At 48.2% G+C, this 142,493-nt stretch overlaps 8 protein-coding genes across 10 annotated transcripts in view; 5 read left to right on the forward strand and 3 right to left on the reverse strand.

Annotated features, from left to right (window-relative positions):
* LOC144173906 (low-density lipoprotein receptor-related protein 4-like) overlaps positions 1-1,992 on the forward strand; it is a 342,322-nt gene extending 340,330 nt beyond the window's left edge. Inside the window, exon 34 of the mRNA XM_077702231.1 lies at positions 1-1,992. This exon is cut by the window's left edge and continues 1,794 nt beyond it. The gene's annotated coding sequence lies outside the window, so the exon portion shown is untranslated.
* A 4,235-nt stretch (positions 1,993-6,227) lies between these two features.
* Positions 6,228-10,674, reverse strand: LOC144173907 (uncharacterized). Its single transcript, XM_077702232.1, has 2 exons — positions 9,169-10,674; positions 6,228-7,267 (listed from the first exon to the last, which is right to left on the reverse strand). Exons 1-2 carry the CDS (start codon positions 10,395-10,397, stop codon positions 6,313-6,315), a joined length of 2,184 nt encoding a protein of 727 aa, XP_077558358.1. The 5' UTR covers positions 10,398-10,674; the 3' UTR covers positions 6,228-6,312.
* Positions 10,675-14,693: 4,019 nt separating this feature from the next.
* Positions 14,694-18,309, reverse strand: Gpo1 (glycerophosphate oxidase 1). Its single transcript, XM_077702233.1, has one exon. It carries the CDS (start codon positions 18,195-18,197, stop codon positions 16,044-16,046), a length of 2,154 nt encoding a protein of 717 aa, XP_077558359.1. The 5' UTR covers positions 18,198-18,309; the 3' UTR covers positions 14,694-16,043.
* Positions 18,310-26,544: 8,235 nt separating this feature from the next.
* On the forward strand, positions 26,545-45,590 carry LOC144173167 (kynurenine formamidase-like). Of its 2 annotated transcripts, none has more exons than XM_077701672.1 (4): positions 26,545-26,674; positions 38,239-38,468; positions 43,533-43,797; positions 45,052-45,590. In XM_077701672.1, the coding sequence occupies exons 1-4, from the start codon at positions 26,567-26,569 to the stop codon at positions 45,364-45,366; spliced, it is 918 nt and encodes a 305-aa protein (XP_077557798.1). In that variant the 5' UTR covers positions 26,545-26,566; the 3' UTR covers positions 45,367-45,590. The 2 variants fall into 2 exon arrangements, with proteins under 2 accessions (XP_077557798.1, XP_077557799.1); XM_077701673.1 differs by having other exon boundaries at positions 26,656-26,735.
* A 15,669-nt stretch (positions 45,591-61,259) lies between these two features.
* Positions 61,260-66,977, forward strand: LOC144173909 (isatin hydrolase-like). Its single transcript, XM_077702234.1, has 4 exons — positions 61,260-61,385; positions 62,138-62,352; positions 63,143-63,407; positions 66,600-66,977. Exons 1-4 carry the CDS (start codon positions 61,326-61,328, stop codon positions 66,912-66,914), a joined length of 855 nt encoding a protein of 284 aa, XP_077558360.1. The 5' UTR covers positions 61,260-61,325; the 3' UTR covers positions 66,915-66,977.
* Positions 66,978-89,947: 22,970 nt separating this feature from the next.
* On the forward strand, positions 89,948-96,904 carry LOC144173169 (isatin hydrolase-like). Of its 2 annotated transcripts, XM_077701674.1 has the most exons (5): positions 89,948-90,166; positions 90,883-91,100; positions 91,178-91,231; positions 92,069-92,333; positions 94,545-96,904. In XM_077701674.1, the coding sequence occupies exons 2-5, from the start codon at positions 90,883-90,885 to the stop codon at positions 94,857-94,859; spliced, it is 852 nt and encodes a 283-aa protein (XP_077557800.1). In that variant the 5' UTR covers positions 89,948-90,166; the 3' UTR covers positions 94,860-96,904. The 2 variants fall into 2 exon arrangements, with proteins under 2 accessions (XP_077557800.1, XP_077557801.1); XM_077701675.1 differs by lacking the exon at positions 91,178-91,231 and having other exon boundaries at positions 89,957-90,166.
* A 13,377-nt stretch (positions 96,905-110,281) lies between these two features.
* LOC144173910 (isatin hydrolase-like) lies at positions 110,282-132,839 on the forward strand. The gene is made up of 3 exons (XM_077702235.1): positions 110,282-110,635; positions 122,795-123,059; positions 132,415-132,839. Exons 1-3 carry the CDS (start codon positions 110,418-110,420, stop codon positions 132,727-132,729), a joined length of 798 nt encoding a protein of 265 aa, XP_077558361.1. The 5' UTR covers positions 110,282-110,417; the 3' UTR covers positions 132,730-132,839.
* Positions 132,840-141,710: 8,871 nt separating this feature from the next.
* LOC144173911 (isatin hydrolase-like) overlaps positions 141,711-142,493 on the reverse strand; it is a 4,583-nt gene continuing 3,800 nt past the window's right edge. The window contains exon 4 of the mRNA XM_077702236.1: positions 141,711-142,056. Within this exon, the coding sequence (XP_077558362.1) occupies positions 141,742-142,056 (315 nt within the window). The 3' untranslated portion in view covers positions 141,711-141,741. The remainder of the gene's footprint in view (positions 142,057-142,493) is intronic.

The following is a 142,493-nucleotide window of genomic DNA, read 5'->3' on the forward strand; positions in this document are numbered from 1 at the left end:
GTTGTGTGTATAGTGATATGACGTCCATATGTAGGTACCGCTTTTGAGCTTGAAGTTAGGACATACTGTAAATATACACTTAAGTATAGACGAGCGCACACTAGGAGTGGCGGGCGTTGTTTTAAGCATAAGCAGTGAGCCAGGCGACTGGTAATTTGTCGTTAAACCCACAGCGAGCATGACTGGCAGACCATGCAAAGATATTGCAAACACGAGCACTGACTCGCAAAACGTGTGTACAAGGTGGAAAACACACACGAGTGCTGTCTGGTACGTAGCTGCAAATACCCCTTGAGATCAGCTGGATGTGGCTATTGGCATTCAACAAACTTTTGCACTCTATCGTAGTCTTTTACACCGAGCGCTTATTTCAGTTAGAAGTTCCCATAAAAGAACTGCACCTTGTTAATAAAGCACTGTGGTAATATTTAAAAATTCATTCAATAAATTTCACACGGATTACAATACTTGCAATGAGCTGAGCTAAGCATCCATGAACAAGCCTAGACCACATTCTAGTCAATCACCAGCCACTGTTGCAAGTCCTGATATCATTTATCAAATTACTAGTCACATTTTAAAGTCGCGACTTAATAGTGTGGAGTCAGCAAGAGTTTTACACTGGCGTGAATACACGTTGCCCTCCGCCCCAGGTACTCAGCACGAAACGCTTAACAACAACATCAGTACCTGAATGGGCCAATCCTCAGTTCTTTTTCCTGTGTCGTCCTTCAGTGGTATTCGATCCGAATGCTGGCAGCCTACAACAGATGCTAAACTGGCTTAAATTTCATGCTTGCTCATTGGTGCTCTCGGTTGTATGCACCCTTTTAAGCATTTGCAGACTATGATTGCTCCTGGCTGGTCAACATTACTTGCATGCAAAGTCAAAGCTGTCTAAGATCGTTTGTTTTTTTAGATATGCACCAACAGTCATGCCAAAACAACAGCAGAAACTCCTTGTTACAAGAGACACAAATATGGCTGGTACAATACTGTCCATCTAACAAACCATCCAAGTTTGTGTGATTCACAATAGGGTGCAATAAAGTCCTGGCTTACATTTGCCCTTTAGTTTGGCAAGTTAGTATTTGCTGCCTTGTTCACTTTTTCTATTGCAAACAGTTCCATCATGCTATCAATTTTCAATGCTGGTTTAATAACCAGCACTGAAAATTGGTAGCATGACGGAACTGTTTAATAACAGAATTCACTTAGCTCTTCTCATAGATGAAAGCTGATCAGTCAACCGAGCTACCTAAAGCCATTTTCAACCCCTTGCTTTTCACGCATTGTTTTGCTGAAAAGTACACGACATATGGTATAGCTGCTTTATGCTGGCAGGCTGTTCTCAATCCTGGACAGCCAACATTAAAGATCTCGCAGGACGCTCCAGACTGGTCTAAAAAATAAGTCTGAGTGAAATGCACAACGCTGCTAGCTGCACAGTTCTTTTCTCCTGGTGAGCCACCACTCAAACAGCACAGTTCACTCGGACAAACCCCTTTTTACTGCTTGGAAGTGCCTCACCGTTTGGACATGAGTGCAGTTAGGGGGAGCTGGAAAAGCATCTATTGACGCCGAACTTTAGAATCTGGTCTGTGCTGGTAGACAAGCTCGTGAAAGATTGTTTGCTAAGGGGCAGAACGGAAATTGACTAGAGTATGTGGTTAACTGTTTCGTGCAAATGTACAATGCTGTATGCTGGTGTGCTTGTGTACATATGGAGGTAATGCGTGCTAACGTGTACATAAGTGGCTGTAGTCTTAACGGTTAAGAGGTTGTTTGAGCTGCAACAGTGTACAGCGTGATAACAATGCCAGATGTGTACATATTTATGTTGCAGTGCCGTTTAACTTTTCAGTGACCTTGGGACGCACCCAATGGATGCGGCACATACACGAAATGTACATAATCTATCGCTTTCTCATTTGTTTTTAGACGCGATTATGGAAACGTGTGTCGTTACACTTGTTGATGATAATAAATGGTTTTACAGACGAGCCGCCTGCTTTTGTCTTGTGCAGAACTTTCACGGTCACACTGTGTTGGCATGTTTATATTTGCTTGGCTTTGCAGGCAATTGCACAGGAATTGAGTACTCTAATTTGGCAGAAATATAGCTGCGAATGAGCTTGCAAGCAGCAGAAAATCTGGGGACAATTGAGCACAGTTGCGATCTATACCAACAGCACCACTAGACAGATGCACAGCTTTTTCTCACACAACGAAAATCAATGCGCATGTAAGCTAAATTTCTTAGCCTGTAGACACATTGGCCTTACTAACTTCCACACATACACAAAGGGGTATTTTGACTCAGGATGGCACCTAGACTAATCCCTTACAGTTGCACTTCATTAGTACGGGACCTGAAAGCTACAGGTTGCACAACGTTAAAGGCACAGCAACTCATCAATCTACCAAAGCAGACTTGCAAAAGGATTGACAATTGTGAGGTTTAATGCACCGAAGTTACACTTGAGCTACAAAGTGAGCCGTAGTGGAAGGCTCCGAATTAATCTTGACCCCCTGGGCATCAAACCCGTGTCCTTGAACTCAGTACTGCTAGGTGAAATCAAATTGCGCTAAATACAATACAGCAACTCAAACACTCAACATTTAATTGCATCTGTTGCAAACATGCACAACTGTGAGCCCAAATTTCTATAATACAACCCTTAGCTATTCCAGGGTTATGTTCGTAGCTCGGGGCGTCTATTCATAAGTTTGTGGTAAAAGGAGCGGGGTTTCTAACATGAACTTCCCGAAATAGTAAAGGAAACATGAAAGCAACAAGCCCATTAAATCTTCTTAACAAACCCAGCCACTAATGTTACAATAGTAAAATATGTATGCATTAGTAACAAATTTTTGGTAATTTTTCACAAAGCCACTAGCATTTTTATACTTGCACTGTACAGTGGTGTTCTGATGACTCGTGACACTTTAATATAAGTAGGCTTGCTCTGACAAGTATTCCAGCCTGTCTGGAATGTGAAAAGAGTAATGGCTTGCACTGGCACAAAAAAAAAAAAGAAATTTTAAGCTCTATTTGAATAAAGCCTTCATAATTTCAAACAATCAAGTGCCCTCCTGTAAACAGCTAAGAAAACCAAAATAAGAACTCAAGAAGAGCTAAAGAAATTATGAAGGTCTATCTATGTTCCTTCAATTCCACCATGAAAACTTCAGGTTGGTAAAATGGAGGAGTGCCAAAAGACGCCTGCGCACTACTAGGAGACAATTTCCAAAATTTAAATGCAACATTTTCTTACTGCAGCTCTCACGATATTGTAACAATTCTTTTTTACTCCTCAGCAAACTGAACACAGCTGGTGGTAGAACATAGCTAAACATCAAACAAAAATCAAGACAACATAAAGCAGAACAAAATTGTTACAATGCTTTCTGAGGCCCTAAAAAAACATTTACAAACACTTTATCAGTGACAATCAACAAACACAACACTTTAGCAGTGCCAATAAACAAGTCCATGAAAATTCTTGTAGTGTAAAAAAAATAGTAGTAGGATTAGGGTTAGGGTACACTCTTGAAGAAAATCAACAATATAAAGAATACTGACCTCAAATTCTAACCTGCACATAACTATTGTGACAATATATAAACATCAGCAAATTTTAGGCGTGTAACAAATATACTACTTTTGCGCACTTTGTGTCAAAAAAGTGGTTATTAAAATTATGGCAAGTATGATATGGCAAAACCGAAGATACCATCAACAGCCTTGAGTTTTATATACACATACCGGTACTGCGACACAATAGACACACAAACAACACACACAATTAGCAGTTAGAAGATGCATCCAGATGGCTTCCTGTTACATTTAATTTATAGTTACTTGTTTCATTTCGAAGTGTACAATATTATTCACATTCAGGTTTTTTGTGATCATGTCACATTAAAAGTAAATAAAATCTGTTGAAAATTACGAAGTTCATTGAACAGGCTGCTCTCACTGCTGCTCTGAATACATACACATTAGCTTGTTAAAAATAACCCAATCACCATAGTTCTTACAGCAATGAGCTTGACACATATTATTACAAAAGATGCGTTCCATGCCTCGCCATGCTATATGTTCACATATGAAGCCTAGACATATTCTCCCTTGTACTAGGCTTTAATTACACCATGTCACACAAAACTAAACTCACCATTTCTACACATGTAAATGACATATATACAGCTTGTAAACTTGTTGACATATATACAGCTTGTAAACTTGTTATCAGGTCTTGCAATAAGTATAATATATGTTGAAACGTTCAGTAGAACAAATTTCCTGTAAAAATCAAGAAAAGAAAAAAAGGCAATGTGCAACTCATAAAACAAAAACAAATCTTTAAGGGATCATGCAGACAAAATACAAGTTTTTTTTATTCAAAAGATTTGCTATTTTATAGTGCCCCAGCGCTTTCCCGGCAGCAAGTGATGCTTCAGTCACTGAGAAATTAATCAATTTAAGTTAAAATTTTGACTCTCCCGCCAAATCGTGTGTACCGCGACGTCTGCCATTACGTCACAAGTACGGGTCTCTAAGCGAACTTCTAGTGAGCTGTTCAGCCTGTAGCGGGCTGCAGGGCCTTATTTACAGTCAGTCATACCTCCTAGATGGCGACGCCTTACTGATCTGCACCGCTATTTGCCTTTGTTTTGTTTTTGGCCGTATTTGCACCTGGCATGTTTTTGTTAAAATAGGTAGTAATCATTTCATGAAACATGGGGTATGTTCGACAAATAGGGTCACGTAAGACAATGTAGCTATCGCCAACTGGCCAGTGTCGTCTGAGACAACCCCAAAACGGCGCACTGCTGTGCAACTATATTACAAGCATAGTGCGCGCAGTACCAACAGCACTAAGCACTGGTACTTCTATGTTTACGTGTACCTTCACAACTTCCATTGTTTCTCCCTACCATTCTTACTGCTGCAAAATTAATATGCATTACACTTAAGCTAAAATAGCTCGTCCTACAAGCTTATAAGCCCTGCCTAACTTGCGTTTGCTCTTCCCAGCCTCAGCCAATCGCACGGCTGCGCATATGACGCCATATGTTCTAGTACGAAGGAAATGAGTGAATTGCATGGCCATTCCATTTTTTTTCTAATTATGTAGCTTATTTGAGCAAGGTTTACGTTAAAAGTGGCGTCAGCATGATTCTAACGAGGCATTCTGTTGAATGAACCAAACTTGTGTTTTGTCTGCATGGCCCCTTTAACGCAGAAATTTGGGCTAGTTGGTCATACGACTTCGACATGGTAAAAAGCGCACTAGACGAGGACACAAGAAAAGACAGTGACAAGGGACGAGCGCTAATAGCTAATAATTAGCGCTCGTCCCGTGTCACTGTCTTTTCTTGTGTCCCCGTCTAGTGCGCTTTTTACCATGTCGAGGCCCCTTTAAAGGGGCCAGACAGACAAAATACAATTTTGTTTGATTCAGAACATTTGGTGTTTTATCATGTCCCCAAAGCTTGACAGCAAGGAATGGTTTATTCGCTGGGAAATTAAACATTTTAAGCCAAAACTTTAATTCTCCTGCTAAATTGTGTTTCATGGCATCAGCGATGATTCAAGGCATGTGCCCAAAATGAACGTTACTATGACTTGATGAAGAATGCTGCGCACGGCAGAATGTCTGCTTCTTGCCTTCCTAGATAGCACGTCGATACCGCTTGAAGACCAATGTCCGCACTTGCTCTGCTTCTGACCGGATTTGTACCTGGCTTACTTTTGTTACGGTTGATAGTAATCGTGTTGAGAAATATTGTGTATGACTCGACAGGAACGGTCATGTAAATGGCGATCAGACAAGGCGCGTCATGTTAGACAAGCCCAACGAGCTTGACGGTTGTACAGCTTCGGCCGGCATAATGCACTGGTGCTTCTATGTTTATGTGTTCGTTTGTAACTTCCATTGCTTACTCCAGAATTACTGTTTTAAAAAGAGTGTGGACTAAGTTTAGGCTCAAACAGCTCATCCTGCAAGATTATAATCTATGTTTAATTTGCCTTGAATTTTGCCAGCCTCAGCGAATCGCAAGGAGATGCCCATAAAACATTATTTGTTCAGTACAAGAAAGTAGCTAGGGTGTCGCATTCCTGTTCACTGCTTTCCTCATTATACAGCTTATTTTAGTGATGTTCACATTAAAAGAGGCGTCAGTGCTACCCAAACGAGGCATCTTTCGAATGAACCAAACTTGCATTTTGTCTTTGTATCCTGTTTAAATCAAATACATGCTGGAGGGTGACAAAAATGCCATGAACATGTTGCTCTACGGTTAAGACGCTGTTACTATGTCAGACAGTTTGAGGCAACGCGCAAGTGCAAGCAAACATTCGGCGTTCAAGGCATCAATCTGTGTAGTTCCCCGTACAGGATAGCACCTAATGGAGTGCTGAACGACCCCCGCAAGCACAAAGAAGTTGCTACGGCAGTAGCGGACCGACGTGAGGATGCGCTGCTGTGCCTCCAGCTCCGTCCATTCCATTGCCTGAACCACGTGGGGATGCAGGTGGCGTTTGCTACAGAGGTGCTCGAAGGCTTCTGCATGCTGTCTGTCACGATCTCCACGCACAAACTCGACCGCCCGATTTAGACGGCTCTGATTCTTCCGCAGAGTCGCAAACAGTGGGCAAATGTCGTCCGTGCAGCTGATTAGCTGATGCTTCGGACTGAATTCCAGGATGGTTTTGTTGTTCTTCACACCTGAGACAAGCAGACACAGTAACTTCGGCGGAATGCTGGCAGAGAAAACCATTTTGGTTATGGTGTCATTCCACGAAAGCAGGCGTGCAAACGATTCTGCTGTCTGCCTCCGTAGGAACACATTGTCGCCAGAGATGGTCAGCTCTTGCAATGTCTGGTTGGAAACAAGAGCTCTGGCAACCTTGGCAGCTAGGCAGTAGGTGCCCGGCTCTGAGCTCAGAGAGAGTTCCAGGGAAGTGATGGATGCATTGACCTCCAGCATCTCAGCAAAGACGTCCCCGTTACTAGGGTTATGCCCAGCGTAGTGTACCTGTAGGCTGTGCACCATCGCGCTTTGGGCAAGAGCTTCACAGAGCTGTTCTAGAAGCGTAGTCGACATGTCACAAATGTTCCCAAGAGTCAGTTGCATTGGCCGTGTTTGGTGCTGGGTGAGAAATGAGGTCATGTCGGGAATGTAGGCGTCCATCAAGGGTAGTTTCACACGGCCGTAGCCACCTGTCTCCGCAAGGAGAGCTGCCAACTCTGCCCTTTGGAGCGAAACAAACAAGGAGAAAACATCATTGCAGTGAGAAACTTTTGAATCTACTGACTTACTGTTCACATAGCCATGCACTGCAAAAGCCGGGGACACGATAGATTCATCTATCAGTACTGACACCTAGCCTACAACAAAACCCGTATTCTACCCTCTGCGTTTAACATAACGCCAACTGCTGCCTAAGGATAAGCTGAGGAACCTTACAAAACAGAAACTACAGTGCATTACTACCAAGCCAACAAATCACTTCAATTGATAACATTACATGTCCTTTCCAGTGATGCCACCACTTACCAGCAGCCATCTAAGGCGACTGAACTCCCGTAGGCAAGTCGTACGCTGTTTCATGAGCAGAGGCCTTTGTGGCATCTAAGAAAATCTGTATTTCTATCCCTTTAACAAGCAAGCAAGCAGGGGTTACCTTCGGAAATCATCAATTTTTTTTTTTTACTACATTTGCAACATAATAAGGCTACCAGATTGATTGATTGTAGGGTTTAACGCGCCGACGCAACGCAGGCGATGGGGCGCGCCGTAGTGGAGGACTACGGATTAATTTTGACCACCTGGGGATCCTTAACACGCACCAAAATCTCGTACACACAGGCGTTTTTGCTTTTTGCCTCCATCAGAAAAGCGACCGCCGCAGCCGGGAATCGAACTTGCGACCTCGTGCTCAGCAGCGAATATGGCTACCAGGAGACGGAACTGGGAATAGGGGAAGGCAGAGAACTCTATGGAGGGATGAGATCAGAAAATTTGTAGTCAAGGAATTGATTCAGACAGTGCAGAAAAACAATTGTCTACGAAGGACTAAAATAAAACTGTTGCGTTAGCGTGCCGATTCTCCACACAGGCAGCCAGGAGTTTGCGCGCAGGTGTTAAAATCTTGTGCACAAGGCGATTTTCAAAGTTCACCTTTACTAGAAGTGCAGCTCTAAAAATGATTGATTAAATGTGGAGTTTTAACGCGTCGATGAGGTGCGCCGTAGTTGAGGGCTCCGGATTACTTTTTACCCCCGGGTGATCTTCAACATGCATCGAAATCTTGACACACAGACATTTTAGCTTTTTGCCTCCATCCAAAAAGCGGCGGCAGCTCTAAACCTACACCTTAATATATCATACAAGGCAGCAGCACACCTTACCCAATATGCAAGTGATACAAGTGAATGGACCTTTTTCAGTAGCGATATGCGGATGCGCGAGCTGTCAGGCCGACTCTTGCAAAATAAACACCTGGCGCATTCTCACTTTGCTCCCTAGGGAGGAGCTGCTACATTCTAGTAGTGCACCTTTTTGTACATACCAGGCCTTCCGACAGTTCGAAGTGAGTTCGTATGTACACACACAGAAGAAAAAAAAAGCTTGCAAAGCCACGAAAAGAGGCAAAGGCTGGCTACCCACGCAGCAAGCACATGGCTCCCAACATGCGAGATGACACGACGAAAAAAAGTAAAGAAAATGGCTCTCTACCCACAACAGATTAGTCTTGGCCATTGGCACCTGCTACCGCAGCTTTCATGTGAAAGGAACAGGTGACGGGGTAGGGGGCAAATAGGCGATGAGGATATTCCGTGCACAAGTTTTTTGACAGCGAGATCTTTCCTGCCCTGACTGCTAAGTTAGCCGTGACAGCCACTAGGAGGACTAGTAGGGAAAAAGGCGCATTCAAAACTGTGGCTCCTTGTTTACAGCTGCTTCAAAAGCTGCTTCCCAGCTGCTTCAAAAGTTGCTATCTGCCCACACCCAGTGTACAGCGTCCGCCAGTACCTATGTGATCATGGCTGCAGCAGAAACCATGCACGTCTGTGTGCTGGTTAACGTTCATTCATTTACATCGTTTGGTTCGAGACACCAAAGAAAGGTTGAAAGGGTGCTCCTGGGTACCTTTCTCTCTCCGATGCAGAAATGTCCCCAAATCTCAGCTCCTGGAGGACTGTGTTCTGCTCAAGTGCCTCGCACAGGCACCTGACAGCAGCAGCGTCGACATTTCTCGATGGAAGAACTAAGCGCTCCAGAGTGACATTTTCTCTGAGGGCATCCGACAATTGCCTGGCAGCGGGTGCAGTTATGTTGCCACCTTCAAGAGTCAGCGAGCGAAGCACCGTGTTGTTCTGCAGCATCGATGCGAGCGAAGCCGCTTCGGGTTCATCAGCTACACAGCCGGACAAATGCAAGCGCTGCACAGTGGCATTGGCCTCGAGAGCCGCGAAGACTGGAGCCAGAGACAAGCCTGGAGCACAGAGGTAAACATCTCGCAGGCACGTGTTGGTTGCAAGTGCTTTGGCTATCGAAGCCACATGCTCGGGTGCGACCAGCGTGGGGAACTCGATCTTCTGTAAGCTTTTTCTTGAAGAGTTGACAAGCGCCACCAGTGCGCCAACGCTTCCCGAGGAGGTGACATGGTACTTCAGGGAAGCAGACTTCAGATGGAAACAGTGTCGCAGCTGGTGACAGATCTCGTCACTGCTCTCCTGCGGCATCTCGGTGTTTAGAACTGCGAACTCCTTGAGAGTAACTACGCTAAACTCCACCGCCGACGCTATCCGGGAACCAGAGACGTGGCCAACCTCGAAGCCGTCGAGCACGAGTGTTTCCAGAGAACCCACCATGTGCAAATTCAGGATATTGCGAAGACTGACACAGCCACCGCGATACGTACGAGCTCTAATGTGACGTACGCCAAAACTGGGACGCATGGGAAATGGATCTATATGTTTTCTGAACGGCCATCTGTCCCAGGCTGGTGGCATTGAAAGAGATGAATCTTCCGAGTAAAAGATGTCGATCTCGTCGATGCACAAGTGTACATTCAGCAGCTTTGAAGCAATGGATGCGGCGGTCGCGGCGTCTTGGTAATTTCGGGAGTCGATGGCATGCGGTATAGCTCGAAAGCTGAGCACGCCCGGCCGCGTTTCCCAAAACTCGAAGCCGAAGGCATGAATGAGTTTGTTCCATGTGGTGACGTCTTCGCACAGCCAGCAACGCTGGTTCTGCTCCGCAAGACAAGACTGCTGAGGCTCGCTAAGATAGCAAAGAATGCTCTGCATTCCGGCAAGCTTTGCGCGCACAAAATCAGTCACCCGTGGCTCGGAGATGCGGCTTCTTTCCTCCATGGACGAAGTGATGTGAGCGGTGCTAGGAGCAGTTGGCGCATGTCATGCTATCACGGTGTTGTGCGTACCAAGAGCACACTGGTTCACTGTACCAACCGTACCAACATTGTACCAAGAGCGCCACCGTGCCGAAATTCTGGTTGTTTGATTCTTCCTCCATGTTTGTTTCTTTTGATGGGCAATGATAGCCGTGTCGATGCGTGTTGCTTCGAGCTGAGGTGAAAGGAAATTTGCAAAACTCCGCAAAGGGCGAAGTTTGGGTTCCAAAGATTTATGCGTAGCACCGCAAAATCATTAAGCGGCTTTCAGTGTTCCATTCCATCTGGAACAGTTTCAGGACAGATTCGCGTACGCAGCGTGCGTCACAGTACTTTATTTCAACCCAGGAGGACTAGGGCACAGAACACATGGGTGTTGTAAAGGTCAAAGGCGCATACTGAGGGGCCCAGCACACAGAATAAGTGGGATACAGTGGGGCTTAATTAAGCTTTCGATGTCACTGCAGTAGAGGAATATATTATTTAATTTTGTTAGATCGAAAGCGTTATAAAGCTCCCTCCCTCCGTCCCCTTTTCTTTTTTTTTTTTTATTTGCGAGCCCATTCAAGCTTTTCAAGCCTTGGCTCAAGGTGACGGCCTCCGATACTCCTCTCCAACAATTTGTCCTCCTCCTGCCCTCTTCCTTATGATCGCATACCCCTTCTCCGTTTCCTCTGCTATCCTAGAAGGTTTAGGGGGGAGGGGAAGAATTGAAAAAGCGTCCGCCTCGCCCTCCCCAATTCTACTGCCCTCTTTACTTCTTACTTAATTCCTTCACCTTTCTCTACTTTCATCCCTCTGCCGCCTATATATATATATATATATATATATATATATATCCATCCTCCTCCTTCTCCACTTCCTTTTCCTTATATTACCTTCCCATATCCTCCCCGCTATCCTCTTCCACAGTATTTTTTTTCTCACCGTTTCCTATCTGAATATCTCACTCTCTCTCCTTCCCTTCTTTGTACCATTACATTCCTCTTTCATCCCCATACCATTCCATTCTCCTCCCACCTCCCCCATATTCCCCTGCTCTCCGGCTAATATTTTCCCGACCTGCTCTCTCTCCACTGATTCCCTCATTCTCCATATCCCACTTTCCTTCCTCCACTTCACCACACTACAGTCCCCTTCCCCCCACCAATCACTTATCCGGCCACCAGTCACTTACCCAGAGGCTCATTCATCCACCAGTAACCTGGCTCGCCAGTAACATTACTGGCCGAATCGATCGAGTGACATGCAGACAGGTAGCCAAACAAAAAAAATTTCCCGTTAGTGAATTATTTCTGAACGAACAAGGTATTCCGAAAAAGACTCTCCCTTTTAATAAACTGTAATTGTCAGGTTCCAGCGTTGTATTACCTACTTTCTTGCTCATTTGATTTGAGGCAACCAATTACTTTTTAGATCTCTCTTTAAAATAAACAGGAATGACTCGATCTTTTGTGCTTGTTTCCAACACTCCTTTTAAAATGGCAGTCTGGAATTCCTTTCCGTTTGTAAAGAGCCTTTGACACATGGAGGAAAGAAAAGTTTTTCTTCCTCCATGCTTTGACATTTCTTTCCTACAACCATCCAACGTTGCCAAGTGTAAAAGACAAATGTTTACCACACCCTCGTCAATCAAAGTGATAGGCACTGGCACTGGGTAGGCACAGTCGGTGTTGGCGCACCAACAAAGATTGGTGCAAGCGCGCATTTTACTGGTGCAGAAAAACAGTGTCATGTAAAGCTATCTAATTATCACGAGTTCTAACTTGCATTGGGCAGCTTCATCTGTAAGCACTGGAAATAAGTAATTTTTACGTTTCTTTTGTTATTTGCGTTGTGCACTGTAGGGAAATAATAAAAAATTGTAGCACTGTGCATAAACTATCTGTTAACTGTTCTGTTGTTTGTCACCATTTCATCACAAATTAATTTTTACCGTGAGGTCAACACAGGCAAAACACATGGTGCTGCCCAGGGGACTCTGTACTCATCTCGTCGGTCGCCTCAGGGTTTATGAATCCAGGATCAAATAGAAGCCCATCAAGTCAAGATGAAACATAACACTCAATAAGGACGGACACCGACTAAACAAAACTTCTAAAATGTAAGAAACAAAAAATGCTCCAACTTTACTACGGAAGCCTAGTTCACAATAGGCAAAGGACAGTTCATGCTCGCTTACATATCCTTCAGCATGTGACATACGCCCCACGTGTATGACAGAGGGAGGATTCCTTCATTTCAATCGAGCATGTGGCATGTTGCATTTCCAAGGACCCCAAATAAAGGTGCGATTGCCAGTTTCCTTTTTGGTTAATTATTTTAAAGCTTGCCCCGTCAATCCTGCGACCTGTTGCATCCACATGCTCTAAAAGAGGATTTGAGGCTGCTCTTCTCTTTTCAGCATCATTTGGATGCTTGGATGTTACTTCAGCACCCGTCTTATAGACTACCCCAAGAAAATATTCTTTTTAAAGCTTGTCCTTGCCACCCATGAGGGTGTGCCTCAGCTTACGGCACAGGCACATGTGCCAGCTCAATGTTTTAATTTGGCAGCTTGCGGGTAAAGGCTCGATTATTTGGGAACGTAAGGCATGGCAGTACGCTTCTTTGGCCATGGATTAGTTGTCTGCAAAAAAAGGGAGTGCGGTCACACCAGAATCGGACTAATTATTGGGTGTGTTCTACCAAGCATGGGATCATGGGAGCAGTTTCTGGCAGCAGCAGACTACTTTAATTTTTTATGGTGGCAGAGAACGAAAATGCCTTTGCATAAAAATTTGTGTGCATGTCAAAAATCCTGGTGTAACCAAAGTTAAATGGAACCTCTGCACTACAGACTGCCCCGTACCTTGGGTGTAGCTTCAGTGCATAAAACACCGATGAGTAAATGTGAATTCGATATATACAAACTACGGAAATGCAATCAATGCAATCGCAAATCAATATGGGCAGGTGCAGTTGTCAGACAGGAGTGAAGCGGTAGTGAAATTAATTGCATAATATGTTTTCATTATAATCGGTGCGTGACGCAGCATTTTATAAGAGGCACATGACTCCAAAGATAAAATGTGTAGAAAAAAGATGAGCCATTCATCACTTATGTGTAGCCACTAAAGTGTGCCAGGTGAATTTCTTCTGGCTTTGCTGTACCTATTGTGTTTTCTAACTAATTTACCCCCACTTATTTGCAATTACTTCAGTGGACAAGTGGGAAACTGAAGCGGCCTACATTTTTCAACACACCATCGCCCTCAATTGGTTCAAATAAAATGTCCCACAATCAGTGCTGTTCTGTGGCTGCAGAAGCACTCACGACTGCTAAATATGCACTATTTGCTGCAAGAGGCTCACAGAGTGTGCACTATAGACTACGATTTCAGTGATCCAACAGATGTATGACCAGCAACCGCTGAAGAGCAAAGTGCATGCATTTGCCTCATCCTTTGCCTGTGACTGCTTTGATCGACTGATTGTAGGGTTTAATGCACTGACGCAATGCAGGCATGCCGTAGTGGAGGGCTCCGGATTAATTTTGACCGCTTAGGGATCTTCAACGTGTGGCAAAACCTCGTACACAAGGGCGTTTTTGCATTTCGCCGTCATCAGAAAAGTGGCCACCGTGGCCGGGAATTGGACACGCGTCCTCGTGCTCAGCAGGCATGGCCCCACAGTGAAGCAAAGTAACCAGTACAGTCTGCAAAGAACGAAACACACCCGCCGCCATGGCTCAGTGACTAAGGCATTGTGCTGCTGAGCCCAAGGACGTGGGCTTGATTCCCGGCCGCAGAGGCCACTTTTCTGATGGAGGCGAAAAGTGACAACACCCGTGTGTTGGAGATTTCTGCACAGGTTAAAGATCCCCATGTGGTCAAAATTAATCCGGAGCCCTCCACTACGGTTCGCCTCATTGCCTGTGTAGCATCGGCACATCAAACCTCACAATCAATCAATCAATCAACAAATGAAACAGGAGCAAGAAAACGTGGGTCCAAAGGCACAAGCTTGCAAATAATTGCTGATGTTTCAAGGCTCACTTGCTGACGATTATTGTTAAATGGGGCAGTTCAGGCAGGTTTATAAGGTGCAGCAGATGTACCCAATTGCTATAAATGAGCTGTGCCTTTGTTTAACGTTTATCAAAGTGTATTACTTGTAGCCCATGAGCATGGTGGCCCAAGGATATTTCCCAGGCTCAAGGAGGCAGAAAAAAGTGTGATTGTGTAGTTCACTTGTTTTCTTATAGCAGGCAGAAAAAAAGAGGGCTTATGGTAACTTTATTCTATATTCATCTACCACATGTACAGCAAACAGTATTATTGCAGCTGAGAAGTAATGCTGAAAAGCACAGTGAATCAAAATTCACAGCAAAGCGTATCATAAAGTGTTTTTGCTCAAGGAGCTTCAAGGAAATGCAAAGTGCACAAAAAGTGAAATTTATTCCGAGTGCACCGTACACATAATGAGATATTTTTTTTTCTTACTTGAGGAACAGTAATTGTGATACAGACTGAAGTGGATATATTATTCTGAGCTTTCGATGTTATCAATAATAATTTGTCTCAAATGTGGCCATGCAATTGCATTCCAATTAAATTTTTTAAATGCACAAATAAATACAGGTAAAATAAGTGGATGCTGGAGTGCTTTCAAAAAGAATAGCATGTGTAACTTTAAAATACAAAGCTAGCAAAACCTAGAAATTGCACGTTGGACAAAAACACCACTTTTTAAATTATCGCGAAGCGTGGTCACAATCCAATCCAAGACTAGATACTATCACAGCACTATAACACACGCCAAGGCTAAAGGAAGGACGTTTAGACTAATTTCTCCCCACACGCACCGAAAAGGACACAATTGGCAGTAGCCGACATACACACTCTGGGAATGCTGCCACAAGCAATGAATGATGCAGCAAAAGGCTGGGATGGGGGAAGCATTGTCTTATCACAGTAGGTAAAGAGAATTGAGAGAAAAAAAAGGCGAAGTGAAATGATCGTGGCATTTAGTTAGCAGGTAGTAAAAGATCCAAGTGAATGAGGGTTCTGGAAAAAGACATGGTAGCTATTGTACATTTAAACAGACTTACCTGTCAATAAAAAGGAACGATCAAAAAAGAGAAAAGCTGGTATATCGCACAATTTGCTTTAGTTATAGGCTTTGTGGTAGACCAGCTTTTCATTAGACCACTATGACAAACGCAGCTGAATGTTCATGCTCTCCAACTGCATTACAAATAAAAATGCATGGTAAAAAGTGTGCGCCATGTTTTTTTAGCTGCACAGACTTGGACGTATTTCGTTTTGCATCATACAATAACTACTCTACCAAAAGAAGCTTCCTATTAGGTCAATCTCAGAGATAGGTAAAAAAGTGAGAGGAGAGTTTTTCATCACAGCTACGTTAACTGTTGCTAATAAAGACCAATGCACAAAGCACACTTTGAAGAACACGTCAGCAAGCCTACTTCCAAAAATAAGGGTCATGCTTGAGACCTGGGCAATCACCGGGCCTAATTTTCTGCAACAAAGCAAGACAGAACACTCCTTTTTTTCTCCTGTTCGGCATTCTCAAGACGTAAACAACAAACAACCCTCCCTTTCTCTTACAGGCCTCCCCCACTTCTGTCAACAGACAGCGCCCGGGAGAACTCAACGTCAACCACAGTGGCAAGTCGGCTTCCCGCAATGGAGCCCGTCTTGAGGGCATGCATCAACTCGAGGTATTCGCTCAGTTCAATCTGGCCATTCTTGTTCAAGTCCACCTCATTGAGCATTTCCCGCAGCTGCTGCTCCGACACCGACTCCCCGGCGGCCTTGAGACTCCGGCGGAGGTCCACCACGCTGATGTAGCCCTTGTGGTCCTTGTCGATGGTCTGGAACTTCTGCACGTACTGGTCCATCTCCGACTTGGTGAAGCTCATGTCCACCTTCTGCTGGGACGCCCGGTTCACATCCCCGCCCATCTCGACATCGAGGAACTGCTTGGCCTTGCGGAACTCTTCCTCCTTGCGCTCCTTCGTCCACTTGAGCTCCTCCGCCATGATGTCCACCACCCTGGGTAGGCACTCGAGGGCCGCCTGTACGTTGAGGAACGAGAGCCGCATGCGGCGCCCGATGACGTCCACCGCGGTGCAGGCGTACTCCTTCACGGCGTAGCGCACTTCCGCCTCAAGGTATGGGAACTCCTCGTGCAGCCTCCGTCCCAGAACTGGCCAGCGCTTGCCCGTGATCGCGGCCAGCTTTGCAACAGACACTGCCCGGTCGCCGTAGCTCCTGGCCAGGTGCTTGGCCACGGCCGGCTCGAGCCCAAAATCTTGGACGAGGCGGATGTACAGCGTCGGGGTCCACATGTGGCCGCCCTCGAGAACGAATCCCAGCGTCTGCGACTTCTGCTGCGGCTTGAGGTTGCACGCTTTGATTGCTGCATCCATCGTGTGCTCAGCCATGACGCGGTACGTCGTCCACTTGCCCCCGGCAATGGTGACCAGGTTTGAGTCGCTGATGTATATTATGTGGTTCCGCGCAATCGCCTCAGTCTTACCGGGCTTGCTCTTGTTTAAGTCTACAACTAGAGGTCTGATGCCGGCCCACGCCGACAGCACGTCGCCTCGACGCACCACGACGTCCTGGTTCAAATAGTGGCGAACTTCGTTCAGAATAAAAGAGATGTCATCTTCAGTAGGGGCCGGGTTGTGCGTGACGGGACAGGGCCTGTCTGTGGTGCCAGCGATGGTGGCGTTTTCCCACGGGAGGAAGAAGATGACGCGACCGTCGCTTGTGTCGGGGTCCAACAGGCCCATGTTGTCCGGGCTGTAGTAATCAGGGAGAATGATGTGCACACCCGAGCTCGGCTGGCAGATGGGCTTACAGTGCGGGTCGTCCATCCTGCGTATGTTGTCGGTAAACGGCCCGGTGGCGTTGACAACGCACTTCGCCCGAATATCGAACTCGTTGCCCGTCAGCATGTCCTTGACCTTCGCCCCGCACACGACATCTTTTCCGTTCTCGTCGGTCTTTTTCAGCAGCGCGACGGCACTCACGTGGTTGGCGATGCTGGCCCCGTTTCGCGCCGCTGTCAGCGCTATGCTGATATTCATGCGGGCGTCGTTGTGCTGACCGTCGTAGTAGACGAGGCCGCCGCAGAGGTGCTCCTTTTTCAGCATGGGGAAAAGTTCGAGGCACCTCTTGGAGGAGAGGAAGTAGCTCTTCTTTAGGCACTGCTTTCCCGCAACCACGTCGTACATTTTGATGCCGACCCAGTAGTACGGCACTTGCCACCAACGGTAAATGGGAAGCATTATGGGCAGTGGGCTCGAGAGGTGCGGCGCGATCGCAAGCAGGTTTGCACGTTCTTGCAGGGCTTCGCGCACCATCCTATACTGCTCCATGTCCAGGTTCATAATGGCCTTCTGGAGGTAACGAACACCACCATGGATTAGTTTTGTGCTTCGGCTGCTGGTTCCCGCTGAGAAATCGTACGTCTCCACGAGAGCCGTCTTGAGGCCCCTCGTTACGGCGTCCAACGCAACTCCGGCGCCGGTCGCTCCGCCGCCGATGATGAGCACGTCGAATTCGGGTGTCTCACGGAGGTTCTTGAGCTGCGTAGCCCGCGAGGGCAGCGGGAGGTGTGGTCGAGACGGCGCATCGGCGGCTTCGACGACGACTCGTCGGGAATCGTTGTAGCGGGCCAAGCCGTAGGCAGCGATGAGTGACCCCCCACTCACCCAAGCCACTGTGCGAAGACGTCTTGCTGCCATAACTTACTAAGCAGCAACGCGCGTGCCCTGCAGCGAGCGCACGCAACAGAAGCACAAAAGCCGCGGAGTGGCGCAAAAGGTGACCCTTTTAAAAATGGCGTCTTTTGCGCGACCTACAGTCGCAAAAACTGAGCCGCGGTTTCTCACTATTTCTGTTTGCTACCGTAGAACTTTGCTTACGTTAGAAAATTAAAATAACAAGTTTTAATGAAAGTTGAAATTTAAAAATATTTGTAAGCGTCAATAAAGTATTTTAATTTATACAAATAGTGGCGCTACAGCCCTCGCTTTTTACTGGCCATGTTTTCAGAGACTGTTCCAGCTTGTCGTCTGCTGTAGGAAATTTCATGGAATAATACCGATGCACAAGGGCGTAACAAGTCGGGGGTGTGAGGTTGGGGGAGGGTTTGGTGTCAGAACACCCCACGAAATTTTCCGAGCCCTGCATCCTCTCTTCCCCTTCGTTTCGGACTTTTCTCGCCAATGCTGTTTACACGTACACAAAACGGAAAACCCTCGAACAGTGTCAGTTTGTTGAAAAAATGTCTCCTGGGAGCCCTGTGTGCACTCTTGTTTTATGTAGATATTACAGGGATCGAGGCATCTAACTGGATTTAATAATGGCGGAGCTGCTGTCACTGGCCGTAAGTTCGCCATTGCAGGAAAAAAATACCGAGGAAATTCCGAGCGCTCGTGAGCGCGTGCCTCGCGGTGACCGCCGACCCCCCTCCCCCCGGCACACGCAGTGGCTTTAGCAATAGCAAAAAAAGAAGAAAGAAAGACAGAAAAGGAACTGGCAAAAACCCCGAAGAGCGCGAAAATGACGAGCGCTCGTGAGCGCGTGCCTCGAGCGCGCCCGCCGAGTCCCCGGCTCGCGCAGTGGCTTTAACAACAACAACAAAAAAAAAGGCAAAAGAAAACGGCGCTGTCATCAAGCCCAACAACGCATGTAAAAAATAAATAAAAAGAATTCCAGTGCTAATGCTAAATGTTAAAAGACACCCTAATTGGGAGAGGTCCCCGAGGACGCCGCATTCTCTAGAAGCCCTCACGGATAATCGGAGGCATTGCTCGCGAGTGTGCCAATTCTTCCCGAGACGGCTCGGAGATCCCGCCACGGATGCCTCGAGTTGATGACGAAGAGCTGGTGAAAGTCTACAATGCTGAGGATGACTTTGCATCCTCCACTCGCCGTGATGAAGACGACGACCTCTTCGATGCATATGACGGCACCGCATTACTAGCATATGACGGCACCGCATTACTAGCACCGCACTGGACAGAGTAGAACCGTGGGCCTGAAAATTAATATGCAGAAAACCAAAGTAATGATCAATAACCTCGGGACAGCACAGCGGTTTGAGATAGGTGGCGAGGCAGTGGAAGTGGTAAGCAAATATATCTAGTTAGGCCAAGTTATGACCCCGGTTCCCAACCAGGAGGCAGAGATAATTAGAAGGATAAGAATGGGATGGAGTGCATACGGCAAACATTCTCAGGTAATGAATGGCAGCCTACCACTGTCCCTGAAGAAGAAAGTGTATGACAGCTGCATCTTACCGGTACTCACCTACGGGGCAGAAACTTGGAGGCTCACTAAAAGGGTTCAACTTAAATTGAGAACCACTCAGCGGGCAATGGAACGGAAGATGGTAGGTGTAACATTAAAGGACAAGAAGAGAGCGGAGTGGGTCAGGGAACAAACGCGTGTTAAGGACATATTAGTAGAAATTAAGAAAAAGAAATGGACGTGGGCAGGGCATGTAATGCGAAGGCAAGATAACCGTTGGTCAGTAAAAGTAACAGAGTGGATCCCTAGAGAAGGCAAGCGTTGCAGGAAGTTAGATGGGCAGATGAGATCAAGAAGTTTGCGGGGATAAATCGGTCGCAGTTAGCACAGGACCGGGGTAATTGGAGATTAATGGGAGAGGCCTTTGCCCTGCAGTGGGCGTAGATAGGCTGGTGATGACTAGCACCGCAACTATACAAATAAACAATGATACTGAAACCTAACTTTTTGTCCGGCAATTCCCACCTACAATAGCTCCGCCATTCAAGTCTTGAGCGTCAGTGCAAGCTTTCTTAATAATTTTAAAGCAAAAAAAAATGACTAAGGGATTGTTTGACCGCAGGCGCTTCTTCTTTCTATAGTTTATATTTTTCGCAACGCCACTGCCAACGCACAATTTCACACAGAATGAGATTATTTTATAAAACCGTGCACAATTTCAGGGCAGGGTCGAATCTTTCCTACTTACTGGGGCACTTTGGTGTGGTGCGAGGAGGATAGGGGGTTGATTGATTGATTGTGGGGTTTAACGCGCCGACGCAACGCAGGCGATGAGGCGCGCCGTAGTGGAGGGCTCCGGATTAATTTTGATCACCTGGGGATCTTTAACGTCCACCGAAATCTCGAACAGACGGGCGTTTTCGCTTTTCGCCTCCATCAGAAAAGCGGCCGCCGCGGCCGGGAATCGAACCCGCGACCAAGGATAGGGGGTATGGTAGGTAGAATATGCACTGCAGGCTTGGTTGCATTCCAGGTGGAGATCAAGTTTTTCCTTCACAGCTTTTGTATAAAAACGCTATTTTGTGGGTTCCTGATGGAAGGAGGTGCCTCCTCCTCCTTTCCCCCGCTGGATACGTCACTGTGTCAGAGGAGTCTTATTACCCTTTCCCTACGACTGGTATATTTTCGGTGCCATCGAGATTTGACTCTCAGGAACTTCGAGAATCGTAGAACTAGTCAAGTTAGCGCGGTGAATAGTAAAGTAAATGGCTTGCTTGGTATAAGCCTCTTTGTTTGCGCAACGTTCTCGTAATTTTGCCGCGGGCTGTCGGGAATGCAACAGAGGGAAAAGTGACAGTAGCTCAAGTCAACCCTTACGAAGTCATTGATTCCACTCGAACACCCAGACGGGACTAAAAGCAATACTGGAACAATGGAGGAGAGAGTTAACCTGTTGGGTAATGCCTACAAGCCAGAGTGAATGGCCCTTGTTAAAACGCGTGTCCAACAAGGTTTTCAAAACGCTGTAAACCCTAGTTACAAGTGGAGCCCTCGGAACAGAAAATTGCCGCGTTATAAGCGATACTTCGTTAAAATTGGATGGGGTTTGCCCTCAGTGTACTGCAGCGAAAACGCTTCGAATAAAGCGATATTTCCAATAAGGCGATTTCATTATAACGAAGGTGTACCTGTATTTTATGGATCCTCGGTCGAAAGAGTGTCAGTGCTACAGTCGCTTTTGGGTCGGGCCTGATCCATTATCCAAGGAGTCAACAGAAGGCGCAGAGTTGGTTGACTAGGTGAGCCGTGCCTTGTTGCCAGCCAATTCGTCCCTTTTACCTAATATCTCCCTTACCCTTCATGCAAAAGTTCATCCTTCTCAAATAAACAGGTTAACAACATTTTCAGCCTCATCCTTACTTTTGTTCCAGTAAATACAACAGAAACATTTAAACAATGTCCGCCAATTCACCTTTACCTTTCACGATTTTGGACGTTGTAAGCCGTATACGCCTCGAGCGCGGCCTGTAGGGGCGCCACTGAAATCCCCCTAGCGGCGCGTTTCGAAAGCAGCCGCGGGAGTCCGCATCCCGCTCCCCAGTGCCGCCGCTGCTTTTGCGGCACGTTTACGACTGAGATTTACCGTTTGCGAACGTTTGAAATCCATGTTTATGTGAGCAATCACTCTGTTCGCAAATGAGGTGTGTTTACGAGAGTTTAAATGCTGCTGACGCGATCTTGGTGTGGTATATTCGGTCTGTATAAGCGCCAGGTGTGTGTCGCAGGCCAGCGTCGCGGAACCGGCGTATGATGGAGCCGATTGTAGGTACACTGACCTGAATTTACTATCCGTGCCTCCGTAACAACCGGTTCCTCATATGTTCATGCTATGGCTATACACAACGATTTAAATCGGTTTTGTGCTCTTACATAATAAGCGGAGCACTCATACCTGACAGCACGCCAGTTACGTTAGCCAATATTATACTTCAGATATTGATTACCACCATTTACAAGCCAGTCTGTGTTAATTGCGGGAATATTCAACAAAAGTACGATGGATAATGCATAAATATACTCGGGGATCAGCACACGACAGAGTCGTCTTTTCGTGAGGTGAGCGCCCGCAAACATTCATCGGCTACATATATCCTCTGCGAGCAGCGCGCAGACGGGCTTAGAATATAATCCGCGTCCGCGACTAAACGCTTGTTCGAAATATCGTCATCTGGCACAGGGAGCCTGCAGAATAAAGCAGAAACTGAAATCAGAGGGACTTTACACATACCACACTCTTCCAACGACACCTTTCATGGGTTATTGAACAGCCTACCCTGTATACTTCCAAAAATGCGCCCGCCGTACGATCAGCTCTTAGTTGAAGTAGAAAAACAAAAGGAAAGTGAACGCGAGATTTGTGTGTGGGATTACTAAACCGTTCATTGCTTGATTCCGGCCCGCATTTGTACACAGCGTCCCCCTCCCCTCCCCCCCCCTTCCCCCCCCACCGATGTGTCGCGAAATAGCAGTGCATTTCGCGTATAGTTGGTCTAGTGAACCCTACCTGGCTTAAGTTTCGATGAACGTCTTTAGCATGTCAGAAGCTGCACTGTTTTTTTTTTTTTTTCATTTTCGTTACAGCTATTATGTTTTTTTTTTAATTCCGCACTTGCACAGCATTTATTTTTCCGTGATTTCATTAGCTTGCCTTGGTTCTTGCTATATGGCGTGTGTGGACATATTTAACGACGCACAGGCTTGGAATACACTTAACATTTTCGCATGGTTTATATTCTTAGAAAAGGCATAAGTTATTGTCCGGGATTGGGTAATCCCACCCCAGAAACATATTTTTCTGCGACGTATATATTCGAAACGAAGCCGCATTCGTTGTCCGCGCTGCAAAATGAAGCCAACCTCTCATTGTGCCAGTATCAGGTCTAAACGAGGCGACAGTAGAATTCATTTGTGCCTGATGTTTTGGAGGTGACATGGGTGATATGTTGCTGCCGTCGCCGACGCCCGAAAGAGCGGCGACGAAGCGCGCAGAACCGCGTCCCCGGGTAGCTCTTGCAGGCGATCGCGTACTCATAGGAGATGCAGCTGCTTTTTAAGTGACCTATGCGCACTCTTTGCCTATAGACGTCCCCATAACAAGTTTTTTTAGGGCGCGGAAAGGCGAAAAGAAGCGAAACAGAACCAAAACACTGCACGAACCCCTATCAGCCACGCAGCGCAAATCCCGTCAACGCCGCGGAGAAGCGGCGGCAGGCGGCGCAGCGATCGCGAAGCTCGAGGCGTATAAAAAGAAATGTTTGAAGTGGTGGTACCCGATTCTGCGCCTTTCGTGCTTATTTTCTGTATTATATAATAAAATGCTGCATCCGAGGCCTTTGACCTATGATCGTGTTACCGGAACTCTAATCGATTCCTTAAAGGGAAGCTGAAGCGCTTTCCAAAAAAATTGAGTTACATAAACAGTTATATAGTTTCTTGCGCGCTGATTCCGAATATCACATTGAAATTTATCGTACATGAGTCCAAGTGGCATTTATCTTGCAAAAAGCGCGGCCCCGTTTGAAAGACGCGCGCTTTTCGTCTTTTGACGCCCCTGATTGGTTGCGCCCGTCATGACGTCAAAGGAGGACACCCTTCGGCCGCGCGGGTTGTCGAAAGCATTGCGAACGATCGCACGGTTGCCTTTGCGGCAATTTAGCTTGCAGTTTAATTTTCGCACATGACTGGAAGTTTGTTTTATAATTTCCCGTGCTGTTGGTTCATTATCTTGGAGCTTAAATTTGCTTTACACGACAGAGAACCCCAAAGCAGTGACTGTGACATCGACTAGTGGGTTCCATTAAAATATTTTTGAATTAGGCAACCTGCATAGAGGGATTATATACCTTATGTTAATATTAGGTACTGCCTTAACTGTTTCTTATTATACACAAAACCATTTATGCCGAAGATTAATGGGCGTTTTATAAACAATCTACCAGCGAAAAGCACGCACGTACACTGCGCGAAAAAATAGCGTTCATGCGCTGTAAACGTATATGCGAGACACATTTTGCCGGTACACGCATAAACCAACAAGCAGACTCTGCTTCCGCATTTTCTTTGTTCGTTGTCGCCCACCCCAGCCCCATTACTCATCCCCGTACACAGACCCACACGCGCGCGCCATTTCGGCAGCGGCGCTACGGTGCCTCCGCGATTGCTAGCTGCAGTTCGATGAGTGGCGTCTTACTGCTTCGCATTCATTTATTCTCAAAACAATGCAGCATACTGGTGCCTTCGCAGCATTAACGACTCTAATAGGGCTTGATTTTCGCATGTGCGTTGCGCATTCTGCTACAATATTACGGCCACCTCGTTATAATTAACAGACCAGTCGGACAAGGCAGTTACGTTGTAGTTACGTTACTTTAGGTAGCAATCACCAAACGTTTGTGATAATGAATCGTTGGCCTGTTTTAGCCTTTCTAGATTTAAGCATTTACCGCGCTAGTCGGACAGAGGCCGTATATTTACTCATCGCTCCTAATTTTTTTAGTATCATCATTATATATATCACCGACTATCACTGGAGCACACTTGAGGTTCAGTGACAACAAGTGCTTGCCAGGTTATAATATGCAGCCATACGGAATCTTGGGCAAAAAATTAGGCCCCCGCAGTCAACACAAATTATGGCACGGTGGTGGTTCAGAGTGGTGTTTTTTTTTTAATTCCAGACAAACATCACCTTATCGTGACATGCATACTTGCAAAATAAGCAATCTCGTTGTCTTGGTTCTTTTACTTTGTAGGAATACTGTTTACCTCTTAGCCGGGAGAGAACTTCTATCAGGATTGGCCCCTTGTTTTAGTTTCGCCAAAAAATTGTTTTTTTGAACACTGTCCTGAACCCATAGGGAAAGAAAACCGACGCGTTTAAGGAAACAAGTATTTCCTGAAAAAATGTGACTTGGTTTCTGGAATGGAACGAAACATGCCCGGCCAAAGTACAGCAGTATTCCCCATCCTTCCTAAATCTAGAATCTAATGTGAACGTTCACGTCCGTCACATCAAAAAAAAAAAAAAAACGCATTGGAGTGGTTTACAAAGTATTTAACGTAGTGTAGTATATTCTCTGTCATCAAGCACAGCCACCTCGGCTGTCACTTCCGTATGTTATCAAGCATCCCGGCGTGGCATTATTCTGCTTAGGAATACGGCATGATAACGTATGCCTCGTTTGGCGTTCGTGCATACTTTTTGAACATAAAAAATGTACAAATGAGTGCTGTGAACCACAACAACAAGTATTGTTGGAACTCTGGGTCCTTCAGCTGCGGCGTGATGCTCAGGAAGGGGAGCGACACGTCGTGATGCGATGAGGCTTAATGGAATCTAGAAGAAGAAGAGCGCGAGCCGGCGCAGCCACGTGAGCATGCGACAGCTCGTGAAAAACAGCATGAAGGATGATGATCAGTGTCGTCTGCAAGCAGCGAGGAAGTCCCAACAAGTATCATTCACAAGGAAACACGGCGAAAAGAGCATGGCCGAGGCGGCCGATCCAGCCGGAAGTCCAGGTATGACGTTTTTCAGCCGGTTTTCGACCGCGCTCTTCGGTCTTCCGGCGTCGCGCGGCGAGATGGGGGCGGCGCATCGGGCCACTTTTGTTTGCTCATTGCGCCGCTTCTATTGCATATATTGCGAAAATATTTCGTACACATGAACTATTCAATGTGTACTTGCTGCTAGTCAACTTTTCCTTTAATTGTTTAATGCCAACTCACATGCAGCATGCATACACTTCAGTGCCCATCGATGAAATCTTGCACACAACGGATGATTGGCGTTTAGCCTCCATAATTTTGCTTCAGATGACGGTAGCCGAAATGGCGAACTCATGCCTGCATAGAATCCCGTGCGACTTTGCTTCCATTCTGGCCCGTCGGCGATTGGTTTGTAATATTGATCGGTATGGAGATTTGATAATGCGTGTATCCGTAACAGCAACCCAATACGTTATCGTTGTTCGAAAGGTTGTACTGCAAGATCCGGATGCCTTCGCCAGTTGGGCATGTGTAAAAGAGTCGTGTTTCTGTGACTGTGCGTGCATTTACATGTGTTTTTATACGCATAAATGTCCAGTTGCGGGGCTTAGAACGTATACACGCAGACGTACGCTGTACCGCTTCAAACGGGCAGTGCCTCTCCGTATATGATAATTCTACTACCTTCGCCACTAATCCGTTCCGTGGGGAGAATACGAATTACTACATATGTCGGAAGAAGAGCGCGCAGTGGCAGGGGTTATGTCCGTTTCATACAAGGAACCAGTTTTACTTCAAGGACGCCTCGGTGGCCATGCAACTTTACGGTATACTGCTTTTACATTCGGACAGAAGCGGCTCTGCGAAGAAGAGACTGGGACAGGCCGAGCCCCGCCGAGGATACAACAACGGTCAACGAAAAGTAAGTACACAGTTGTGGAAGAAAGAAACAGGTCAACTAAGACATCGTGAGTGGCATCAACGTGAGTGACAACGACACTCCTAATTTAGAACTAAATTAAGAACACAGGTTCTGTAGTCCATAATGAACAAAAAGCCAAGATTCCGTTAGCCTATTCTTAAATTTCATCTAACTCCAGCACCAACCACTGTTTCCGCAGTATGGAGCTCTTATACATGTTTATGCCCCGGTAATGATGTCGTTTTGGCTCGCTGCGTTTTCCAGTTTCTTTGGCCTGCTTAAACCCATTTATTTTTCTGGTGGGGTAGGCTTGTTTCTACGAGAAAAGTGCTCCCGAGAAAAGTTTTGTGCAACTTTTTTATCAAAACCAGAAAAAATAAGTGCCACTTTCCTTTCGCCGTTCTCCTGGCGTGATTCTGAAACGGTAGGGACGACGCGCTCGAAAGTCCGCAGGTGGACACTTATTTAGTAGTGAGCGCGCATCACACCCATCAAGTCACACCCATCAACTCGATGGACACTAAAACTAAGAATAGTGCGATATAGCATTGAACCACGTGGAAAACCCGCGTGGTCTCTCTGCGCCGTTGTTCGGGAGACGTCAGCAAAGGCTCCAGGCATTTTCTTTTTCCGCTTTGGAACAAACCAAGTCTCTGTACGTGTCGCAGTAAAACAGACGACTGCGTTACAAGGACCTCAAGATACAGCTACAAATGAAAGTCCAGCAAGTTTACTTAATTCAGATGACGTTTCAGCGATGCTTCTCTGTGCTCGCATTATACTTTCCCAGAACAGGATCGCCTGATACATGCGCACACACACTGCAGGGTCTTGCGATCTTTCAACCACCGTCTGAACCAGCCGAACTTTACACGAGGCGGCCAAAATTCACGACAGAAATTTCTACATCGCCGACGATCCGAATTACTTTGCACGAGAAGGGACTATCGGGTTTCTTGTTGGCGCATTGAATTTGTGGGGTGACCTGGTTTATGAGACGCGCCGTAGACTTAAGAAGACTTATCAGATCGATAGGAACGCTTGCCGGTGTTCGCCGATATCTCCGGCCCACGTGGGCTTTAGGTTTTCGCTCCTATTTGAGAACAGCCTCCACATCTGGGAATCGAAGCCCCACATCAAAATCAGCACAACCCTAGTCAGAAAGCGTGTCCTCCAACAGAGTTTCATACAATGATAGTTGTAAGAAACTGTGTGGCCTCCGTGATCAGCTGCCGGCGCCGCACAGGAAGCTGGTCGCAGAGGCCATGCGGAAAGTCTAGTCGAGCAACATTATTGCGTTAGGGGGCGCTCACAACGTAGTTATACAGGCCTTAACCCGGGTGGTTCATAGTTTGTAGCAAAATAGCGGCGAATAATTAATCTCAGCAGCTGAATGCAAACTGACTGCTTGAACTTCTGATAACGTACCAGCACAACCGTAAAACGCGAATACGTAAATGTTAACCGGAACGCCAAATTACCCGATTTATGTCCATGAAACGAATTATCCCTGCTCATTGACCAAAGTGGAGGGTCATTATAGCACTATCTTTATACACATACCAGAGCCATACGAGTATCCTTCGTCCACGATTCAACATTGTCTTCGACTTAGCGTGTTCTGGTTCTTATTGCATATCTGACGTCCACTTGTTTCCCAAACCAACGCATTTCGTTTACGTAACGCTATCACCCACTTCACCGTAGCTGGTAGGAAAGAAAATGTATACGCTTTAAAGATAGTAGTAATAGCAGTTAAGAACTTTATGTAGCAAAGAAGTGGGCGTGGTTCCTCAGTCCAGGAGCCCAAGTGAGGACTTGGAGGTATCTGCATTAGAGTAGCCTTCAGAGCAGAGACCGCCAAGTCGTCACTTGGGCTCCTGGACTGAGGGGCCAGTATGTATATACAGTTGCTTGGCATCCAGGTAAGCGCTGGTCGTCAGCTTCCGGCACAGCTCGGGAATGGGAAAAGGGAAGGAAACAGGTGAAAAAAGTAGGTTGCGAGCACGCCCGATGACCATAGGAGTAGGCTGCTTGGTTGAGAGCAAAACTGCGACGTGCGGCACGCCGGAGACGATACGCCACGTTTTATGCGAATGTCCACGCTACTCCCCTGAAAGAAAGAAGCTGTCGTTAGCAGTGAGGAACCTGGACTCTCGGCGGCCATTTTCGGAGAAGATTCTTTGTCACTGGCCAACTCTGTCATCCGCTCAGAAGGCGATTAAGGAACTCTTACGCTTTCTACGGGCGACGAATTTAAGTTCTAGACTATATACTTAAAGCCTTCAGTTGCAATCATTGAACTTGAACGTTATTAGTCCTTCAACGCTGGGCATATCTGTCTACTCCAACTTTTCTTCATTCTTTCCTTTCTATTTTTTGTCTAGTGCCCTTTCCCACGTACAGGATAGCAAACTAGGCTCCATCCAGGTTAACTTTCCTGCCTTTCTTCTACATCCTCCCTTCCTTCCTTCCTTCCTTCCTTGCATTCTGCGGGGTATTTGGTGGGATATAGGCGGCAGAAGTAAGCACAAGTCAATAGAGTATAATTCAGTCTGTAGTTATGCAGAGAGAGAGAGAGAGAGAGAGAGAGAGAGAGAGAGAGAGAGAGAGAGAGAGAGAGAGAGAGAGAGAGAAAACACTTTATTCAAAAGCCCGGTTAAGTGCGTTCGGTGACCGACAGCCGCAGCCTGCCGGTGACCACGGCAGCTCTTTCCGCGAGACGCTTCTGGTTCTGCAAGTCCGAGCTGCCCAGCGCCTTCTCCCAGAGCTCTTATGAGGGGATCAAGGGAAAGGGGTCTTTAGAGCATGCCCATATGAGATGGGCGACTGTGTCCTTCGCACCACACGCAGGGCAATTAGTTGACAGATATAAATTCGGGTGAATATGGTGCAGTATGGAGCGACATGGCAGCGTGTTCGTCTGTAGTAGGCGCCACAGACGTTCTTCGGCATTAGTAAGATCCCGATGTGCGGGCGGATACATTCGGCGGGAGAGGCGGTATTGTGCGGTGATTTCTTGATAGCTTAGTAAGCTGTCTCCGGCTGATCGGACTCCATGTAAGGGGACGAGGCTTGGTCCTACTCGGGTCGTGAGCTCTCGAGCTGCTTGGTTGACCGCCTCGTTACCCCCCAACCCTGTATGGGCAGGAGTCCAGATCAATTCCACTTCGGTGTTAGGAGGATTTTGTACGAGAATTTTGAGCGCCTGAGGGGAAATAGTCCCTTTGGCGAAGTTTTATTGGCCGTTTTCGAATCTTAGATTATGATTGCAGGGGTCGGCCGGTGAGCCAGTGCCAGCGCAATAGCCGCCTCTTCCGCCGTTGCCGGATTGCGGGTGCGTACAGTAGGGGAATTGATGGGTGGGATGTTGGGGTCATACAGAGCCGTAGCAGCATAAGCGTCGTGATGTCTGTATTCGGCCGCGTCCACGTATACCGTGCTTGTGTTTATTGGGTATTTCTCGGTTAGAGTTCGGGCTCGTTGTTCCCTGCGCTTTTGATTGTGTACCGGGTGCATGTTTCGCGGGGGAGGGCGAATGAGAAGTTGTGCGTGAATTTCATGGGGGATGGGGACTCCGGTATCGGCAGTTAGCGGGGCTCGCAGATTCAGTCTGTGCATGATTTCTTGGCCGGTAGGGGATGCCGACAGTCGCGATAGCTGATTGAGCCTGTGGGCCTCTATTAGTTCCTCGGCTGTATTGTAGACGCCCGACTAGCTGTTCCAACCTGGCAGTAGAAGTGCTGTGGGGTATTTGTAAGGCTGTCTTGTAGACTTTACGAATGAGGCAATTTACCTTGTTTAGTTCTATCGGGGATGGGTTAAGGTATGGTAGCTAGTATGTAATACGGCTGATTACAAATGTTTGGATTAGTCGGATTCTTTCAGCTTTTTTGAGTCCTTTATTCCAGGCTGCTACACGCCGTATTAGTCCAATTGTTTGGTTCACTTGAGTCGTGAGTTTCGCCTTGAAGCGATTGTTGGCACGATTGCTCTGAATAATTAACCCCAACATCTTTATGCTGGGTACATTCGGTACATCCGTTTCGCCAATACGGATTGTTATGTTTGAGGGTGGCTGGGAGAATCGCTTGGCTGGGAGCACGAGAAGTTCTGATTTAGCTGGGGAGCATTCTAAACCTGCCATTCTTGCCTCATCAATGACAATTTGGGCTCCCCTCTGCAGGGTACTTTCTATTTGAGCGTCACTGCCTCTCGACGTACAAAGGGTTATGTCATCGGCGTAGAGGCTATATCGCAGGTTTGGGACCTGATTCAGTTTGCGTGGGATATTAAGCATAGCGAGATTAAATAGCAGCGGGGAGAGGACTGCTCCCTGGGGTGTGCCTATTGAAGGTAATTCAATGACGTCTGACGTGAAATCACCTATTTGGAGTATGGCCGTTCGGGATGTTAAGAAACCTCTAACGTAGTTATATGTACGTTGGCCGGGAGCTATGGATTCCAAGCCATTCAGTATGGCCGTATGGGACACTCTATCGAATGTCTTGGTAAGGTCTAGTGTGAGAATGCCTGCCGTGTCCACATTTAAGGGTGGCGTAATAATATCATTAAATAACTGCAGGTGCACATCTTGAGTAGACAATCCCGCCCGGAAGCCTTACATGGTATGGGGGAGGGCGTCAGTCTTGGCCAGGTACTTGACCAATCGTGCATGGATGACATACTCCATTACTTTGCCCATACACGAGGTAAGGGAAATTGGACGGAGATGGTCGAGAGAAAGAGGCTTGCCCGGTTTTGGAATGAGAGAAATTTTCGCGTGCTTCCACGATGCGGGTAAGGTACCGTTGGTCCAATAATAGTTGAAATACTGAGTGAGGGTGTAAATTGATAGGTCATCTAAATTGCGAAGCATTTTGTTAGTTATGCCATCCATGCCGGGTGCCGACCCCGGACGCAGGTGAAGAACCTCCGAACCTCGAACCTCGAACCTCCGCTTCTGGTACATCTTTGTCTAATTCTGTGTTTTCTTTTCCCTGATAAGGAGGTAGAGTGACTCTGGTACCATTCACTATGTAAAGCGTTTTGGTTCGCTCTAGGAGCTGTTGGTTCGTTCCCGGGTAGCTCTGAATTATTTGTGTGAGACGATGTTTTTGCACAGTTTTGGATTTTACAGGGTCCGGCAAGTGTCTTAGTAAGGACAATGTTCGGCGCATACTCAGGTTCCCTTTCATTTGGTCACAGAGTTGTCCCCATTGGGCTTGAGCAAGCTCTGCGGCGTGTGTTTCGATTGCTTGTTCAAGTTCCGTTAGTTTTCGTCTGAGGCGGCGGTTACGTTTATTGCATTTCCATCTGCGCTGTATACTCTTGTATGCAGCCCACATATAGTGCAGGCTGGTGTCTACTATTTCTGCAGGTATCTCGGGTTCTAGTGGTTGGTCGTGCCAGAGTCCTTCAATGCTTTACTGGTCACGAAACTTCGGCGCTCGTTTCATATAGGGACCGCGCGCGCCACTACAGGCGCCACCGCCGCACGAAGGGCATCCAGCCGCCGCGCGTGCGGCGTATTGGCCAGCTCTTGGCGTGCAAACGCTCGCTGCTTTTGGTGTCTGCGCGCTGATTAAGTGTGTTTTTTTTTCGTAGTAGTTAGCGATGAATAGTCCAGTCATTGTGTATATCACCTGCCTTCAATGGGGTTTTATTTTTCGAAGTAAATTACCGTAGACTTCGGCCGCGAACGGCAACGGCTTCTGTATGCTCTGGCACAAGCGCTGCGCTATCGTGTTTACGGATTTTTAAATCTATATTGCTTCTTTTCTTAAAGCAAAGTTGTAAATACCACACATACGGTAGCTGTGTAGTCGCGGACTGCTGCGGGCCTATAGATAATACAATAACAAAAACTGAAAGAAGCCAAGTACGCGTCGTTCAGTCTACGCTTAATGAATCCGTTGATTGCTCTGGAATGCACAGAACGCTAAAAGAGATAACCCAATGGTATTGTCGTTTCGATGAGTGGGTACATACTTGAGAACATCTAAAAACGCTGCAGAAACGCGAAGGATCAAAACACGAAGAGATATATGTTGAACCATGTGTCTTTCTGCTTCCACGCTTTGCAATCCTTGCAAAAACAGGAAGAGAAAAAAGAACAATAAACTGATTTTATCACACGCAACAAAAAATTTCAATGTTACGAAGGGAGACAAAAGAGCGTGATCCAGCGTACAAAAATTTATTTTTTCGCGCTGCGATGTGCAGCACACGGAGGAAACAGAATATTGCCATGTAGCCACGAACGAAGCAAAGTTTTTCTGAACGCAGCGAGCTAGCGAACTCCTGCACTACAAAAGACTAGAATGAAACACAAACGTCGAAGAAGCAGCCCGCAGGGTGACGTGGGGCTGCCCTGCTCGGCTGCTCGACCTTGGAGGGCCAGAGCCCTCGTGGCCATGGCGCGCGCCGCCGCGGAAGCCACAGGGGTCCCGGACTAGGGACTCCTCCTAGAGTTTGTACAGGGTCGGCCCTTAAGGCCGCCCCTATCTCTCACTTGTACGTATTCTTAATAAATGTTTTTAACCACCACCACCACCACACATGAACGTCGATAAAGTGAGTTGCGCGGCGTTTGCGATGCATGCATTACTCTCGGAACGTTATTAATTTCAGATCCATGGAAATAGGATCGAGAACATTGTCGAATAAACAAAAAAATTAAGTTAGCGACAAGGTGGCACCCTTTCCATATCAAACAATATTGCCCGACGGGACGTACGACAAAAAGAGCAAACGGGCGCTCCGGTTGAAACGCCAGATAAGAAACCGGAATCGGTCACGCGCGGTTACAAAACAAACAAAACGAACCCTAAGGGATAATTCGTGGAATATGAAAAGTAAAAGCACAAGGACGTCCCAAAGCTTTTTTACACGCGAGCCTGAGCGCAAGGTAATACAAGTTTGCAAACAGGTAATGAAGCACCGCTACAACCTGACTGATATGACAAAAATCCGGCTTTATGTTAGCCTTGCACAACTCTAGGTCCACGATGCTCTCAAAAGGGTACATTGCTTTTTCGATTCTCACACACAGCGCATTTCCACACACTGTCGTACACTTATAATCGAAGCTGAAATCTCCCGTTGCTTGCCTTGGAATGGCTCGCCTCCATTTGATTGATTGATTGTGGGGTTTAACGCGCCGACGCAACGAAGGCGATGAGGCGCGCCGTAGTGGAGGGCTCCGGATTAATTTTGACCACCTGGGGATCTTTATCGTGCGCCGAAATCTCGTACACACGGGCGTTTTTGCTTTTCGCCTCCATCAGAAAAGCGGCCGCCGCGGCCGGGAATCGAACCCGCGACCTCGTGCTCAGCAGCGCAACGCCTTAGCCACTGAGCCACCGCGGCGGGTTTCGCCTCCATTTCTCACGCAGCTGCCCGTCGCTCAGTCAACAGAACAAGGAAACATTTTCTGTGGTATCGTTGTACAAGGAACGACATCCCGGGACGCAACACATGTTCGGCATCGTCGTTGCACTACTTAAGTCGCATTACAAGAGCGCGATATGCACGTTAGATTTTTTTCCCGCACAAAACAAACACAACTCGCCGCGGCTCCGCCGTTCGAGCCAGCGCAACGCCGTCCGAGAAGTGACCTCATTGAGAGGGTGGCGCCACCGCGCGGCGGCCAAACGCAGCATATGAAGCTCTCCCATTGAGTTACGGAGCAGTTTCGTGACCAGTAAAGCATTGAAGGACTCTGGTCGTGCTTACGTTTATCTTCTATTAATTGGTCCACCCAGCTCTGTAGTGTATTCGCGTTAATGTCCGGAGAGTCTCGTTGAGTGCGGGTTTGCCTAAATTCATCCCAGTTTGTTAGATGCTGCTGTCTCAAGCGTGGTTTGAGGTTTGAGGAAAGAGAGATACTGAGTTGAATGATGTAGTGGTCGCTTCCTAATGAGTGGTCCGTGCAGCTCCACTGTGCCTTTCCTACCCTGCTAGTGAGAGTGAGGTCTGGTGCAGTATCTTTCTGCACGCTGTTACCAATTCGAGTGGGTATGAAGGGGTCCGATTCAACTGTTAACCGGAGGGACTGCACATGTTCCCAGAGAAGACGGCCTTTTCTGGTGTTCCTGTTATAGCCCCATGCATTGTGGGGCGCATTAAAATCACCATTGTTGAGCTATTTGTACGACCAAGCTAAAGAGATTCTTAAAGGTGTGGGTGTGAGCCCGGGGTCTGCTATAAACATTGAGGACGTATAGTCGGGAGGCAGTACGCTTTTGGGGGTAAAGAACTACCAGACCATGTGGTATGTCAACGCTGTCGAACTGCAACCTGTCTGCCGGGATGTTTCTTTGGACCAGGGTAGCCGTGTATGGGTTATTTGAAGATTGGAACGATTGATACCCGAGAAGTTTAATGTTAGGGCCTGAATCATGTAGTGCAATTACCGAGGGAGCTTCCGCTTCTCTCGTTAGCAGAATTTGTAGGTTGGAACGTTTCCTGCCGAAACCGCGGCGATTCCACTGCCAGACTTCGAGGGTTTCACTGTGCTTGGCCATTCGCCTGATCTCACATTGGTTGCGGGATTACTTGAGTAGCTACAGGGGCGTTGAAAGGGGTTGCCATTCCCTCAAAGTAATTTTGCATTGCGGTTCGCATAGCTTCGATTGTAGCCTGCATGGCAACCTGATTGCTCATGAGGGTTTGATGGAGGTTAATGTACTACTCTTTTTCCTCGGAGAGAGCCTGTCTACACGTACTTTCGAAGGAGGCAAGGCGTTCCTCCATGTTAGAAGATTCTTTTGGGGCGACAGCAGCGTCAGATGTTGCCCTCCGTTTTGGCGGCGGTGGCGTGGAGTTCTCAGACGCATCTACCTGAGGGGAGGTTGCCTGTTGTTTTAGTAGGTTCTCACGTTTAAGTGCAGCATTTTCTTGCCGCAATAAGTTGATCTCGGCACGAATTGGTTGCAACTCCTTTAGGATGTTTGTTTGAGAGGTTGCGAATGGGGGAGAAAGGGAAGAACATTGTAGCGAGCTGCTGGGAGGTGCGCGTGGGCAGCTCACCTGTGTTTTCCGGCTGCTTTCTTGCTGATGAGGCCCTTGTTGCTGGGACTCTTGCGAATGGTTTCGTTTGCCTGCGGAAGGCCCCTTGGGGTCGCGGTGTGCGGCGTTTGGAAGGGCTGGGAAGGGGTCCTTGTTGGGATCTTGAGCTTGGGACGCAGCTTGTGCGTAGGTGACTGGCTGACGGCGCGGTTGATATCGCTTAGGGCAGTCACAGCCCCTGTTGGGTGCGGTCCGGCGCACACGATGCACTTTGGCACACACGGATGATTTTCGGTCGCGTTTACAGTCCCACATACAGGGCAGCGTGGAGACGCTTGTGCGTTGGGTCCACACATCGCGACGTTGTCCTGGCTGCCAGCACGCTGCGCATGCCTCAGACTTTCTGCGGAACGGCTTGCAGCGATAGGTCGCTGCAAGGTAGCGCAGCCAGTAGGGGACTTTGGTACCGTCGAATAGTATCTGAGCGACGTTGGAGTTAGTTATTGAGTCGCCGAGCGTCCAATATCTTCAGGCCGGGGTTGTACTGGCAGGCGCTGTTGAGGACCTACTCCGGGGTGTCGTCATCCGGTATATTGAATATTACTCCCATCACTGTGTTCGCTGTTGCGGCAACGTGCGCAGCAATCTCGTACTGCTTCCCTTTCAGCGTGAGAGAAGTTATGCTTGCGTATTTCATAGCACGTTCTTCGGTTGGAGTGCTTATGATGATAAAGTTGGATACCTGCTGTATGCGGACTTGGTCTTCATTGTTAGGTCCCAGTCCTGCCTGTGTTTGAATTATGTCCGCTAGCGTATAGAACGACCGATGTAAGTGCCAGGCCGCCACGCGGACGCAGGATTATTTTGATGTCAGTAGCGGGAAGAGGTTCCGCCGGAGGCTGGCGCCGAGCCTGGCGTTTCTTGCCGTTTCGCAGAGAGCGCGATGGACCTTGCGGTGCACTTGCCTGTATGGCACTCCTCTCAGCAGTCTGGTGGGCTTGTTGTTTCCGGCGTACTGCTATCCAGCCAGGCTGGGTTAGGTCCACCGGGTCGATGTCTTCACCGTCGACGATATTTTCCATAGTACTGGCGCAGAAGCTGTGGCGATCCGCAGCTAGCCCGCCGGCGTGCGATGGCGAATGCGTCGGTGGCGCGCCAGGCCTGGTTAGGCCTAGCTACTGGGCGGACGTGGCAGTTTTCAGCCGTTGTTATTTGGCTGCTGGGTGCTCCGACGGCCTTGTAGCTGGTACCCAGATGAACCGGAAGCCTTGCTGATTTGCCGGGTGCAACCCACGATGTCGTGGATATTGATAATCCAGTTTTATGGCCAAAAGTACTGGGAGCCGTTGTGGAATGCGTGTGCATGCTCGGGCCTACACGGAATAGGCTCCCATTTTCTCCAGCCTCACAAGTCACCTCGACTTTTTATCCACACCCTATCACGCACCATATAGTGACCTCATTCTGATCGTGCGTTTCTTCGAAGGGGCTCGGTCGTTCGGAGCGTCGTGAACCGACGCCTTGAAAGCAGCTCCGGAGAACAGGCGAAACCGGAAATGCGCGAGCAGCTTAAGTGTGAACATGGTGATACCGACAGACCGGCGGGCTTCCACATACACATTTTGACGCTGCACGCGATAATTTATGGCGTTGATACTGGACAACTTCGGATAGATGCACAGAAATGCGACTAAGGGTCAACGAAATTTTGTTTTGGTGAACCACTGTGGTTGCTTTCAGGAACGGCTACAAGTAGCGTATCTGTGCCAGCCTGAGCACACCGAGACGAGACGCGGCAGGACTCGGCATGGCACTGCAGAGCAAAAGTGTTTAAATTCTCCAAGTAACGAATGCAAGCGTGTTGTAACTGCATATTACAATATCAGCGGACAGAAAAAATGCGGGGGTTCCCAAAGCGTTCGTTGGCATTTAGATAGGGACCAGATTGACGGAACAGCAGACACGCACCGAACGGAAGTTCTGCGAGGCGGCAAACAACGGCTGATTGAATGGCTTGAATAAACGAACAGTTTTTTTTTAGAATACACTTTCCGACACTCCATTTCAATAGCAGCCACCCACCTCACTGTGTGTAGGTGTGGGTGATAACGCTATACGTCTACGCATTTGCAATTACTAAAACTTTTTTATAGCTTGCAGCCCCCTGGGCATTATTCTATGGTCGTAAAACTGTTAAGTTGAAACAGAGCCCTTCAAAGTATTGAGGGACTCTGGTTAAACTAAGACGGCATTACGCCTACTTTAAAGGTGGCAAGAGAATGTACTCTAAGTCGGGCTGTACTCTCCACCCACTCAAAGTTCCACCTCACAGAAAGCACGTCATCAAAGGACTTCATCAAAGCAGACATTGAGGGCTGCTTTTAGCTGGTTTACCTTCCCATAATCTACCCACCCATTTCTTACTGTGCTGCTTTACAACTCTTGACCGAGGCCTCGGGCCATGGCAAGAGGGCTTCAATAGACTTCTTCAAAAACCGCATGTCCATTTCATACCATTTCACTCTAAGCGGTGGCACCTGGTCATTTTACAGATGATCCGTGGCCGCAGTGTATTCGTCAGCCTGGCAGTCAGCGTCGGCTGCATGCTCGGAGCGGCGTCAGGAGCCGCGTTCGGCCAGGACTGCGCTCCTCCGTCCACGTCGTGGGCCGGGCGCCGGGTCGTCGACCTTTCTTTCGGCTACAACGACCGGACCATATACTGGGATGACGACGGCCGCTTCCGCGTCAACGCTACCGTGCAGTCCAACGAGGTCGAGGACTGGTGTGTTTGTTCCCTGCGCTTGCACTTGCGCTATCGCATGCCAGCAAGTAGGCACTGGTATACCTTGAAGGGGCTATGAAGGAAAAAACACGTTTGTTGATTGATTGATTGATTGATTGATTGATTGATTGATTGATTGATTGATTGATTGATTGATTGATTGATTGATTGATTGATTGATTGATTGTGAGGTTTAAAGCGCCGGCGCTACACAGGCGAGGAGGCGCGCCGCAGTGGAGGGCTCCCGAATAATTTTGAGCACCCGGTGATCATTAACGCGCGCCGAAATCTTGAACACACGGGCGTTTTCGCGTTTTGCCTCCATCAAAAAAGCGGCCACCGCAGTCGAAAATCGAACCCACGTCCTTGGACAACACAAGCTTGTTCAGTTTGAAATAACTAGCCTTTGGGAACTCACTCAGCTACTTTCCAGTCACGAGAGGCGCTTTTTTTCTTCACCAAAAAAATGTAAGAAATTTTGAAAAAAATGTGAATTCTCGCTACAGTGACGTGTTTGGGCCAGCACTAGATGTGGGCCAGCACTAGAAAACAATTATCAGTGCGTTAACTGCCCGTCAGCATTCAAACGTTACGATCAAACGGAACTGCAGAGTCATGCTTCTTGGCGGTGACTTTGGTCGGCGGCAACCAATCGCACAAAAAAAATTCTGTGACGTCACAAAGAAAGAGCCGGAAAGTGGCTGGGAAGTCGCCACTGCATTTCTGTAATCATCGTCATCGTCATCATCATCATCATCGTCATCATCCTATCTACACCCACTGCAGGGCAAAGGCCTCGCCCATTAATCTCTCTATATCCCCATTTCTGTAATATCCCCAATATATCCTTTTTAGTTCTTTAATATCCCAATATAAATAAATAAATAGTTTGCAACATGATGACTGTCACCGTTATCAGGACAAAGCAGAGTTTTTAATGAACCAAACTTGTACTTTGTCATCACAGCCCCTTTAAGAAGTACACAAAAAGTAAAGTATTTGGTCGCTTGTTGTAGGAAGGGTGTCAGACAAGGAGACACAATCTCTCCAATGTTATTCACAGCATGTTTACAAGAAGTATTCAGAACGTTGGATTGGGAACAGGTGGGAGTAAGGGTTAATGGAGAATACCTCAGCAACCTCAGATTTGCTGATGACATTGCCTTGCTAAGCAACTCGGGGGACGAATTGCAAAGCATGCTTTCCGCACTGAACGAACAGAGTAGAACCGTGGGCCTGAAAATTAATATGCAGAAAACTGAAGTAATGATCAATAACCTCGGGACAGCACAGCGGTTTGAGATAGGTGGCAAGGCAGTGGAAGTGGTAAGCGAATATATCTACTTAGGCCAAGTTGTGACCCCAGATCCCAACCATGAGGCAGAGATAATTAGAAGGATCAGAATGGGGTGGGGTGCATATGGCAGGCATTCTCAGATAATGGATAGCAGCCTACCATTGTCGCTGAAGAAGAAAGTGTATGACAGCTGCATCTTACCGGTACTCACCTGCGGGGCAGAAACTTGGAGGCTCACTAAGAGGGTTCAACTTAAATTGAGAATGACTCAGCGGGCAACGGAGCGTAAAATGATAGGTGTAACCTTAAGGGACAAGAAGAGAGTGGAGTGGGTCAGGGAACAAACACGTGTTAAGGACATATTAGTAGAGATTAAGAAGAAGAAATGGACGTGGGCAGGGCATGTAATGCGAAGGCAAGATAACCGCTGGTCATTAAGGGTAACAGAGTGGATCCCTAGAGAAGGCAAGCGCTGCAAGGGGCGGCAGAAAGTTAGATGGACAAATGAGATTAAGAAGTTTGCGGGGATAAATTGGTCACAGTTGGCACAGGACCGAGGTAATTGGAGAATAATGGGAGAGGCCTTTGCCCTGCAGTGGGCGTAGATAGGCTGCTGCTACTGCTGCTGCTGCTGCTGCTGCTGCTGCTGCTGCTGCTGCTGCTGATGATGATGATGTACGAACTGCGCAAGGAATTCGGACACCAGGGAGAGCAGGGTTTTTTGTGTTTTTATTTTGGCATTAGCTTGTTCCTGAAAGTAATTCTTGGTCAAAAGCTCTGTTTATTCTTCATAAAACCTAGCAAAATTCGGACTTTTCTTTATTTCTTTACAACTAAATGGCCATCTATTTAGTCTAGTACGGCCCATGCGAAGGAAGGCGACACAAAATGGCTTCTGCAAAATGTCCTTGACCAAGCACATTGTGCCTGTGTGTCAACTGACCGCCAGGGAAGGGGCCACTGAGAAGCACAAGGTAACATGGTTGCGATGCGTATGCAACAATGCAGACATTATTAGTGCGCTATCACTTCTTTATATCTGCACCCCAACTTTTTCTTGCAACAGGCCTGAGTGCTCGACCACAAATGCATGCTAACGCTTTTATAACCGCTTTTATTGAGCGAGAGGAAAAGAATGGTCAACTTTGTAAAGGCAATCCGCGTTCATAGGCTTCATCTTGAGTGGGTGGGTGTAAAAGGGGGGGGGGAGGGGGGGGGGGGCACGTCAACGACACAGCAAAGCCACTGCGATGTCACTGGCTTGATTATGTTCTTTATCATCTGGGAGAGGAGAGAAACTTTATTGCACAATGCAGTTAAGAGGGCGGGGTGGCCGGTGGCACGAGGCTGACGGCAACAGCGGTGGCTCGGTTCACCAGGGAGATTTGGATCCCCAGATCCGAGCTACCCAGCGCCCCCTCCCACTGCTCGTCACACGCTACGGAGGGGAAGGGATCATTAGGACATGCCCACATGGAGTGCGACACGGAGGGCAGTTGGGGGAGGGAAATAGTTTGGGGTGACTGACACAAATCTCACATGATACTGGAGCCGTCATAACGGAATTAATATTTAAGCTAGTTTATTGCTCCCTCTTGGAACTTGAATTCCACGACTGATCGAGTACCTTTGTTTTTTCTGTTTAAAGGGGGAAACTATTTTTTTTGTTACTTATGCGCATGCTTGTTACTGCCAGGAAGGGAAATCCGCTTCCCTGGAACGCACTCACGTTGTGAGAAAAATTAATGCGGAGTGAACGAGTGTTTCCAGCGATTGTTTTCGGATGATGTTTCCGGCTGCTGTTTCCGGCGACTGCAGCCGTTCAATGCCCTGCGGTGTCAGTTCTCTCTCTCTCTCCCTCTCCCTCTTACAACTTTGTGGCTTTGTGCAGGGAACCGTATAGGAGTCCTCGAGTCAATAGTTTCCTTGAAATCAATAACCGTACATTGGAATCTTTCGAGCAAATGTGGCAACCTCCAGCGAACAAAAGAGCTTTTCCGAAAATCCTGAGGCCGTCCAAATGCTATGTTGTTGCTTGCTCCCAAAAAGCGTACGTTTAAAAATATAGCAAAGCCTCAGGAAGATGACCGAGAGTGGACAGCAGAGAATGTGCTACGCAATGTGAACCGCTGCGGGCAGCGTTCAGCCGTGGGATGAAGTTGGTCACAGTAGTGGCGTGTGTCGCATAAGCGAGATTACTGTTGAGCGCAGCAAAAAACCAGAAGGACGTGCCAGTCAGGAACGAACAGGCTGCCTGTCCTTGTCTGTCACGTCCTTGGCATGGTTTTCACTGCGCCTAACAGTGGCCTAACATGGAGTACCAACTAGCTCGTTCGTATAGGTTGTTAAGCTATAAGCGACGGCAGTTCCTTTTTTTTGGAACCTTGTGGTTGCAAGCTGCGTGGCTTATTGTCGGTGCCGGAGAGCCTTCTTTTCCTCTTTTATTTCTCTTTTTGGGTACCGTGGGCCGCGTAAGCTTCGCTGCTTTTCTCTGCAGTGCGACGCATGACAGCCCTCGTTTTGCTTTGCGCAGTTAACTTGACTCTTTTTCAACGATGCTTTTTTTCACATAGAGACAGCGATTCAGTTTGCTCTCATTACAGCCAGCCTAATGTCTTTTTTTTTAATTAAAACGGAAGCGCTAGCATCGGTTATGTGCTCAATTGTGTTTTAACTGAAGTGATGCTTAAGGTTTTTTTTGCCCTCTGAGCTGAACAATGTTGTCACGTAGGGAGAGGTAGTTGGGCGAGGTTTTGTCTAAATATACCTCTGATAGCCAGCCAGCCATTTAGCTAGGCCGTTGAAACCGGAACTACATTAAACAAGGAATGCGGCGCATTAAAACCAGCGAGCTATTTTCGAGGGGAGCGTCTCCTATGCGGTGCGCGGTGCACGCGTCAACACACAGTTGCTTGAATGGAAAGCGCTTGAACTTTGACTGGTAAACAAGGACTAGAAACCTATGCAGCTATGCATAACCAACTAGCCCCAACAGGTGCCCTGTTAACACAGTTGCTGACTCTTTCCTGCGGGTAGACGATATGTCGATCAGGAAGCGAACTTCTCCAACCTTCCGCCCCCCCCCCCTCCCCCACACACTCCTCTCTCCACTGCACAAGTACTCACCCTCCGGCGTGTCCAGCTGAACCCTCATCATCCGGCAAGTCTCTACCTCCACCGTTATCGCTCAGACCCATCGTGTTTCAACTCCCTCTCCGTATAGGCAAACGGGGAGCACACACCCTTTTCTCTTGTCGCAACGCCCAACAGTTCCTTCGTTACCTTTACCTTGTCCAAGATTTGTGCTGCTGAGCACGAGGACGCGGGTTCGATTCCCGTCCGCGGCGGCCGCTTTTCTGATGGAGGCGAAAAGCAAAATCGCTCGTGTGTACGAGATTTCGGGGCACGTTAAAGATCCCCAGGTGGCCAAAACTAATCCGGAGCCTTCCACTAAGGCGCGCCTCATCGCCTGCGTTGCGTCGCCGCGTTACGCCCTACAATCAATCAACCTTGTCCTAACTGGTTGTTGTTGGCCAGTTGGGAGAAGGGCGGTAAGGGTAACGAAGGAACTGTCGGGCGTTCACGTGTCACGTGACTGGTGGTTGTTACTGGTGGTCACGTGACTGGCACCAGTCACGTGACACGTGACTGGTCACGTGTTGCTATGGCTACGGTCCTTCTTCCAGAACTTAGCCTGACCGTAAATATAGACTGCCTCTCTCTCCCACCTGCGGAGTCAATCTGCAACTATATCCCTGCGCGCACAGGGTCCTGGTGGACAGCATCTCTACGCCGACGCACGGCGGCACCCACATGGACGCGCCGAGGCACTACAGCAGGCGCGGCTGGTCCGCGTCGGACATCCCGCTCGAACGGCTCCTGTTCGTGCCCATCGCGCTCATCGACGTGCAGGAGGAGGCGTCCCGCAACGCCAGCTACCTCATGCCCGTCGCCGAGATCCTGCGCTGGGAGGTGCAGCACGGTCGCCTGCCGGACAACTGCCTGCTGCTCATCCGCTCCGGCTGGTCCAGGGTATGAGTGCGTCTCGACGGCCCAGGCTTTGCTGTTTGAGCCGACTGCAGAGTTGACACTGCATGGCCCCCACTGTCTTCGACATCCGCTAAACGCACCCTCCACGGCGCTTTAGGGACGCCAACGGCGATTTCTTTGCACGCTCTCCATGAAAGCTATTGCTTTTTCCCGAGTCAGCCGCAAGGAACTTTGAATAGTCTTGATGTTGCCCGGGCAGCGTAGACGGTCGAGTTGAGGCTGAGACGGGAGGGAAGCTGGTTGGTTTGTTTACGTCTGTAGTAGTATTTTATTGTTTTTAGTTAAGGCCAAACTATTTCGATGTTTGCGGCACGATTTATATGAAAGGAAGGAAACTCGAGTCAGCTGGTTTAGTACGCTCGCGTCGGCACCGGAATTAAAATGTACGTGGGATTTGCGTGTTTGACAGTCTTTTTTCTTCTTAGAGGGGGGCAGTCTACAAATCCGCATTGTGATCGTAAATTCCATTCGAGTGTTTATAAGTTAGAAAGCGATTGCTTGAGACCCTATATTTAAAGTAACGCAACCTTTGGTCGCAAAGTATTTAGGAATTGTGTTTTATTGACAAGCGTCTGTGTTGATTACTTCGGCATGTGTAGCTACCGTCGTCGTGGCGAATGCTGAGCACAGCATCAGTACCGAACGCACCTGATCTAAGTATACTGCGTAGCCCACTACACCAAGCACAGTTCTTTGTCACGGGTTCATGCTGCGAGTCCCGCCTTGCGCTATTAACTAAGCGCCGTCGACTGCCTGTTTCCTTGTTCGTCACGCAGTTCTTTTCTGAGTGCACCTATCGTGTGTTGTTGCGACTTTACACTCATGCGGAAGTTGTCCCGACGATTAGCCGCAGCCAAGAGTTACACCAAAAGCCTCAAAACGTTACTCAGAAAATATTTGGTGCAGTTATCACAGCGAAGCTGTTTACGCCACATTGTAGGGACATCAAAGTATAACAAGCTACATGTGCTGCTTCATCGGCCGGTCAGTACGCACAAAGCAATAATCTACGTTTCCGCCATCGTCGACTTAAGATTCGCCAAGGGGCCAACAGTTAACGGTAACAAGCGCCACCATCGTCTTCGAAATGTGTGGCCCGACTCAGCAACATCCGACAGTTAATTCTAACGCAAGTCAAAACAGCCCATATATCCCCCACATCTTCTTGCGCGGTGATTGTGGTGAGTGTGTGGTGCCAGCTTTGTTTCTTTTCTGGTTGCCTCCTTCCCCGCGCAGTTCTACACGAACCGCAACGCCTTCTACGGCCTGGACCAGTACGGGCTGCGCCACTTCCCAGCCATCGAAGGCTCGGCCGCCGAGTTTCTGGCGCGCGAGCGGAACTTGGCCGGCGTAGGCATCGAGACGGCCTCGGTGGACTTCTACGGCCTGACACGGTCGCACCACGTACTGCTCGCCGCGAACATCTACATCCTCGAGAACCTGGCCGACCTGCGAAGCGTACCGCCCGTCGGTGCCCACGCCATCGTGATGCCCATGAAGATCGACGGTGGCGGCGGCGCTCCCACACGCGTTGTCGCCCTGCTGCCTTGACCAGCGATGCCCGTGGGAGGACGTGCGACCTGCTGATCGATTTGATATCTCATGGTGGTCTAGAGAATGGGCGGAATGTTTTAAGCTTAGTGCTACCTACTAGCAAAGGCTGAGATGTTGTTGCCAAACGAACTGAGCGAGCAAGATCATCTGGATGAGGCTAAGGAAGGTATCCTTGCTTCTTTCCTCCCTTCGTTCCCTCCAATACGCTTTCCCACATACAATGAGAACGCACATCCTCTTACCTCTTACCTTATCACTCTGAAGCCTAATGTAAAGACTGCACACAACCAGAAACCGTTAGACATATCGTCTTAGAATGCGAGCCTGCCACCCCCCCCCCCCCCCCCACCCCCCATACTGTTTCTCATTTCCCAGGGAAGTGGGAGACGCTGATCTCCAGCTGCCGTCAGTGTTTTGTCCCTTTTGTGTCCCTTTCAAAAGTGCCCCTTTTGAGCGAGCCCTGATTGGCTAAAAGCAAACAACCGGATGTGACGTAACGCAAGCGCGGCAGACCTACTGCGTTTGACCGGGTCTTCTTCGAACAGGCGATTTGAATTTCAAACAGACGGTTTTTGGAAGCAGTCATGAATGCGCCGATTACCGCCTTGTTGTTGGCTCGCCGGCGGAACAAGCGGTCGAGAAGCAATGTCGACGTATTCTATATGCCCCGAGAAGCATTCCGCCAGCATTTCCGCCTCTCAAAGAGGAACGTGTGGTGGCTGTGCGACGAGCTCCGGGACGAACTTGGTCGGCGGACGCGTGGGCTCAGCGTCGAGGAGCAAGTGTTATGCGCCGTTCGTTTCTTCGCTACCGGTGGCTTTCGATCAGCGGTCGGTAACGAAGGAATGATATTGCTGTCGCAGGCCTCCGTGAGCCTGTTCATCTTCGCCTCCGCCATCACACAGTGAAATAAACGATCATCTGCGATCTCGCTAATGGTTAGCAGGTGCTATGGAATAAACGATTGTCTGCGAGCTTGATAGCTGTCGAGCAGACGACCAAAATTCCACATGCACTCGGCATGACATGTATAACCTTTTATTGGTGCTTTACGCATGCACACACCAGCTTGACGTTCGTAGACTTCACGAGCAACAGGTAAGTTGTTAAGAAATTAAAATCCCCCCCCCCCCCCCCCATTGCACATTTTTCACTCGTAGAGCACTACGAAAATGTCAACGACGTAACGCACCATTGCAGGTTCTTGGAACAGCCCCCGTCAGCATGCCGCAAGAGCGTTCATGCCAAAATACGTAACGGGAGGGTTATCTTGATGCACGGGCATTGTCACCGACCCAACACGAAGTCCAAGGGCAAAAAACTGAAAAGCCGTAGCATTGTTTACACTTCACAGCCACAGGAAATAGCTGGCTGCAGCTGGCATTTTTGGACGTTGGTCACCTTGCAGTGAAAATTTTCAACGCCATATCAAAAAAATCTCATCGCGTTTAGATTTTCGAAATCCGTTCCAATAAACACATAAAAGATTGTCTGCGATGGTTTTAGTTATTTAAAATGCGTTTGCAAGAACAGTTACGGTATTATCAAAGGCCCACTGCTTAACCGGAAGTACGTCACGATGAAAGGGACGCAACAGGGGCGTTTTCAAAAGAGACAGTTACGAGAATACCGCCCAAGATCATACTGGTTAAGAGAGCGGTTGTGGCCAAGACAGCGTATGGATACCGGTGAAAAGGGCACCACTCTCGCAAGATCATCATCGCTCTAAAACAGACTTCTTCTCTCTCCCCTCTCTCTTCCTTCCCTCATTCGTTTTTCTTTCCTGTAAGCACACAGTCCCATGGTCTCTTTCTGGCGGTTGGTGAGGATGGAAAGGAGGAAGTAGGTGCATTTATCTGCAGAATAACTCTTCAAGCTCCTCTTCAGCGCCACTAGTCAGTCCTCGAACAACGGAGGGCCGTCCGTGGTGCGAATCCAGTCTTCGTACGTGCACGCTGCAGCCCCGGTGCTTCGCTTTTCTCGCAGATAAGATGCGTATGGATACCGCAGCGGGGAGATGGCAAGCACGGATCCTACGTACGTGAAGGGTCCCATGAGATTAATATATAAATTTTCTCTGCATCAACAATGCTGCCTCTTTTTGCTGTGGTTGGACGCAAAGCTTTCGTAATTAAAGTGTTTCGGGTTCCCTCTATTGCGTTATTGTCCCTGTTTTGCCGCGTTCTACGTGATCGCGCACCTTTATTCGCTTGGTCTTTGGATGCTTCTCCATAAGTTGGGGCTCGTGAAAATAAACTCCTACTATTCATACTATATAGAGAGACTCATTTCATCGAGGTGGGAGTAATTTTATTTACCAGGCTGTTTCTAGTAGAGTTACACATGGAAGAAAAAAGGAAGGAAAGGAAGGTTTCCTGTTTTCTCAGACAAAAGAAAGGAACATGGAAATAAGTAGGAATATCCGCACATTGGCGCATTTTTGGCATCGCGTAGATCACTCGCTGAAAAAATAGCAACGCGCACATTTTGCAATACAAGTTGTAAGCTGGGATACATTGATTACAGAGGTGGCCACCTAAAAACAACCTTTCAGTTGTAATTGTTACTTTCGTGCGCAGGTCTCGAGAGGCCTACTCTCGAAACTCTCGAGAGGCCTACAGCTGCGAAACGTAAGAAAGATTTTTTTTTTTTTCGCAAAGCACGAGGCCGCAGCGCTAGCGAAGGAGCTTTCCTTAGAGGAACGAAAGCGTCTCTGGTCTTTTCCTGAAACTCGGCACCCTTTCCTGCACCCTATAGACCCTGGACTCAGAATGAGGCTACCAGAGCGGATTCCACGTAAGTATGAAACTCTTTACCACCGGTTGCGTCTCAACGCAGCACTCGCGAACTCTTACCGCCATCGCCTCGGTCTAACTGGAAATCCCTATTGTGATAATTGTGGATTGCCGGAAACAGCAGAGCACGTCCTTCTAGAGTGCCCGGCATACATCCAGGAAAGAAATCACCTCGCACAAAAGATTGAGTTCCTGAACTACGGATCTATATTTTTGAAAGGTCTCCTTGGACCCTGGACCTCTCCATCATCTCAGAGAAAAGTGTTGGTTGCCTTACTGGAGAGAGAGAGAGAGAGACAAACATTTATTTTAGTAATGAGCAGGAGGATGTTCTTAGGGCCTCCACCCAGTGAGAGGCATCCTCATTCCAAGATGCCTTGGAGCTGGCTGGCCGTCCGGGCCCGTTCCACCAGTCGGCGCTGGTCCGAGAGCTCGGAGCTGGTCAGCTGCTCCACCCACTGCTCTACTAATTATACGAAATCGGCGTCGGAGAGACAATCTAGAACTTCACCTGTGAGATCGTGTGGACTTTTACGTCACCACGCAAAGCTTCATGTTCACTTTTTCTTTTTAACCTCTCTTTTTTTCCCCTCTCTTCTGCCCTACTTTTTTTAGAACCTTTACCCCCTTCTCCCCGTCCCCGCAGAGTAGCATGTAGGCCGGAACATGCAGGCAAACCTCTCTGCTTTCATATAATAAAGAGCTGTCTCTCTCTCTTTCTCTCTCTCTCTCCAATCTCGAGAAATGAGGTTTGTATCGAAACCATGCTTTGCGGTAGCTGAGGAAGACTTCAAAGCGCTCGGCGTTGATTTTCCCGCACCTTTGAGAGATCATATCAGCACCCGTTCTCGGTCGGTACTTCGAGATTGCGTGCCACATGACATTACCAAATCTATAAGCCTCGAAAAGCACCATCAAATCCGGCGATTATTTTACTTGGGTGCGTCTCGGTTGTTGGCGAAAAATTTTATTTCGAGCCTGTTTAACTGTGTCACAGACGCGAAGGACACAGCTGGGTTTACGTACGACGCAGTTTTCGCCAACATGGAGGGCCTGTAGGCCTTGGGAGGATAGCTTATGCAGCTTTATTTCGAAATAGACCATGGCCCCTATTGATAAAGGGCTCTCAGTACAACTGGGCCTCGCCAGGTGCAGGAAAACAAAATACGCCGTTCCTGTTCACGCATGCAAAAAGAGTGTGTCCATTCTCTGCTCACTTCTCTTTCTATTCTTTATGACTTTGTGTAAAATAATATGCGGGAAGTTTACGGTACGAACTGCTTTCAAGCTGCAGAAGTAAATAACCATAAATATGAAACCATAGTTTAACACGACTACGTAATCTACACAAAACTAATGCGCAGCTGAATGCGTATGAGATATATAGTCCCAGATTCGCGTTATCTCAAAAAGTCTATTTCAATTAACTTGTGAGGACGAGCAATAGGACAGTTGTGTTCAGGAGAACTTGCAGGTCGCCGAGAAGCCGGATCCCAGTGGGCCCGCGCAGAAATAACCCTTTCGCGCAGAGCTTGTTGTTCGTTGCGCTCAGGGGCTTCGTGGGCCACCGCGCACCCGCCCTATACATAGCCGGTGCGAAGAAAGGCTAAGTTTAGCCGCCGGGTTAGGTATGTGATGCCGGCCAGAAAACAACGCCTAATAGGCAGCAGTGTCGAGAGTCATGATGATGACGAAGGGGCAAAATAAAACGTGCGCGGTGCGTCTGAAGACAAAGGAAACAAAGTGAAGCCCTGTAGAGGACCGCCGCATACTTGGAAATTGGAAGGGTGTCGGTGGCAAGGTTCGTTGCGATGTTTGGACACGCTGCCTCCGCTCAAAGAAAAGTCAAAGAAAAGGGAAGGGGTGGTAGGGGGATTCTTTCAGAGGATGCTCAAAGGACGCGAAGCATATATCGACCGAGTGACGTAAAAAATTATTTGCGTGATCCATAGTTTCGGCCCGTTTCTTGAAATTACTCTCTTGAGGAAATTAAAGCGCCAAAATGTTAAAACGAGTTTCCCTAATTTATGATTGGTTTCTTCGCTTGTTGAGATATCGAACTTGTGTTTCCTGGTACGGGACAACTATATAAATGTTTTTTTTTTTTTTTAGCTCTTTCCTCGAACCAGCACATTACGGGGCGTTTCGGGTTTTTGAGTTGACCTCCAAAATGCCTTCGACAAGTCGAATTATCGAATTGGTTTTGATTGTACAGCCTCCCAAATATTTAATAATATAGCGGGAGCGACGACCGATCGGCATGTCAGCGCCTTATCACGGTGTTCACCGGCAAAATAGGCGAGGGTACACGCGCGCGCATAGAACTATCTTGTGGGAGCGCCGTCTGCTCCGCTGTTCTTCTCAGGGCAACACACCCCCTGTTTTTCTTATCTTGCAAGGCCGTTTCGCTACCGCCAAAGGTAGCTAAGCAGCGTGGGGCACAAAGTAATTCAGATGCAGTTGCAGGGGGTGTGCCGCTCTCAAGGAAACAGCCTAGCAGACGACACTCATACAGCAGATAGCCCTATGCGCGTGCGCTTAAGCTCGCCTACTTCGCTGCTGAACACCGCGATAAGGCGCTGACATGCCGGTCGGTCGCCGCTCCCGCTATATTATTAAAAATTTGGGAGTCTGTAGTACATGTTACCCCATATATGTCCAAACACAAATTTCAAGAATTTCCTCTACCCAACCGCTAAAATTGCGAGTTTTGATTTTTGTGTTTTCAGAGTTCCGTGGTATCTATAATTCCTTGCCGTCTTATAGAACCACTGATGTAACAATTTGCTCTTTTTTTTGTGAAATCTGCGGCTCGAAAGTTCGAGACCTCGAGACTTCAAATTTTCGTAGTACTCTCGTAAGTGGCGTTGGTGCTCAATGAGGCGGGAGTTTTTAAACTGCAATCCGAAGAGATTGAAATGTGTGAAACGGGGTTTTCGTGAAACCCTGATTTTCTTCGTCGCATGCGGAGACATCAAACTGGCTTCTTGCTGATATTGGTAACCCAATCAAACGTTCTAAACGATTTCAGATGTTTGCCTCCAACAACGCTTATAGGATGCGAGGAATCCGGCATCGGGTATAATTTACGCATTTTTGCCTTACGCAGGTTCTGGTATCAAATTGATTTTTAATTTACAAACTATTACCGATGCAAATGACCGGCTAAAAAATCGGAACTTTGTTTTTGCGTTTTCATTTACTCCTCGCTATTGCAATAGCCACTGAGACAGTGGTTTGCTCGTCTTGTGAACGCTGCTTATGACAAGGACAGGCAGACCTGGATCTCGTCTGTCTATTAACGCCGACGCAAAGCACCCCCCCTCCCCCTCCGCCCCCCAGAACAGCACAGGACTGGCGCAGCCCAATGAATGACCAAGCTCAAGCTAAGTCCGATAACTCCATGCCTATAACAAAACTCAAGACGCGGCCAGAGATGTTTTCACAATCAGGCAGCAGGTTGCGAGAAAAGCAGCGGGCGTGCAGGGGAATGCTATTCGCCCCGAGATCGAACACAGTCAGCCCCTGGCGGCGGCGGGACGAACCGCTCATAGTGTGGATGGCGCTTTCGCGTCGTCTGCTCGTTCACGTTGCGCGCTGCGCAAGACGCGTGCTGCATACGATAAATAACGAATATTTGCACTTGTTTGGCTCTAAGCAGTGGCATAGTTACCTCTGCTTGCGGATTTTATCTCGAAACGCAATATTCAACGGCCGTTGCGGGATAATGCGCTAGTTTAGTTCCACAAAACATAGTCGTCGCCGTCTCAGTGTGGGAGAGAGATAAAAATTGGGCCGATCTCCCCGCGAGGGGGACTCGAGTAAATGCGTCGCATAGGGGGTGGGTGTATTGCGTTAACGTGTAGTGTTTGGGGAGTTGGTAGTAGTGAATGCGTTGTATCAGCATCTTCTTGACGTAGTTTGAATGAGTCAAGGATATAAGGCGCGTTCGTAGCGTCGCATTCTGTGTCGGCTTTGTGGCGCAGTGGGTAGAGCACCATGTACATTGCGTTCCGCCCGCAGAGTCGAGGGATCGAAACCAGGCGCCGGATAGTATTTTTTTTTTACTTAGTGTAGGGGGAGGGGTGCGGACTACGACTACGGACGTCAACGCGGGTGACATCGTGAGTTGCTGAAATGCTCTGCATTTAAAAACTTTTATTGGCACCACTGGCCTAAGCGGCCGCCATGGCTGGCCGCCATGGCCGCCAGCACGGCTTGTGCTCGGGTGACCAGTGGGCGCTGGAAGTCTTCGTCCGAGCGGCCCAGGGCGACGTGTTACAAACATTGCTTCGGCACGTTCCAATTTTCTCACCGATGAGTGCAGTCGTCTGCAGTTTCGGGAACGTCAAAGGGGACTTTTTGAAGGTGGCGTGGGGTTATTCAAAGGATTAAACTTTACTACACGAAAGAAGCAAAATGACCTGTGCATACCCGCGCGTTTACCACACCTTTGCAAAATTGCGCTGTGTCCTTTTAGGAAGAAGAAGCAAACAAAAACAATTACACTGCACATGACCCGTGCCCTATCACACGTATACCGGGGACGTATTTTACACCCGCAGCGCCTGTGTGATCGATTTTTCCCGTACCTTTTCGTAAGTAAATACCATTTTTGGAGAGTCGTTGCTTATATATGTTGTTAATTTTAAGTATTATTTAAAATGCGTTTCCCTGAAAGAGCAAGAGTATTTTAGGGGGATTTCTCGGTAAAATTAAGCAGTTGTGAGTTTGCGTCTGTCATGTGGCATTTCGTGTGTCATTTTCATATACAGTCTAGTCCACTTATAACGATATCCAAGTGCCAAGAAAATCCCATCGTTATAACCGATAATCGTTATAAGCGGGTCGAGAAAAAAAAAAGCCACAAGAGAGATCAAAACATTTTATTAGCATGCAAGTGAGGTAGTGCAACTACTCGTTTGCAGAAAAGCCATAGTCAGTCCGCTTTGACTGCTTCACGCGAAGCTGACGCACATCTTTTTCGAGAGCATCTAATTGCTCCAGGCAATTAGATGCTCGCCGCAGCACCGCAGGCGAATCGGCCATGGCGTCCGAACGTTCAGTCCGACTCCGCAGTGAAACTGGTGAAACGTTGAACGGAGGCTGATCCGGAGAAAAAAAAAAAGCACTCAGTTCGGCGCGCAGAAAAGGCGAGGGAAACTTCCGAGCTGCGAGCAGTACGAGCCGAACTGGCCGAACCAGCCGAACGTTGGTTCGGCCGGACGCGCGGACGAGGCCAAAGCAGCGGCTCCGGGAGGGGAGTCGGGAAGAAAAGCTGCTCCTCCTCTCGCTTGGCGCAGTCGACTCGTTTTCTGAGGGGTGGACGGGATGCAAGGCGCGTCGCGTGCTGTCGGCGCCGAGTGCCGGCGCCAGCGCCGGCGGCAGCACGCATTTTCGGCGCACGCGGTAAGCGGATTCAATCGCTATATCCGATATCGCGGTTTGGGAGCATCGTAATAAGCGGGTTATTTTACCATAGAAAGCATACAAAATTGGACGGTGCAATCGTTGTCCATCGTTATATCCGATATATTGTTATAAGCGGTATCGTTATAAGTGGATTCGACTGTATATGACATTTTCAAATACCGACATGAATCACCTTGTCCACAAATGTATTTCCCTCAGCATAACCAAATGTATAATGTTGTCACGTCTTAACCTCTTAAGGTGGACCTAAGTTTAAAAAAGGAGGAAAAATCGTGCAATATAATGCTTGTTGTTGTTCACATGTGTGGAGGGTGTGTGCCACAACTCGCTGGATTTTTCTTTTATTTTTACCACAATGCCGACTTGAAATACGATTTAGAAAAAGGCGAACCACAATTCCTGGACAAGCACGGGACAAAAGGGGGGTTAATGAGTTTTGAAAATACTGGCGTCTGCATGTTGAAATACTGCTTTTTCACCGCTACAGAACACGACGCCTAGCGTACTTTCAGTTGCAAGTAATACTGATAGCCAGCACAATGGGTAATCTTGTGTCGCCGGACACCGCGTGATACTGCAGTGGATCCCTGCCCACTGCGGCATCATAGGCAATGAAAAAGCAGATGAGGCTGCCAAGAGAGGATTGCAACTGCGAAACGTGAGGAACATTTTCTTCACGAAGCACGATGCCTCTCGGCTAGCAAAGGAGCTTGTTTTCAGGGAAAGAAGCACCTTCTGGTCTCTCCCGGAAAACCAGCACCCATTCCTCCATCATGTCGACCCAACTTTGGCACTGAGGTTACCGGAGCGACTACCACGTCGGCTAGAGACTTTGCTCCATCGCTTACGTCTCAACGTCGCGCTAACACATACCTACCGATATCGCCTTGGCCTAACCTCGAACCCCTATTGTGACAACTGCGGTTCACCAGAAACCGTCGAGCATATTTTACTGGAGTGCCCTACATACTATCAAGCAAGAAACAATCTCGCACAGAAGATCGAGTGCCTCAACCACAGTTCCTTGACTTTAAAAGCACTCCTGGGACCATGGCCATCTCCCTCCTCTCAGCGTAAAGTGCTAACCGCATTATTTGAATACATCAATGACATCGGCGTCGCTGAGCTGATATAGGACCAGACAACCGTCCATAGACTTTTCACGTGTCGCACTGACGGTCCCCAACGCACACGCTTCCTCCTTTTTTTTTTTTTTTCTCTCCTTTCTTCTCTCCCTTCCACATTTCTTCCTATTGCAACTTTTTCCCTCCTCCCGTACCCCGCAGAGTAGCATGTCGGCGTTAACATGCCGGCAGACCTCTCTGATTTCCTCTAATAAAGAGCTTTCTCTCTCTCTCTCTGATAGCCAACGCTTGGCTTTTCGCGTTACATGCGTTCTCTTCTCGCTGCGTTCTCACCCCCCCCCTCCTCCCCCCCCCCCCAAAAAAAAAAGACGAAATGCACAGAAAACTTCTATCCGTGCCTTTTTTAACCAATCCTCGAAAATTAAATGCCAAGACAAAAACGAGCTTCAGTTTACAACACAAGCCAGTTGCCGGGAACTCGATTGTTGCTCCTGTTTTGTAACAAGAAAGGAAAAGGAACATTTTACTACATCTGCAACAGGGCAACTTCATTTGCCATCTGTATGGTTCGTAAGCGACGTAAGCGCAAATGATGCAAACACATCTCGCTGTTCTAAGCACCTGTTAGATTTTAAAAGGAACGCAAATGGTCAACAGTGCAGCCGTAACAGAAAATCTGTGTTCACTGTGAGGTCCCAGAAGCTTAGTTTACACACTGTACACCTGCTTGTCACTTTGCAAGTCTATCTAAACGTGAGATGTTGATTGTACTGCGCGCGTTAGCAATTTAATGCGAAAGCTTACTTGCGACGAATGCCTTAAATAAGTGATCAGACACCGTTATTTATCAAACCTCCCTTCAGAGAGTCGCTAAAATTTAACTAAAGCGAGCGCAAGAGACCCGTTAGAACGGTCGCATTTATATCTGTTCGCTGGTTGAAATTTAGTAATTTTATGTTGCTTTTCAGACACACACACAAAAAATATCGTAAGATCTTAGAAAAAATGTCGGGGCCGTTAAGTAGTGTTACCATTTCAGGAAATCCCACAAATGCAAGAATGCGTCATGCTACCAATGAAAGAGCCGTTGATACTGCTGTTGTAAACTGAATTCCAGAGATCGAAGCTTCCTGATTTGTTTCTATTAATGCTTTTATTGAAGGCTCAAAGCCATAGTCTCGAAAGACCGAGCTTGCCACGAGCCACGGCGTACAAGTTCATTATCATTATTTCGGCCGTCCTGTGATTCCCCATGGGTCGCCGCTTTTTTGGTGCAGTAATGAAAACTGATTGCCGCTTCCATGCAATACAATGAACGTTGAGGAACCGAACTACAGCATACCAGCGCGCCTTTTATGTGCACATACAGCACGAAAGACGAAGCGCGCCCACAGTGTGCATTCTCCCGGGCCGCTCGCGGAGCATCCGCACTAGCAGCGCGACGCTGCCGCCACCTACATGTCGATCTCGCCGCGAATACACGACGCCATAAAAGTCAGCCGCCTTTCCTTCTCTGCAATTAGCATTCTGTGACGACGTGACCCAGTTTTGGTTTGCCGGTAACCGTACCAGCGTTTTTCCTCGGTATGACATCAGTTTGAACTTCAGTTTTCTTCTAACCAAATTAAAATCTTTGAATATTGATCCCAACACACTTAAATAGATAGAATACTTTCTTACTAATCGCTCCTCTTGCTAACGATCACTGTTATTCTACTGTCGTTACATCAGGTGTACCCCAAGGATCGCTGTTGGGGCCTCTTCTGTTTCTAGTTTATATTAATGATTTACCGAAAGCTATTACCTCGGAAATTAAACTTTTAGCTGGTGACTACGTAATTAACCGTGTAGTCAAAACTACTAATTACATCATTCTGCTCCGCTCTACTACAGGTTGACCTTGACCCCATCTTGCATTGGTGCAATGGAAAATGAGTCGTAACCTAACAAAACGCAACGTTATGCGCTTTTCACGTCGAGTTGGATGAGTTGCTCCCACTTATAATATTTACATTACTGCCCTATCGGTCATTACCTCACCTGGAACAAACATGCCACACATTATATCAGTGCTAACCGAATGTTCGGTTATTTGAGACGAAATATCAAAGCTGCAGCGCCGCCCGTAACGCTTCTTCTTTACACTTCCTTAGTAAGATCTAAACTCGGTTACTCAGCACCAATTCGTGACCCACGCACTAAAAAGTTACTAACCAAAGCACTTGAAACAGTCCAGAACCATCCAGCTCGTTTTATTTCTGGTAATTATAACCGCCTGTCTAGTGTCACGGCTATCACTACCCCATCTTGCTTTGCGCCGAAAAGTACATAGCACGTCTTTAACTATTCTCTAAAGTTTATCACCAGAACGCAGACCTAAAACCATACTACTAAGCGCTCCAACTTACATTTCCCGAAGATCATTCACGTAAGGTTGGCATTCCGCATTGCCACACTGCTGCATATTACAGTTCATTTATTCCCGGCACAGCATCAGAGTGGAACCAGCTACTACAGCTACCAGCAACCTCATTGGCGCTTATAACCGATTTTGGTGAATTTAAAAACGTTTGAATAATCTTTATTCTATCAGCTGATCTGCGTAATTCAGTCCCTTCTTTCTGCCTACTTTTCCATCAATTCCCATGTACAATGTGCGATACATTTCCCTACAGTACTTAATCTTGCGACTATTTTTCATGGGTCGGTTGTTCAGTGTAGCCTTGCACTTGCACTGTTATATCTTATTTCTTGTGTGCATGTGCTAGTACGCCGTATAAACACGCTTTCAGTTTTTTGCTGTATTCCTTCCTTATCCTTTTTTTTTGCGCTGTACACGTGGTGCCAAGTTCTGTTACGAACCGAAAAGAGTGGAATGGAGTGGAACGATGAGGGGAGGGAGTAGAGCAGGAGGATCGGTCGAGAGGATTCGGTTGGTCAGCGGAAATGCGTCGCCCAACCGAAAGAATGCTTCTCGCACAACACCGACAGTCATCGGAGATGGATTCTGCATGAACTCTTTTGAACCGAGTAAATTCATGCTACAAAAACAGTTTTGTGCAAAAACAAAACTGCCAGTCTCCAGTGATACCATATCAGGTGTGCTCGACAGTCATCATCATCAGTCTGCGTACGCCCACTGCAGGGCAAAGGCCTCTTCCATACATCTCCGATTATCCCGGTCCTGTGATAACTGCGACCAATTTATCCTCGCAAACTTCTTGATTTCATCTGCCCATCTAACTTTCTGCCGCCCCCCGACACGCTTGCCTTCTCTAGGGATCCACTCTGTTACTTTTTTATGACCAACGGTTATCTTGACTTCGCATTATACGCCCTGCCCACGCCCGTTTCTTCCTAATTTCAACTAATATGTCCTTAACACGCCACGCGTTCGTTCCCTGACCCACTCCGCTCTCTTTCTGTCCCTTAATGTTACACCTATCATCTTCCGCTCCGTTGCTCGCTGAGTCGTCCTCAATTTAAGTTGAATCCTTTTAGTGAGCCTCCAAGTTTCTGCCCCGTAGGTGAGTACCGGTAAGAGGCAGCTGTGATACACTTTTTTCTTCAAAGACAATAGTACGCTGCCATTCATTATTTGAGAATGCAGGCCGAATGCACTCCACCCCATTCTTATCCTTCGAATTGCGGCGGAGTCTGTCCACGGGTACGCCGAGTCCTATGGCCTGAGCTGCGCCCCGCAGAAGTCGGAACTGCTCATCGTCCAACCGGGCAGGCCAAAGAAGCAAGCACCCCCGAGCGTAACCGTAAGCATCGACGGCACGCAAATCATACCGACAGAACATATCCGGATCCTGGACCTGTTACTCAGGGGAGACGGAAAAGATCAAGCACTCCACGGAACAGATCGCAAGCATGATACGTAGAGTTGCGAACCGCAACCGCGGACTTAAAGAAGAAGACGCCCTGAGGCTAGTGCAGGCGTTCGTCGTGTCCCGCGTACCTACTCCTCCCCGTACCTCCGGCTAACGAAGGCGGACATGGAAGCGCTGGACACGGCGATGCGTAAAGCCACCAAGATAGCCATGGGTCTGCTAATGTACTCGTAAACTAAAAGGTTGATGGACATGGGCACCCTCAACACCACGGACGAACTCATCGAAGCATACTTGTCCAACCAAAGAGTCCGTCTGAGCAGGACAAAACACGGAAGAGCCGTCCTACACAAGACAGGATGGCAGGTTGAACCACAGACGGAAGAGGCACCACTCCCTCAGGGATGTCGTGACTCCATCACAACTAAACCGTTACCGCGCAACATAACAGCGGAACGGCACGAAGGCAGGCGGACGGCGCGGGCCAAAGCCCTGGCCCGGAAGCTAGAGGAGGACCCCCAGGTCCAGTACGTGGACGCTTCACTCCCAAAACACGGAACAAAGGCCGTGGTGGCCGTAACGGACAACGACGAGCTGAATACCTGCGCGTCGGTGAAGACTACGTACCCGACCGTGGCAGAAGAGGTAGCCATAGCGCTGGCCCTAGCCATGCCGGAGGTCAGCGCGGTGGTTACCGATTCCAAGAAAGCGTACGCAAGCTATCGGAAGGGGATTGTCTCCTCCGCATCCCACAACACCGGGACGCGTCACCGAGCTCGTGTGGGTCAGGGCTCACTCGCTCGGGGAAGGCAACGTCACCGCCGACCACTATGCCCGAGAACTAGCCGTCCGGGCCGAGGAAGAGCAACCGCACCCCATCACGAGTTAAAAGGAGATCGTCCGCCTATACAAAAAAGTAGAACGTAGCTTCCAAAGCCGCACAAGCAACTAAGCAGACGGCAGCAGATGATAGTGCGCCGCTTACAGGCAGGGTCGCTCGCACACCGGCGCATATGCACAAAATGTACCCTGCAGAACACGAGAACACATGTCCGTTCTGCTGGGGAGACGGCACTCTCGCGCATATTATTGGGGTGAGCAAAAACTCAAGACACCCCCCTACACCCTTCCCCCCTCCCCCAATTCCAACCCGCTCGAGCGACGGGAGACCTTACGGTCCAGCTCTGACTTCGCCATTCAGCAACAGCTGGTGGCTCGAGGAGAAGAATTACTGGACACATATGGGTCCCGCGAATAGGGAACCACCCCATCTGGTACCTGCCCGCACCATTCTTTATTTGAAGCTCAGTAAAATTTGTTCAATCAATCAATCGAATTATCTCTGCCTCATGGTTGGGATCCGGGGTCACCACTTTGCCTAAGTAGATATATTAGCTCACCACTTATACTGTCTCGCCACCTATCTCAAACCGCTATGCTCTCCCGAGGTTATTGAGCATTACTTAAGTTTTCTGCATATTAATTTTCATGCCCATGGTTCTACTCTGCTTGACCAGTGCGGTAAGCATGCTTTGAAATTCGTCCCCCGAGTTACATAGCAAGGCAACGTCATCAGAAAATCTAAGGTAACTGAGGTATTCTCCATTAACCCTTACGTCCACGTGTTCCCACTCCAATGCTATGGATACCTCTTGTAAACGTGCTGTGAATAACATTGGAGAGATTGTGCGTCCTTGTCTGACTCATTTTACTGCTCTCCTTATGGAGGAAGATGGTAGCTGTAGACCTGTAGGTAGCTGTAGTAGATATCCTCTAGTATTCTTACGTAATGCTCGTCTGCACCCTGATTCCGCAATGCCTGCATGACTGCTGAGGTCTCGACCGAGTCAAATGCTTTCTCATAATCAATGAAGGCTATGATAGGGGTTTAGTATACTCCGCGCATTTCTCTATCACCTAATTTATTGCGTGAATGTGGTCTGTTGTTGAATAACCTTCACGATTTCCTGCTTTTTTGTTAAGTTGACTGAATTATATGAGGTAAAGCAAGGGGACAAAGGGCTCGACAATATACAGATGCAAATAACACTGAGCACATCAATGACAGAGCGATACAAAACAAACTGACAAACAGCAACTTGGAACTTTATGCACTATAGCAATTTAGCACTGAAATAATACACCAATAAGTACAAATAATAATTTCTCTTTCATTTCATATTATGCTGTTACTGATTTAATATTTTTCCAGTAAAAATATTCAATGAAGATAAAGTTAGTTAAAACTTCCATAAATATCGGGCTTTCTTACAATGTAAATCGCCGGGCAGAACAAGTATGTTGTAAGGAAGAAGCAAGGCCATTCAAGGCCACTCCAAGGTCCCTTATATCGCAGCTTGGAGGTCCTCTCTGTGCCTGTACCTTGTTTACCGACGTGCAAGCGCAGGGGACGCCATGGTCTCATTTTACTTGCGTTGTGATGATTTTGTGTCGTCCTCAGTTAGGCAGAGCATCGGAGTCCCCGTCCTGCGATCAACCTATCGCTAGGCCGAACTAAGTGTTTGATGAGGAAAATTGAGGATTTGTCATAGACGGCGCATTTGCTCTCACTTCCATCGCACATTTTTTTTTCTTTTTTTTTTTTGCTTTCCGCCTGTTTATGCGTGTCGGCCCGCAATGTCATTCGCCCCAGTTCTTGCAACTGTGACTCTCACCACATGGCCCCTCCCTTACATAGAAGTCTATATATACGCACGGCGTATACCTCACTTCCTGTTTTCTTCGAAGGCCCACCCATTATTTCGTCTGTAGCAATCCTATATATATAAACTGAGTGCATACATTCAATGTCATCCAGAACCAGAGAAACCCAGTTGCCAACAGGAGCGGAGGCGGGCATTGTAAAAGTGAGCCTCTTTGTTCTGTTCGCCTAGTATGTATGTCCCCACAGCATTCAGTGGCCGACCCTTGAAATCAAGCTTTGATGTCTCGACACACTTTCCGACATGATAATACTGTTTTGGAAAAATGATTCCGGGAAAAATGAGTATGCCGAATATGAGTAAATCCGATCCCGCTGTTTAAGTTGGAGGAAGCGAAAAAATTGGCTGATTTCATTGTGCATTGCAAAGTCGGAGCATTTGGGGCTTTAATTTTATACCACAGCAATCGTTTATCTAAAGGTTCCCTGGTTGGGCCATGATGTCGGCGCGCACAGATTTATCATAAAACATGGTCACGTATAGGCCTAAAGGGGCGCTTAAACGGTTGGAAACCCGACTTTGGCCAAAATTTGACCAGAGCGCGACTTTGGCCAAAGCGCGAATGCAACATGCATATTTTCGCTTAATTCTTACCTTCCCGCTTTCGGCTGTTATTGCGAGGTTTCGCCTACCAGTGAGTAACATATCCTTAAACCTCGTTGTGAAATTTTGTTTTTTTCCTAAGCATATGTATAAACTAAGAAGAGACCCCGAACTAACTACGCGCTTTTAGTAATTGCTAATCGCTTTCATTTTTTAGAGTCATGTTACCCGTTAGTGAATCTCTGTATTTTAATGCCAAGAGGCACATTAAGATACTTAGAAAACCGGCAGCAAAATGCGACTTTGTGCCAAAATGCAAAGACTGATCAGAACCATTTCCTATTGTGTTTCAGATGGCCGTATACAGTCTTTTCTTGTGTCTGCGTGTTTGTTTATTAACCATACTTCTCGTGCTGCCATCATCGGGGAAGAAAAGCAAGCCATGCCTTTCTCCGAAAAGCAAAGTTGTCGACCTGACTCAGAACTACGCAAACGATACCATCTACTGGGCTGCCAACGAAACTTTCTCGCTTGAAGTGACGGTAGCGAACAGCTCTGAGGATTATTGGTAAGGCTCCATCAATACTCACAGCCCAACTACACAAAACATTCGATTCCCTTTACGCTCCTCCTCGTTTTCTCTTTTTTTTTTTCGTAGGAGCATTCACCTCCGACTACTCAGATGACAGTTAGCCTTGCTGCTTTTTTTTCTACAAGGGGAGCGCAAACTCATTTATCTTTCTTTGTTCATACAGCATAAATGTGTTCCTAAACAAATGCATAGACTTTTTTTCCTAAATTGAAATTTTTCATTTTTTAATTTAATTTGGCGTTATATATATCGGGCTTCGTTTTCTTTTCAGGATTAGTTTATGTACCTTTGGGCCTTGAATATTAAGATGACGACATGTACTTTCACTACGCAAACGCATGCATACTCCTGAATTTGAGCTGGTCTGCTTTGGCTGAGTTGCGCATCTGTTGCTCTTGAGGCTGCATATCTTTCGGGGGTATCAAGCTTAAACCTGCCCGCTTCGCCCGTGGCGTAAGTAGAGTCCTTCAACAATTATCCCTCCCCCCCTCGCCCTCTTTCAGCCTCACTCTGTCAGACCTGATGTCTGTGTACCCGTTGTGTTTGTATGCAGGGTGCATTGAGAAAGCTTTTCCCAGTTTTCAGCCATATCCCCTTATGCGTAAGTCCCGTCCTGCCAGTGCATAGAGATGACCATTACTGTATACACGTGTTGTTAAAAATAAGTTTCGTTGTTGTTTCGCGCGTTTCAGTTTTTTTTTTTTTTGTCAATCCCTAACGCATTCAACAGACGGCTTTTGCTACAAACTTGTCCTCGAATGATTAGGATCCAAATAGATCGGATATCGGAGGCGACCCACGGTGGGACGCACCTCGACGCGCCAATACACTTCGCCTATGGAGGATGGGGCGTGGCCGAGATCCCTTTGGAGCGGCTCATGCACGTGCCCATCGCGATGCTGGACATCAGGGACAAGGCGGCGGAGAACCCCGACTACGCCCTGACGGTTGACGACATCCTGGAGTGGGAGAAGAAACACGGAAAGGTTCCCGACGGCAGTCTGTTCCTTCTGCAGACGGGACAATGGAGGGTGAGTGTGAAGCACATTGTGCAGCGACAAAAGAGCGCTCTTTGCACTTGTGGTTTAGTCATTATTGCTTCTGACTCCCTTCGCGACGTTTTTAACTACGCAATTTGAGCGGAAACACGAAGCAGAGCCATATGTCATGCGCTCTGAGTGGGTGTGCGCGCATATGTGTACGGGCGTGTGTGTGTGTCAATGTGTGTATGCGTGTATCTGTGTGCACATGTGTGTGTGGGCGTGTGTGTGTGTGTGCGCGCAAGTGGGCGTGCGTGTGTGTGTACTCGTGCATGTGTGTTCGTGCGTGTGCGTGTGTATGCGTGCCTGTTTGCGTATGAGTAATTGCTTGCGTGAGTGCGTACATGTGTGCGTACACGACGAAAAATATGGCATCATTCGAAGCATCGTGGAAGAAAGCCTTATTCAAACGAAGCCATTGAGAGAAAGTGACGTGCCTCATCCCACAGAAACGTGTAAAATGAGCTTGAAAGATTAAATTGCAAACAAAGTTAGACGACGTCGTTGGTATACAAGTATGAATAAAAAGTGCGTTCGGAATTTCACGTAACCTTTACTTCGAACTTAATGCTAGAACTGCGAACACCCGATAACTGTACTACGAAGACCGGTTCTAAATATTCGGTTAAAATTGGGAAAGATCCGTATTTAACTTTAACAGATTTGAGATTTTTTTATGTTCTGCAACTTATTCGTCACTTTGTCCGTACGTCGTCATGCAGGCCACAAATTCGCACAAGCCTACTGACATTCGCCGTACTGCAAGTACAGCATGGTGCTTCCGCGTCACCGTCTGTTCATTTGATTGCGCAAATAACAGTGGTGTACGTAATTACTACTCTTTCACTTTTTCAACCTACGTTCGTATCTCCTTTATCCTCTGTGCATAAGGGTGAGCGATACGGAATCCAAAGTATTGTTATTCGTCGCTGCACCTCTCTACATGCTGCTTAGTAGCTCATTTTTCGTGCCGTATGAGCAAGAGATTTCACCTGTCACTCATCTTCGAAAACGTCCTATTTTCGAACCCAGGCGCTGCACGTTCCTCATGACACCACGCACACAAACGCTCTAGTTTTCATAAAAAAAATCAATTGCATTTACAACGGAAAATTGTATAGAAGCAGCAATACTGCAAAACGAGCCCCTGGTGAATAATCCGCATGTACGTAACGAGCGAAAGAAGCCGGCAAACCTAAATTAAAAATATATTCGACTTGAAAAACGTAAATTTAATTTCAAGATAACGACTAAAATAAAGTACGCACGACAAATTTCGGAAAATAAGAACAGAAAAACGGTGATAAAGAACGGACAGAAAGCGCAAGTGTACTTGAAGACAGTCGTGTGGTTCATCTTCTCCCCAACGTATACTCGAATGGCGATTCCATCAATTACAATAAATTTACGTGAACGACGATGTCAAGCATACAGTTCGAGTTAAAGGTTCGGTCTGCGTAAGGCCATCACGCAATGCCACCATGACGCTTTGCATTACCATAAAGTAGAAAACATTTTGAAGTGCAGCTCTTATGCGGTCGCTCCTGTGGTTTGGCGGCGTCCCTCAATGTAACCGAGAATACGAGGAGGACACCAAAGAGAGAGGTATTTTACAGGAGGAAAGCGGCGGAGGAGAGTACGGCGAAAGTGTGAGGAATAAAGCGGAGGGCCGCCGGCGACCCACTATGACGTGGAGCCAGAGTAGCGCGCCCGCCATGTGGTCGTCGATGACGCGGTCACGCGATTACTAAAGCATGCGGCGAGCGCGTCCACCGATACCATATTGTCACGTAGCCAGAGAGCGAGAGAGAGAGAGAGAGAGAGAGAGAGAGAGAGAGAGAGAGAGAGAGAGAGAGAGAGAGAGAGAGAGAGAGAGAGAGAGAGAAACTTTTACTGCCGCAAGGGCTAATTCGGGGGAGGGGTGGTGACCGAGGGAGGAAGTCCCCGGTGACTTTGGCAGCCCGGGCGACGATGACATCTTGCACCGCCGAATCCGAGCTGTGCAACGCCCTCGCCCAGGGCTCACCGTCTCGATATGGGGGGAACGGGTTGTGGGGGCATTGCCAGAGGAGGTGATCCATGGTTTGGATCCCCCCACAAGTGGGGCAGTGGGTTGAAGAGTACAGACCGGGGTGCATGCGGTGCAGACGGGAGAGGCCAGGAAGGGTGTACGTCTGTACTAAGCGCCATAGTTCTTCGGCGTGAGAGAGCGCCGGGCGAAATTTCGAATGGCCGTCTGTCACGTTGCCAAGGACGACGCAGGTTTCTTCGGGGAACAAATGCCTATTGACGCGAACTTGTGCTCCTATGAGAACCCAAAAGATTGCACAAGCGGTGAAGGACGGAACGTGCACAGGCGGGTGTCGGCGGATCGAATGCCGCGGTGTTTGCCTTGCGAGAATTTATCCCCCGGCGTTAATCCTTTGAGAACCATCTAATCATATCTAGAACATTGGTCATCAAAGAATAGCACTCCATTCTAGAGACTACCGGCGATACACTCTTCCTATCAAATTAGATAGCCTGCGCGACATACAAAATGAAGAGACGGAAACACGCGCTTCACTTTTAACTTAGATAAGAAAGCTGGCCGCGGGCAACAAAACACACAAACCAGAGAGTATAGTTCGCCGCAGTATATGGAAACAAAGTGCTGAATGAGAGGAGTAATATGGAAAAAATAAAAAAAAGGTCTGTAACTATAGATATTTTTCAAAGTCGAAACAGCTAAACAGCTCCGCTCAAATTTCGCATTAGGAAGTATCGTAATTGTCAGCCACTATTTTAGTGAAATAGTACGCGCGTTGCTCTCATTCGCGAATTCGCTTTGTAAGCGCCATGAACTTGTCACAAGAGTGAATTGCGGAGAAGCTGAACGGGACTGGCTTAGAGTGTAAGATCCTGGGCATTGAGGGATGGGAAAAGACGGAGGCAGGATACAAGACGGAGCGATAAGAAAAGCCTCAGGCGACGGGGTGGGTTCAGATGCAGTAAATAGAAGCGGGTAGATGTCATGGAGACGTAGTCATCGGCTTCCGGATTCGTCTTGTAAAGGACAACTTCATGACCAATTGGCACACAGTCACGCCGTCTATAGTACTGTCCCAGTTAGTCTGGCCGCCGCATGTGCTTCAGCCGTAGGTAACCGGCGGCATCACTCACGTCCTTTCGCTTTGGTCGCAGTTCTGGCCCGACCGCACGGCGTACATGGGCTTAGACGAGAACGGTACCCGCCACTTCCCCTGCATGTCGCCAGAGGCGGCTACGTTCCTGACCACTGAGCGCTCTCCGTACGGGACCGGAGCGGACGGACCTTCGCTTGACTGCTTCCCGGCAGTCACCGTGCACCGCATCATGTGCGAAGCAAGTTTGTACATGACCGAGCACATGTCCGACCTGTCGCAGCTGCCGCCCACGGGTGCGCTGGCTGAGGTCATGCCGATGAAAATCGTCGGGGCCAGCGGGGCTCCCTTGCGCATTGTGGCCACCTTGCCCTGAGGAGCGACGGAAGGGGACCACGTGACACATCGTGAGAAAATAAAACAATCCAGATGTATTCAACCCTCGTACACTGTCTTCATCGTGACCTTCTCAGTGCAGGGTGCAGGGCCGGATTAAGGTTGGGGCTGAGGGGGCTGCCTTTAACTCTCAGACGATTCATTCGGCCATTTAAAAGTTTTTTGCTGAGCGTCCTTGCTGCCAAGGTTGGCACCGCAAACCGACTGCCGGTGCCGCAAACTCAACTTTCTACGGAAGCTAACCGTGGTGAGTGGGACGATCGCCCAACTCCGTCCCTTATATAGGTAATAGAGAGCCTTCGCCTTTAGTCCAATGAATGCCCCGAGCTCGGCTCCCGTCTCCTCGGTACAAGAACAAATGTTTTACGAATTTCTAAAGGACGTTTACAACTATAACCTCAAGAGACACTCATTGTAAAGCTTAGAGAAGAAGACCAAGTGCAAGTTTGGATAATTAAAAATACTGTTCTGTCCCTATAACTATAAAAGGCTGCTTCATTCCTGTATCAATGACACCAATTTTATCCGAGACCTGGGGCGGTATTCTCGTAACTGTCCCTTTTGAAAACGTCCCTTTTGCGCCCCTTCCTCGTGACGTACTTCCGGTTAAGCAGTGAGCACTGGCAGCAGGTTTGCCGCGCTTGCGTTACGTCACTTCCGGTTGTTTGCTTTTAGCCAATCAGGGCTTGCCAAAAGGGACAAAACTCGAGAATACCGCCCTTGAAGCGATTCACATGCGAAGCAGTTCCAACACCCCAGCCACTTTCAGGCGATTTGTCTATGAGGTCACGGAACCGTACCTGTGCGATCGGGGGCCGCCGTCCTAAGCCGCTGCCAAAATACATGAGTGGGTTATTGTAGCGGGGCTTTGGTTCTGTTTGATTGGATCCAGTTAACACTTTTAGTGTCGGCCCATATCGCGACACTCCTGCCTATATCACGTCACTGTATCCCGAAATTTGAAAGTTTCTGAATCTTTCGTGCATTTTATTTGTTAAAAGGCGTCCTTCGTGGCTGCAGCGTAGCTAAGTGAGTTACCAAGGGCTAGCTCTTTCAAACTGAACGAAGTTGTATTTGGTCTTCATGGCAAAGCGTCATACGGGATCCGAAATCTCGGCACATCAGTCCCCGCAAGAAATTTCAATGTATAGCGCTTCTAATCGAAGTTAGTTGCAATGACAACCTTTTCAATAAAGCTCGTCGAAAAATGGAAGCGTGGTAGGGTGATTTTAACTTGACTTTTCCGCAGAACATGGTCGAGTTCTTTCACTACAGAGTTGCAGTTATGAGGACACAAGCGCTAGGCGCCAACTAAAAATGTTAGAGCAACAATAAATTATACCCGTGTTCCCAGATGTCTCCATTGCGCTTAAGTTATACTCAGGTATTCCTGGAACAAACTGCGGGACCTAGCGCTCCTTTTCAAGGCTGTCGTTCATAAAAACTACTTCCGGCCCACTCTCGGCAAGAGGAAGGTGAATTTTTGGGCCTCATGACTGTCAAAAGAGACGCGCTGAGAGGAGGAGGAGGAATAAACGTTTATTGATTCCTATGAAAGAAAGATTGAGAGCTGGATGATCTTCAGTGTAGTAGCGTTGACCATCCATGGTGGGTGGCGTCCCTAGTCCAGGATGCCATGGCCCTCAGCTGCTTGTCTGGCCCGGAACACCAGGCCGCGCTGGTCATCCAGGACCTCGCTCGACAGCAGGGCCTCCCACTGCTCCGTCGATGGCGCCAGGACCTCTGGGAGTTCCTTCACACCCTTGCACTCTCACACCTTGTGGTAGAGAGTGTTGGGGGTGCTGCAGAATTGGCAGTCGTAACTGTACAGGCCGGGATGAATCATGTGCAACTGTGAGGCATGCGGGAAAGAGTTAGTTTGGAGTCTTCTTAACTGCGTCGCTTCCTTTTTGGTGAGTTGTGGATGAGGAGGTGGATATTTCCGTCTGCTCAATCTGTAATGTTCAATATGTCTCTGGTGCGTCGTGGGATAGGTGGGAACATCGGCGGGGGAGTGGCTTGAGCTTCTGTGATGGGGGCGATATTTTTTTTTGGTGAAGCAGAAAATTCAATACCTCAATTTTAAAGTTTCAAAATCCGCAAGATGCAATTTTAAATGTTGTATATGTTCACGCTTTTGCCCAGTGATAGTTTCCCTCATTTGCTTAATTTTTTTTATCAATGCACACAAGAAATCCTTTTTTTGTTCCCAGTTTGTCGTGAGGGATGAAGTTTGAGTCTGATAAATGAAGGCTTTTCCGTATTGTGTGGAACGTAAACATTAATTTAGAAGTGCAATCTTTATACATATTTTGCATGATTATTTCGACGTTCAGAGGTTGCGACTGTGTATACCTTTTGTTGAATTTTATGCGTTTATTACTTGGAGCTTGAATGTTTAATGAAACGTTTGTTCTTTTGAAGCGAAGGGTCTTCTGTCCCTTGGCGTGTGCTGCCTTCCGACGGGGCACTGCGATTGCTCATAAATTTGTGAGCAGACTAACGTGTACTTCGGGTAGTGTTAAAAATGAAGCCAAGAGATTAGTTTCTCGAAAACATGAAAATTCGGTATATTTTGCCACTGCTCAGCGAGCGTAACATGTGAGCTTCGAAAACGACAAACTTTCGAGCCAGTAATCATTATCGTTATCATTGTCGTCGTCGTCAGGGTTCTAAGGACCCGGACCTCCAGATTTATTGATGCGGCAAAGGCAGGGGGAAATCACTTTTTTCCTGGTTCTCAGAGCACAGGATTGAAACTTAGAAACATTCCTTACGTGGTGTATATACAGGGTGTTTCAAGGAAGACTTTGTACTATTAAAAAATAACCTTTCGGAGGTAAAATTGTTTTTCCGGCGCGAAATGGTCAGAGGCGGTGACAGACGCAATAAAACAAGTTCCAAATGCAATTTAGGGCAACAACAGACTAATACTAGCTAAATAACTTTTTAATTATTGCAGTTCGGCGTGTGATTGTAATGTGTAAATTGTTGAGGATCATCAGTCAACCTGGTGTTCAGCATTAGGTCTGAGAAAATGTAATTGTTCGCAGACTATAGGGCTCAGTACTTCAGTCCTCCGGATTTAGAGCTGGACACATGACAGGCGCGTCGCGCTTTATCACGGCTGGTCTAATGCGGGCGAGCGCCTCCTCTCAGCCTGGCCGTGGTTTTTTGCCTGGAAGGGTAAGTGGGGCGGAGTGCTCTGAGTGATGCCAACACTTGGCCATTGCTTTGCGGCGTGTTGCAGCCGCCGAGCTCCGAATGTGCGTGTATGATGGACGGAAGTACTCAGCCCATAGGTCTGCGGGCAATTGCATTTTCACAAATCTAACGGTCGATGTCGGGTTTACTGATGATCCTTTACAATTTCCACGCTACAATCACACGCCTAACGGCAATAATTAAAACGTTCATTAAAATTACTTGTTAATTGTTGCCCTAAATAGCACTTGAAATACATTTTATTACGTCCGCCATGGCCTCTGACCACTTCGCGAAAGAAAAACAATTTTACCTCCAAAAGCCTATTTTTAAAATTATTTAAAAGTCTTCCCTGAAACACCCTGTATAAGTAACGAATAAGACCGCAGGCGAAAGGGAAAGTTACGTGGGTTAAATAATTTTCGCGAAGTCCTGATTATCTCGCTTGCGAAATAGAAATGTGGCAGAATGTTCATATTTTTGCTTGAACACGACATTACGGGCTAATCTGGTTTCTGAGGTGACCCAAAAATGCCTTTGGCCAATTGAGGTATCGAATTAATTTCGGTTTGAAATGTTACCGATACAAATTCCAGAAACACATTTCAGTAACTTGCATTAATTATTCGCTTAATGGTTGGTGCTGCTTCTCCTGTTTTCCGTGTTCCTCGCTGTTTTATAAAACCACTGATTTAGCGATTTGCTTTTTCTGTGAGCACCGCTGCTCGGAAGACCATGACTTTGGGACTTTAAATTCTAGGAGTGCTTCCTTGAGTGGCGTAGGGGCTCAATAGGGCAGCGATTTTTTAAAAATACGCTACGAAGAGAGTGTGTTGTGTGAAAAAGTGTTTTCGCGAAACCCTTATTATCTCCCTTGCCCACAGAGACATCAAACTGGTTTTGTTGATATTAGTAAACTACACCCGTTAACGGGCCCTGGTAATCGCCGAGTTCAATTGGTGGTATACATTAAAAGGAAGCAAGGCCATTCAAGGTCCCTCCAAGGTTCCCTGTATCGCAGCTTATGCATAGATGTCCTGCCTGTGCCTTTACATTGTTTATTAACGTGCCAGCGCAGGGGACGCCAAGCTCACACCCCGCTTACGTTGTGATGATTTTGTGTCGTCCTCAGTTAGCGCAGCGCATCAGAGTTCCCATTACGCAATCAACCTCTTGCGAGGCCGAAGCAAGCGTTTTATGAACAGGCTCTTTTGGCGAAGATATCGCACTTGCGGACGACTTCCATGTCACTTCCGAAGGATATTTCGCACGGGTGTACCCCTCACATATGCATTCACGTGGAGCTCCATTTTTCCTGGTTGCTGTAAACACGACATTCGCTCCATGTCCTCGATACTCTTCGATGGAAGTCTACGGACAGCGTACCTAGCTTCCTGTTTTGTTTCGAAGGTCCGCCCAATATTTCGCGTGTCTCACTTCCGTATACAACCTGGCTGCGTGTATATATTGAGTGTTAGCCGGGATCAGATGAACGCAGTTACCAAGTGAATCGGATCCTAATATGGGGAAAGTGATCCTTTTTTGTTCTTTTCGCCTCGCAAGCACACCGCACACTGCAGTGTGGGCGATTCTGGAAATGAACCTGCGATGTCCCGATACTTTCCGATCTTAAAGTTTTGTTTTGGAATCATCATCACCAAAAAATGAATGCGCAGTATATGAATAAATCCAATCCAAATTCGTAAGTTGGAGGTAGCGAAAGAAATGCCTGTGTTTCTCTCTTCTTTCTTGCCCCGTCCGTCAAGCTGTTTTCATCGCTTCAATTTGGGGATTTATTTTGTATTACCGACCGCGTTTATGTACAAACGCTCCCTTTATTGGGCGGTGAAATTGAAGCATACCGATGTATTGTAGACAAATCTGACATATAGGTATAAACGGGCTTGAACGATTCGAAAACCGAACAACTTTTGCCAGAACTGCCTGCGCTAGTTAAAACACATACTTAACATGCATACTGTCGCTTCATTTCTACCTCACAGATTTCGAGTATTTTTGAAAGCTCTCGCTAAAACAAAGCAGCTTATTCTTAACTGTTTTTTTTTTTTTGTCTAATGAAACCACAGTAGCCTATGTAAGCGAATAAATAGGCGCCAAGCTACGTGGCTGTGTTGATTGCTAGTTTCTTCGGTTCATTTACTTAACCATATAAAGCAGATTGGTCTTTTTTCTATAATATAAAATGTGTATTAAATAAGAGCGTCAGAAAAAAAATGGCCGCGTATCTGCTGCTTTCGTAGCAAATGTCGGCGACCCGCCGCGGTGGCTCAGTGGCCAAGGCGTTGTGCTGCTGAGCACGAGGACGCGGGTTCCATTCCCGTCCGTGGCGCACGATTTTCTGATAGAGGCGAAAAGCAAGAACGCCCCTGTGTACGATATTTCAGCGAACGTTAAAGATCCCCAGGTGTTCTACATTAATCCGGAGCCCTCCACTAGTGGGCCTCATCACCTGCGTTGCGTCGGCGCGGTAAACAATACACTCACTCACTCACTCACTCACTCACTCACTCACTCACTCACTCACTCACTCACTCACTCACTCACTCACTCACTCACTCACTCACTCACTCACTCACTCAAAAAGAAAGACCAAAATTTCTGCGTTTAAGTAGCCCGAGAAAGACTATCGTCTTTAAAAACTGGCTGCAGTATGCGACCATGCACCAGAATGCAAATGCTGAACCGAAACATTTCCTATTGTCATGTTTCAGATGGCCCTGTACAGCCTTTTCTTGTGTCTTCGGGTTTGTTTGTTAACCTTACTTCTCACAATGCCAGCACCAGGAAAGAAAAGCAGCCAGTGTATTTCTCCGAGAGCCAAAGTTGTCGACCTGACACAGAAGTATGCAGAAGAGGCCAACGATACTTTCTCGCTTGAAGTGACAGTGGAGAACAACTTGGAGGAATACTGGCAATGCAATTTGTTAGTATTACCAACCCAACCACACAAAACTTTTGATACCCTTCCCTCTTCTTTTTGCCTCGTGTACTTGTAGCATTACCGTCGCTTGCTCAGATCCCAATGCCCCTTGCTGTTATCTCTCTATCTGGCGAGGCGCAAACGACTTTATTTGATTTTATGCAGCATGCAGGAACACCATTTGTTAATTTCATTGAAAATATCACAGATTTTTTCGGGATTTGTTTATTCAAATTTGTGTCTTGACTTTTTCGTTCTCAACGTATGTATGTACACTCCTGAATTTGTTCTTACCTGTTTTGGTTGGGTGTTGGGTTACGTTTACGTTGTTCGTTCAGGTGCGTATTCATACCGCTTTCATTTCTGTCAGCTGGAGCATCCGAAAAGGGGAGCATAGCAGGCACAGCCCGAGGGGGATGCAACTGCACTAAATCTCTCTCTCTCTCTCTCTCTCTCTCTCTCTCTCTCTCTCTCTCTCTCTCTCTCTCTCTCTCTCTCTCTCTCTCTCTCTCTCTCTCTCTCTATATATATATATATATATATATATATATATATATATATATATATATATATATATATATATATATATATATATATATATATATATATATATACCTTTCTTTTTCGCGGGTTGAGAACCCCCGAAGAAGAAAGGTTCTCCTTTCGAAACTGTTGGGTATTAAATAATCATCTAAGAAACTGGACAAACGCTATCGTCTCTCTCACTGTGCTATAGAAATATATATATACATATATATATATATATATATATAGAGAGAGAGAGAGAGAGAGAGAGAGAGAAATATATCGCTCGCGCTCGCTTTCCATCTCAGCCCTGATGTTCCCACTACAATCAAACCAGGTTATAGCGCACTGTAATATCCGCCGAGATTAGTTCGATATATCCAATAATTCGATGTAGCCGAACCCGTCTATAACGAATTTTTTGTTTCCCAAGTATTTCTTGAATTTTTTGTTTTTGTTTATTTGTTGCCATGAATTTTTTGTCCCCCCCCCCCTTCCCATGTAACGAAACGAACACATAAAGTATGCTATTATCTTAAACAAAACAATCCTTTTATTGCTTATCTTAAACAAAACAATCCTTTTATTGCATGCCTTAAAGCTACTTTCCGCCTTAACTGCCAACTTGGCAAAAAAGGGGTGATTTTTGTTTTCCCTTTCGTTTTGACGGCACCAACTAGCAGCACCGCGTTATCTACACGAGACATCGTTTGCACCAGTTCAAGTAGGTGTCCTTCAATATCAAAGCAATATTGGCGAAAAAAATCGGCTGGCTAAAGCGCTTCATAAAGCTTCGGACGGCTTTACGTTGTGACATCCTCAGTCTCTTCAGTGCTTTCAGCAGCATTAGCTGCCATGACATCGGCGATGGTGTCTGCGCGCGAGGGGCTGATGGCAACATCGTCGTCAACACACAGGAAATCCTTGAAGGAAACTCCTTCCGGCACAGCATCTGGAACGTTGGCGAGCTTTTCGAGCAGTTCGCCAATGATGCCGTCTTGGTCCGGACTAGCTGGCTGGAAGGGCTCCGTCGTAAATCCTGTGTGTCGGAAACAGTTACGGAAGGTGTCGGGCGTCCCGTCGGTCTATGCGAGGCTCAACATCTCAATCATAGACAATGAGCACCTCAATCCCCACTCCGATCGAGACATGCATTTCGGTGGCAATTGTAGGCGCGTCGAGTTCGATATATTCGATGTGAACTTCGTTATAAGGAATATGCTTTGCATGCATTTTCGTAACAGATTTGCTTTTGTTCGATATATAGCGTAATTCGCTCTATCCGGGTTCGTTATAATCGGGTTTGACTGTATATCTGTATGCAGGGCACTTCGCGAAAACATTTGAGCCATCTTGATCATGTATAGTTTCCCCCTGCCCTCGATCACATGTTCTCCTTGGGAGGAAGTTTCGCTGCGCTACTGCTTCGCGCATTTCATTTTCTGTAGTCGAGACCTCGGAAGTTGAGCGAACAGTTTTCTCTTTCCCCTTGTCCTTAAATCAGGCTCCAGCTAGACCGGATATCTGAGGCTACCCACGGTGGCACGCACCTCGACTCGACACGCCCCTACACTTCGCCAAGAAATGATGGGGCGTGGCCGAGATCCCTTTGGAGCGGCGACGGCAGTCTGTTCCTTCTGCAGACGGGACAATGGAGGGTGAGTGTAAACATTGTACGCGCACTGTGCAGCGACAAAGGGCGGTTACAAATGTGTCTAATTCTTATTGGGACGGAGTTACCTGGCGCCATCCTACACTGTGTTATTTGAGCGCAAGCACAAAGAAGACAGCCATTGATAACGCGCTCTGCGGATGTCTTCGGCCATGCGTTTTTGTGTTTGTGTATCCGCGTACGTGCTTTTTTTGTTTGTGTGTGCACGCGTGCGTGCATGCGTTTGTGCGTGCGCACGCACTGCTACACAAGAAGAATACAGATATGCAACGACGTCTCCATTCTTTACTCCACTAGAGGTACTAGTGTGGCGATGCCATGCTATGCAAGCCACGCAAGAATAAAATCACCCCAACATAGATAACCACTACGCTACCGGCCGGGCTGTTTCCCCACCACTTTCTCGGGTATTTATGTTATGGTATTTTTTGTTTCCTGCACTTGGGGGTGGTAGCCAGCGCCACTCTGACTCCTCAGGGTGAAGGGGACCTTCTTTTTAACCCCCGGGCCGTGACTCGAGTGTCTACGACATGTCGAGAGTGGTCGACCAGCGTTAAACCCTCTTAAGCTACCTTTGGCACCAAGACTGCCACAACAGAGGCCCTCGCTAGGCATGTAGCGAATCAGAAAATGGGAAATTAGGGGCTCGGTGAAATAAGACAGAAAATAAGGGTTGGCAGTCAAGAAAACTTCGGAAAGCAAAGGGGAGGCTCATCGGGACTAAATAAAACAATACTTATTTAATATTCGTTCATAACTACTCACTGTCTTCGCCAGGATCTTCTTGAAAGCAGGGGAAGTGATTTTGGTACGGTTCTTATATCGTTTCGAGTTGATCAGTTCTGCTGCAAAAAAAAAAAAGAAAAAGGTTCATAAAGACTGTAGCAATCTAAAAAAATAATTGGTAATACAAAAAGAGTGTTTTTTTTATTCCGTTAACCCCAGGATGATTCACGGCATCGGAATTCATAAATTGGCAGATCTCACGTATGTGGGTGGGAATCGACGCAAACCAATATTTTCAATAATATTTACGACGGCATTAATGTCTGTATTCTGAACTGCACAACGGAGTGTAAGTATCCCCATCTGAAAGGGATAGCACGGGCGTCGTGGCATAAGAGGTTTGAGACAAAAGTGCGGGTGACATTTCTGTTTCGCTTATCGCTTTGTGGCCTCGTGGTCACGACGGTCGTCGTCATCCATTGCCGCCAGGCGTCTCTGCCCTGACTGGCCCCATCGAGCTGGCATACCCAGCACACATTCGCGGTGCGCACCACGTTTCGCTACATTGCAAAGACGTTCCTATTCTTCTTGGCGCTTCTTCCACCCTACATGTCCTGGACGCTGCAGGTACGCTTTCTAACCATTTTCTGGCGCGTGTTGACGTGCTGCTTCTGCGTCCGTGGTCAACACGCTCTTCGGATGCCAGCAACAAGCGCCGTCACCCCGGCGGATTATTATTATTATTATTATTATTATTATTATTATTATTATTATTATTATTATTATTATTATTATTATTCGCCGCATGATGGCGCATTCGCCGCATGATTATTCGCCGCATGATGGCGCCCAGTAAGGACAAGTGCCTCCTCTGCTGCCTCGCTTTCTTCGGCAGGCAGGCGTTTTTTCGATGTTCTGCGTGTAAACGCCGTGCGCACGGAAAGTGCATTGTTCTTCCGGACGAGGAACTGCAGCGTTTGATCTGCGGTGAGCAGCCGTTCGTCTGCAATCTGTGTGTGGCCGCGGCGTCACCCGCTAGGCCTAGCGACCCCGGTGACCAAACCAGCGAAGACGGTGAGCCAGCGAACATCCCGGCCAAACGAGTGGCGTCCCCTGTCGGAGCAAGCTTCAACCCTTCGGCGGACCTACGCGCAGAGGTAGCGGCTTTGAAGAATCTCCTGTCCGAAGCCTGCGACAGCCTCTCCTTTCTTGGGGATGTTGTCACCGAGCTGCGCGAGGAGAACCGGCTTCTGCGACGGGACCATGTGGCTGGGCTTGCCCATCAGGCTGCAATCGTCGCGTCCCTGCGTGAGGAGGTTCGCTGCCTGCGAGGGGAGCTCGCCCGTCCGCCGACTTCCCCGCCTGCTTCCCCGAAGCCTGCTAGCCGTTCCACGCTACCGGTGACGTCACCGCACTCCGGTCTCCCCATGAGGTCGTCGTTCGCCGCAGCTGCCGCCGGTGCAGCGGGCGAAGGCGGCCCCCTCCTGTCCTCGACGAACGCTTCGGCATTCTTAGAACGCTCCAGCGGTCAACCAGGTGCGGTGTTGAGTGATTTGAGTTCCCCATCGGACTGCCCTTTGCCTCCGCCTCTACGGTCCGACACTGCGAGTAATGGCCCGCCGGTGAACTTAGTGAAGAAAAGAAGCCCTCCTCGCGTTGGTGCATCGGAAGCTTCTGAGTTGGTTGTGGTGCGCCGACCGCCGAGCTCCAGGGCCATCTTTGTTTCGAAGTTGTCGGCTAACACTACATCTGGGCAACTGTTGGCCCACTTGTCGAATGTGGAAGTCACGCCATTGTCATGCAAACGCCTTAAAACCAAGCATGACTCCTATTCTTCTTTTTGTGTAACTGTTGACGCAGAGTGTTTCAGGCGCCTGTGCGACCCGTCTATGTGGCCAAAGGGCTGCCTCTTCAAGCCGTTCCAAGGCAAGCTCCACCCTGGCATGGTGCACAGCTGTGAAACTTCTGAGAATGATCAGTAAGAACGACACTCTCGACATCTATTATCAAAATGCTCGGGGTCTACGTACTAAGTCCTCCGAATTTCTTAGAAATGTTGTGTGCTCCAAATTTTCTACTATTGTTATTACTGAAACTTGGCTTTGCGATGATATCTCATCTTCCGACTATTTTCCTCTGACCTATGAAATTTTTAGAAGTGACAGAAAGTTAACTGGGCCCAAGCAAAAGGGTGGCGGTGTTCTCATTGCCATCGATCGCTCAGTGCAATGCGTGCGGCGTGCAGACCTCGAGACTGAGGAATCAGTCTGGCTTGAGGTAGGCCTCAAGAGGGGCGAGAAGCTGCTCATCGGTGCATTCTATATAACCCCGGATATTTTACCTACTGAATATAATCTAAAGCTCACATCTATTGAAAATGTTTCCAATTCACACTCCAACCATAAGCTAATTATACTTGGGGACTTCAACACCCCAGGTATTCACTGGAACAGTCTTTCATTTCAGCATAAAAACCATTATGCAGCGCAGAAATGCACCATGTTATTAGATTTTCAATCATTCACCTCCTTGCAGCAGTTCTGCCACATCGAAAACTTTTGTGGTAATGTCCTAGATGTGTGCTTCTCGAACTTGAAAAACGTAGAAGTGTGTGCCTCCGAAATATCTCTTGTACACCCCGACAAGTTTCACCCCCCTCTTATTGTCTCTGTCTCTGTCGCTGCCTAGCATTGCTATGGTGGTGTTGACGATTGTGCAGTCCCGCGATATGCTTTCAAGCGTGGAGATTATGTTGGGCTCTACCACTTTTATTCATCTGCTGAATGGTCTAGTGTTTTTGATGTCAATGATGTTGACGAACAGGTTCGACGTTTTACCGAAATTGTCAGGAGTGGCATGGAAAAGTACATCCCTTGTTATATGCCTGTTCATTCCAAATTTCCCCATTGGTTCTCTAAAGAACTTCGAAGTTCGCTTAAACTTAAGGACAGCGCCCACAAAAAGGCCAAGCGTTCTGGGCTCGACAAGTGGAAAGCGGAGTTTAGTCGGTATCGCTCACTTTGTAAAAGCCTCTACCGGCGTGACCACCAGCTCTATATAGAGTCGTTAGAGGCTTCTGCGTCTCAGAAACCGGCTGACTTCTGGAGGTATGTACGCGGCCGTTCTAAGGAGTCTAAAGAACACATTAGCCTGCTTAATTCCGATGGGGAACAGGTTGAGGATGTCGCCACTAGCTTTGCTCAGTACTTTCATTCTGTCTTTCAACTGCCAGATGGTCACGACGAACGCCTATCGTTTAATAATATGTCTAATTTTAGTACACTTATGTTCGATGAAAAACTTGTCAATGATAGCCTTAAACGGATGAAACCGTCATTTTCCTGTGGTGCAGACGGAATTCCAGCAGCCCTCATGAAGGTTTATGGCAACATTTTTGTGCCTGTCTTAACTTCCATTTATAATAACTGTTTACTTTTCGGCAAATTTCCTCGTGCATGGAAGATTGCTCGAATTTTTCCAATATTTAAGTCTGGTGATAAGTCAGCCGTTACCAACTATCGCCCAATCTCACTCCTTTGTGTCGCCTCAAAACTCTTTGAGTCAGCTCTGCACAACGTTCTTGCTGCCTGCGTCAAGAACGTTCTGATACCAAATCAGCACGGCTTTTTCTCGGGTCGATCGACGGTTACAAATCTTGCAAGCTTCATGACTCAGGCTTCGGCTGCAGTTTGTGAAAACGGCCAGTTGGATGTTATCTATTTTGACCTCAGTAAGGCGTTTGATGTAGTGAACCATAAATTATTAATTAACAAGCTTACTATGTCCGGTGTTGATGCAAGCCTTGTTGCCTTGTTGTCCAACTATCTCCTTGACCGGTCCTTTTACGTAGATGTAAACTTCAAAAGGTCTAGTGTTTACACTGCAACAAGTGGTGTACCTCAGGGTTCTGTGCTGGGTCCACTATTGTTTTCTTTCTTTATCAATGATGTGTCAACAGTGTTAACAAAATCTTCATTTCTTCTCTATGCTGATGATGTAAAACTATTTAGGCACATTAGCAGTTTTCAGGACTGCTGTGCCTTGCAGAGGGATGTGTCGGAATTATCGGTCTGGTGCAGCAAAAACTGTCTAATTTTAAATCCAGCTAAAACAAAGGTTGTCACGTACAGCCGGAAAACCCATCGTCTACTGTTTTCCTACAGTATAGAGGGAGCTCCTTTGCAAAGGGTTGAGGAGATTAGGGACCTCGGAGTTCTTTTCGACAGTACCCTCTCTTTTTCTTCTCATATTAGGCTCATCACACGGCGAGCACTCCGAAGTCTTGGAAATGTGTGTCGGATTACAAAGGAATTCTCTTCTCCAGATCCATTTCTAATGCTATACAATGCAATATGTATCCCCCAGTTAGAATATGCTTCTGTTGCCTGGAACGGCATCTCCAAATCTAGTAGTGAATTAATAGAACGTGTGCAGAAGAAGTTTTTATCCATATTTAAGCACCGTCATCACAATCACAGTCCGGGTCCTGATTCTGACTTACCCATAGTTCCTTCCATTCCTTCGTTGACCTGCAGACGTATGCGTGCAGACCTTACATTTCTTCACAAAGTTGTTCATGGTGACCTTTCTTGCGCGGACCTGCTTAACTGTTTAGAGTTTAGTGTTCCACAGAGGCCCACCAGGTCGCATCGCCCTTTCTTGACCGCTGCGCGCAACTCCAATCATTCTCCAGTGCGCAGAATACAGAATTGCTACAACCGCTTCTCTGAACGCCTTGACATCTTTCAAAGCTCCTTTACAATTTACCGTACTGCGCTGTTGAACACAGTATGTTAAACATCTATGATATCTCCGTCGTTCGTTTTTCTTTTTTTTTTATTGCTGAAATTTGGTTTCTCTGCGGTTCTGTTTAACCAATATAGTTGCCTGTTTTTGAAACTGTTTACTTATCATGCTTGTCTTATCATTTGTCTCTATACTCTTGTCATTGTTTTTGTTGTCTTACTGTCAAACTTTGTTCTCTGCTTGTTGTGTATTCATTACAATAAGCTGAGCCACAAAGGCATCTTCTTTTTTCTTTTTTACCTGTACCCAGGCTCCGCCTGTGCTTTATTTTTGTAATTTTCGCTACTTCAATATGTGTGTGTCTTGTCGCTTGTTTGTTTCTTGCAATATGTTTCTTGTATTTTGTTTTCATATAACTATCCGTGCGCCAGCACTCAGGCCTCTGGCTGTTCCTGGGCACGTAAATAAACATGATTGATTGATTGATTGATTGATTATTATTATTATTATTTCTTATGTTTCTTATTATGTTTCTTGTATTTTGTTTTCATGTAACTACCCGTGCGCCAGCACTCAGGCCTCTGGCTGTTCCTGGGCACGTAAATAAACATGATTCAGTGATTGATTGATTGATTATTATTATTATTATCTTGCGGTTAAACCATTTACAGCGGGCGGGTGAGAGATCTCCCGTGAAGACGAGCGCCATCTGGTGGTTTCGCAGCAGCTCAGCGGTAGGATGCCCGGATGCTTCTCCTGGCTACCTGGGGCAAGGAGGAGGCACCGGGCAGTAAGCGGTGCATTCGATCAGTGAACAGCAGCAGCGCGTCTCTCAAAACCAGGGGACAGAGGTGAGTAAAGCTTGTCCTCGAAAGAATACGTTACCTTCCCCCTTATAGTTCAGCTACCCCAAAGCTTAGGATATACTTAAATTCACGTAAATAGACAAGCAAGGGGAGGAAAATGCAGTCGATAAGCTAACCGAAGCGATATGGCATCAGACGCATTACCAGAAGTTTCGGGGTTTTGGGTTTTGCCCGAACCTTTTAGGTGCGGAGCACCTTAGTAACGCTCAATGTCCGTCCGCGTCTGTGCGCATAGCATTTACAATCGCAAAAAATCACACAGGCACCGGCAGGATTCGAGCCTGTGTCTGCTAGACAAGACAGAGATAGTGTCAGTCGTCTTACCCATTGTGCTACTACCGTGAGTTAGTACCCGAGAGTCAAACGGCTTACTCCCTCGCCTGTAACGGTGCGGAGAACCTTAGGACCTCCCAGTGTCCGTCCGCGTCCATCCACGCGCACACCACCAGAAAGCGAAATCAAGCGAAATTCGGTTTGAGCCGTGAGTTGCAGTTTCATTTAGGGAATAACCAAGGCGGAACTCACGGCTCAAATCGAATGACGGCCGGGGCGCAAATCGGATGTCACTGGGGGCGCAACTTGGATGTCATTTCGAGTCACCGTACTCCGCACCCTCGCCATCATCCACGGAGTGGAGATGCTGTTGCGGAAAAGGAAAAAGCCCCCTTGCCAATGTACAGATCATCATCATTAGATAGTAAAGAGAAGGAGGATTAAAGAGGTGTTCTCAGCAGAGCCATGGCGCGGGTCTAGTTCCTCAATATTTTTGGTGCCGAAACCCGGGAAATCGCCCTTCGGAGCATCATCCGCATGGCTTCGTCCATCGACCGCCTTCGGAAGGCTCGTGGCGTCGTCAGGAGCGGCGTCACGCGAGCGCTCAACCAGCTGAATGACCTGCTGCAGCAGCCGTCTCCCGACGCGGCTACCCTGAGCTCCCACGTCGAGTACATCGTACAGCGAGAGCCGGAGCTCACCGCCCTCAACGAGAAAATCGCCGATGCCACGGATGACGACGGGCTGGAGCAGGAGCTCGAAGGAGCGGCCGAGTATACCCGCAAGATATCCTACGCCGTATCTCAAGCACGCTTCCTCCTACGAAACGCCCAGCAAGTGCCCAGCGCGACCGATCCCAGCGCCAGCGGAGGGACAGCCGCTCCAGCTACTGCTCCCACGGGTGCGTCAGGCGGGCACACGCATGCTTCACGTCATCGGACGGTTATGCTTCCCAAGCTCCAGATCCCAGCGTTTTCGGGAAATCTGCACGACTGGCAAGCGTTTTGGGATCATTTTAATGTGACGATCCACGAAAATGCCGAGCTGCCGAAGATTGAGAAGTTCAAGTACTTATTGACATACTTGATCGGCGACGCCAAACGAGCCATTGAGGGAATCCGGCTTGCTGACGCGAACTACGATCTCGCGGTGAAGACCTTAGTTCAGCGGTTCGGCCGACGAGACTTGCTCATCAATGAGCACATTGATCAACTCATGGCAACGAAGCCGATCAGAAGCTCAATGGACATCGAGAGGCTCCGCGAAATGTACGACAAGGTGCAATTCCGTGTCAGCGCCCTCGAAGCCTTGGGAGTTCCGCGAGAGCAGTACGCCGTAATCCTGAACCGTGTGCTCCTCCGATGCCTGCCGGATGACCTGACTCTAATGTACCGGCAGAGGGTTAAGGAGACGGACAAGGGGCTAACGGACGAATCCGCGACGCGGCAACAAGGAGCTGGCCAGGTGAAAGAGCTAATGGAATTCCTAAGAATTCAAATCGAAATTCGCGAGGAAGGAAGACAAGGACAGCCTCCATCTAACGCAGCTCGTCGATCCGTCCAAAACGCCGATTTGATCTCTCCAGGACAACCGGAGACACCCGTCCCCTCAGCGTCAGCCTTGGCCGCGAAGTCCGAGTCCATAATAATACCGGCGTGTCCCTTGTGTGACAGCCATGGTCACAAGGTGGCGGACTGCCTAGTTGACATGTCGGCGAACGAGAAGAGGACGCGATTGCGCAACGCTCACTGCTGTTTTCGGTGCGGCCGACGCAACCACATGGCGCGTCAGTGCAGAGCTTCCCGCAACCTGACCTGCACCAGACTGGCAGCAGCACGCCCAGATCAACACACCAGGTACAAGCTAGAGAAAGCGCACCTGCCGTCATGACGGCTTCGAGCGGACACTCCGGGGCAACGTCCGTGTTGCTCCAGACGGCCCGAGCCTTGGCAGAGGGTGTACGGCGACGCCTTGTTGTTCGAGTGCTGTTAGACACTGGCAGCCAACGCACCTTCATTCGCCAGGATGCGGCTAGGGCCCTGAAATGCACGGTTCTCGGCACGGAAGACCTATCCTTAGTAACGTTCGGTACTGCGAGGTCACCCAAGGTTCTACGGTGCCGGCGAGTACAGGTGACGCTACGCGGACAAGCTCGTGGAAGGTCGGTCGTGTTGGAAGCTTTAGAGGTTCCGAAGATCTGCTCCCTTACGAGCCCGGAACTCGACACCGCGACCGTAAAAAACCTTATAGAAAAGCGGTACGACATAGCCGACGCCTTCCATCCGAGCACATGGAAGGCAAATGAAATCAGCGTACTGGTTGGTTCCGACGCCTACTGGAAGGTGGCCACGGGCAGGGTGGACAGAATCAACGGAGACCTCACAGCGGTAGAAACAGTTCTAGGCTGGACCGTTCAAGGAAGGCTCGCCTCTCCCGCATGCCCTTTTACCAGTGCCATGTTCCTGTCGTGCACCTCACCCGGACATTTGGACTTTGACGCGTCTGCCATGTGGCGGCTGGATGCCATTGGCATTGATGACCCGAGTCACGAAAAGTCGCTGCAGGATAGCCCGATGGAAACGTTCGAGCGAAAAATCACCCGTATCGAAGGCCGGTACCAAGTACCGCTCATGATCCAGGCTCCTGGTTTACCTCCTGGCAGCGACAATCGTCAGCTCGCGGAGCACCGTCTGCGAACGCAACTGAACCGATTCCGGGAACAACCTGAGTTGCTCGAGCAATATGACAGGGCAATTCGAGCATATTTTGACGAAAACCACGCGGAACAAGTTGCGGAACAGCAGCGTCCAGGCGATAACTTGTATTACATGCCCCACCATGCCGTCATCCGAAAGGACGCAGTGACAACAAAACTCCGAGTAGTGTTCGACGCTTCTTCGCATACAGCCGGCCAGCCATGCCTAAACGACGTCCTTTGCAAGGGCATGAAGCTTGGGGTCGAAGTCGTTCAGCTGCTCATGACTTTTCGTTGTCACCCTGTTGTCATTGTCGCAGACATAAAAAAGGCGTACCTGCAGTTGCTGATTCAACCAGAAGATCGCGACGCGTTGAGATTCCTCTGGGTGGAACGACTGCCCACGCGAGATAATCCGGCGTCCCCTATTGTAACCTGGAGGATGACCCGTGTACCGTTTGGCGCGTCATCCAGCCCATTCCTTCTGGCTGCCACGATTCGCCACCATCTCCAGGCCTGTCGGGAGCAGTACCCGGAAACAGTAGCGCTGCTGGAAAGGGCATTCTACGTGGATGACCTCATAATTGGTGTACCTAGCGTCGAAAAGGCAATTCAAGTGTACGAGGAAGCTCGCAAAATATTCTCCGAGGCCGGAATGGAGATACGAAAATGGGCATCAAACTCAGAGGAGCTCGGACATCAGTTTGTGCGGGACAACGTCGCAATCGAAAATGAAGCGGGAGACGCAATCAGGATGAAGGTGCTGGGAATCCCATGGGAGCGTGCTGGAGACTGCATTTACCTGTCGACGAAGGACGCATCAGAATTTGCGGCAGCCAATCCGTCAACCTAGCGCACCGTGCTGCAGACGTTTGCGAGGATGTATGATCCCTTGGGATACTTTGCACCATTCACCGTAACGGCCAAGCTTGTGTTCCAGGACCTCTGGAAAAAGAGCCTCTCATGGGATGAACGCCTTCCAGATGACGAACAAGCGCGATGGAACAGCTGGTGCGCCCAATTAACAGAGTTGAATGAGGTCCAGGTTCCACGGTTCATGTTCTCGCACTCGTTCGATGTGGAGGGTTCAATCGAGATCCACGCTTTTTGCGATGCAAGCCCGCGAGCTTACGGCGTTTCTCTATACGTCCGAAAGCTGGGTGACAATGGCCTATATGACACCAGATTGTTAATTAGCAAGAGCCGAGTCGCCCCTATCAAGCCCATCTCCCTGCCTCGGCTAGAGCTTCTTGCCTGCGTTATTGGAGCACGACTCGTACGTTATGCCAAAACAACTGCAATTCTGGAAGACTCCCCCGTCAGTTTGTGGACGGACTCTCTTGTCGCGCTGCACTGGATTACTAGCGCCGCCACAAAGCGTGACCAGTTCGTAGAACACCGCGTGGCCGAAATACGACGACTAACTGCTCCTACAGACTGGAACCATTGCAGCGGGAAAGACAACCCGGCAGATTTAGTCACACGAGGTATATCGGCGGCGGCTCTTCTGCACTCAACCCAATGGTGGCACGGACCTTCGCGGCTCCTAGGTCCAAAACAGGAGTTCCCTGAAACGCAGATTGATCATATTGACCCGAAGGAGCTCGCAGTGTCACAGGAAACTTTGGTTTGCCCTTGCGATGTCACAAAGCACGAACAGCTACTGACCGTAGAGAATTACAGCACCCTCAGGCGCCTTTTGCGGGTCACGGCCTGGATTCTACGTTTTCTGCAAAATGCCCAGAGGCGAGGGCCATCAGTAAGCGGTCCCCTCACAGCAACTGAGATAATGAAGGCCGAACGCTACTGGATGCGGCACGTACAGCTGGAGTTATTCAGCACTGAAGTACGCGCACTGTCAGTCGGTCAGACCATTCCTTCTACATCAGCGGTGCTTCGACTTTCACCCTTCATGGATGACGAAGGTCTGCTCCGCGTAGGAGGCCGATTACACAAATTGAATGCCAGCATCGACATCAAGCACCCGATTCTGCTACCTGCGCTGCACAAGTTTACGTACCTCATCGTTTTGGCGGCCCATCACCACACTCTTCACGGTGGAGTCGAAGCCACGCTCACGGAGACACGAGAACGGTTCTGGATTGTGAAGGGACGCCAAACCGTCAAAAGGGTGCTGGCCCAATGTCTGACGTGCAGACGCCGGAGGCTGACTGCCCAAACCGCACCGTTTGCTCCATTGCCAAGCGACAGAATCACGGCAGTACACCCGTTCTCTGTGGTAGGCCTGGATTTCTGTGGACCACTCTACGTGCGTGGAAAAGCTCCTCCGGCAAAGGCCTACATTTTATTATTTTCATGTGCTGTCACTCGTGCCATACATTTGGAGCTGACGTCGGATATGACAGCGGCTACCACGCTACTGGCCTTCCGTCGGTTCGTGTCAAGACGCGGCATACCGAACACTGTTTACTCTGACAACGCTCAGTCGTTTCATAGTTGCGCTCGAGCATTTAAGGCCGCTGCGTCAGCCCTTCAAGAATATGCGACTGGGCTCAACGTGCACTGGAAATTCATCGTTGAGCGAGCCCCTTGGTGGGGTGGCTGGTGGGAGCGTCTCATTCGCTCCACCAAGGACGTCTCATTCGCTCCACCAAGGACGTTCTCAAGCGTTACCTTGGGCGCAGTAGCCTTACTGCCGAAGCTCTGTCCACCACCCTTTGCGAAGTGGAAGCTGTCATTAATAGCCGACCTCTAACCTACGTCGAAGACCACCCCGATGAAGGAGTGCCACTTACGCCTTCCCACTTCCTGACAGGTAGGCGTGCGATCTGCATGCCCCAAGAGTTAGCGGTGACCGAGACGTCGTCAACACCAGCTGACCTACGGCGACGAGCACGCTACCGTCAAAGGCTGACGGCTGAGTTGTGGCGCAGATGGAGGAACGCATACTTGCTGTTACTGCGTTCGGCTCACAGCCGTCCCCAGGCTACTTCACCGCAGCTGAAGGTGGGCGACGTCGTAATAGTGCATGACGACAACGCTCCGCCAATGCAGTGGAAACTGGGACGAGTGACAATGCTGCACCACGGCGTCGACGGCGTCGCTAGAGCGTGCTCGGTGCGGACAGCAACGGGTCACGTGATAAACCGTCCAGTGCAAAAACTTTACCTGTTAGAATCAGCCGCCTAATCATCTTGGGCCCGCGGGAGGATGTAGAAAAGAAGGACGAAGGGGCGTGAGCACGCGCCACGATCATCATCGGGAGTGGTTCGATGACAGCGAATAAAGAAGCACGGATCGCTCCGTCTAGGGCTCTGGGCCGTGACTCGCGGTAGCTTCCGCGACATCTTTGGTGCCGTGAAACCCGGGAGGAACGGCCTGGTGGACCCGAGATGATGGCGCACAGCGACTTCGAGGCACGCGAGGCCCGGGAAACCGTTTGATGTCCTGATCCCGTGGGCCTTGCCCTCGAACGGCGCCCCCCATGGCTGGCTGCTCGACGCACCGCACCGACCACTGGGAACCCGGTAGTGTCCAGCAGCAGCACCGTATACAGAAGACCCTCCCTGTGGACCTTCAGCCTACTGAGCACAGGGAGGGCGTGAGTAAACTGAAAGAGCTGAGGGACACTCTCCGTGCTAAGATAACCGAACTCGTCAGAACAACAGACAACCTTGTAGAATCACCAACTCCGAGAATTAGTATGCTTAAAGTCCTCCTCGAATCGCTTACAGAAGTGCTTGAAAACATAAATAATCTTGACAGACAGATACGAGACCTCCTAGATATCGAGGATTACGAAAATGATTACGAAGAATCTGACAAGTACTTATATATGATTTTCAGTGCGAAGTGGCTGCTTACTGATAAGATATCGAAGATGAGCTTGATGCGGAAAAAGATAATCACGCAGTGCGTCACGAATTTGGAACCCACTCAAGTCGCACCCGTCCAAACATCATGTAGGTCGTTGATTACCTCTACAGCTTCCCGTAATGAAGTATCTGAGTGCGAAGACCCATTACTCACAACGAATACGGCAACGGCAGAAATCATCCCACTGCCAGTAAAAACCTTGAGCGCGTCCACAAATGCTACGCTGGGATCACGGATGGATTCTGTACAGAGTGAAGAACGCTTAACACAACCTCCAGAGTCCCATCCCGATCATCAGAAACCCGTTGTTTCAATGCATCTGATCACGAACACTGATGCCATGAACACCGACATGAACCGGCGCAAGAAGCGAAGAATTCGGGACAAGCCCAGCAAAAGGGCAAGGACTGCCACACTAAAGACAAGACGCAGAGTTTGTGGACATTCGCCTAAGCTACGACCCAATTCCGTCAGGCGGAGTGCAACTAGTTCCTCCAGCTTTACAAGTCGTGTTCAGACACGGGAGGTTCGGTCGAGGAAAGTGCGATCCCGACCAAGACGATGTGAACGACCAGCTGGGCGCGAGACAGCCCGAATTTTCTTCCCTGCAACACAACAGAGTGCTGATGTGCGTTCATCGCCGATCCTAACGAAGGCCGTCATTAGAAAGCACCATCGGATGACAAAGCACCGATGGAAAACTAAGCTGCTGACGAACGGTCACCGAACGGCTAGGCGGATTCAAACCAGGCTGCTGGACTGACCATCGTTTTATTTTTTTTGGCATGTTTTTTCTACTCAAGTCCTTTTTATCCGTAGATGCATCACTGTCGCGGGCGGGAGGATGTTGCGGAAAAGGAAAAAGCCCCCTTGCCAATGTACAGATCATCATCATTAGATAGTAAAGAGAAGGAGGATTAAAGAGGTGTTCTCAGCAGAGCCATGGCGCGGGTCTAGTTCCTCAATAGATGCTGCCATTTTTTTTTTTCAACCAAGTTTGGCTATGCCACAATAAAAAAGAATTGTTTTTCCGTGTCATTTGCGCTGTTACCAATTTATCACTTTTGTCCTTGCAATGCAAACAATCATGCTGGTGATACTGATTAATAAAAATTTGCGTGATTGTATTATTGTGGACGGCCTTACAAACACCAGGCATCGCCGGGAACGACTGCTGATATAATTTAATTTAAAAAGCAAGGTCATTCAAGGTCACTCCGAGGTATTCTGTATTTTTACATTTTTACATCTGTATTTTTACATTATTTTTACCTGCGGCTTCGCATTGTTTACCATTGTGCAAGCGCAGTGGGCGCAATGTTCGCATCATGCTTGCGTTATTTTGCGTCGTCAACAATTAAACAGCACTTCAAAATACACCTTCGCATACGACCTACTACAAGGCCGAACCAAGTGTTTAATGAAAATTTCTCGTTTAACGTAGAAACCGCTATTGCGTACGACGTCCTGTTGCTTCCACCGGATTTTTCCGCCGTTTTCCGCCGTCCTATAAGCATGCGCGGGCAACCGCATTTTCCATCGTTACTGTAAGCGCGGCGCTCGCTCCGTGCTCCCGATTCCCTTTCCATGTAAGTCTACCTACGGCGTACCTGGCTTCCTGTTTTGTTTCGAAAGTACGACCAAGGTTCCACGTGTATCACTCCCACATATAAACTGAGCCCTTTTGTGGATTATCAGCCAGAATCAGATAAACACTGCTACCAAGCAAAGCGGATGAGGACATGCGGTAGGTGAACCTTTTTGTTCTTTACAATTCATATGCATCTGAGCCTTTTTATTTCAAATGGCCGCGAGAAAAATGAATTTGCAGAACATAAACAAGTCTAGCCACAATGAATCAAAAGCGTTCCTTGTTCCATATGCATTGCAAGGTCGCACCATCTGGGCCATTCTTTTTCTACTGCAGCATGTATTTACCTTTGCTTGTAGCCGTATGGCTTCATTGAGGTGGATGTCAAACAGTCCTTCGCGTCACGTGTTTATATAGAAGGCCATGGCTGGGCTGTGAGGTGGAAGCGTGTCGATTTATAGCAATGAATGCTCACACAGATACGCGCAAACTTTAAAGCTTGGCCAAAACTGCCTGCGCTATAGCTTAAGCCCGCATGCAACATGCAGACTGTCGTTTCCTTCTTGCCTTCTTTATTTCGGTTTTTATTGGGAGTTTTTTTCTTAAACGCGAGCAGCTTATCCTTAAGCAACAACGAGAAATTTCGCTTTTTTCCCCTGTATACAATAGCTTGCGCATAAACTAGCAAAAAGACGCGAAAATTATACACTAATTGCTAATTGTTATACACTAATTGCTAATTGTTAATTGCTAATTTCTTTATTTCATTTTTTAAGTCGTGTTAACCATGTAGCGCAGCTCATAGAAAACTGGCTGCAAATTGGTACCGCGCGCAAAGGCTAAACCGAACATTTCTTATTTCTGTGTTTCAGATGGCCTTCTACAACCCTTGCTTGTTGTGTTTTTGGGTTTGTTTGTTAACCGTACTTGTCACGATGCCAGCATCAGGAAAACAAAGTAGCCAGTGTATTTCTCCGAGTGCCAGAGTTGTCGACCTCACACAGAACTTTGCGAGCGATACCATCTACTGGGCGGACAACGACACTTTCTCGCTTGAAGTGTCGGTAGAGAACAGCTCGGAGGAATACTGGTAAGGCCGCATTAGTACTACCAACAGAACCACACAAAACGTTTGATACACTTCCCCCTTATTTTTGCCCCGTATAGCATTACTGCCGATTACTCAGATGACAATTTACCTCGGTGCCCTCTTTCGAGCTGGTAAGGTGCAAACGTCATCTTTCTCCTTTTTTATGCAGCATGCATGAGCTTGCGTTCGGCGAGCACGGAGTTTTTCCTCCCGAAATCTAAGTTATTCTTCATTAGCTCATTTCGGTTTGCCGTAGCAGTTTTTTTTTTTTCGTGATCTGTTTATAAACTTTTGTTCCTTGGCTATTTAGATACCTGTACCTTCACTACGTATGTATGTATGCTCCCACATATGCGCTGGTCGGTTTTAGTCCGGTTCTGCGGCTTTTGTTTCTGCCGCAGCTGCGTTCGGTACTCCGAGCCTCCGAAAATTGGAGCACAGCAGCTCAACACATGCAATCAGTAAAAACACGCATATCTCTCTATCCCTCCCAACTCGTTGCTCTCTCTCTCTCTCTCTCTCTCTCTCTTTCTCTCTCTCTCTCTCTCTCTCTGAAGCCTACGTACCCGTTTTGTTTGGATTCAGGGCACTTGGCTTAACCCTTTCCCGCTGTTCTCAGTCATTTCCTCCTCTATTGTACCCCCCTTCCAGTGCGCAGCCAAACCCCGTTACTTGATTGATTGTAGGGATTCACGCGCCGACGCAACGCAGGCTATGAGGCGCGCTGTAGTGGAGGGCTCCGGATTAATTTTGACCACCTCGGGATCTTTAACACGCGCCAAAATCTCAAACACACAAGCGTTTTTGCTTTTCGCCTCCATCAAAAAAAAAAAAAAAAAAACCTTAGTGAAGACCACTTGCTCTTCTTTGAAGTAACTGTAACTGCTGTTTCACGCATTTCATTTTCTTCATTCGAGACCTGGGATGTTGAATAAATGGTTTTAGCTTTGTACTTGTCTTCAAATCAGGGTCCAACTGGAACGGATATCAGAGGCGACCCACGGTGGGACGCACCTTGACGCGCCAATACACCTCGTCAAGGAAGGATGGGACGTGGCCGACATTCCGGTACAGCGGCTCATGCACGTGCCAATCGTGAAGCTGGACATCAGGGACAGGGCGGCGGAGAACCCCGACTACGCCCTGACGGTTGACGACATCCTGAAGTGGGAGAAGAAACACGGAAAGATTCCCCATGGCAGTCTGTTCCTCATGCAGACGGGGCAATCGAGGGTGAGGGCAGTGCGCACTGTATACGCTCACCATGCAGCGACATGGGGCGGTTGCAGATGTGTCCTAATTATAATTCTGGCTGACTGATTGATTGATTGATTGATTGATTGATTGATTGATTGATTGATTGATTGCGGGGTTTAACGCGCCGACGCAACGCAGGCGATGAGGCGCGCCGTAGTGGAGGGCTCCGGATTAATTTTGACCACCTGGGAATCTTTAACGTGCGCCGAAATCTCGTACACAAGGGCGTTTTTGCTTTTCGCCTCCATCAGAAAAGCGGCTGCCGCGGCCGGGAATCGAACCCGCGACCTCGTGCTCAGCAGCGCAACGCCTTAGCCACTGAGCCACGGCGGCGGGTGGCTGACTGATTGACTTCGCGACGTTCTGCACTACGAGATTTGAGCGAAAACCCGCGAAGCAGGTGGAGCCATGAACAATGCGCTCTGCATCTGTCATTCGTGTGTGTTGCTACACCCGGAGCATGAAGACATCCAGGAACACCCTCCATTTCACAATATGACAGGCACAGCGCGGGCAATGCGATTGTATGGGAGCCAATAACAGGTGAAAATTACTGCTGCACATACACGGACATGCCCCCACGCTCACAGGTATACATACAGTGCGCCGAGCACAAATTTAGGTATAAAATGTACAAGTGCCTGTCATGGTGCTAATAGGTAGTTAAGGCGAAGAAAAGTTTTATGTGTGTTCTTATTTTATTTTATTTTGCGTCGGATGAGCTTAAGATAAATATGAAGGGACTCAAGGAATGTGTAACTGCCAAGTAGCGGAACAGATAGAACGGGCTGTGAAATATTACTGGACGTTGAGGAGCACTACAAACTTGGACAAGTAATGAGGCCGCTTCACGTAAAACAGATGTATTATTCCTGGCTGACGATAAGCAAGACGTACCGTCAACGAATCCCCCTATGGTTACGTACAGGACGAAGAAGATGCCGTCACACGAAGCAGCGTGGACGAACCTTTTCTATGGAGCCGTTGAGAGAAAGTAACATGTAAAGCATGTCTCAAATCTGAGATAATAAAGTCAGACGATGCTGTTGATAGTAAGGAGCGGGCTCTAGAATGACATATAACCAGGGTTCCGAACTTACGGTTAAAACCGAGAGGCACCGATAAGAATACGACGAAGACTTCTGAATATCTGATGAAAACTGACAAAAGTCTGTATTTAACGTCAACAGACCTTGGAGATGACTTTGTGTTCTGCGACGGATCCCTCCTTTAGTGCCACAGTAATGCATGCCACAAAGTTGCACGTAGCGGGTGATATTTACCGCACTGCGCTGCACTGAATGCGCTTCTGCGCCACCATATTTTCATTCGCTTGTGCAAATGAGAGTGCTGTAATTTATTGCTACTATTTCACTTCTCCGACCTACTCCCAGGTTTCTCCCATTGCAATTTACACGAGGAGACCGACGCGCCATCCAGACCTGTTGACAAGAAATTTATGTCTCCGCCTGTGCTATGTGGGTGCTTAATAATTTTCGTGTTTCATGTGCAAGAAATTTCGCCTGCCACTTATCTGCCAGAACGATCGACTTTGGGATTCAGCCATGGCACATTCCTCTTGACCCCACGCACGCAATTGTTCTAGTTTTAGACAAAATAAACCAATTGCACTTATATTACTTCGTAAGTATTGTAACCGTTTGCGTCTAAGCACAGTGAAAGGTTAAAAAGGCCCATACTGCAAAAGCATGTCATTGGTGATACAATGACCGAAATAAACCAGTAAGCAAAAACGCGAAACAAAAACATGTAAAAAACAAAATTTAATTTCTTAATAAAAACCAAAAAAGGCGCGAGCAGTTGGTAATAAAGAACCGGGAACACTGAAGCGACATGTAATGCTGTGGTCGGTTAACTAATGAAAAACGCAAGTAATATTGCAGGAATTCAGGAATGAAAGAAGAAAGCGTAGACGGGATACTAGATGGAGCGATATGAAAAGCCAAGGACGGGTGGGTTCAGATGACGTTAAATAGAAGCGGGTAGATGTCATGGATACGGACCCATTGGCTTACCGAATTCGCCTTGTAAGGGAGAAATATCAAAACCGTGACAGTAATCACATGGGAGGCGCCACCTAGTTCTGAATCAGGCCATTGCTGTCACTATGTGTCCGTGTCGTATGGTGCCAGATGTATACCACACGGCCTCTTGCTTTGGTCGCAGTTCTGGCCCAACCGCACGGCGTACATGGGCATAGACGAGAACGGTACTCGCCACTACCCTTGTATGACGCCAGAGGGCGCCACGTTCCTGACCACCAAGCGCTCCCTGTATGGCGCCGGCGTGGACGGGTCTGCGCTGGACTGCTACCCCGTCAGGACAGTGCACCGCATCATGTTCCAAGCCAGCTTGTACTTGATCCAGCACTTGTCCGACCTGTCTCAGGTGCCACCCACGGGAGCGCTGGCGGCGGTCATGCCGATGAAAATCGCCGGGGCCGGCGCGGCTCCGTTGCGAATTGTCGCTATTATGCCCTGAGGTAAGGTGGCTAGAATGGGGAGGTGTGAGTACCGGCGGCGGAAACGTGACTCCACAGCGCGCGGATGCCACGGGCGGCGCTGTTGACCAAGGCGCGGTAGGGCGCGGTAAGGCGCGCGGCTGGAATGGGCGCACCGCCAGTATCGCGTCGGCTGCATTTCTATCATCAAGGTGAAAACCCTCCATGGTGAAAACGAACCCATTGCGGTATCGTGCGCTTCCTGGAAGAGTAAAAGAACGAATATTTATCACTAAAAAATTTTTGTCAGCCCATTTCATTACACCCGTGAAATGTAGTTTTACGGGCCCAGTTCGCATTGCAGTTTCGAAAGCGTTTGCGCATTACGTGAAGTGTTTCTATTAAAAAAAAAAAAACTTGGGGTTGTATAATATGCACTGACACCACCCGCTACACGGGTGCCATGCATTTCGCCTTCCTCGGAATACAGCCGCCGTCTTCCAGATCGGGCCTACCGTAGAGCCTGCGAACTGTCATTAACTGAAGACGTCTCGACGGATACTGCAGCGTTTTCTGCTACCCGGCCGTACCAAACCGGCAGCCCGCACGCAGTTTTCCCGCTCACATCAGAAATTATAGTTGACATTAAAGCAACACATCTGGTCTCGTCATGAAATCGTTTATTTACAATGGAAAAAAAAAAACACGGTTTATTTGCGGGTGAAGAAGATGCACACTAAAAAAAAGCATTTCCCGGTTAAAAGAAAACAAAAAGTATTCAGAGGGGAATAACTATTTGCAGGTGAAGAAAAAAATATTTACAGTGAAGAAACAACAAGAAGTTAGAAGTAGGAAAAAAACTAGGAAAATAAACTACTAACAGGTGATGAAGAAATAAAAAGTACTTACAGGGTAAGAGGAAACAAAGTATACTTACAGGGGAAACATAAAAAGTATTAACAGCGGAGCTGTTGTACAAGCCGTAATTTCGCCGTTGCAGGAAAAAGATACAAAGAAAACGCCGAGCCCCCGTGAGCGCGTGCCTCGCGGCGACCACTGAGCGCGGTACGCGCGGTGGCTTTAATAATAATCATAAAAAAAAAAAACAGCGCTGTCGTGAAGCGCTACGCCCATGTAAAAATAGATAAAAACTTTATCGCAATGTCAAACTTAAAAGACCCTGTTGGACCTTAACAGTCATTGGCATAAGCCATAACAGTCATTGGCATAAGCCATAATGGATAATTGGACAGATGGATTGGAGTGTGCCCCTCCTTCCCGAGATGACTTGCAGATCCCGCCACCGCTGCATGAGAAGAGCATAGCGGAAGTCTGCAATGCTGAGGATGACTTTGCATCTATTACTCGCGGCGAAGAAGACGACTTCTTCAATGCATATGACGACGAATTACTAGCCCCGCAACTATGCAAATAAACAATGATAATGAAACTTAACTATGGGTCCTGCAATGCCCACCTACTAGAGCTTCGCCATTCAAGTACTGCGCGTAAATGCAAGCTTCCCTTAATTTTTTCACAGGTGAAGAATTAAAAAAAAAAACAAGAATTTGTGAAATTCAGCCTACATCACGCAAGGCTTCACTGCATTCAGTTTCTTCTAATTACTTTGATGGTTCACACCTTAAGTATAACGTGTATCCTCGTAATGCAATAAAACCGTACAACAGTTGCCGTCAGGGCAGCAGAATGCCCTGGTCAGGCAATCTGCGGCACATCACCCGTTGACTAACGAATTTCTGCCGCCGCTTTAGCATGCAAACGTGTTACGCTGAATGAGCGAGTTAGCTTGTTTTCTCCGTTTGCTCCGTCTTCTTTGCTGTCGACTGCATCGCGCCAAGAATGGGAGAACGACGCGAGACGGTCCACAACGCACGACGAAGCTGGCCGCGGCAAGGGCAAGGCGAGCGCGGGCAGGACGGCGCGGCCGGCTGCGGCTACCGCGCCTCGACAGGCAGCGCCTCATTCCCCCTGGTGTCATCTGCGCGCAAAGGAGTCACGCGCGGCCGAAGGAAGGCGCCGCGGTGCTCACACCTTCCCATTCTAGCCACCTTACCTGAGGAGCGACGTGAGGGCGCCACGTGACACATCGTGGGAAAATAAAACCATCACTATCTCGTCCTTGCTTCATGAAGGCATCCACTCATCTAGGCTACCACCATGTCCGCTTACAGCGTCATTGCGCTCGTCAAAACGGCGGCAAGGCTAGATTCCTTGAAAAAACGAATTCCTTTAATTAATTCATCGGTGTTGCGTCGTTCTGTTGCACAATACATGTGATCTTCCGGATACCACTTCATAGCTAACTGGTCATGAAACTTTCCGAAATCTATTATTGACGCATTTGTCACCACGACATCGTGTCAGGCACTTAATTTCCTTTTTCTCTTTCGGTTGGCTTTGCCTTGCTGCTGAATCATTGTTTTTTTTTTTTTTTTTCTTGCCGTTTTCGCCGTTCTTGCTGGTTCTCCTAGTGTACTGTTTCGTAATGCGGAACTGACTTCCCCATGAGCCTTGTTTTGGCACAGAGCCCCTTATAACCCATGCTTCGCGTTGTAAACAAATAAAAAATCCGCCTCGTATCTGCTTGCTCCACAGAAAATGTCGTCGAAAGACCTCCCCTGTGCCTCCCCTGTGCCTCCTGCCTTGTGCCTCCCCTGCCACGTAACTCCTTCTCCGCTCTTCACTAAAACCAAGGAGTGTTGGGGAAGATGAGGGAAGTGTGGATGGGCAGCTGGAGGGTCGGAAAAGTGAATTCAGTCCGTCAGCGCAACAGCCACCCAACCAGAGGATTACTTACTGCATCCCACCAACAGTCATCGGGAGAGGCTCTGCCTGAACTGTATTGAACCTAGTTAAGCTATCCCACTGATGAGCGTAGCGCAGTAATTTTGTCCGAGGTCCTTTGGGATCCACTTTTCTAGGTGTTGGATGCAGTTGTTGACTACGCTCTGAAAGCATTTCAGGTGTAGAAAAAAATGGAAAGAATTGTTGGTTCTCTTTAACAGAGCCGGGCATCGCCAGGTATGTACGTGCCCTGGTATATTGTAAGGAAGCAGGGTCATTCAAAGCCACTCCACGGGAGGTACGCTGCTGTGTTTCTTTTTTTTTTAATTGCGATAGTATGCCCGCTGGCATAAATACTATGCTACAAGTATAGGTTAACTCTCGTTTCGCGGAGAAACACAAGAAGGGAGCGGTGTTGGGGTCCCCATATCCACCGATGTAGGTCAGGTGGTCTGCCAGGGTGGAGGCCGATGCCTCGAAGGTCTCGTGTTCTGGCCGCTTGCAATGAAGGGCACGTCCACAGCAAATGTTCCGTGTCGGCATCTTCGGCAGGAGCCGTGCAAAAGGGGTAGTTCTGGTCGAACTGGGCATGGTAGCGAGGTGGCCACTCCCGAGTCACAGCGAGAGAGAGGGCTACACCAACACGAAGTCTTCCCAGCAAGACCTCCTCCCAGCGAGCGAGTCCGCTAGGGAGGTCCGTTCCACACGGTGGAATTTTTTCTTCACCATTAAAGGCCCGCCTGTGTAGTTACATTTTTTCCGTCGTGCTAGCTCAATGGGCGCAATCTTCGCGTCCTGCTTGCGCTGTGACGATATTGTGTCATCCTTAATTAAGGCAGCGCATAAGATTTCGCGTTCTGCAATCAACATATTCAAAGGTCGAACCCAGTGTTGGAGGATGACATTTGCGCGTTTGTTCAAGAAATCGTATTTGCGTACGACGTCCTGTACTTTCTGTCGTGCCTGTCTGTTGCTCTCCGCATGCGCGCCGGCACGCAACTTCATTTATCACGGTGGTTGTTAACTTTTTAACACGTCATTTAACACGGTGGTTGGTGGTTGTGACACTCGCTTCACGTAGTCCCTCCCCTTCTATGTAAAACTTTTTGTCTATAGTGTCCTACCGCTGGGCACACCACTCCACGCTCTGTCCGTACCTTTCCCCTTCTTTTTCTATTTTCCTCTTTTTCCGCATTGTTCCCCTTTCCCCCGTGCAGGATAGCATACTACCCAATACTTTGGTTAACATTCCTGCCTTTCCTTTACTTTTTCTCTCTCTCTCTCCATGCACTGCCGGCTTGGCTTCCGGTTTTGTTTCGAAATCGCGCACAACATTCCACGTGTGGCACTCCTATATATAACCAGAGTTAGTGCATTTAAACGTTGTCCAGAACCAGATAAGCACTGTTTCCAAACGAAGCGGATGCGAACATAGGAAAAGTGAGCTACTTTGTTCTGATGTCACAGGAGAGGAGAATCCCCGCGCCGCCATGGCCCACCAACAAAGGACGACGAGGAAGAAGCCCGGTGCGGGACGCAGCCAGCCCGGGCTCAGTAATGGCTGCATGTAAAAAAGTTCTTCGCTTCATGTGATTATATCGCTTCATCTCCACATGGTTCGTGTTACCTGCCGCCACGTTACAGTATGTATGTATGTATGTATGTATGTATGTATGTATGTATGTATGTATGTATGTATCTATGTATGTATGTATGTATGTATGTATGTACGCGTGTATGTATGTGTGTGTATGTAGCATGCATGTATGTATGTATGTATGTGTGTATGTAGCATGCATGTATGTATGCATGTATGTATGTATGTATGTATGCATGCATGTATGTATGCATGCATGTATGTACGCGTGTATGTATGCATGTATGTACGCGTGTATGTATGTATGTATGTATGTAGTATATGTATGCGTGTATGTATGTATGCATGTCTGTATGTATGTATGTATGTATGTATGTATGTATGAAACAAAACTTTGGAAGAGGTAGCGGCGTTAGTCCATGCCAACGTTTCGACAAGCATACTTGTCGTCATTGGGTCATCAAGGATCATCTCTGGCACACTTTATGTAGGGATGGGTCCTTTTACAGATAAAATTAGCGAGGGAGAGGATCGATCGATGAAGAAAGAGAGAGATGCTTTTTAAGAGCGTCAAAGTCACCTATAGGTGGTATTCATTAAAAAGTTCAGCTGTCAGTTTCTTCCCTTGGCAACACTGGAAACGTCCACGGACATGGCCGATGTGCCACGGACATAGCGCGGCTTGTGCCACTGCGCCCGCACGCCGAAGAAAAAAAGAACACCGGCGTGCGTTGTCTGCTCTGTTTCCACCCTAGTCTCAACGGTGGTGTCAACAGAAATGTCATTAATCGCACTCACAATGAACTCGAGGCATTATTTTGCGTTCGGTGGGGTAGAGTTTGGAACGTCCAACACAAATTATGCGCTTAGCACTGTCAAGTACCGCCATCCCGCGGAGCCCGACGTAACCATGCAGTGACGGCGCACTCGCATGGTTTCCTACATGCGTGCCTGGCCATTGAATACAAGCTATAGAGCGACTGTCCCTGGATTAGTCCAGCGTTGGGCCGCCAAGCAGGTAACAGTCATAGATCGGCAAAACTGGATGTCACTCATTCACACTCACTCAAAAAATATATTTATCCTAATGCACTCACTCGCACTCACGCGCGCCACTCCACCCTAACTACTCACACTCACTCGCGCTCACGCTCACCACTCCGCTCTCACCACTCGCACTCACTCGCACTCACGCTCGCAACTCCACCCTCACCATTCCCACGCACTCGCGCTCACGCTCGCCACTCCGCCCTCACCACTCGCACTCACGCTCACCACTCGTCGTCACCACTCGAACTCACTCGCGCTCACGCTCACCACTCTTCGTCCCCACTGGCACTCACCGACGCTCACGCTCAGCACAAGCATTCACCACTTACACTCCCTCACACTCGCGCTCACCACTTGCAATGGCCACTCACACTCACTCACAATCACCACTCGCTTCCTCACTCACCCACACTCGCCACTCCCATCTCCCACTCACGCTCACTCGCAACCACCACTAATTCGCATTCCAAATCACTTTGTTTCTTTACAGCATGTGAGTTTTAACTTCGCTTTTGTTTGTGAACCACTTGGATCGCTCCATCTTGTGGAGACCTTCAATGCGGCCCTATTGAAACCGACACCACAATGATACCGTTAGTGAAATGAGAAAAAAAATTGTTTTAAGAGAGAATTCCTTCACATTGGCTATGACTATGAGGCATGCCCCAAAACAGTCATTAACTCCTACAAACTTGATCCAACTGACAAAAAAAACCTGTATTACGAGAATTAAAGCGCGAAGCTTTCTCCCGTGCAACCTGGGTCAAAGCCACAGTTTAAAATCGAAACTGATTCGACAGTGTTAGGATGGCGCAATTGATTAGACGTCGGCTTCATATCGCGAAAAACCCAGGTTCAACTCCGACCCCAGGAAAGGTTTTTTTCTTGAGGCGCTTGATGTGCCTTCGCTTATCATCATCAACGTTTCGGAAAACCCACTGTGTAAATTTGGCTTTCCTGCAGTGCTTTTACACAGACGCCGACGCCATCAGGGAGGAACAGAAAGCTTCACATAAAAATGGCGAAGCTTGCACTAAGTCGCGCAAGGCTTGAACCGCAACGAAGCTGGATGATTTCTTTCTGTGTAAGCACTTCGTTTCTGTGTAAGCTCCACACCACGCATTGCATTAGGTTTGACATTGTTTATAAACATGTTCTCTCGTCGCTTTTCGCTGTGGTAGTAGTATTCATTGTAATATCCATCTATATCGTTATCATCTTCATGCATGACTGGCGGGCCCGGGTCGTTTTGTCCATAGGTGGCCACCTACTTCGCCAACTTGAAGTCTGTACCGCGAGCTGTGTTGTGCTACCCCTTGAGGCGTGGACGCACGTGAACTGTTTTCTTTGTATATTTTTGCGAGGGCCACACGCAAGTCTAGACGACGCCGGGCGCTCCTCGTGAAACGCGTTCTCACGTAAGCGGTAAATGGCGGGAGTAACCATGACGCAGTTTATTGATGACGCAGCACACCGCACACATTACGGCCAGCAACAACAGCTTCCCTCTTAAAAGCACACGCTGAAGAAAAGGGAACACACAACCTACCGAAGCGGCAATGCGGCTGCTAAGTGCAACAGCTAAAAAAATATTTCTCTGTGGCGACCGTTTCAGCTCTGACGCTAGACTCCAGGCAATGGCGTCTGCTACTTTGCTAGGCCGAATATTGCGCCCTCAATACATGTGCGCTTTAGGTTACATGGTAGAAAAATTAGGACACACGAAGTAGACAGTGTGAGCGAAACTATTAATTGATTTATTACTAGTACAATATTTTCTTGGAGACCAAACACGTCGGAAGTGTTACAAGATACAAATAGAAAGGGGGGGGGGCGGCAAGTGTGGGATTTTCACTATAACTCACAGGTGATAGGCGGCAAAGCATTGTAAGCTGGTAAACGGCACTTTTTCGTTGTTTAATTTTTGAGTAGCAGAGTATTCTCTGCATGACGATTTTGATTTACTATGTGGTTTAACACGCCGAAACTACACAGGTAATGAGGCGCGCCGTACTGGAGGGCTCCGGATTAATTTTGACCACTTGTGGATCTTTAACGTGCGCCTAAATCTCGAAAAAACAGGCGTTTTTGCTTTTCGCCTCCACCAGAAAGCCGCCGTCGCAGCCTAAAATCGAACCCGCGTACTTGGTGCTTTTTTCTTCCTTTTGTCGACTCTCTCTAAGCTGCTTTTTATTAAGTCTATTTCAGGCGCGGTCAGCATAACTGAGCATGGCCTCAAGCATGCACTCGGTGCGCTTGATATGTGAAACTTCTGAAATTTCGCGTGTGATTGATCTGTTATTTTGCTAAAACTGAAGCAATTTCAAACACTAGGCTGTGCAGTGCAGCGACAGATTGCCTGAGGGTCCTGATTGCTGGCATGTGTAGCGGCTTTCTTGAAGCTTCTTATTCATCGTGCTGTCCCTCAGGATGCCCACGCAAATATTGTAATTGTAGCCAATAAGCTGATAGCTGCGTTTGTGCTGTTCCCTTGGTTCGTGAGTTCTCTCTAATTTTGCGTACCGCGTAACCTAAACGCAGCCCACAATAATGCGAACCTAACTACTTTTCTACTCCTCGCCACTGCTGACACCGCTTTCACAGCTACTATTCCCCTCGCCACAACCGATTCCTCTTTCGCAAGCTGCGCAATCGTCTAACAACGGTGGTAGCGCCCTCATCAGGTGTAACCAGAGCAACTTGCCGGCTTTGAACGCCGACGTGAACCGTTAATTTTTCAGCATGAAAAGCACGTAGTGGTGTCCAGCAAAACACCGCCACGAAAGGATAGAAAACGGCAAGCAAGGTGGAGGAAGGCTACTGGAGGGCTTGGCCTTGAGCGCTTGGCAAAGACAACGCGAGGGAGAGAGGCGGCTCCGTGCGGTCGCGCCAGCACGGAGCCGCCTGACTTTATCGCCGGCGTCCTCATGGAGACGAGATGGCTGGTCCCCGCCTCCCTTCCCCCGTTTTCCTCCGCAAACGGCACTAGCCTGCCGCAGAGCAAAGCCGCAGCTTGATCTCCAACTGCACCGTCATGCGCCCGCACGGGGCACCGAGACGCGTTCACGTCGAAATTGATACGAAGTAACGGTGAGAATGGGGGTCATCGGACACACGCACGCACACGTACGCACACGCACGTGCGCACGCACGCACACGAACACACACACGCACATAAGCCCATGCATGCACACAAGCACACGCACGCACGCACGCACACAAACGCACATGCACATGCACGCACACAACTGAACGCACATGAACACGCACGCGCACGCATACGCGCGCACGCACGCAGAAACACGCACGCGGGCGCACACACGTGAACACGCACGCACGCACGCACTCATTTACTCACTCACTCACTCACTTACAAATTACGCTATCTAATTGTCGAGAAAGCGTACTATTCGTCACGCCACACAGTGGTCACAGTACCTCTCCGCTAGTCTTGTACGCCATCGGCATGCGAACGACGATCTACATATATGAGGAATACTAGACAACGAAGCCCTTTTCAGCGAATTAGCGCAGCAAGTATGCCGGGGACTACAGTGTTCGGGCTAATCACAACGATAATACGAAAATAAAGTAGCAGAATCAATTTCGCCTTCATAGATGGTTGGCGACCGTGAACAGACAGAATGAAAAAAGCAAACTCCGGGAGCCCAGGTCCCAATTTCAAGTTGGGCAGGCAAATTCACAAGCGTAATGGTAAATGACCGTCGATCACAACATAGCAACGCGAACAGCGCGTATTTTACCTTTCGCGATCTGAAGATATGAAATATATATTTCACAAACTACACGCTACAGTAGCGATTCGAACTGTGCAATTCGGTAAGGCGAAGGAGGAGTCAGACATAACGCGCGATTCTTGTGAATCTGCACGAACGGATACGCAAACATTATAATGTGGAATAAACGTGGTTTCATCCTTTCATCCATTCATTCAAACTTCAGCGGGAGGCAGAGAACTAAACGAAGAGGGGCAGTCGGCGAGTCATAATGACAAATACCATATCAGGTCTTTGTGAAGGCGAGCTACTTCGTTTACTGCACGTTGCGAAAGGTTCGCACATCGGCGCATATGAATAAATTCAGCATTCACGCAACATAACGAAACGTAAAAATTCTGGTGAATTTTGTAATAAAACAGCAGCGGTAAAGTTTTCCGGTGCGTCAAACGGGGACACCAGCAAATCACATGCCTCAAGGCAAGCACCGTAGCTGCCGTAGAAGGATGCGTGACGCCAGGACCGTGTGAAAGCGAAGTATCATAACAGAGTACGTTTAATACGCCAAGGCCCCGAAAATGGGCTACTTCTTCCACAACACGCAACCCGCCCATCCGAAGCGTTTCGCCATCATGATGCCCGAAGGCGTGAAAAGCTGCGACACCTTTTCAAACGAGTGCGGGCACTCACAACTTCCGCTTCAGAACAGCCTAGTGACAGCTGCAGTAAGCCGGACAATTATGTACACCAAGTACTACGGCACTGTACCACGGTGCTTCCTAATGTTTCCATCGCACCGCTCAGCGGTAGTAAAGTGCATTCGTTTTGTTGCGACGACGTTAACGACACTAATCCCAATACAAAACGCTGTGAGCCAGAAACATCATTCGGCGAGAGTGCGCGCAACAGCACCTCAATGAGTTATGACAGTGAAGAGTGTCAATGCATTATGGCGTCAGACGTCTATCCAAATCGTATTCCTAAATCAACACGTCACCGGAGAGTTGATTCCACACTGCCCCATAACGAGGGGAGTAGCGGCATATTCCCGAAGCTAAATGCAATAACTCCATTTACTAGTGGCTGTGCGCACGAGTGGATATCGCCAGGAGCAATAACCACACCAAGCGGCTCCTGTGACGAATCCAAGTGACGCTCACCGCGGTAACCCCGCACATCGCGCAAGAAGCGCGAGTGCACTCGCCACTCATGAGTGCTGAGCGGGACTCGCCGTGAGTGGAACTCGCACTCGCGAGTGGTGAGTTCCGCTCCCTGCGAGTGGAACTCGCACTCGCGAGTGGTGAGTGGGGCTCGCGGTGAGTGGAAATCGCACTCGCGAGTGCTGAGCGGGGCTCACCGCGAACTCGCACTCGCGAGTGGTGAGTCGGGCTCACCGCGAGTGGCGTTCGCACTCGCGAGTGGTGAGTGGGGCTCGCGGTGAGTGGAACTCGCACTCGAGGGTGCTGAGCGGGGCTTGCCGCGAGTGGAACTCGCACTCACGAGTGGCGAACGGGGCTCGCCGCGAGTGGCGCTCGCACTCACTCGCACTCACGCTCACCAGGCCGAAACGATGGTGAGGCTCACTCACCACTCTCTCGTGAGTGTTTAGTGGGGGTGTGTGAGTGCACTCATAAGTAAGCCTGCCGACCTATGGAAGAAATACTGTTGACCTAGAGAAGTCTCCAGAACCCTTGGCGCTGAATAGCTGAGGCATTGAACAATGACAAATGACGCGTCCTTTGGGGTTAGGCGCAAGTAATATCGGCGCACTTCCTGCCCTCTCAAGCCACTATTCCGCCAGGACCAAACTTCGGACGTAGGCTGGGACGCATAAAGGCGAAGGCGGGGCCTCTGACGCAGCTAATTTTTTTCGCTGGTGTTGACAGTTTGACAGGTAACGAAGAGAATGAATGGACCATACTGGGCCGCGACGAACAAGCCATTATTTATACACATGGAACCGGATATCTATTCCAGCTCGTTGCATAACGAATGCTTCATATATTCAACATGAACACCGAGGAAGTCCTAAGATTTTCCGTGGAGTTTGGTTAAGCGGATAGTTTGGTTGATCATCTGTCGTAAGCAGTAATCCTGGCTACATCGAAGTAAGGGCAGCTAATTCGGATTTAGATACGCCCATACTGTGGCCACGCAGAACCGTTTCAGTTCTGTGAACACCATTTCGGAGCCCATATTGGACATACAAGTAACAAGGGTTGTGTCTCAAATTTTATGAGCTTAGAGTGTGATTCACAACTGCAGGAAAAGCAAAGCCATCATTTCAGTTGGCACTAATTACTCTGAAAAGCAGACAGCTATACACTACTCTCTTGGGGAAACCCTTGTATCGCTGTGTGTTTTTGGCTGCTGTGTGTGTTTAGCTATCCCCTTTGATGGTGCACATCGGGATTGCAGGAAATTTTCAGTCCATTGAATAATTTTTCTACGCTTTGTAATTTTAATTAGACCTAAAAAACACGATATGGCTTTCCGAACTCCCAAATCAATTTATTTTGAAACAGCGCGCAGCACATATGCGCCAAATGAGAAGGAGTGAAATATGAAAATATTAGTTCGGGACAATGACCGCTCTTCGCCACTGACCTGCACACGCGTTCTTACTTTATCCACACGCGCTTATGGATTACTTCATGGTATGTACCCAGAAGATATCTACATCGGATCAAATGATAGCGCTTCTGCACATCGACTAATCATTCCGTATGAATGAACCATCAGCTTAGATACGCAAGCCCAGCAGCAGATTGCCACAGCGAATGACATCAGGTTGTATTGCGTAGCCAAGCGATATCTGTACTACATCACTTGCTAGCGCTCTTGAAATTGGGTTAATTGCCCCGCATTATTGTAACATCAGCTTGGAAATGCGAGCACAGCAGCTGATTGCGGAGGGCTAATCCCATGTTTTATTGCGTGCCTTTTGCTCTCCTAGTTGCTCACAAAGACAGGACTTAAAAGAAAAAGATACTCCTTTGAATATATCATAAGGCGCTCCGGAACGCTGTAAATAAATTTAGTCTATCTGGGGTTCTTGTTTCTGTAGTGGCTTCAACACGCCATTCTCACAGCCTGATTTTTAAATTTCTTTGTGCTGTTTAAAAGTAAGTCTAATAGATTCGAAACTCACCCTAATTTTGTCGGTTGCTTACGGCCGTTCATGTTCTTCCCTTTTTCGTTTTCGCTAACTCTGCAAACTAATTATAGCACCACGAGCGCACAAAGAAGCAAGTATTCGTACATGTTCGGCAGACTATTTATATGTTATGGGATACTTTGTACAAAAATACAAATGAAGGCTAGTTTTTGCTTGTGTTCCTCGGCCTTTGGCGAATAAGTTCTCGTGTGTGTGCGCATCATGTGTTCCTATAGTCTTCGTGCTTTTATACTTGGTTGGTGCAGTGTTTTCAAAGTTGCTATATGTACCAACAACCCCACAAGGAAGCTTGTGTTGGTAGAATATAAGGCGCGTATGTTAATCTTTCTGCTATTCAAAATGCCTTCTGTAACAAATCAGATGTTCTTCGTGTATTTTGTTTCTGGAAGCGGAGTCCCTTGCACTTCCCTGCAAAGCGTCTGGCGGAACCTCTGCTAGTTCTTTACTGGAGCCGTTAGTCACGCATTGTACAGCGTGTTTGCTTCGAGAAACTCAAAAAATTTCGTTGTCATGTTTAGGGTAGACGTTATTCGCGAGCTAATCAAGGAAATAGCGCCGTAAATCTAAGCACCCGAGTCCACCTTGTTCAGTCATTTTATGCGTGAGCAATACCTTGTTATTTATTTGCTGCCGAAAAGTTACAAAAATATTCATAATTGTACACTAACACGTAAGCATTCTTGTGTCGGTTACCTGTTTTCTCAACAATGCAAAATTTGGGAAATTAAGACATTTAATAGTTATAACAGTATCAAAGTGAGAGTCAGTAAAATATATTTTTAAAATCAGAAATAAAAAACAAACTAACGAAATCAAGAACGTGGGCCCCATTCACTGCATTCACGCGAAGAAGGCGTCCTGAAGACGTTGATAAGGGCAGCGGTAGCAGTAACTGGTAATTATATTTTCACGCATCCCATCGTTCACGAAAATCACGCCAAAGAAAAATAATAAAACTCATAAGACTGAGCTTTATTCCCAGCTGACTGAAAATTCCTTTTCCAGCTAGGGACCTACTCTCGACTTTGTGAATTTTTCGTGAATTCGTGCATTCACCTGAAGCCTTAACCACTTGCCACCTTGTTTTCTCTTGTCCTCACCACCCTAAACCCATCGCATCCCCCAAACCTGAGCAGTGGGAGGCCGAGCTGAACAGCTCAGCAGCTGAGTGACAGCAAGCCCTGGTGCAGCGAGCTCTGGACGCAGCTCGGACTCGCGGCCTCCTCGATCCTCTTGTGCTCAATAAAAGTTCACTTGTCCTCCTCCTTGTCTATTGGCTTTCAGATTTGTCACCTGCTTTCGGCTGACAAAATGGCTGTGTGTGCCACTTTGACGTTTTATGACGTTTACCGCCACCAGTTCTGAAGTTTACCTTTTTACTCGCTGCTGCAGAAACATAATTCTTGGCCGGCTATAAATAACTAGACGAAATGCAGTAAGCATGACTATTTAGGCAGGTTTTTCATCATCATCATCATCATCATCAGCCCACTAGGTCCACTGCAGGACGAAGGCCTCTCCCATCTACTTACTGCCCAACAAAAATTTAACATGTAGGCTACGCCCTCTTTGTGATTGCTTGAAAAGATGGGGCGTATTATAAGCAGCTGGTGGGAACGTATACGTCACACATTGGCAACTTTAGCATGCTAAAAGTCACGTGATTTTAGGTAGGAGCAGGCGAATGGCGACTGCAATCCACATGACATAGGGCAAAACATTTCACAGATCTTCGGCGCCGCGAAATCCCCGTGATCTTGCAACAGGTGCATTTCCGCCGAGGCACCGTTTAAAGCTGTTTTATAGCAAAAAAAATAACCATCTCTTCCTAAAGAAAGTTGATAGAAGAGCGAAAGACATAAGTGCGTCCAACGTTCACTGACATTGCGTTCAATCGATCGTCAAAACCTTCAAACACCGAAATCGCAAACGAAGAAGGAACCCGTGTGAAGATTTCTTGCTCACTAAATAAACACATCTACGAACGATCTGAATGTATACCGATACGTGGTTTATGAGGGATAGGCATACTATTGTATTCCTTCATCATGATCGATGCGTGTATTATATTATCTAGAACCCTTCCTTTTTCAAGACTTTGAAGTATTTGTTTTGGCACAATGCAAACCCGGTTTCACACACGCGCCATGTGTCCACAGATCTAATCACAACTTTTCGGCCGACCAACTGGTCTATAGGGAAATGCATTAGCTTTTAGTTTTTTGGCAGACCGCCATCGGACGGTCCCACTAAGAAAGATTTCGCAATTAAAAATAATTTCGACTGCTTCTGAGTCAGCGATTACAGAGCTTAAAAATAGCGTCCCCGCAGTGAGTAGCGAAAGTGTTGCTTAGTAGAACGCCACCAGGATCGACGAGTGGCTACGTGCGGGCGTAGTGGAGACATTACGCCTGTTGCCGGCGATCACTAAAGTCTCTTTCACTTCAATTCACCCATGTTTTGTTTTTTCCGAACGGCAAAGTAGTAGTTATTGGTTTGGTGTAACAGCAACACAAGGGAGCAGCACATCCCACCCTATTACAAAGAACCCAACGCATTGCATTTGTGCTCCTCTAGTACGCTATCACATAATTGAAAACAAAAGAAAAAAAATGAACGATCACACTAACGCGTAAGACTTGAAGGTCGCGAACCTTTACGCAACCTTCACGGCCATGACGAAGGTTGGTGTCCACGATTGCAGCCGATTTGCTTCTTCTTCACTTCCTCAATGACCTCTATCATTGTTGCTATAAGGCTGAACTTCTTCCATTTTTTTGGAAGTGCTAATCATTGGACATCAACTTGCAGGGGCGTACGCTATGACGTGTCTTTCTCTACCACTGGTATGGGCCTGCGAAAAAAAGCCTGCGAGAAGAGAGTACCTGTTTTCACGTGGACCCATTTGCAAATAAAATTGAGCATAAGGAAAATTATACATTTAGCAGCAATGCCCAAGTTCACTGCACCGCAGACACTCCGCGCACTCATAACCAGATTGTCAGGTGTTGTCGGAGCGTGCCGTCCGCATAGCTACGAGTGGTCGCCGACATCTAATCTAGCGGTGTTATCGGTCGCATGTATACCCAGGCTTTCGCTGCGTACCTCAGATATCGCAGCGACTTAAAGCTCGCGCGGTCCAGGGAAGAAGGAATACTTGCGCCGAAGCGCGTCAAGGGACGCTTCAAGCTCTAATATCTCAACGCGGCGGTTATATCAACAACTTTCTGAAATGCTGTTGGACGTTATTTCTCGCCTGTTATTTACAGCATGTACAGTGGCAAAACATCAGGAAGAAAATTGCCCCCAGAAAACCATTGGCGCACCATTGTGGCAAAACTACAAAGTCGTGGACTTGTCCTACCGCTTCAACGACCGTACTATCTACTGGGACGACCAGGCGGACTACCGGCTCAACGTAACCATCTACAACGACACCCAGGCCGGATGGTGCGCATGCTCTTTGCTTTCCTGTTCGCCTCGCGCGTGCAGACTTATTGTGTTGCAGTGCGAATTGTGGTATCCTTTAAGCCAGGATGTGCAGCAAAATATCCCGCTGTGATCGGGAACGTGCGTGAAGGCGTGAAGGTGCAGGACTTTAAGGTCTTAGAATAAATATGGCAGACTGCTCGCGATCAAAGCTTATCAAGTAAGGAATTTTGATGTTACGAATATATTTCAAGCATTGTGTCTTAAAAACTACTTTTACACGTCATTTAAGCCATCATCTGAAAAGCTACTAAGCAGAAATTAGAATAGCTGCCTAATTACGCACGCGGATAAATTTTCGGATTAGACCAAAATGCAAAATCGCAACCTACCTGGCCAAATAGCGCCCGAAGGTCAAGGTGTCGAGCCGCTGGACTAAAGCAGCCAGGATAAATGCAAAAAAAAAATTAAAAGAGTTGTCCCGTCACTCGTTAGAGTCACTATGTGTTTCTCACTCGCATACATTTTTCCTCTTAAACATGTCTTTGTTCTTATGCTTGCACATTCTTTGTCGAGCATCCAAGTGCTCCAATTGTTTAATGCCCTGTATTCGCATAAAAACGCATAATTTGCGAAGTTAACACATTTAATCGTCATAATAGTTACAATGTAGATTACTGGTATAAAGAAATTAACAGGGAAACAACAAAAATTCTGCAGGAATTCAGAGAATTATCGACTAATGCGCAGCATTCTTATGGCACTTGTCTTGAGTGCGAGTTTTTACAGCCAAAGTTTTTGGGTTTTCTAAATCCTGTCCAACCAATTATCTCCATTTACGCTATTATAACGATTCGAAGTGGAACTTCCGCGAAATCTGCATTATTGTTGAAATGCAGGCCGTTATACGGTTTGCCATTTTCCGTATTTTTTCGTATATTTGTTTTTTTTTTCCTCAAAACTTTGTTCGGCAAATTATCTCCATTTACACTATTATAACGACTACAGGGGGAACTTTCTCAAATCTGCACGATTGCGGAAATGCAGGGCATTACACGGTTCGCCATTTTCCGGAAATATATTTTATTTTTCCTATTATTTGGTTCTTCAAAATTTCGTTCGACCAATTATCTCCCTTTACGCTATTATAACAAGTAACTGGGAAACTTTCGCGAAATCTGCATTATTGTGGAAATGCCACGCGTTATACGTTTTGCTCTTTTCCGTTATTTTTCAATATTATTCTTTTTCTTAGTTTCTTAAGATTTCGTCGAACCAATTATCTCCATTTGCGTTATTATAACAATTACATTTGGAACGTGCCCGAAATCTGCATTATTGTGAAAATGCAGGGTGGAAACACGGTTCGCCAGTTTTCTTAATTGTTTTATATTTTTTTTGTTTTTAGCTTTTCAAAATTTCGTTTGACCAAATGTCTCCTTTAGCGTTATTAAAACAATTACAGGTAGAACTTTCGCGACATCTGCATTATTTTGGAAATGCCGTGCGTTATACGTTTTGACATTTTCAATAAGTTTTTTTTTATTTTTTTTATTTTTTAGTTTTTCAAAATTTTATCACACCAGTACTGGCGCTGACGGCTTGGGTTCGAGCCCCGGCAGGTGTAGTTCTGTTTTTTTTTTTCATTCCTAAAGTTTTTTTCTATATTTATTTTTTCAAAACTCAAGTCTGTGCGTTGGTTTTGTTAATGGTGATTTGGTATGCTTTAGGTCGTTTTAGATTTGGGTCGCAGCCAATGACCACGTGAAATCGCCGCTCTCCATCGCGTGAACAGACATGTCACGTGGGTGCCCTGTGCAGCGAAGCGTTTGGAAATGATCTCCCTGGCGCATGTTTGTGACACCAAGCGTATACCCGCTTAGGGAGGTTCGCCACGATTAGCCAAAAATATATAAAAAAAAAAAAAACCTCTGGCGTCCCCGTAATCGTGGCAGCATTTGCTCGGAACGAGGAAGACACGTCATGGCGTACGACCCCCAAACTCCCCAAAGGTGATGTCCAATAAGCACTTCCAAAAAAATGAAGGCAGCTCACCCTTATAGCAACAATGATGGAGTAAAGGTCGTTGTGGCAGCGAATTAAGCAAATCGGCGGTGATTGTGGACTTAAACCACCGTGATGGACGTGAAGGTTGCGTACAACTTCGCTACCTTTAAGTCCGAGCGTCCTTGCATTTTCGTTATTCTTATCTTCTGGTTTTTCAAAATTCTGTTCGACTAATTATCCCCATTTACGCCGTTATCACGATTACATGTGGAACTTCCGCAAAATCGGTATTTTTGTGTAAGTGCAGGGCGTTACACAGTTCGCCATGCCCAGTATTTATTTATTTATTTATTTCGGTGTGCACACCCACAGCACTATATATATATATATATATATATATCCATCCTTGGGCAATGCACTGGAAGTACAGCGCGACAAAGATAAGAAATAAGCGATGAAGTAGGGGTATACTGGTTGCGAAGGGCAGTGAATCACGAAGTACAGTGTAGCGCCGCGCGCGCACACACATAGGTACTGTCGGTCACAAAATAAATCTGACCAAGGGAGCGTTGCGCGATACCTATCGGCGCGACGCCTTCCGGCCGAGCGACTGCTGTCGAGATAGGTGAGGGCGCATGCGCGTTCTAGTCTCGTCAATGCATGTCAGTTTTCTTGATCTCCGCCGCAGCGCTTCGTTTATCTAGAATGGGGCACCCGCCAGCGTCTTGCGCGGTGCTCCGAGCGAGGGGCATGATTTGTGGCAGTGGTCGGAAGCGTGTAACAGGCGCTTAATCTCGCACAACGGCGCCGTTTATTCTTTTACTTTGTCTGGCACTCTTTTTTTTATCTTACTGCCTGTAAATAAAATAGGCATTTAGACAAGTCTGTCATAAAGAAACAGTGCTGGCTGTTATGTGACGAACGAGCGCAGTTGATATCAAGCACTGAAAACAACCGCGATGGTTTATTCGCTTCTTAGAGGAATATAGAAGATGCAGCGAGTGATTTACCGCAAGCCGACTAGGTGTGTGCAAAGTTGCCGTCGTTGTCGATTACCCCACGAATGCGCAGGGGAAGTGACTCGTAAAGAGACCTTACGATTTGTGGGTGAGAGCGAAGGCGTTCTCATACCTCTCCGAGTACACTCCACTACCGTGAGCCGTGCGGCCAGTCATTTCTTTTGGCGAGCTGCATTTTCATTATTCCCCGACGTTATCAGTGGCGTTCACGTCAGCCACCGCACGGACCCAATCTGCATTTTTGTGGAAGTGCAGGGCGTTACACTGTTCGCCATTTTCACTATTTTTTTATAATTGCCTTATTTTTAGGTTTTTCGAAATCTTGTTCTACCAATTATCTCCATTTCGGCTATTCTAACGATTAAAGGTGGAACTTCCGCGAAATCTGAATTTTTGTGAAAATGCACGGCGTTACGCGGTCCTGGCGAGAAGTGGGGGGGGGGGGGGTACTCGGTGAAAAATGCTACGCAATAAAATTCGCAGTGAAGAGGAGTGGCGTGAGAACGCTTACACAGTGGTGGAATTCTAGACAATGATTATTGAGGTTTCGTGGCGGGAGGCCAACGAGGGCAAAGAGCGCCAAGAAAATTACAGAATTACAGTGCGTAACTTTTTTACATTTCTTTCTGTTCTTTTTTTGTAGTCTCACCTTGACTACATTTAAAAATATGTGTAGAAATTTTACGCGCTGCGCTTGGGCAGGAGGCGCGCTCTACTGGAGGGCCACGGATTCATTTAGGCCACTAGGGAATCTTTAACGTGCGCCAGAATCTTGGCACACGGGCGTTGCCGTTTGTTGCTTCCACCAGAAATCCCATCACAACCGTGGTCCAGCGTGCGTATAGTCCGAATTTGCCTTACGCAACTGACTTAAGTTAAAATTGTAAATCCAGAGAAGTATACATTCGACGTAGAATTAATCAGTTTTGCGGTGAGACTTCATAGTTCAAGGAGACAGGGTGTGAGCTCTCGAGAATCTGCTGTTATGAAATTACCTCTGCTGACCGGTTGATAAAGCTTCGATTCCTGTGCCTCTATCTTTCCTAGTCAGATATTTAATGTCAAGTCCTACCTCTGTTTAGCCTTGAGCTAACTTGAAAAGAGCGACATTTTGATATGTTCCATAGCGGTGAAGCAATCTGCCATATTATAGGTATACAGGTAGGCCATTATCTTTTCACCGCAGAAAAAAAATCTACTGCGAGAGATCCGTATGTACCAACTTTCAACGTTCCTTGAAGAGTACCGATAACCCCAATGGTCAATACTGGGGGCATGCATTCTCCACATCTGTGTTACGTGTGTCCCCGCAGTATTATCCACAGTTTAGCTTCTTTTGCCAATCCAGCCGGATCGTTCTGATCGCGAATAAGGCCTGATTTCCCCAAGTTGACGACAAAAATGGGACCGAGCTGGATTTTAAATGTTCTACTTGTCGAGTACAGTCAAACCCGACTATATCGAACCCGTTTACATCGAATTATCCCATATATCGAACAATTATTGTGCACTATAATGTTACCGGGAGAATATATAGCAAAAAGTACGGCTACATCGAACAAAAAAGGCAGCCGCAACCTATATATCGAACTTCGGCAGCGCAAGATTGCCCCCGAAGTTGGCTTTCCCGCGCGGCAGCTGGGCGAGCTGCCTACGCCTCCTCCCCCAGTTTGAAAAGTCACTTAGCCCAAGCGCTCGCGCTCTCGCTCGCTTCTAGTAACGTTGGCTCTGACAGCCTCTCCCGTGTCTCGCCAGTCTCGCGCGGCGGGCTCTCTCTCCCCTCGCTTCTACGCATGCTTCCCTTTTCGTGTTTTCGCGGTTGACGACGCATCGGTACGCCTTGTTCATCTGCCCCATTTGCGATGGCTGCTGTGAAGCGGCAGAACCTGCCAATTTCCACAAAACTTTGTGTCCGTCGATGACGATGTTGAAACTACCGGAGAGCTCGCCGATAAAGACATCGTTGCCGATCTAGCTACGGAAGGCCCCGCCGATGACAGCAACTGTGAGGACTCGACGAGTTCCGCCCCGCCCCCATGTTCCGATGCTCTTCACGCGCTGAGCGTTCTTCGCCGCCACTGCGCGGCAATAGAAGGCTGTGGGCTCAGCTGTTTCGAGTCACTTGACAATGTTGAAAAGTGTGTGCTCAACAATGCTTCGAAAATGATGAAGCAAAAGAAGATCGGAGACTATTTCTCGCGCTAGTGTGCCCGCGGAGCATGTATCTTGCAAGTAAACAACAGTTAGTGATGAGGTACGTTCTGTGCATTGTCAAATTCTTTACACATTATATATCGAATTATACGATATATCGAACTAATGACCGTTTTTTGCGAGTTCGATATATCCGGGTTTGACTGTACAACTATCTGAAAGTGTTTGCCAACTATGGAAGAAATTTTGTTAAAGCCGGGAGAGCACGTTTATGGTGTTGCAGCAATAGGGCTCCTGCGCTGGAGTTTTAGCGACATGCAGCGCCCCTAGCGGCCGACGCCTCTGGGTAGTATAAAAGCAGACGACCCTCGCCGCCCTCCATGTGTTTTCAATTACAAGCTAGAGTGAAAGTTGGGTGTACTTAGTTTAATCGCTTTGTGCTTCGTTTAAATGACTGCATACTGTATGAAATAGCCCTTAAAGTAGTTGCAGAGGCTAAACAAAATAATATCCGCGGAAAGAAGCCTATTTATCGGCTTTCTTTTGAGCGAGCTGTCGCGGTCGTCGCGGCGTGGGACAGTTGTGGAGAAAGGGACGAGCCGCGGAGCCCCTCCCGATGATGCCTTTAATCGAACATACTTCTGATGATGATAGTGGGGCACGAGAGAAGGATATCCACTTATTTCACAACATCCTCCCCCGCGCGACAATGAGTATGGTTCGTGTCCGAGAAATTGTTCAGTCCATGGAGAGCTAAGTTCATGTCCGAGTGGGCCAAAAAAAGTTCAACACATGTCGGCTTCCACCTCCATCGATGGGAACAATGCTTTGGCTTTCGTGGACCTGTGAACCAAGCTACTGCAGCCCCTTGATGCAGTCTTTTGCTTGTCCGGATTGCAGGTATTTCTTCCTTTTTGCACAAGTATTTTTCCTTGTAGCAGCCGGGTGCACGTGAGTCGTACTCTCGTAGCGGCTCTTTTCAGAGCGCACGGTTCGGTTTCTAGTGTTAGCTGCTGTTGCAGTTCTGCGCTTTGAGTTGTGTTTCACTGTGCGTCGTCTTGCAAGAAGGAGAAGATTCTTCCTTCGTACCCTCAACATTAGCTGGCACTGGTGATTATTATCCAGCAGTGGCAAATTGAGACCACCGCCGTTGAGGTCCTTTGTCCTTGAACGGTTAATTCTAGCAGTGTCGCCTTTCTTTCTCACGTGCTGCTTTCTCACTGCCTTACGTTTGAGCAATGGAGGACCAAGTACGCGAGGTTGTAACGAAGATATCCTTTTCTTTTCGCCAGGAAAATCACTGTCAAACATCATGGGATTCATACTTTTGCATTCTGTATCATTGGTTTCTTGGAGCACTGTTTCTCCTTCACAAGGCTTCTCCTGGGGCATCTTCGGTGTCCGGTAATCGATGTCAAAGTCGCTGGTGGTTTCCATAGTATGCGCAAGTCCGGTCCTGGCAGAAATCATTGCCTTTCGCTTCATGAACGTAGTGGTGGTTGTCTCTCCCTCGCTTCCAGTTTCTTCGGGAGAATTTACAAGACCGTTGGCTTCCATTGGGGTAATATATTGGAAATTCCTGTTCAGTTCTTGTCGTCCGTCATCATTTTCCGCTCCATGAGTTTGATTTGCATGTGAAGTTTTGCTACTTTCCAAATATCTGGTCTGATTATCCCGGCGTTCCCTGCGTTCGGCGCGAACTCGTTCTTTGAGAGAAGCAATTAGGTTTTCACGGGCTTTCTTTGTTTCAACTATTGTAAGTTCAATCTTGGATTTTGCCATAAAAACTAGGTAGTCAAAGTTGAATGCGTCTTCATACTCGGCCTCCAGATTATCAATGTCTACACAATATTCCACTTCTCGGTTAATCTGGCGCAGTTCGTCGTGATGTACTGTTAACTTGGTAGCAAGCTCACTCAACTCACTAATTGATGGTCTTGTCACCGGGAGGAGGTCTTCAACTTGGCCGATGATTGTCGTGATTTCTAGTCAGACGATGCGCCGCCTTTCGAGATTTGCCTCCATGGTCCGGTCCAGCGTCGCGTCCATTGTTAGAGCTGGCGACCGGGCTCAGAAGGCAGAAGTCGGCGTCGTCTCCGCGTCGGTCATGTCTCCTCTCACGGACATCTCGTGCTGTGTCGGGCAGATATCTCTTGTTGCTGGGTTCGTTCAACCTTCTTCTTCTAAGGCTGCCCCGCTGTTCTCCGAGTTGGAGGCTTCCTGTGCGGCTTCATTCCCAATCTCCAGAGGTAAGAAGGCGGTCGAACACAAGCGAAATACGCTCGCTGCAGCTCACCTCTGGAGGTCCCTTCTCCCGGGTTTCACGGCACCAAAATGTGTGGAGAAAGGGACGAGCCGCGGAGCCCCTCCCGATGATGCCTTTAATTGAACATACTTCTGATGATGATAGTGGGGCACGAGAGAAGGATATCCACTTATTTCACAACAGTATCGCCAGGTCGGGTGGTTTAACTACTTGACGACAGTTGCCGTTTTTCAGATGCGACGCTCAGAGCATCTCTTGTCGGCGGCCCTGTCCTTCCTGCGTGCGTCCGTTGTTGTCCGCGTGCGTCCGTTGTCCGCAGCCACTCTCCCCCTCTCCTCTCCGATAGCGAACACTCTCTCGCGAGGGGCATTGGATTGGATTGGATTGGGCTGGCTTGGCTTGGCTTGGCTTGGCTTGGCTTGGATTGGATTGGATTGAATTGGATTTGGATTAAAGTGGATTGTGTTGGATTGTGTTGCGTCATAGCCGCGGCACTCTCTCTCTCTCCACAGCCTCCTCTCCTTCGGGCGCGCTGCGCATATAACCGGTGTGCCGCTCTCCGGCGGCCTTTCGGTCGACGGTCACACCAGGGTTCCCGCGAGGGGAGGTGGGCGTAATTTTTTCTTCTTGCGTGCGGTCGACAAAGGAAAGTTCACGAGTAGCATAAACACGGAACGCTGCTCATCCTATATCCTGAGGTAACTGCAAAATGTTGCTTCAGCGGAAGCTGACATTGCTGGCCTGGCACCGCCTTGGAAACGAGTGGAAAGTTTGTTTCGTATTTCCGCAAACTAAATGATTCTTTCGTAATGTTTTGCGCCGCACCATTTATGAACGGCAGGGTACATGTATACAACGAGTAGGTGAGGCAATAGCGTCAAATAAATAAATTAAGCGCTATTAAAGGACGCACAACAAGCACCAAATCGCACTCCCGCTGCCTGCAGAGATGTGTACTTCTATAACATTACATAACACAGCATAACATAACACAGACGCATACACGGCGCGGGGCCCAGAATATTTACATACGATCATCACTGACTGTGTTGGTTATCTTCTAGTGCAGGGGTCGTCGCTAACAATCTGAACGCCGACACGCCAGTTTTGACCTCAAATGGAGTTAGACAGCGAGACAAGAACAGAGAATTTGTGTCTTCCAGTTGAATTGCCCCCCATCTTCACACTTCGCCAGATTATTGTCAAATATTATTGGAAATTCGCTGATTTTTTTCTCTTTGTATTCAAAGCACCCCTCCCCCTCGCACCCGATTTGCCGTCCAGCCCTCCGCCGCGTCGGCTGCATGCAACTCGGCCCTACAATTCAAAACGTTGCTGACCCTCATTCTAGATTATTAAGTGCGAACTGGAAATCTATGCTGCAAGAGCGTAATTAAGTGAAAGGATAGCAAACAAGGAAAGTGAGCGGCCTCTCAGTTCGCCCGACCACTTTGTTTAGCGGCCACTAATTTCGGAATCGCAAAGCCGATTTCACGCTTCTGACAGTCGCGGAATTTTGTCACTGAGACACGCAACAAAACGGCAAGCTAACGGTGCACCATGTATTCGTAACGGTGACGCAAACGAGCTTTGTTTAATGAAAGTGCACGCAAGTGTTCAGGTACGCAAAAGAGCGGCGCACCGCAACAGGCGAGCCTGTTGCGGTGCGCTGGCGATTATAGCTGATTGCGTCACTCTTGTTTTTTTTTCTGTTTTTGAGAAGTCTTTGTCACCTAGGGGATTAGTTTAAACTAGAAGTTTCACTTCAAATTTCACTTCATACGACCATCGATCGGTGAACCTGCGAGTGGCAGAGCGCCGTCACGGTCCCGGCACTTTCGTCGGCGCTGTAAACGTGTTTAGCGCTGCAAAGCTTTTTCCCCTAATGGCAAGTTGATTGCCAGACGAGATCGGACGCGTCGGAGATGAGCTGGTGACCATGTCGCAAAACAATCGGGAGCATCGAGCTCATTTCGCTTCTGTCAACACGGGATCCTATGGGACCCGCGCAGCTTTGTACTACTGCCCGGAAGCCGCTTGCGCAGCGCCCCCAGGGCAGCGCAGGAGGCCTGTAAAGACAACGTCTTAAGAAAAATTCCTGTCAGCCATTCTTTTGCTCGCGCTTATACTTTAGATACCAAGGGCCTAATTTTCGGCCTATTCTCCTTAACCCCAAGAACGGCGACATTACTTTCTTGCTAATCTTTAAGTCGAACAAAAACGATTTGGCTCTGTATACGAGAGCCAGCGGCCGTTTTGTAAAGATGACCACCTGACAACGCGGCGCCACTCAGTGGCGTATTCAGAACAAAGCGCGCGATGCTGCGGCTAGTGGGAGTGTGGACTATTTCATTGCGCCCCCCATGCACTCTAAGTCAACTCTGTGTGATTGTCCTAGAAACAGGCGACGAAAAGGCAATTCTGATCTACCACCGCGTTTGGATGCACCCTACCGCAAAGCGGCATTACACGCTTCGTCCCGGATGCCTCAGGTGGTGCCGTTCTGAGGTGGTACGATCATTTTTCGAAGACGGCCGCCGGTTTTCCCATAGGTGGAAATCGTTTTCACTATACATTTTGGGGAAAAAAAGAACTAAGTGTTGTAGCCGCTTGGTATTGAACAAATGAGTCCAAAAATGCGACCTCGCGTAAAACCAGTGCAAACGAAGAAGCACTTCGCTTGAGAAACTTTTTTTCAAGCCGCCCATTTATTGTTACAACACCCTGCCCGGCAGTTTTTAAGCATATTACAAGTACTCCTCAAGGAACTAGAGTTTTGCCAGAAAACTAACTGGCGTGCACGCGACGCAAACCTTGCTGCACATAAACCTGGGCAAGACGTTGTCGAGCAGCTATAGCCATAACTTGGTGACTTTCAAAGCTTGGACTTCTGAAAAAAAGCATTAGTTGTTTTTTCAGGGCATCGTTATGGCTGCTCTTGACGTGTTTTGCTAGGGTTTATAGATTGCATAGTTAAGTGGCGTCCGTGCTGTGAGTCAAGCTATAACGCCTGCGTTGTTCGTTCACGGCGAGGCAGCTGTGTAGTGCGTCACGGGTGCATTATCCAGCGTTAGTATACGTTGTTCTACGGGAGGTCACAGCCCTTTTGTTACCCCTAACCACGGAGCGCAATTCACTCGAGATAGCCTTATTACGTACGCGGCTATCTCCGCGCACTACCACCTCCTCCGCTAGGAATACCCCCCAGCCTACTCCTCACTTTCTACAAAGGAAGAACGCTTGTGGCGGCTCCTACAAACTAATACCCTTCCGTGCCGCGCGCACCTTTATAGCATATACCCCGATCAGTACCCATCACCCCTATGCCCCACTGCAGAGATGTCGACACCATCTGCCACGCTATGTGGGCGTGCCCTCGAAACCCCTTACCTCTAATCCATTCTGTTGATCAATGGGAGGTGGCGTTGAGCGGCTCTGACCCCGGGGTCCAGAAAGCTTTGGTGGACCGTGCTGCCGAAGTCACCGATGGGCTGCGCCCAGTGGTCACCACCCGCCCCTAAATTGCATACTGCAATAAAGTTTATTCCTCCTACTCCTCCGCAGTAACATCACCGGTGCATAAAGTAGATCTGCGGCGTCTTTCATTGGTGACCGGTGAAAAGTTCGAGGAGCAGTGAACACAGTGAAGTTGTATAAGCGATTGTTTAAACGGGACAAATTTTTGAGCCGAAGTGGGCGTTGTTAGAAAGGCGGAACACAGTGGTTAGTAGGTGAGAGTCGAGAAAAATTGGAAACATATTGATCAGTAAGGAACTGCAAACAAATGTAGCACTTCGAATTCCGTACATGGGATTTATCGGTAACTTGAATTTAGGATTTACCCCAACTTGAATTTGGGATTTGACTTGGGTTAATTTGGGGTTAACTTGGATTTGGGATTTCAACATGGGATTTATCGTTATCGTTATCGTTAACAAGGGCTTATCGTTAGCAATCACGGGTAGCGAGAATTTTCGGTGCTTGGAAGTATTTTGTATGATTCTAGACCTACATGGCCGAAAATTACGTACGAGTGCATCAGCGTATCGCTTGCACGTATCCCCCTCGTGGCTCAATTGACTTAAATACAAGGGGCCGCGCCGACATTCCCAACACATAGCCTCTGCAGTGGACGGTTCGAAACACTTGCGCGTTTCGAAAATGCCGAGAAGTGGACTTAAGTATTACTAGAGTTATTTGTTCTAATTGCGCGATCCAAGTTTTCGTAAAGGTACTGAGTTCTGATTACATGTTTTCCTGCTTAGAACTTTTTGCCTACTTTTCCTGTATCTACTCCACTGATCTATCAGCAGCTATGAAAAAAATCAGTGTTGTACGCAGGCCCCGTATTTGCTTTGGCCTCCTTTTTTTAGCAAAACAGACGTACAGTCATGAACAAATTAAAAGCGAACGGGAAAATATGAACCGGAACACGCGAACAGCACAATTTCTTCCCATGCAAGTAAAATTGTCGCATGGCTCCATTACAGTAACATATTATGGAAAGGTGACTTTCTAAATATCCTACAACCGCCGCATAATGTGATCCACACCAACCGTATCCTTCGATTTTGCGTGTCCCGATTCATATTTTTATGTTCGCTTTTCAATCGTCCATAACTGTATACGTCCAGCGGGCTTACTGCTCGGTAAACAAAGCACTTTCTTCGTCTATCACCTACGCCCGCACGCACGAACAAACATTCCCTTGGTGTGACAAGTGCCGCCATACAGGTTCCAGGAGGACGTCGTGTCGGAGGCCATCCACGGTGGGACCCACCTGGACTCCCCGGTGCACTTCTACAAGGGCGGATGGGACGCCACGGAGATACCGCTCGAAAGGCTGCTGTTCGTCCCCGTTGCACGCGTAGACGTGCAGGACAAGGTCGCCTCGAACGCCGAATATCTGCTCTCGGTGCAAGACGTCCTGGACTGGGAGCAACGGCATGGGCGCCTTCCTGACGGCTGCCTTTTCGTGGCCCACACGGGGCAGTCCAAGGTCGGTCGCTTGCTTATCTTCCGGGGCCAAGAAGGCCTTCTTATTAAAGCGCAAACATTGTTTTCGTCCACAGTTATTGCGGCCATCTATCTGCCGATGCTACAGGCAACAGAAGTCACCGGAAGTTAAATACTTGTCGGGAAAACTTTTAGCTACAAACAGACAAGAGCGTACATGTTCTCAGCAACATACTCTAAGTAAGCGAAAAGAACTATTACAAGTTTTGCTGTGTGAATTATTAAGTAAAAAATGAATGAAACGGGAGGAACGTCGTATAAGTAAAGGACATTCGCGTCACCATCATTCTAACCATATGAGGCCATTGCATAGCACTGGAAAATTTATGTAACCATTTCGATACGCGGTGCATAGGTCAATCAACCAACCTGGTCCCTGCAGATACCGAGATAGGGGGCGGCAAATTAAGCGACAATCTTGCCTCTGGTCCCATCTCACGATTTTTTTCTAAATTGTTTGTTCTCGGCACAACGTAAAGTTTGCTCTGAAATCTTCGTAATTTTGGCGTAGTGTTTGTTTTCAAACACATTTTAGTAAGAACAATTACAGCTTGCAGTGCGCAAAGCCCCAAAGTTGGGAAAAACAGCAGCCAAGAGAAACCGCGCGTCCCCACATTTGCAATTTTTTCTCTCGCGAATTACGCGAGGAAAACGCACTGCAATTTCGGGATATTCCCTAGCTTCCGCATAACTCATAAATAAAAGGGGGAAAAAACTGGCGAAGCTTGCACTAAATCGCGCGAGGCTTGAACCATAGCGAAGCTGCAGGATTTTTTTCTACGTGAACACTGAAGGACATATCACCACACATTTGTACAAGTTTGAAATTTTTTTTTTACATGTTCCGTCGTTACTTTGCCATGTGCTAGCCGTAGTCATAGTCATATGCATCGATTTCGCCTTGTTCCTTATGCTAAGCATTACATGCGCGGTAGCGAAGCTTGACGACGACTGGGGCGCAGCGGCGGCGCGTATACGTGCACGACGCATGCGCGGCGTTCCTGGATTCGCATCGAGGTTATAGATGGGAGTGGTCGAGAGAAAAAAGCATTAGGAAAAAAACGGGTTCCTATCGTTTTTTTTTAGCTGTAGTGTGGGCTATTCAGAAATTGCAGGTTTACCTCTACGGCAAGAAATTTACCGTCGAAACTGACCACCAGCCCTTACTGTATATCAGCTCTGCTCGCCAGATGAATACAAGGGTGCTCCGCTGGAGCCTTATCTTGTCAGATTACGACCTCTCCGTTCGATATATCTAGGGAGCTATAGTAACGTGGGTGCGGACTACTTGAGCCGCCTTCAATGAGGGCATGCAACGGTTCCGGTTCGTACAACTGTTGTTTGTCAGTATTTCTGTGCATTTTTAGTGTTTTTGTGCATTGTGAGTCATTGCTATGTAGGGTGATAGTGATGAAAGTGAGTATCGGACGTGGAAGTGTGGTAGTGATATTAGTGACTGCAAGTGAAGTGCGTGTCGGCCAACAGACCAGTACCATCCAGGGCTGTTACCAGCCAACCAACCGCTCACCGGAAGTGTTTTCCCCCAAAACACTTCTTTCGGTGGGGGCAATTGTGAGGAGGCTCTGCTCCAGATGTTTTCAAGAGTGGGGCTACCTCAAAAAATTTTGAGCGACCAAGGGTGAAGTTTCACCTCCGAGCTCATGCGAGAAATAAGTCGATTACTCTCTATACAACAGCTCACGACGACACCGTATCATCCTATGTGCAATGGACTCGTCGAGCGATTCAATGTAACCTTAAAACGCATGCTCTCGCACGTGCCACGAGAGATCGAAGTGACGAGGACGAGGTGGGCGTGCGGTGGCGAAAAGAATCGCGTGGGAAGAAAAAGCGAGGAAGAGGAAGCCGGACGGTCGTGGCACGAGAGCGCAAGGAAAAACATTCCGATTAGGTTGATTTTTACTACAGTTTTCCTATTCTTCTCTCTGTGTTTTTTTCCTCGTGTTTCCTCTCTCTCTCTTTCATTAACCTAGACCAAATTCTTTCTTCTGCTCTATTATTTTGCCTCGCTTGATTGATTGTAATGAAAACATAACTCTTCATGGCCAATCCCTCTAAGTGGGTATGCGCCATTTTTCGGGCCACCACCACCACCAACGAGGTTCGAGGGGCGACCTGCCGGACGAGAACGTTCGGGGAACCTACGTTGCGAGCCGCATCTTCCCCGTTGACATCGAGGCAGATCAGCCGAGACTGGCCACGGAGCACCCGGGCCGAATCGCTCATCTGTCGCAGCACCGGCATCGACAAGGGCACCGCGGCAGCGCCCGAAGCCTAGCGCACGGGACCCGACTTTGCGGCGGCCAGCGTTAACGTCAAGGAGACAGCGCCTGCAGCCATCACACCGATCAAGTGTACCGCCACAGCTCCCTGCCGCCGAGTATACTGCCAGGCGTGAGCGGGAACTCTTTTGAGTCAAGAACATTGTCTTGTCGCACATCTAGCCGTTTGATTAGATTACCTCATAGTTAATTTGTGTATCTTTCTAATTTTGTCCCGTGAATAGTCTCTCCTTGTCTGACGTCACGTGCCTCGCTTCTTCTCCATCAGTTAAACTTGACCTCCTCATCCACAAAACAACCTGCATCACAACAATGGCACCTTAAAACGCACCTGTTATCCATGGCATAGACCAAGGCACCACGCAAGAACAGCTGAACAACATCATAGCCTCAACAGGACCGAGAATCATCGACGCTCGTATGCTGGGAGCTTCTACTTCTGCCGTGATCACCTTTGAAGGCCCGCACGTGCCGTTTGACATCAAAGCTTACGGCTTCCTTACGTGCTGCAGACCATACCGACCGATAGTCCAATGTTGCTCACTGTGTGATGAACTGGGCCACCGGCGAGACGTGTGTCCAAACCCGAACACATCTACCTGTGGTAAGTGTCACGCGAAAGACCCCGCAACGGATCACAACTGCACACCAGTGTGCCAACTTTGCGGACTTAATCACCTTACAGCTAGCAGGGAGTGCCGAAAGAAATTGCGCCCACCCCCTCCACCTCTTCGAGTGTGGGAGCGGGCCCTCAAGCGCATCGATACTCCTGGTGCCATCAGCAACGGTCACCGCTTCCGCCAGGCACCACGACAGCGCCCTGCCCAAACCCAGGTGAGCTGGTCAGCTGTGGCTGCTACACCACCCACTGCTCTAGAACAGTTCCCACCTCTACCCATTTACCCTGAAATAGCCCCACACCCATAAATGACCCCCGATACACCGCGCTTGAACAAGAAAACGCGAAATTGCACGCTCAACTTGTTTACAATACAAAGCACCTCGCCACCCTCGAACAAGAATTGGAACAACTTCGCACTCAAATACAACGGCAATCCTCCTCCTGTTCAGAAAGCACAGCCTCATGTACGTCGTGTACACCCCCTGGTAACAACTCCACCCCTTCAGCTGAAATGCAACAACATTCCAGTCCCCTCTCTGAAACAGCATCCTCCACACCATCTATTTCACTTCAACTATAGACGACCTCAAGCGGTTCATATTTGATATGGTCTCGCAACTCCCATCCGAAATCCAGGTTCTCGACAAACATCTCTGTGCAATTGAAGCAACCAAAAAGAAGAAGCATGCTTCTTCTTTTTGGTTGCTTCAATTTTGGTTGCTCCAATTTTGGTTGCTTCAATTTGGTTGTGCACAAGAAACCCAAACACCGCTCATTACCTTCCAGCTCGACGGTAAAGCTCACCCCCTTCTAAATGATGGCGACTCCCACTCCCCATTCCCCTCCACCTAATTTACCCTAAACATCCCCATTCTCCATAATACTTTGGAAACGGAATTGTCGATTTTTCTGTACCAAAAAGTCATCACTTATTCCCCTCACCCAGCAACATTTTCCTGATGTCGTAGCCTTACAATAAACCGACACAGACAAAGTAACTCTCCGAGATTATGCAACATACGCCACAAACTCCACAGCACGAACAGCCGTCCTCGTACGAACCAACCAAACAGCACAGCTCCATTCCCTCCCTACAACCACTGACTACACCTTTGTCCAAATGCTCCCTCGGAAAAAGACTTATACCTAGTCTCTATATCCTCAACATATACAGCCCTCCCACCGCCCCACTCGCTGAAATTGACCGATTATTCAAGCAAGCAAGACAGTGCACCAGAGGACACAAGTTAGTAATCTTAGGCGACTTTAACGCGCAGCATACGGCATGGGGATTTTCTCGCAACAACCGCAAAGGCAGTCAACTATACGAAGCCATCCAACAAAATCATCTCCATCTCTGCAACGTTCCACACACCCCGACTCGCATCGGAAATAGCGTATCCTGTGATACCTCGCCCGACCTAACACTGACCTACAACATCAAGAACGCCATTTGGACGTGCCTGGAAGAAACGCTGGGGAGTGATCACTACATAATATAGCTACAAATTCCCTGCAATAAAAATACTCATCAACGCATTGGAACCACCCGCCTCACCGATTGGAAGCAATTTAGAGAACACTCCCCCACGGATCCAATCCACAATCTGGAAGATTGAACCACCACACTACTTACAGAAATGGGCAAGCATACCAAGGAATTCCCACTCACACAGGAAAACCCTGTCGTAGACAACCACCTTCACCACCTGTGGGATGCCCGTAGGTACTGCTCAAACGCTGGAAAAAACGGAAAACGAATAAAAAACTCCGAATCCTCATAGCCCAGATCACGCTAGATGCAGAAGCATACGGTCACCAACTAAGCCGGCAAAACTGGACGCAGTTTTGCGACAGACTTCAAGGAACTCTTGGAACCCGCCGCACCTGGCATTTACTTCGGTCTCTTATGGGTACGAAAGAATCGAAAGCGTCTACAGCACACCAACTACGACGGCTCATCCACAACCACCCATGCAGGGACTGAACAAGATCTGCTAAGAGAACTAAAACGGCCCCCTGAAGCGCCGCCGCCACAGCCTCCCATGATACTTCCACCATATACCGGCCACTCCAATGCGGAACTCGATGCACCCTTCACCATAACTGAAATGGAAGCTGCAGTGCACAGCCTCCCCAGGAACACTACCCCCGGCAAGGACAAAATTCCCAATAAACTCCTCCGCAATCTGGATCCCGTAACCCTCGACAATCTACTAAGCTGCATCAACGAACACTGGATGGCAGGCACCTTACCTTCACAATAGAAGCACGCAGACATAACACTGATACCCAAACTCGGATAGCCACTTAACCCCAAGAACCTCCGACCTATTTCCCTGACATCTTGCGTAGTAAAACTCTTCGAACATATGGTGCACAATCGCCTCTCACCCCACATCGAAGACAACAATTACTTTCCTCCCACAATGTTCGGTTTTCGGCCGCACCTCTCCGCTCAGGATATTTTACTCCAGCTGAAAGAAGATATACTGAGCAAGTTGTCAAATCAGCACAAATATTCCATTCTTGCATTAAGCATCAAAGGTGCTTTTGACACGTAACACATCAGGCCATCCTGCGAGGACTCAGCTCAATCAATTGTGGACAACGTCTTTACAACTATGTCACCGCATTCTTCACTAACCGTACCACCACAGTGGGCATTGGGCACCTCCGCTCGGACGCCTTCACAACCATACCGCGGGGGACCCCGCAAGGCTCCGTTATTTCGCCACTACTCTTCAATATCGCGATGAAGGACCTCCCACCACTTCTGGAAGCCATCCCCAACCTCCGACATAGAATGTATGCAGATGATTTGCATTGTGAATCAACCAGGAAAAACGCGCAAGATATACCCGACCCGGAACTAAAGATCAACAACCAGCCAGTCTCCAACCTCCCCTACCTCCGTATATTGGGACTAACCATTCCAAAGGATGGCTCTGGTTCCCAAACGATCCTCCCCCTACAGCGGACCCTCGCACAGCTCATGCACCTCATACATAACGTCTCCCATCGTCACTTCGGTCTCAAAGAAACCGACACGCTTCGCCTCATACAAGCCATCCTCATCAGCCGGATAGCATATGGTGCTCCATACCTAACCCTCAAACCAGATCCCTAAACTTAACTCAGCGATCCGGCAAGCATACAAGATAGCCCTGGGTCTCCCTCCCAAGACCGCAACTACGAAACTCCTACAGCTTGGCGTCCACAACACATGGGAAGAAATTAAAGAGGCACACCACACATCTTAAATACAACGGCTTAAACTAACCCCAACGGGTAGGGCAACGCTCTTGAAACTTCAATACTCTACACCGCCCTACCACGACCAGAAAATTCGCATCCCACAAAACATTCGCGTTGCTTTCATCCTGCAGCATTCATAACCAATACCACCACCTCCCATGCACCCGATATACGGATGCATCGCCATACCCCCACAAATCTGCACAAGCCGCCAGCGTGGTCAATGCTAGAAGAACTGAGCTCGCTGCAGTGACTGTTTTCACCAACTCCACCGAAGCAGCTGAAGAGGTTGCCATTGCCCTTGCCGCCACAAGCCAAGACTTTTTAACCATTCTTACTGACTGCCAAGCCGTTTGCAGGTACTACCTAAAATGACGCATATCCCAACCCGCCTTGAAAATTCTACAGCAAGCGAAACCACTCCCAGAACTGCAAATAATTTGGACTCCAGGTCACGAATCCCTCGGGGGTAACGAAGCGGTTATTCACACCGGTGACCGGGACGTTTCCCACGAGGGCCACGGACCCCCATCGCAAGCAACAGTTAAACCCACCCCGCTGCAAACATATGCCGAAATACTCGCCCACTACAGGAACGAGCGTCGCAAATACCCATTCCCCCATCCGAACCTCTCTCGTGATGAAGGTACTACCTTCCGGCGACTACAGACTAACTCCTACCCACATAACACCCCGCTACATGCTGTGTATCCCACCCTATACCCTGCCACAAGCAAATCATGCCCCCAACCAGGCACCCTGTACCACATTGTATGGGAGTGCCAGCAATCCCCTTCCCTCACCCCTAACCACAACCCTACCTATGAGCAGTGGGTGGAGCTGCTGACCAGCTCCGACCTTCCACACCAGTGACGATTGGTGGAGAGGGCACGGATGGCCAGCATAGCCCAAGGCATCCCGGACTAAGGAAGCCTGCCACCGGGCGGGTGCCCTAACATCAGCACCTGGTCTCCAACAAAGTTTATTCATCATCATCATTAACCAGGGTAACATTGGAAATAACAGAGCCTTTCCGGGAAAATTCGTTGTGATGCGATGAGTCTGCAATGAGGGAAACGCTTTCTGAAATCGATGATTTCACGTGAAATCGTGCGCAGATTTGGAGAGCGGAAGCTCTTCTGGGACTTTTGTGAGGCAGCATGAAATAATCATATTCTTTTCAGTGTAAACGGAAAAATTCGTCGGGCACTTAGGCATTTTAAGTAATTTGAAAATGAAAGCCAGAGACTATCGAAGACTTTTTCACTGCTGCACCGTGTTTGCGGTACCGCCACGTTCCCTGTCATGCGGCATGCATCAGGATAATTCTTGCTCCATCCTGCCACGGTACAGGGTTAGGGCTGAGGTTACCTCACTTGGCTGCGACTCTTGGCGACCCGGGTTCAAATCTCATTCGAACCCAAATAAATTTTTATGTATATTTTATTTATTTTCTTTTTACAGCGGCCGCAATTTGGTTTCATTCGTGTAGTCACAAGCAACTACGGTCTTTTTTCGAGTTTAATGAGACATCTAAGGCTTAAGGCTTCCGTCTTAAGAAGTGTGTTGAATTTTATAGGTCTGTGAGGAATCGTCCTTTTTCAATTTGTCATATTTTTCTGAAAAAAAAAACACACGAAAGAAACCTGTCTTTTTTTCATGCCCTTTAAAGTTTCATGAAAACTCGCATCTCTAGACTGACTCGAGGCGCGAGGCGATGCGCTCCTCGAAGTTTTCGCCAGTTTTTTTTTTTCTTTCTTTTTGTTAAAGCCCCTGCACGTACCGTGGACGGTCGGCAGTGGCCGCGAGGCACGCTCTCGCGAGCGCTCGGCATTAGAGAGTTATAGCAGAGCTGAGAACTGATCCCGGTGCTCTACAAAAGACTGAAACGAGAGGCTATGCCAGCCGTTATCTGGGATTTTCGGGGTGGCGTCCCAACACAGCAGTGTCGGCAGAAGCAAAACCGAGAGGAGCGTTTTTCGAAGGGCGAGGAGTAGGGCGGCACGCGCGGCTATGGCGTGATATCTTTCACTGCCTCCCCTCGCTCTTGTTTCATTTGTCACCTCCAAAAAGCCCCCTTCTCGTCTCCAGACGCTGAATCCAAACCACCTTCTGTCTCCCCGTCTCCCCGTGTGGGCGTAGCGTAGTCGGCAAGACGACGGGCTCCCACTGGGCCACCTGGTCGGGCCCAGGTTCGACCCCTAGTGGTGCCAGTCATTTGTTTGTGCAGCCTAAGTATAGCCAGCAGCCAGTAATAGCATGGGATGTTTCTTTGTGTAGCCAGTAGTAGCCTGGGAGTTTTCTGCTTACGCGGACACGAAAATTTCCTTGGATGGTCAGAGGCACGCTGATCCGCAGCAAAACTGCTCCTTGGGCGGCACGCACGTGAGCTCAAGTACTGAAGAGCAGTATGGACATGCTTCTGCCTCTTTTGGGATCTCGTCCACGCTCCAAATTTCGCTACCCGGGGACACGATGATGGCGGGGGCAGTAGTGACGTTCAAACAAACGTACAAACATGTCACGTGACGACGTCGTAACTCCAGAACCATTTCTTCCTCTTTTTGCGCCATCGCCACAGCTGTTCGTGACAGAACTCTAGTCTTCCGGCATCTCCTACACGTGCAGCGTAGTTTGGTGGCTGCGGAGAATCTGAGTCGTAATTGGCACGCAGTCAAAGATTGTATGTAACATTGCCAGCTTCTGAATGAACTCTCGCTTAATCTTAGCAGGACAGTGGAGCGAGTTAGCTGGCTTACGATGTCGAAACCATTTCACACAGCGTAGAGACACAGACAGCGCCCATCGTTGTCTCTGGGCGCCTGTCCTTCGTCCGTTCTTTTTTTCGCGCAGTGTGAAATTGTTCCAAGATCGCTCAAATCGTTTCAGATATTCTTGAGGTGTTTCCTTAGCACTTGCATTACTGGAAGTATACAAAACCAGGGGGAAAAAAGGCTGCACGCAAAAATAGAACACAAGGACAGTCACTTTCCTTGTTTTCTCGTTCAGTGTGCAGCGTCTTTCTCCATTGGTTTCGCATATTTCAGCCACCATGAAGCAACCGACTCAGCTTTCCGCGTTATTCAACTTGGGTGAGCTCTGCTCTCTACAAAGCATTCTTTGGAACTACCCTCGTGTTCCCCTTGTCCTCGCAGCACTGGCCGAACCGCACGGCGTACATGGGCATCGAGGCGGACGGCACGAAGCACTTCCCCGCCATCGCTCCCGAAGCGGCCTCGTTCCTGGCGACGGAGCGCAGCGTGTTCGGAGTGGGCGTCGACACGCCGTCGGTGGACGCGGCCGAGGACACGACGTCGCACCGCATCCTGTCCGCCGTCAACGCGTTCATCCTGGAGAACCTGGCGGCCGTCGACCGGCTTCCCTTCAGGGGAGCGTACGCCATCGTGCTGCCCCTCAAGCTGGACGGCGCCAGCGGATCGCCCGTTCGCGTTGTTGCCCTTGTGCCGTGAATGGATTCTTCCTGTAATACGCGCGACCTTGCAGGAAGCCCGGAAGCTCACAGGGAAGAAGCATGACCCCAGTTGGCCTAGAGGTGGAAATAAAATTTAGCGCATCAGAAGCTGTGCACTTCCCTTTTGAACAGAACGGGTCAATGAATGAATGAATGAAGATGCCACTTTGTGAAACGCATATGGTCTAAGAAACTCGACGCTGAGGCCAACATACCTTCGCACAAGACCGTCGTGTACCAGTACCGATGATATTACAAGGACTACACAGAAGCAGACTGATATAGACACGTTTACAACCACCTCGTCGGTTGCACTCTGGGGAAGCTAGCCATTTTAAAATCCGCACATGTGACACAAATCCCAGTTGAAGATCTTACAAATTTTGTTCTGACTTCCGACAACGTGGATTAGTTGAAAAAAGCTTTTCAGCATTTGCTTGTGTATGGTTAATAAAGCACTATTATTATTTATTGATTGTGGAGTTTAACGCGCCAACGCAACGCAGGCGATGAGGCGCGCCGTAGTGGAGGGCTCCGGATTAATTTTGACCACCTGGGGATCTTTATCGTGCGCCGAAATCTCGTACACACGGGCGTTTTTTGCAAGTTCGCCTCCATCAGAAAAGCGGCCGCCGCGGCCGGGAATCGAACCCGCGACCTCGTGCTCAGCAGCGCAACGCCTTAGCCACTGAGACACCGCGGCGGGTGCACTATTATTATTAATAACAGTGCTGAAATCAGAGGGTTGGCAGCCAATGAGCATAATTACAACGCGAAGGCGATACATGAGAACAATTAAACAAGACAGCGCGAAGAACGGGACAAGGAAGGACAAACGGACGAAGCGCTGACTAACAACCAAGACAAACGGACGAAGCGCTGACTAACAACCAACGCTGACTAACAACATTTTTGGTTGTTAGTCAGCGCTTCGTCCGTTTGTCCTTCCTTGTCCCGTTCTTCGCGCTGTTTTTTTTTCGCTCATCAAAAAATGTACCAACCAGCCCAAATTTCCACCTTGTTAAACAAGACAGGCGCAGACTTCCAACTAATTTTCTGTGGTATAACGGCAAATATTTCCGTACACTGTACACCATCGTAGTAGCGACAGGGCATTCTTTAAAGGAAAAGCGAGGCTAAAATTTGTACTCACCGATATACTCACCGTTTTCATGTACACGTGTGCACCCATATCTCCAAACTATCCGTACTATTAAAAGCCATAAAAGGCTTTTCGTTAGCAGCTAGCCCACGAAGCGCACGAAGAGACGATAAAAAAACGGACGATGAAAAAAGCCTAACTCGAGGCTATTTTATGGCGACGGGACAGGTTGCTAGCCATTCTTTTGCGACCTCCCGTCCTCACCCAAATGAAATCAGTGTCATTTGAGGACTGGGGGAGCTCGCCAAAAAAGGTAAACGTAAATCATCATACCTTGTTTTCTTCGAGACGGTGACACAATAGACTCGTTGCATGACGGAAGCACGCGAAATTGGATAGTAAGCATAAGTGAACAAAACAACCTGGTCAGTGGCGTCAAGTTTTTCCCGCACAGTGTTGTCAGACAACAGTACAAAATTCCATCAGGTGCATTTTAAAAAGAATGTTCCCGAGGACACATAGGCACCTCATATGAGTTGTGATTAATGTGCCATTGTCAAAAGCGCTGACAAACCACCCTTGTTCGCCTTAGCGTTACATAGCCCTGAGGTTGAGCGTACACCGACGTTCCGAGCAACGTCTAACTCCTGGAGAGGCTGGCGCTGCGATCGTTTTGACGTCACTTGTAGCCTCAGTTGTAGGATCGCCGCTCCTATCTTGCCGCACAGTTGGCTTGCAGCGCGTGACACTTCGCTTGGGAAGCGCGTTCTTAAAGTATTTTCATGTTAATTTCCGTCGTTTGAAGTTATAATTCTCACTGCGTCAAGCGCAGTTTGACGTCATGGGGATTTTATAACCGTATCAACTGTGGTATTCTCCACAAACACCTTGAGCGTGGTCAGAGCTCTTCGGAGCGTGGTGGCGTATGACGTATGCGAGCAAAGCGTAAGCTGCGGCTCGTTTTCCCGATCAACAATGTAGACTACGATGATCGCCAAGATAAGTTTCTACATTTTCCTTGTTTGCAACAAATGTATAAAGCAGAAAATCATGAATCGTTTACTGCTCGCAGAAACGTTCCGCACACACTCCCGCCGTGCCTGACCGCACGGCCGACAGAGCGGCTCGAACCGACGCAGGTCGCGGCAGCAACAACTTGTCGCCGCTTTTTAAAATCACACTAGTAGTGGAAAAGTAATTCGACAGCGGTGAATGTGGATGTTAGAGTGGTGAAAAATTGTGCTAGGTAGTGTCATCAGCTGTGGTTTTAAAAGCGATGCTCAAATATCTGCCGCGATCTACGCCGACCGTCCCCGGAGGTCGATCCCGGCACCGCCGGCCCGTTCACGCGCGGTGCGGCGAGCGGCCGAAGGATATGATGCCTGCGCGCAAGCATCGGCCGAGACCGTGGCAGGTATCTTGATCATAGATCACTTAAACGGCATTTACTGAGGATACAAAGTTACACATACAAAAAAGGGGGTGACAGTGAAGTGAAAAGTTGTATTAGGACTCTCATTCGCAACTGTAACGATAGCGGCAACGAAATATCTGCCGCGACGTTAAGCCTAAAGTTCCCAACATTTGATTACGTGCATCCGAAGCCGGCGGTGAGCGGTTCGAGAAGGCCCTCTCGTCGCGCAAGCGCGTGTTGCGTTTGGGTTCCCCTATCACTTAGAAGGGGGGGGGGGGGGGGGCAACGCTCGGTTCTCCTATTTTGAAACTCCCAATTACCCCAAATCATTAACGACGTGTTTCGCCTCGTACACAGCCTCGCCTTCCTTGAGCAATCGTGAGTTTCGTAAAGGCAGACTCACTGTAAACAGACAAGAACCCACGTTGCAATTATACATTCCCACGACGAAGTCCTAATGAAAACTAAACCTAGCCATGTCCAAACCCGCTCGAAGGCGTTGAAAACTCGCGTTCATACCATTCATACATTGTGGACAAGTTGCCGCGAAAAGTAAACATATCAGCCGTGCAGAGTACAGGCTACAGCAGCGATCGTTAATCAAATCCGGAAATAACTGTGAAAAACATTGTAGGGGAAATAGGCACTGCTTAAGCCAAACTGCAGATCGTAGCAGCACTTTTAAGCACGAGCGGCGAAGCGATCCGATCACCGTTCTCACGTAGTCATTCATTTACCAGGCAAGGCGATCGCAGTACGCGCGGTGAGATCACAAGTGAGCGGCGCGCTTCCGTCGCTGTTACAAGGTGTTTCCTTGCACACACAGTCTCGTACATGTCATGTCACCAGTATTTCATGAGGAATTTACAGCGTACTTTTCTCGGCATCAGTTGCATTGTCCTTGGCGTTAGATGGCTGCGTACGAGCTGTGGGGCGCGGCTGCGTCGCCGGGAAAAAGCGAGTCGCTCATTGCTCGCCCGGATTGTACGGGTTGCAGGCAACTTTTTGGGGTAATTTGCACATCCAATCCACAAGGAGGGGGGGTGGGGACGGTGGCCACAGACACACACACACAAAAACACGCGGCCGCATACGCACAGGAAATGGGTTGTAGCAGACGACAACCCGACCCGGCGTCCAACAAGTGACGTCATTCGTAGGTGGCGCCACGGTATGTCCTCGAAGCCAATAGCTTCCTCGTAGTCATACTCTTGGTCATTCCCTTCCTCTTCCAACTCGTCGGGCAGCAGCTCCAAAGATGGAGGTGTCGACGCTTGGAGAGCGGGGAAGACGTTCGTCGGTCGCGACGGAGGTTTCTGGCAATTATCGGGGTTGGAGAGCATCTCCCGTGCTGCCTTGTGTGCCTCCTCGTTGACCGGTGTCCCGTTATGGCCAGGGACCCAGCGAATTGTAATTGTGCGGCCGACTTGTCGAAGGTCTCTTGCTACTGCACGAATTCTTGCGACCGTCTGACTGCGCGTGTTATTTTTCCCGCATTCTCTCACGGCTTCCTTGGAGTCCGCATAGAGCAGGAAAGTGGTTGGTGCCTCAGTCGGGCTTGTGGCGGCAATTCTGTGCGCTTCTTCCGTCGCTAGTAGTAAGGCCCTCGGTTCCCCTTCCTTCACAGATGGGGTACCACGGAGAGCCTTGGCTACTTTAGTTTTGGTCTTGTTGCAGTACCACGCTATGGCGACCTGATCATCTTGAAGAGCTGCGTCAGTGTAAATACTGCGCACCCCTTCGTCATCGCCGGTACGCTGTGTGTCGTTGCTGGTCGTTGGCGACGCGTCAGATGTGCTGTGCTTGTGTTTTTGGGCATGGGCCGGTGATCAACGATGGCTATTTGCTTCCATGCTTCATGCGGTTGGTAGATCGGAGGCTTCGTGTCCAGCGAGTGACCAAGTTGACGTAGAATGGCCCTGCCGGCTTGAGTGCTTTGGAGGCGTAGTAGTTGTGAGGCTTCTGAGCTTTCAGCTCTGTTTTCAATGGTGTTCATCCCTGAGTGAAGCTGGAGATTATAAACCATTGCGAAGCGAGGAAGACCAGAGACAACTCGCATGGCTTCGTGGTTAAGGTATTCTACAGACTCGTTGTTTTTAAGGGTCTAAAGAAGTTATACCCGTACGTCGCCTTTGGAACCAACATGCCGTTTACCAAAATGCGAAAACCGCGTTCATCGGCGCCCCACTTCTTTGAAGTAACCCGACGGATCAAGGCAAGGGTGCTTTTCCACGTAGCGGTCAATGTCTTGAGCCACGTGGTGGCTCCCCCATCCTCGTCTATGTCAAGACCGAGAATGCGGACAGTAGGTCGTTCTTGGATTTGTACTCCATTCATGGTGCGCTTAAACTGGCTCTTTATCTTTTGTTTGTGTAGCCGTTTGTTTTCCACTGCTACAAAAACAGTCTTCTCTGGAGATGAAGCGAGTCCTACCTCCGTTAAGAAAGAAAAGATTGTGTTCAGACCTTGCTGCATTGCTTGTTCTTGTTCGCCGATAGAGCCTCCCTTTGTCCAAAACGTTATGTCATCTGCATATATCATGAAACGCAAGCCTTCAAACTCATCCAGGAGAAGGGGAAGGTCAGCCATGACGATATTAAATAGCGTTGGCGATAAGACTGAAGGCTTGAGGTACTCCGACGCAGTTTGCTGTTTTGAGGCCGAGTGTGTCACCAACAACGTACTCGATAGTGGCGGTCTCGCAGGAAATCTTGCACAAAGACGAGTGGCTTTCCGTCCAGTCCTCGGTTCCGTGCGCCTTGGATAACTGCCTCATTAAGTAACGAGTCGAATGCTTTTTTTTGACATCGATGGTATACCACTAGACGGGGATCACATGATGAGGTGTTAGCTATAACATCTTCTGACAGCCGTTTTAAGCTGTCTAGAGTAGAAAGGTGCCTCCGGAACCCCGTTTGACGTGGGTGAAGTTGACCTGTTGTTTCTAAATGCCATTGAATTCTTGCGAGAACCATTCTCTCCATAAGTTTCATAATATTAGAAATCAAAGAAATGGGTCTCAGGCTCTCTATTTGCGTAAGAGGCTTGCCAGGCTTTGGAATGGGTACCACCCACGATTCCTTCCACTCATTAGGCAGCACAGAAGATTTCCAGATAGCGTTGAGCCAGTCAAGGAGTTGCTCCTTGTGCGCTTCAGGCAAGTTGCGAAGGGCCGCGTAAGTGATCCCATCCGGACCTGGTGCGCTTGTTATTTTGGTTTCCTGAAGAGCTGATAGGAGTTCGGCCATTGTAAACGGGTCATTTAGACTGGTGCTCATTTCGGGAGGCGTCGTGCGTGGGAGAACCGGCGCTCTTGGCTTCACACCAAACGGTGGTTGTGGAAAGAAAAGTTGGCCGGCCTGTGTCTCAAGATCGGTCTCTGTGATGCCCAGTCGAAGAGATATGTTCTGGCCCGCCGTTTTGTTCTTTCTTTTGTCCTGCATGCCGCGAAATGTTGTCCAGACATTGCTGAGCCAGGTCTGCGCATTGAATACGGCACAGTGCCGATGCCAGTTATCCCGGGAGAGCTGAAATGATCGTACTGACGTGCCTTCGCAGTCGCTTGGTTAAGGCGCGATCGAAACAGAGGTGTCCTTCCTCCTTTGCGAAATTGCTGGAACGCTTGCAGACGGCTCGCCCATAGATTTAGAAAATGTAGGTCGGGGGTGGGTGCACCGTCTTTCACTAGAACCGATGTTGTGGCTTCCCGCAGAACAGTACCAATGCGTGTGTAAATAAGATCTGCAGGATCGGTTTCATTTAGAATGGTACGAAACGTATCCCATTTACGAAAGTGGTCTGTCGTTTCTCTGGTTTCGCTTGCAATGTTTGAAGTGTTATCCATATCGACAGGTGGTCACTTCCGATTGTGTCTCATCTGGTCTGCCAAGTGCCTCGAAGGTTGGGAGAAGCCCAAGTAAGGTCCGGTGTCGTGTCTCGCTGCGACGCAAACGCTGCTATGCGCGTAGGAACTTCAGGGGCGTTGAGGAGTTCTAAGCGTGTGTACTGAGTGACCTTGTAGGGTCTGCATGAGGGAGTTCGCCCATGTTGCGTCTTGGCTGCTGCGCCCGATGGGTCTCCAGTATACCGAAACAAATGTAACCGTCTGCCCCCGGAGCTGAGTCTTCACCGCTACGACATCCCGATTCGGGTCCCACAGATGGATCGTGTCAAGCTGAGTTTGCGGCATGGGAATAGCGACAAGAACGGCAGCTTGGCCGTTGCAGACATCTGGCTGCGATGTGTCACCGTTGTTTCGCCCTCTGTGACTTTGTCGAATGACAGGGGTTGTATACACATTGAATCCTCTCAGCTTAATGTTAGGAGTGTTTGTTTCCTGTAGAAGCAGGATTGTTGGCCTCTCGTTCCTTGCGAAGCGTTGGTTTAGCTCTGCGGATCGTGTGGTCAGCCCACGGTAGTTCCACTGCATCACTGTCACAGGTTGACCCGACCCGTTGCGCTTAATTATCGGACGCAGCATGACCATGCACAGCACTGGCGCCTTCGACGACTTCAGTGCTCATGGTTTGGCTTGCGAAAGCAGCCTGCAAATCGAGACACATGCCCGCGACAAGGTGGGATTGGCCTGATAGGGCTTCGCGGAGGAGTTGAGGCAAAAGTTCCACAAGGGCCTTCTGTATTCCTTCCGCAATAATGGTTTTAATGGTGTGTGTGTGTGTGTGTGTGTGTGTGTGTGTGTGTGTGTGTGTGTGTGTGTGTGTGTGTGTGTGTGTGTGTGTGTGTGTGTGTGTGTGTGTGTGCGTGTGTGCGTGTGTGTGTGCGTGTGCGTGCGTGCGTGCGTGCGTGCGTGTGTGTTCTATACCATTGCGGATGAAGCTAAGCCTAAAACCGCCGGTACCCGGTTTTTTGGTGTAATAGCTCCTCTAAAGTGAATCCTGAATCACCAGCATTTTCTGACATCGTAAACTGCCTGTTCAAAAACAAGAAAAAAAATTCCCCGAAGTTTGGAAAGGTGGCACTCTTTTAAGGAGTAATCAGAAGGATTGTCAAACTTGAAGGTATACAACTTTTTTTTACAAAGTTGCCGAAGAGATATGAGTCGGTTTGTGAAGGTTTCTGAACTACTATAAGCATTGGCTGCCTTCAGGTATTAGCATACACTACGGGATGGCGCTGTGCTACAAGACGGCATAAGCCACTGGAGGCTTAGGCGAAGGGTTCCACTTGTGATTCTCTCATATTTCTCTCATCTTTCCTTCAATAAAGTTTATTCAGTCAATCAGTCAGCCGGTGTCTACTGTGGGATTCTACATTTCGCGCACTACGTATTCCCCACTCCGCAGCCATCCGCGCTCAGCAAACATGCCTTGCGAGCGCCGGTTGCGGACGGGTCCGTTGCGTGCGGAGACAGACAAAGGCAGGGGGCGACAAGGGCGGAACATCAATGGCAGCATTTATTGCAACGTGCAAATCAAATATACTTCATGCAGACTAATCGTAGGCAATAAATGGAACATTAATTGGGAGCGAGGCATTAAACAACGCTAGAGGTCGAGATGGTTCGACTCACCGATGGAATACCGGAGCAACGGGGCGCCGCGCTTGCGAGCGCGGGTGCAGTCTCCGAGCTCGCCCGGAAGCGCCTCTTTGTGGCGCGTTCCCCATGGTCCGGACCAGCGCGCCGAAACATCCGCGCGCTACCGCATTCCCAAGACAAGACTGTCGTCTCGTCATGCTACATCACACCAGACCTCGCAAATCGGTGGTGCTAGTACGGAGGAAAAACCGGTTGTCGAAAAAAGGGTCAACGACTCCACCCCGGCGACAACAAACTCTCCGGTTGCTGGCGCGCTCCCGTCGCGCGAGCGAGGAGCGCTGTGCAACGCCGGACGCGATGGAAAAAGAAAGAGGTTCGCGTGGAAGTCGCGATCCCCACACTACATATCACCGAAATTACGTATTGGAAACACGCGAAATTACGTATTCTAAATAATTTGCGTATCGTTGAGCGGAATTTCGCACCACACCACTATAGTCGTTCCTGCTCATTTTTGTACGAGACGAAAGAAAATTCGCAGAAAGGCAGAGCGATTGTATTACTTGTTTCTCATTTTTTTGCCTGTTTAGAGAACTTGGTCTTCAGTCTCCTAAACTATACCGATAATACGGAAAATTATCGCCTCTGCCGCCGAAAGATGTCCCCAAAATCCATATCCCCGAATCACCACGCATGAGCAAAAAAAGAGGAAAAACTTTATTGTGAGCCTGGTGGTGTGGGAGTGGTTCCTAAGTCCAGAAGACCATGCGACGACCATGCTGTCTCAGCCCTGGACAACAGTTGCTGTGCATCCAAGCCGGCGCTGGTCGTCCGGTTCTCCCACTGCTGAGGGAGAGCACTAGCATCCCACGACAGGGAGGTACAGACCTCCCTGATCGCAAGGGCCGCCTCGGTCGTCGTTGGACCCATAACAACAACCACGAACTCCTCACGCTAAAGACAAGCTCAGTTTAATAAAGTTTATTCCCTCTCTTTCTCAAGGCAGTATGGCAACGACTCTCGCGGGTGCTCCGCTGGCCCCGTCAATCTTGGTCGCCAGCACCATGGCCCTGGCGCCCTTGGCGGGAACTCGCGAGAGGTCGGCCAGGTTTTCCAGCTTGTAGACGTTGTGGGAGGCCAGGATCCGGTGCGTCGCCGAGGCGTTGAAGAGGTCGACCGAAGGCGAGTCCAGGCCGACGCCGTAGATGCTGCGGTTCTCGGTCAGGAAGCGCGCTGCCTCGGGCGAGAAGGTCGGGAAGCGCCGCCAGCCCTGCTCGTCGATGCCCATGTACGCCTTGCGGTCTGGCCACAGCTGCAGCGAAAGGAAAGGCACTAAAGGGGCTATTTGGGCTTGTTGGTCCAACATGACTAGGGGATTACACGCAGCGGGCACACGGACAGAAGGGAGGAGAGCTTGTGTGTGTCTAGTTCTACTCCCTTCTGCCCGTGTAAAAGCTGCGCCGCAGTCCCCTAATCATGCACCAAAGGGGAGGGCAAACTGTACGTGCTTTTTTTAACGCTGCAGCGTTTCGTTCTCCAAACCGAGGAGGACGTCGAGTTTAGGCACGCGTGAAATATGGCATACAGGTACGAGTGCATTCGGAATTGTATGTCAGGAAGTAAATAGTACCCCCGCCGCTCCTTGTACGGCAAAATGGTCGCAGTCTGAAAGCACGCAAGCTTGCTGTTTGTCTCCTGCATGTGAAGGTTAAGCCTACTGTTACGCTGTGGTGTGTATACGTGCGTGCG

The sequence above is a fragment of the Haemaphysalis longicornis genome, unplaced genomic scaffold, assembly GCF_048455015.1.
Source record: "Haemaphysalis longicornis isolate Haplotype H1 unplaced genomic scaffold, Haemaphysalis longicornis Haplotype H1 scaffold_3, whole genome shotgun sequence".
In the NCBI taxonomy this organism is placed as follows: domain Eukaryota; kingdom Metazoa; phylum Arthropoda; class Arachnida; order Ixodida; family Ixodidae; genus Haemaphysalis; species Haemaphysalis longicornis.

Excerpts from the sequence above, each read along its gene's own strand:
- LOC144173907 (XM_077702232.1), bottom strand. The coding sequence starts at position 10,397 with ATGGAGGAAAGAAGCCGCATCTCCGAGCCACGGGTGACTGATTTTGTG. Across the intron at positions 7,268-9,168 it reads TCTGCATCGGAGAGAGAAAG|GGCAGAGTTGGCAGCTCTCC; the intron begins GTACCCAGGAGC and ends TTCGCTCCAAAG.
- LOC144173169 (XM_077701674.1), top strand. The coding sequence starts at position 90,883 with ATGGCCTTCTACAACCCTTGCTTGTTGTGTTTTTGGGTTTGTTTGTTA. Across the intron at positions 91,101-91,177 it reads AACAGCTCGGAGGAATACTG|CATTACTGCCGATTACTCAG; the intron begins GTAAGGCCGCAT and ends TGCCCCGTATAG. Across the intron at positions 92,334-94,544 it reads TGCAGACGGGGCAATCGAGG|TTCTGGCCCAACCGCACGGC; the intron begins GTGAGGGCAGTG and ends CTTTGGTCGCAG.
- Gpo1 (XM_077702233.1), bottom strand. The coding sequence starts at position 18,197 with ATGGCAGCAAGACGTCTTCGCACAGTGGCTTGGGTGAGTGGGGGGTCA.
- LOC144173909 (XM_077702234.1), top strand. The coding sequence starts at position 61,326 with ATGTCATCCAGAACCAGAGAAACCCAGTTGCCAACAGGAGCGGAGGCG. Across the intron at positions 61,386-62,137 it reads CGGAGGCGGGCATTGTAAAA|ATGGCCGTATACAGTCTTTT; the intron begins GTGAGCCTCTTT and ends ATTGTGTTTCAG. Across the intron at positions 63,408-66,599 it reads TGCAGACGGGACAATGGAGG|TTCTGGCCCGACCGCACGGC; the intron begins GTGAGTGTGAAG and ends CTTTGGTCGCAG.
- LOC144173910 (XM_077702235.1), top strand. The coding sequence starts at position 110,418 with ATGCTGTTGGACGTTATTTCTCGCCTGTTATTTACAGCATGTACAGTG. Across the intron at positions 110,636-122,794 it reads AACGACACCCAGGCCGGATG|GTTCCAGGAGGACGTCGTGT; the intron begins GTGCGCATGCTC and ends GCCGCCATACAG. Across the intron at positions 123,060-132,414 it reads CCCACACGGGGCAGTCCAAG|CACTGGCCGAACCGCACGGC; the intron begins GTCGGTCGCTTG and ends TTGTCCTCGCAG.
- LOC144173167 (XM_077701672.1), top strand. The coding sequence starts at position 26,567 with ATGCAACTTTACGGTATACTGCTTTTACATTCGGACAGAAGCGGCTCT. Across the intron at positions 26,675-38,238 it reads ACAACAACGGTCAACGAAAA|ATGATCCGTGGCCGCAGTGT; the intron begins GTAAGTACACAG and ends GTCATTTTACAG. Across the intron at positions 43,798-45,051 it reads TCCGCTCCGGCTGGTCCAGG|TTCTACACGAACCGCAACGC; the intron begins GTATGAGTGCGT and ends TTCCCCGCGCAG.